Source organism: Cnephaeus nilssonii (genome assembly GCF_951640355.1).
Source record: "Cnephaeus nilssonii genome assembly, chromosome: 5".
In the NCBI taxonomy this organism is placed as follows: Eukaryota; Metazoa; Chordata; class Mammalia; order Chiroptera; family Vespertilionidae; genus Cnephaeus; species Cnephaeus nilssonii.
In genome coordinates, this window is record NC_137076.1 from 7,977,805 (window position 1) to 8,111,357 (window position 133,553).

The window sequence follows — 133,553 nt, forward strand, 5'->3', positions numbered from 1 at the left end:
CTGCAGACTGAGGCCAACCTACACCGGGACGTAAAGGCGAGACACAGCTCTGGCTATATTGGTTCCGCTCTTGGTTACAACCACGCCTGAAGCCAGAAGCCCTCCTTTATTATGAGCCAACAAACTTCCTGGGTATTTGAGCTACTTTTATTGGGTTTCCGTCCCTAGACTAATTTAGAAATGAGTACCTGGAAAGGGGAGAGTATTAAAGGAAATAAAATGTGAACTTGGCCGAGCAGAGGATGCGGCTACCACATCCTATATAATAATCCTATATAATAAAAGGGTAATATGCAAATCAACCAAACGGCTGAATGACCGGTTGCTATGATGCGCACTGACCACCAGGGGGCAGATGTTCAATGCAGGAGCTGCCCCCTGGTGGTCAGTGCACTCCCACAGGGGGAGCGCCCCTCAGCCAGAAGCTGGCTGATGGGGAGCAGGACTAAGCAGTCAGTCGGACATCCCCCACAAGGGCTCCCGGACTGCAAAAGGGCGCAGGCTTTGCTGAGAGACCCTCCTCTCCCCACTCCACCACCCAGTGCACGAATGTCGTGCACCGGGCCTCTAGTACATATATATTCACTGTAAAGGGAATAGGGCTTCCAAGATTTGTGCAGTGCACAACCTGCCCAGGTGTATATGGCATCCCTGTAGAGAATAGTCCTCCCCAGGAAACGAAATCTCTGTTATGTGAAAGAAAAATAGCTGATTAAATTGTTGCTGTTTTGTCTTGGGACTCTAACCACGTGTTTTCTGAGACTGTGGCTTATGGGCTTTGGAGGAAAATATCAGGATGCTGTAATATAAACAGAGATTAGCATCTACACAATCTTGTGAGAATGCCAGAGCAGAATTCTCTGCCCCAAATGAAAAGAGGACGTTAGTAATGAGGTAGGAGGTAAAATTGGGATTATCAGAGAACGGGGGGTGGGGAGGTTCTCAAACACTGAGCTCTCCCTGTCCGATCAGGAAGCAGTCACCCTCCCAGGGAAGAATCTATTGGCTGTCTTTCCACCTTCCAGACTGCAACCTGGGGTAAGACAGGTCTTAGGGGGATGGGCAGGCTCAGGTCTGTTGCTAGAGACAGAATCCGGCAAGGTTGGGCTCCACACGCAAAGATCCTCAGGTGGACTAGGGAACCGGATCACTCGGGTGGGTTAGCGAGCTGGGCCCTCCAATCTCAGCTGTGAAGTTTGCGCTGTGCATGTGACTCCAATAGGCCAATCAGAGTGTTCCTTAAATTCCAATGTGAGTTGGGAGGGGGAGATGACCCTGTTTCCTTTGGGGCTTTCATTCTAAGGATCTGTGGTATATATATAATTTTTTTGCCACCAGCTGGGGGACTCAGGATTGTTAGATTGTGAGGAAGAGTCCGATGTGGATCTAGCATGTCTGATGTTAGACCTAATTCCAGACTTTAATTCTAGGTTAATAAAATCCCCTTTCCGCTTGAGCTAGAGCTGGGTTTTTGTCACTTGCAACAAAAACGACTTAAGACATTAACAAAATGTAGGCACCATTCATGGAGCTGCAGCCGAGGGCTGGGCCCTGTTCTAAGCACGGGTCGTGCACATTTTATTTAACCCGTGTAACCACTCCATGAAGGAAGAGCTATTGCCCCCCCACCCCATTCGACCAATGCGGAGAGCGAGGGTCAGCACGAAGTCACTTGTTGAAGGACAGAAAGGCAGTTAAGTGGCAGTCTGAACTCCGCTGCTCGGTGATGCTTACCATGGGCAAAGCTGTTTTCCTTTGTATTCCGTCCTCTTCACCTTATTTCACAAACCTTTTTGGGTTTTGTCCTTCTCAGGACACGCCTTTTTTAGAAGGTGAGTAGGATATAGGAGGGATCGACACAAAGCACATCCAGAATCATCAAGATGTTGTGTCTTTCTGCACTGATTGCATGTTTCCGGAAAGGTTTCTTTTCTTTCTTGGCAACCCATCCTGGGACTGGTCAGTGTCGTTATTAAAAATTGCTTCAAGGTTTGCTGAAATCTGTCTCCTTGTAAGTCCTACCCCTTGCTTCTCACCTGGTATCTGGGTTGCTTTAAGGCACTGCTAGAACCAGGCCGCAGCACACAGAAACTCTGCACCTGGAGCTACCCGGAACTGAACACCAAAGCAAGCTCCCAGGGCTCGCTGGCAGGCAAGGCCAGGAGGGAGAGCCGTTTTGATGGGGCGGTCTGGTCAGGAAGCAGACCAGCTTCAGCAGGAGGACCTGGTTTTGTCCTGGGAATCGTTGCCTGATGAATTTACTGCAATAGTCCTCAACCAGGGCAACTCTCCCCCAGGGGGCATGTGGCAATATCTGGAGACCTTTCTGGCTGTCACAACTGGTGCGGGGAGAGGGAGTGTGCTCAGGTCATGGGATTGTTGGAGGTCAGGGAGGAGGCTACACTTCCTACAAAGCACAACCTGTCCTCCGACAACAAAGAGTGACCGTCTCCATTTGTCAGTCGTGCCGAGAAAGCAGCTCTGGTTTTTCATGAGGGAATTCAGAGAGTGCCGTGCACACCCCCAGTGGGAGCGGGCGGCAGACGGGTTCTGCGGCCAGCAGCCCCTCGTGGTCAACGTGGACACCAGGCGTGCCGCCAGAGGGCCCTCTGGTCTCTGAAAGCTGGTCTCCTCTCCTTTCTGTGGAAATGGCCACACAGCCTCACGGAATAGCTGCCTGTAGGGAAAAGGCTCCTGGCCGGGCTTGGGCTTGGCTTTTAGTGCCCATGCGCTTGGGGGCCTTGGTCTTTTTTTTAATTTTTTATCCTCACCCGACGATATGTTTGGTTTTAGAGAGAGGGAGAGTAACATTGAACTGTTGCCTCCCATATGTGCCCCAACCGGAGATCAAACCCAAAACCTAGGTACATGTACTGACCAGGTATTGAACCCTCAACCTTTTGATGTACAGGCTGACACTCCGACCAACTGAGCCACCCAGCCAGGGCAGGGGGGCCTGGGTCTTTTGGAGATCTGACTACAGAGTCAGGGAGTCATATTCATTATATCTATGATAATAAAAGGGTAATATGCTAATTAGACCGGTCGTCCTCTGGACATCATTCCAGACGTCCTTCCTGACGAAGCCGGGGCCGGAGGGAAGCCAGCCTGGGTCCCGGGTGCCTGCGGGCGGCCGGAGGAGGGAAGCCTGGGTCCCAGGTGCTGGTGGGAAGCCGGTGCCAGCAGCCAGGGGAAGGAAGGCCTACTCTTGCAAGAATTTTCATGCATCGGGCCTCTAGTATATATATAATTGATTTCAGAGAGGAAGGAAGAGGGAGAGAGATAAAAAACATCAATGATGAAAGACGACCATTGATTGGCTGCCTCCTGCACGCCCCCCACAAGCAGGGCATGTGCCCTTTACCGGAATCAAACCCGGGACCTTTCAGTCCTCAGGCCAATGCTCTAGCCCAGTGGTTCTCAACCTTTTTAATGTCGCAACCCTTTAATACAGTTCCTCATGTTGTGGTGACCCCCAATCATAAAATTATTTTCGTTGCTACTTCATAACAGATATTTACATTATGATTCATTAACAGTAGCAAAATTACAGGTATGAAGTAGCAACAAAAATAATTTTATGGTTGGGGGTCACCACAACATGAGGAACTGTATTAAAGGGTCGCGGCATTAGGAAGGTAGAGAACCACTGCTCTAGCCACTGAGCCAAACCAGCTAGGGCCATATTCATTCTTTGATTGTCAACAATCTACAGAGGCAAGTCCCAGGTATGGCCACCAAGACCCATCTTATCCCAGATTGAACCACCCAGCTTCTTAGTGTCCTGCCAGACCCCAGACCTTCCAGGTAGGTGCTGTCCAAGGTTCTGGTCCTTTCCATACTTGCTAAACAGGTTACCCATAGGCTTCAGGGGCCCCAACCCATCCTCCTCTTTCCCACCCGTTTCATCTTGCTGCTGGCTGGACACCTACACCTTGAACCTCATCATGTCCTGATGGATTTTGTGAGTTCTGACTCGTCACCCAACCAGTCAGTGCACCAGTAATCTTCCAGCCTCTGCCCACAATGGAGGAAACTGCAGGACCAGTATCATGTCGACCCCTTCATACCCGCTCTGAGCCCTACCCAGTCTTTGATCAACTGAAATCTCCTCACACCTTCTTCTCACCTGCTCACCTTTATCTTCAGAAGATAAGCTCTCTCCCTCCTTTACCCCAGCCACACATTTCTCATTTATAACATTCACTGAGAGAGTTATTTACCTCCATTTTACAGATGAACAAACTGAGGCTAGAGGGGTTAAATTACTTGCCCAATGCTACAATCCAGGGCAGGGAGAAGTCAGGATTTGGACTTTGTCCATCAGCCACAGAAGCCTGCATTCTCAATGTCTTGCCACGCTGCCTCTGTTCAACACTAACTCCATCCTCTCCATGTCATTCATAAATGGTCATGGCACCTGAACATTTCATACCGAGTCTGTCCACAAATTGGGGCAAGGCCTCCCTGCCCAGAGTGGGGCAACCTCCAGAGTCTTCTGAGGGAGTCATTCTTTCCTGAACCGCCCCATTCATCCAAGCATCCTCTTCCATGTCTGATTGATGGAGAGGGATTGGGTGTTGCCAGGGTGGAGTTTATTGCTGGCTAGGGCATGGGTAGGTAGGGACCTGGGGGGCCTGAGGGTCACCCTTCCCACCCCAGCAGGCCCCCAGGTCAGAGGAGCCCAGTGGCAGGTGGCTTTCCTGGAAGTTGCGCGATGTCAGCATGGCTGGGCCCTGGTACTTGAAGGCATACTGGTCCTTGTGTTGGGTTAAGAAGAAGCGCTGTCTACCCAGCGGGGGCTCCACGTGGCTGTACTTGCACTGTGGAATCAGGGTGGCAGCCTGGCAGGGCAGCCTGGAGGGTGGCGGGCCCCCCTGGGCCACCCTGTGGCTCACCACCCTGGGAGGATCAAAACTTGGTCATGGGCTCCGGGGAGGTGGGCAAAAGGGACCCCAGTTTGGGCTGACCCAGGAGCTGAATGAGAAACTGGGGGAGTAGCTGGAACAACCTCAAGGGCTGGTGTGACTCCAGGCAACCCTGAGATAACCCTCAGCTCATGGTCTCACTGGGGGCTGGACACACAGAGAGGTTTCTGAGCTGACCCCGGCATGACCCTGGGGATGAGCTTGGAATGACCTTGAGGCTGGGGTGACATAAAGATCACCCTGAGTTTGGGGTGACCCTGAGTGGACCTGAGACTAATTCTGAGTCTGAGGTACATTATAAGCATCCTGAGATAACTCTACACTGATTTGGGGGGCTCCCTGGTAAGGGAGGTACCCCTCCCCCCCTCACCCGCTGTAGCATCTCCTGGGTCACGGAGGCCGGAGCTGTTCTGTGTGGTTTCAGCATCTTCTGGTTCGTGGTTAATAAATCTGGTTCTGGAGATTTGAGTGTGGGTGGCTCAGCTGAGGGGCTGAGGGAGGAGAGTCAGACGGCAGAGGGCAGGGACATAGGAGATCAGGAATGGGTAGGGGTTCAGGGTGCAGCTGGGCCAGTGCTGACGTTGCATTAGGAGGCGGGAAGGAGGGGGGCTGAGAAGGCCAGGGCAGCGGACGTGTAGATGTATGTTGGGGGTGAGGCCAGGCAGGGTTGGCTAGTGGGTCGGGAACCCAGCCAGAGCCTGACTGGGGAGAGGGTGGTGCAATGGTGGAGGTGGAGGTGGAGGTGGAGGTGGGGGATGGGTGGTCATGACTACGAGGGGGCGGGTTGTCTAGGGCCAGAGTTGGGATCTTGGTCGATGGGGTGGGATGTAGCCTTCCTGGAAGTAGAACCAGAATGGGGCCAGAGCTGTGGCAGGGGGTGGGCCTTCAGGGTGGGTTTTCACTCACTGCCCAAGCCCTCCGGCAGGTTGCTCGGCAGCAAGTGCAGGTTGGGTGCTTTCTCGGGCCGTTTTGTGCCGGCGGGGTAATAGTCCGTGCCCATGGTGGTCTGGAAGAACTGTCCCAGCAACTTGGACTCCCCTAGGATCACGTGATCCTGCAGCTTCTCATGAGGTATGTGGCGGCCGTTTGGCTTGGTCACCGGTGGCGGCTGTAGGACCCCATGACACTAGGAAGCTCCCATGTCCGGGATGTCCCCAGGCCCGGTCGGAGGGAAGAGTTGAATGACCTTGGGCAGCTCACACCCTCTCTGGACGCCCGCTTGATGGCATTCAGAGCTGGTCTTCTCTCATTTTACAGACAGGGTCCCTGAGGCTGGGGGTGGTTAAGGGGCTCACCCTAGATCACGCAAATAGATTCAGGAAAGCACTGCACATGTGTCAAGCTTACTCCTACCTCAGGGCCTTTGCACATGCCATTTGCTCTACCTGGGAAGCTCTTTTCCCCCATGAGCCCTGCCTCCTCCCCCACTTCCCACTGACCTGGCCATAGAAGAAGTTCATGGAGGTGGTGAGGCTGCCTGGACCAGGGCGCCAGTTCCCTTCCAGGATGTGTGACTCCGGAGTCTGGTCACTGTGATGAACAAAAGGCTCTGCCAGGGGCAGGGTGGGGCTCAGCAGCTCTAGGAGGCTGCCCTGGAGCCAGGGGCAGGCCAGCCCTCAGCGCTCACCTGGCTCCCGGGCATAGAAGTGCTCAGCACTGGTGGTCCTGTCATGGAAGAGGCCGTCTCCAGGACCAGAGCTCGCAGAGTGGATGCAGGCTGAGGCCTGGGCCTTGTCATACCTGCATATAAAGTGGAGGGGGTTGGCGGGTGGGGGGAGGCATCCATCTGACCTGGGCCCTGGAAACTCCCAGGAAAAGGGATGGGGACAGGGATGGGGGCAGGGCTCCTAGTGGGCAAGCATGTGGTGCTAATGGTGGGAGATCTGGCACCAGTGGGCCCGGTCTGCATGCAGTAGACCTCAGAGGCACAGTGTTGGCCCCACCGCCTTTGGTGGCCCAGTGGGTCATGGCCCCTCTGTACCTGTCTGGGGGCAGATCCTTGGGCCTGTAGGCTTGTTTCTGCTCGGAAGACATGTGCCCATAGCCAATCTTGACGTCTCCCAGTGCCACACTGGAGGAGTCCTGTGAGTGGACGGGGGTGGAAGGCAAGGCCCCCGGCCCGCCCACTGCCCTCCCCAGCCGCACAGCAGACTTAATTTACCCTCTTACACATCAAGGCAGGTGGGCCCCTCGGGGCCTGGAACTGACTCTGGTAGGAGGTCCTGTGGTCACATCTCCTGTGGTCCCCTCTCCCGTGATCCCACCTGAGGGGGGAGGGGCCCCCTGAGGGTGGCAAGATGACAGGGAGAGAATGGGGTTAGGTCCCTGCAGCCTCAGGCCCACTGTGGCAGTAGGCAGTCCACTAACTAGCTTAGCCTGAGGGCTGCTTGGCAAACACCCAAAATAACAATAACAATAACAATAACAATAACAACTACCAAGTACCGAGCCAGATATCTAGGTTAAGTGCTTTGCACCTCATTTGGGTGTGTGTGGGGGGGGGGGGGGGGGAGGGGTGTGCGTGGCGCTGGCATTAGCCCCTCCTTCACTTTACAGCCTCTCTGAGGCTAATCACAGGATTTCAGCCCTGGCCCCTGTGTCTCCGTGGGCTGGGCATCGCACCAAACGGCTGCAGGTTCATTCCGGGCCAGGGCACTGTGCACGTGCTGGGCCTCAGGCTCCATCCCTGGTGGTGGTGGTGGTGGTGTGGGGTGGGCGGGGGAGGCGGGGGGGTGGTGCAGGAAGCTGCCGAATGATGTTTGGCTCTCACATCAATGTTTCTCTTTCTCCCTCTCCCTTTCTCTTTCTAAAAAAATCAATAAAAATCTTAAACAAAAAAGAAGAAGAAAAAGGAAAAAAAAAATCACAGAAATTCAGAACCAGAACTGAGTCAGATCCAGGTCTGACAATCCCTGGACCCAGCTTGAAGGGACTCTGACTAGCCATCTCCACCAGCCGTTCCCCTAGAGACTAAGAATTGGAAAACCGCGAATGACAGCTGCTCTTTGGGGAGCGCTCACTCTATGCCAGCCCCCCCCCCCCCCCCACTCTGGGCTCTGTTTGCTTCACCAGCTGCCGCGAAGGGGGCTCTGCCGATGCACCCCTTGTTAAGGCTGTGAGAGGTCAAAGGCTCAGTTGCTCAAGAACTGAGTTAGCAGCGCTGGGGTGGGCGAGGGTCGCTTAGCAGAGGTGTCTGACCCCCAGCCCAGCATTCAGTGCTTCTGCCCCAGCACGGCCTCGGATAGGATCCAGGAGACATGCCCATTCCATGGGTGCAAAAATTGAGGGTCCAGCGGTTTTCAACCTCGCACTATTGGCCTCTGAGGCTGGATAATTAGTGTGGGTGGCTGTCCTGTGCATGGTAGGGTGTTTAGCAGCACCCCGGCCTCTCTTCACTCCAGGAGCATCCCCTCCCCAGTTGTGACAACCAAACTGATCTCCAGACATTGCCAAACGTCCCCTGGGGGCGGGTGCAGCGTCCCGCCCGCTTGGAGAGCCTCTGGGTTGCGCAAATAGCGCAGGGCGTCGGGGGTGCGCTCACCGAGGTGGCGGCAGGACGCGCGGGGCTGCGGGCACGCGTCGTGGGGCGGGAAGAGCGCCTGGTGAGTGGTCGGCGGAATGCCCAGCTTGGCTCTGTCGCCAGGCGGCACCGAGTCGCGGTGGAAGATGAGGCGCGCGCCGCGGGTGTCCAGCTGCAGCGCCCGATGGCGGGGCCGGACGTCCTCAAGGCCTCGCCCTTGGCTGCGGCGCGCGGGGAGCTGCGGCCAGCGGAAGTCGGCGCGCGTGGTGGAGAGGAGGGCGCTCCCGCGCGGGTCGGCGTGCAGGTGCAGGTGGCTGGCCTGCATGGCGAGCGTGCGCGCCTGCTCCAGCTCCCGGGACTGCGTGGGCTGCGGCACGAACGCCGCGTGCGCCTCGGACACGCGCTCCTCGCTGGCCCAGCGCGCGTCCTGCTGGAAGAGGGTGGCCCTGGGCGGCGGCCGGCTGGGCGGCTCGGGGGCCGCCTCGGCGTAGGGCGGGAAGTCCCGGTGCGCCGTGGAGAGCGTGCAGCTCGCCTGCAGCCGCGCGTCTGACCCCAGAGTGAAGTGCGAGGCCTTGAAGAGGTCCGGCCCCGCCATCGGGCGCTGCAGCTGGGCCCCCGCGGCCATCGCCGGGCGCCGCTGCACCTGTGAGGAGGTGGGGACGCGGACTGAGCAGGGTGCCCGCAGGACATGCTGTCGTTCACTGTGTGTGCCGGGCACTGGGCCCAGGGAAAACAAAATTCGACAAATCAGTTATTTGACAGTTACTTCTGCCAGGACCGGACGTAGGCTCTTGGAAAGGGGTGCATCAGTTAACAAAACAGACCAAGCCCTGGCTGGTGTGGCTCAGTGGATAGAGCATCGGCCTGCAGACTGAAGGGCCCCAGGTTCCATTCCTGTCAAGGGCACATGCCTGGGTTGTGGGCTCCATCCCCAGTAGGGGGCGTGCAGGAGGCAGCCGATCAATGAATCGCTTTCCTCATTGATGTTTCTCTCTCTCTCTCCCTCTCCCTTCCTCTCTGAAATAAAAAATATATATAAATATAAACAGGCCAAGAGCTCTGCTCCTGTGGAGTTGATAATGGGGCAGGGAGGTGACAGACCATAACATCACATAACAATATTGTAATATAATAATGCATTGTGAGCTTATTACACATCACAATTATAATACATAGTAGTAATTGTAAATAAATTATTATTATGTAATAATATAATAACATGCATTGCAATGTAAATGGAAGGTGACCAGTGCTGTGGGAACTCAAGTCACACAGGGTGGAAGGATGGGGGTTCAGGGGGAAGGATGGGGTTCAGGGTGGGAGGATGGGGGTTTAGGGTGGAAGGATGTGGGTTCAGGGTAGGAAGGATGGGGTTCAGGGTGGGAGGATGGGGTTCAGGGTGGGAGGATGGGGGTTTAGGGTGGAAGGATGTGGGTTCAGGGTAGGAAGGATGGGGTTCAGGGTGGGAGGATGGGGGTTTAGGGTGGAAGGATGTGGGTTCATGGTAGGAAGGATGGGGTTCAGGGGGGAGGATAGGGTTCAGGGTGGGAGGATGGGGTTCAGGGTGGGAGGATGGGGTTCAGGGTGGAAGGATGGGGGTTCAGGAAGGATGGGGGTTCAGGGTGGAAGGATGGGATTCAGGTGGGAAGGATGGGGTTCACGGGGGAAGGATGGGGTTCAGGGTGGGAGGATGGGGGTTCAGGAAGGATGGGGGTTCAGGGTGGAAGGATGGGATTCAGGTGGGAAGGATGGGGTTCACGGGGGAAGGATGGGGTTCAGGGTGGGAGGATGGGGTTCAGGGGGGAGAATGGGGTTCAGGGGGGAGGATGGGGTTCAGGGTGGGAGGATGGGATTCAGGTGGGAAGGATGGGATTCAGGTGGGAAGGATGTGGTTCAGGGTGGGAGGATGGGGTTCAGGGTGGGAGGATGGGGTTCACGGGGGAAGGATGGGGTTCAGGGTGGGAGGATGGGGTTCAGGGTGGGAGGATGGGGTTCAGGGTGGAAGGATGGGATTCAGGTGGGAAGGATGGGGTTCAGGGGGGAGGATGGGGTTCAGGGTGGGAGGATGGGGTTCAGGGTGGGAGGATGGGGTTCAGGGTGGAAAGATGGGGGTTCAGGAAGGATGGGGGTTCAGGGTGGAAGGATGGGATTCAGGTGGGAAGGATGGGGTTCACGGGGGAAGGATGGGGTTCAGGGTGGGAGGATGGGGGTTCAGGAAGGATGGGGGTTCAGGGTGGAAGGATGGGATTCAGGTGGGAAGGATGGGGTTCAGGGGGGAGGATGGGGTTCAGGGTGGGAGGATGGGGTTCAGGGTGGGAGGATGGGGTTCAGGGTGGAAAGATGGGGGTTTAGGAAGGATGGGGGTTCAGGGTGGAAGGATGGGATTCAGGTGGGAAGGATGGGGTTCACGGGGGAAGGATGGGGTTCAGGGTGGGAGGATGGGGGTTCAGGAAGGATGGGGGTTCAGGGTGGAAGGATGGGATTCAGGTGGGAAGGATGGGGTTCACGGGGGAAGGATGGGGTTCAGGGGGGAGAATGGGGTTCAGGGTGGGAGGATGGGGTTCAGGGGGGAGGATGGGGTTCAGGGTGGGAGGATGGGGTTCGGGGTGGGAGGATGGGATTCAGGTGGGAAGGATGGGGTTCAGGGGGGAAGGATGTGGGTTCAGCGGGGGAGGCTGCGGACTTAAAAAGGAAAGCATCCCTGAGGTGACAGGTGAGCAAAGGCCTGAAGGAGGTGGGAGGGCCCCCTGGGCGCCTGGCGGGCAGCTTTGCTGGCAGGTGAACAGCAGGTGGGCAGGCCCAGGGAGCAGTCCTACCGTGTGCCTGAGAGGGCGCCCTCTCCCTCGCCTCAGTCCGTGTCAGGCCTGGTTCGCCCCTCCACGTCTGGGAGCCCCTCTGTCTCGGCCATACCCTCCCTGGGGCCCTGCCTCTGCAGTTGTCCTGGGTCCTGACTATGCCCTGGGCCCCTTCCTGGCCGCGGACGGTCAGGGTTCGCCTGCCTCGCACCCAGTTCTCTGACCTTCAGCTCCAGGCTCCCGGGACCCTGTTTCGTCGACTAGGACTTTCTTGCCTTCCTCGGAGCAGACGTGTCTCTCCCGCCGCCCTCCCTCCCTGCTCCGCGGAGACCAGGCCCCGGGTGCCAGCAGCGCTCCGCTCCGCTCACCGCCGGCGGGAAGCCCTCCCAGACCACGTCAGCCCGGGCTTCCCATGTTGGCCTCTCGGGAAAACATGCCTCAGGGCCCTCACCCAACCACGGGTTTTAGTGTCTACGCTGCGAGGTTTTGTTTTTGTTTTGATCAGTTTGCCACCTAAATAGGTGAGCGTTAAGAAGGTGTCAGATGGTTTATGGAAGAATCTGACAATTAAAATTATTAGCGGAGTCACCTTGCAATGAGTAGCTGGGCTCCTGTGAGGGATGAGGGATGAGGGATGAAGAAGGTGGGGTACCTACCTCGAGGGGTGGCATGGGAGCTGACGAGCCTTAGAAAATGCACGTGGCACGGCTGACCCTCGACTCCCTCTGTCCCCAGCCTCCCAGAGGACCCTCACATGCTCCTTCCAACGCTGCATTCAGGGGCGTCCCAGCCCCTCCCATTGTGACTCAGAGGGCCTGCCCGCTGTCACAATGGTCCCCCAGCAACGGGGGCGGCGAGGAGGAACGTTGGGAGCCAGACCCGGGGACCCTGACTCCTGGGCCGCAGGGAGCCAGACCCGGGGACCCTGCCTCCTGGGCCGCAGGGAGCCAGACCCGGGGACCCTGCCTCCTGGGCCTCAGGGAGCCAGACCCGGGGACCCTGCCTCCTGGGCCGCAGGGAGCCAGACCCGGGGACCCTGCCTCCTGGGCCTCAGGGAGCCAGACCCGGGGACCCTGCCTCCTGGGCCTCAGGGAGCCAGACCCGGGGACCCTGCCTCCTGGGCCTCAGGGAGCCAGACCCGGGGACCCTGCCTCCTGGGCCGCAGGGAGCCAGACCCGGGGACCCTGCCTCCTGGGCCTCAGGGAGCCTGCCGAGCCGGGAGACTTGATCCGGGAAGTCTGTTTTGTCCCTGGAAGATGGAGCTGGGGATGGTAACCACTCGGGAAAGCGGCAGTGAGGATTCACACAGAGGCTGCGGGGTCTCCTTACCATTGTCTGAGTTTTCCTCTTCATCTGCCTCCTAAGTGTCCGGCACAAGCTGGGAAATCTCTGCGCCGTTCCCCGCTTACTGTCCCTCCAGGGCTCGCGGGCTCCCAGGCACCCTTAAGGCGCCAGGGCCACCCCGCCCGCCCACGACCATGAGGAGCACAGCTGTGGTTGGACAAATCCGGGCTTATTTCTCATGGCAGCTGGGAAGAGCACACGCCGAGGGGAGCTGCGCCTCTCAGGAGGGGGGAAAGGGACTTACCAGACTTGGACTTGTCTCAGGGGCTTCTGGGAGGTTTAAGAAGCGGGGCTTTAGCCTGGCCGGGTTGGCTCAGTGGATAGAGCGTTGGCCTGCAGACTAAAGAGTCCTGGGTTTGATTCTGGCCAAGGGCACGCACCTAGATGGCACGTTTGGTCTCCAGTCCCAGTCAGGACACAAGTGGGAGGCAGCCAATCGATGTGTCTCACATCGATGTTTCTCTCTCTCTGTCTCTTCCCCCTCCCTTTCACTCTCTCTAAAAATCAGTGGAGCCTGCCTGCGTGGCTCAGTGGTTGAGAGTTGACCTATGAACCAAGAGGTCACAGTTTGAAGGTTGCCGGCTCGATCCCCTGTCGGGGACGTGCAGGAGGCAGACGATCAATGATTCTCACCACTGATGTTTCTGTCTCCCTCTCCCTTCCTCTCTGAAATCAATAAAAATAAAAATGGGGGAAAGAAAGAAAGAACCTAGAAGGTTTAGAAAATTAAGAGCTTTGATAAAAAATATCTTTTATTTTAATTTTATTTTTTAAATAATTCTTTATTGTTGAAAGTATTACATCTGTCCCCTTTTTTTCCCCATTGACTCCCTCCAGCCAGCCCCGCCTCCCTCACCCCAGACCCTCAGCGCCCCATGGTCTGTGTCCATGGGCCACCCACATATGCATACACAGTCCTTGGTTGATTATCTCTCACCCACCCACCCTTCCCTGCCTTCCGTCCAAGAGATAAAAAATATTTTTTAAAAAAATCAGTGAAAACTCCTCGGGTGAGGATTAACAAGAAGAAAACAGAAAAGCCAAAGGAGAAGTGGGCTCTGCACCGCAGGCTTTCACTGGTTGGAGGTCTGACGTTCTGTTTTTAGAGGATCTGACCAATAAAAAGAACGTACACGACAGGGAAGAGGGGATGTGCGATTAGTGGGGTTTTTATTTATTTTTAAAATTGGTTTCAGAGAGGAAGGGAGAGGGAGAGAGAGATAGAAACATCAATGTTGAGAGAGAATAATGGATTGGCTGCCTCCTGCACGCCCCAGCACGCAACCCGGGCATGTGCCCTGACCGGGAATCGAACCGTAACCTCCTGGTTCATAGGTTTGACCCTCAACCCCTGAGCCACACGGGCCGGGTGGGAGTTAGTGTGTAAGGGGGACAGAGCTTTAATTTGGGATGACAGCAAAGCTCTGGCGGTGAATGGTGGAGATGATCGCACGACAGTGTGAATGCTCTTAATGCCACTGAACTGGACGCTTACAGATGATTAAAATGGCAATTGCACATTGTATGCATATTTTACCACAATAACGAATCTGTGAAAGGAAAAAAGACAGACATGAAATAAAGATATAAATGTAGTAAACCCATCTGAGTTCATGATACCCCTGATCACCTGCTGAATGGGTTCTTTTTTTGAGATATAATTGACATGCAACATTATGAGAGTTTAAGGTTTACAACCTATTGATCCGAATCACTTACATTGCATTATGATTGCCATTGTAGCTAACTATGTCACATAGCTATGATTTCTTCTAGTTTGGGAACAAGGTCTGGTCTCTGAACAAGTCTCATGTTCAGGATACAGTTTTGCTGTCGTAACTCTGCGGGAAGGTAGGGCCCCCGGTGCTGCAGGAAGCGAGGGAGAAGGAACTATTATTGAGGACCTTGATTTTTACCCAGCAGTCCGAGGAGTGAAGCAGGCCTCAAGCTGGGATCGGTCAAGGAGCGGCAGCGGCGCAGGCTGGCCCGGAGCAGCGTCTGGCCGCTGTTGCTCTTGGGCAATGCTCACGTTTCGCTGTCAGACGCGACTGTGAAGGGCCTTACTTCGTGTCCTTCCACCCCGGTCGCTGCGTGGCCCTGTCTGATGATGGCACGGTGAAAGCACTGGCGTCTGGCAGGAGCCGGAGAACGCCAGGGCCTTGCTGTGACTGCCAGGCCAGCTCTCAGCAACGCCAAGGTCAGCGGGGAACAGCAGGCCAGCTCCTCTCTCTCTCTCTCTCTCTCTTTTTTTAATATATTTTATTGATTTTTTTTTACAGAGAGGAAGGGAGAGGGATAGAGAGCTAGAAACATCGATGAGAGAGAAACATCAATCAGCTGCCTCCTGCACACCCCGGCTGGGGATGTGCCCGCAACCAAGGTACATGCCCTTGACTGGAATCGAACCTGGGACCTTTCAGTCCGCAGGCCGACGCTCTATCCACTGAGCCAAACCGGTTTCGTCTCAGCTCCTATCTCTTTCTCAAAGGTCAAGCTCAGCCCTAGCCAGATGGTGGGGGACGCTGGGAGGGCTGGGCAGGGTCTGTGAAGTTCACGGCTGTGCCCTTGCCTGAGGGGGCTGTTACAAGGTGGCAGCGGACAGCATAGGTTCAAGAGAAGGGACCCGTTGCTCAGGCAGGCTCTGCAGCCCGAGGCCCTCTTCCTCTGCAGGCCCAGAGCTTGGCTTAGATTTCCTTCTGGGAAGGAACAGTGTCTCCAGTTGGGGGCTGGGGGGCACACCAATCCCTGCACCCTAGTCTTAAGCAAGGAGGGCTGTGATTGGGTGTGGGGATTAAAGAATCTCTCGGGGTGTTGTGGGAAGGCAGGCCCGGGGGCAGCAGGGGCTTGGGGTCCAGGTGAGAGATGGGGGTTCCTTATGGAGGGGGCTGTGGGTTGGGAAGAATCGGGTGGGTTCAAGGGATATTTTGGTGACTGTTGGGACATGGATGGGGCGTGTGTGGAGGGAAAGAGGACGCGTGGCGTCCAGGTCCCCTGTGGCTGGGTGGCTGTGGGGCATCCCTGGGGTGGGGACGTGGGAGAACGAGATGTGGGGATGACGCTGTGGTCAGGGTGGGACTTGCTGGGTGTGAGGGGCTTGTAGGGTGCACAGGGACACGTCCAGGTGGGAGATGGAGACTGGTCAAAATTGGGGGAGGGGAGAGGCAGGGAAGAGGGGGCTAGGCAAGTCGTGGGAGTGGACAGGCCTCCCAGGACAGTGTGGGTACAAGAGCAAAGGGAGTTTGGACAGGCAGCTGAGCCCTGGAGGCAGACACTTCCTGAGAGCTGGTTTTGTGCCAGGCTGTGGGGATACAGCTGCGACCAAGACAGATAAAAACCCCTGCCCTGGTGTAGTTTGCATTCCGCTGAGGCGAGATAAGTAAGTAGACAACTAGCTAATGCAACAAAATATACAGTTGCACTTGATAGTGTTACAAGCTAAGGAGAAAAATCTGATGCAGGAGACGTGGGTGGGAAGGGCGGCCGTGTGACCGGGAGGTCCCAGGAGAAGATGATGTCTGAGTAAACCTGAGGAGGAGGCGAGGGAGGGGGCCAAGCGGGTGTCTGGAGGGCGAGCATTCCACGCAGAGGGAACGGCCAATGTAAAGGTCCTGAGGCAGGATGAGCTGCAGCTTCAAGGAATAGGAACGAGGCAGTGGTTGGAAAGGAGTGGGCGAGGCAGAACGAGTAATAGGAGTTGAAATCAAGAGGAAATATTTTGCAAAAGGCAGTCAGTCAATATCATTCGTCATTAGGAAAAGACAAAACAAAATTACAGTGAAATACCACTTCACATCCAGTAGAATGACCATAATAATAACTCTGAAAAAGCAAAACAAAAGTGTTGGCAAGAATGTGGAGAATTTTGTGCATCCTTGGTGGGAATGTAAAATGGTACAGCTACTGTGGAAAACAGTGTTTTACCTTCTCCTCAAAACGTCAACCACAGCCCTAGCTCCGTGGTCGGCAAACTGCGGCTCTTTGGCCCCTTGAGGGTGGCTCTTCCACAAAATACCACGGCCTGGGCGAGTCTATTTTGAAGAAGTGGCGTTAGAAGAAGTTTAAGTTTAAAAAATTTGGCTCTCGAATGGCTCTGACGATAGGAAAAAAGATGGCGGCGGAGGTGAACGGCTGATCTGTTGCCTCGCATGGCAGTTCCGAAAAAAAAACTAAAAGATGGACTGGCAAGCGCGGCGACTCCTGCTCGCGTCTCCCCAGACCGGGCGGAGGCTACTCTCAGCCAGCACCGCAGCCGGGGCCATGGGCTCGTGGGCGCCGCGGCAACTGCTGTGGCGGCGACCGCGGACTCGGCGCAGCGGCTCTCGGTGAAGGAAGAGACCATCTTTCTGCGAGACGGGCCCACCCGCGTCACCGACCCGACCGAGCTCCCCACTGAGATCCTCGGGGCCCCGGAGACCGCCAACACCGACTTGGAGGATTCTTAGGACTTCCTGTCTTACACTCGGGTCCTCTGGCCATTTTGGGAGAGGAGAACCGGGAGGGCAGCAGAGTCGAGCAAGGGAATTTCGCGCACAACAATTACAAGGTTAAACAAAGGAACTTTGCGCGCACAGAGCGTCTGCCACCCAGAACCACAGGAGAGCAGGCTGAATGGTGGATTTACAGCTAAGAGAGAAGAGGAAAGAGCAAACTCTGGAGGAGCTGAGGTGCGGAGGCGCGTGGGTCGGGGGAAGGGACTTGTGGCTTTTGTTCCAACCCTAGGGGAGATTAGCGCCCCAGACGCCTGCGGGGAGAGGCGCGACTCTCGGCCTTCGGATCGGAGAGTGGGAGTGACTTCCTTGCGGAGGCGCGCCCAGCAATCAGTGTTTGCTGCATTGGAGTGCGGAGCGAGGGGGCTTGGAAGCGTGGAGGGCAGAAGGAGCGGACTTGCAGCCAGAGCGGTTCGCCTCGCCATGGTCTGGTGGCGCCCTGAGGCCCCGCCCCGCCCTGAGACTCGCCCCGCCCTGGGACCCGCCCAGCTCATTTTGCAGCTCCGCCCCGCACGTCTTACAGGCACACCTGGGCTCCAAGCAACGGCTTTTGCATATGGGTGGCCTGCCCTGTGGCAGCTTGACCAGATAAACTGCGGTTCTAGTCGGACTGCTCTAGGGACGCTCAGACAGGAGGAGGAAACTGCAGTTTTTGCCATAAGTCCTGCTGAGTGGTCTCAGGTAGTAGCTGACCTACACACCATTGGAGACCCAGAAACGAGGGCATCTAGTGGTCGGTATGAGATGACACCAGATTTCAACCACTCATATAAAGGACACATTCTAGAGGCAGACTCAGTGAGCGCCAAAGCCTTGCTGCACCAAGCCCCGGCCCATAAATCTGTCTCCTACACAGCAACTCTTCCTTTATAGTCACAGAGGATCCGCACAGCCAATCGGCCTGGAGGACAATTCCTCCCAGCGACACCAACAACAATCAAGACTTAACTATACAAAGGAAGACCAAGATGGAGGCATAGGGCGGAAGCCTGATTGCTGCCTACCACAACAATTTTGAGTCTACGACGGGAGAGCGGAGCAGACACCATCCAGAACCACCGGAGGGCTGACTGAGCAGACGCTCTACAACTAGAATAAAAGAGAGGGGTACTCGGGATGATGCTGATGCCGGCGACCCAAAGATCACACTTTAAGAACTACGGCTCAGACGACACAGTGGCGGCCTGGAACGTGCTCGGCGCAGTTCCCCCAGCGGTCTCCGGCTGAGGGGAAGGCCCCACTCGCTGCCGAGCACGGACAGACAAGCCCCTGGGAGTCATGGGGTGGGAGACTCCGCGCTTGCTGACCTCCGAGTCCTTCAAGAATCTCAACGCCACGGAAGCGGCCAGGTGCGCACGCTCGGTGACTGGCCACCGCTGCAGACCCAAGGGCTGACGCAGCAACACCGGACCAGCCCGCTGCCGCGCACCGGGCACACCGGAGCTACGCCGAGCCCGCCGCCCAACGAGTTCTGCGGCGGCTGCCCTGGAGCTCTGAGAAAATGGCCGAAGGAATTACTGAGATGGAATTGACCAACAGGAAATGGGATCAAGAAGACGAAACCCCGCTGGGTCCTGGATCCGGGTGAAGCCGCGTGTCCCTGGGTCTGGGTGAGGCTGGGAACTGGGTCAGGGTGAGGCTGGGCCCCAGGTCCGGGTGAGGCCACGTGCCCCTGGGTCCGGGCGAGGCCATGCGCCCCTGGGTCCGGGTGAGGCTAAATCCTGGGTCTGGGCGAGACCGTGCGCCCCTGGGTCCGGGTGAGGCTGAATCCTGGGTCTGGGCGAGGCCGTGCGCCCCTGGGTCCGGGTGAGGCTGAATCCTGGGTCTGGGCGAGGCCGTGCGCCCCTGGAGCCGGGTGAGCCCTGGGCCCCGGGTCCGGGCGAGGCCGCGCGCCCCTGGAGCCGGGTGAGCCCTGGGCCCCGGGTCCGGGCGAGGCCGCGGGCCCCTGGAGCCGGGTGAGCCCTGGGCCCCGGGTCCGGGCGAGGCCGCGGGCCCCTGGAGCCGGGTGAGCCCTGGGCCCCGGGTCCGGGCGAGGCCGCGGGCCCCTGGAGCCGGGTGAGCCCTGGGCCCCGGGTCCGGGCGAGGACGCGGGCCCCTGGAGCCGGGTGAGCCCTGGGCCCCGGGTCCGGGCGAGGCCGCGGGCCCCTGGAGCCGGGTGAGCCCTGGGCCCCGGGTCCGGGCGAGGCCGCGGGCCCCTGGAGCCGGGTGAGCCCTGGGCCCCGGGTCCGGGCGAGGCCGCGGGCCCCTGGAGCCGGGTGAGCCCTGGGCCCCGGGTCCGGGCGAGGCCGCGGGCCCCTGGATCCGGGTGAGCCCTGGGCCCCGGGACCGGGCGAGGCCGCGGGCCCCTGGGTCCGGGCGAGGCCATGCGCCCCTGGGTCCGGGTGAGGCTGAATCCTGGGTCTGGGCGAGACCGTGCGCCCCTGGGTCCGGGTGAGGCTGAATCCTGGGTCCGGGCGAGGCCGTGCGCCCCTGGAGCCAGGTGAGCCCTGGGCCCCGGGTCCGGGCGAGGCCGCGGGCCCCTGGAGCCGGGTGAGCCCTGGGCCCCGGGTCCGGGCGAGGCCGCGGGCCCCTGGAGCCGGGTGAGCCCTGGGCCCCGGGTCCGGGCGAGGCCGCGGGCCCCTGGAGCCGGGTGAGCCCTGGGCCCCGGGTCCGGGCGAGGCCGCGGGCCCCTGGAGCCGGGTGAGCCCTGGGCCCCGGGTCCGGGCGAGGCCGCGGGCCCCTGGAGCCGGGTGAGCCCTGGGCCCCGGGTCCGGGCGAGGCCGCGGGCCCCTGGAGCCGGGTGAGCCCTGGGCCCCGGGTCCGGGCGTGGCCGCGGGCCCCTGGAGCCGGGTGAGCCCTGGGCCCCGGGTCCGGGCGAGGCCGCGGGCCCCTGGAGCCGGGTGAGCCCTGGGCCCCGGGTCCGGGCGTGGCCGCGGGCCCCTGGAGCCGGGTGAGCCCTGGGCCCCGGGTCCGGGCGAGGCCGCGGGCCCCTGGAGCCGGGTGAGCCCTGGGCCCCGGGTCCGGGCGAGGCCGCGGGCCCCTGGAGCCGGGTGAGCCCTGGGCCCCGGGTCCGGGCGAGGCCGCGGGCCCCTGGAGCCGGGTGAGCCCTGGGCCCCGGGTCCGGGCGAGGCCGCGGGCCCCTGGAGCCGGGTGAGCCCTGGGCCCCGGGACCGGGCGAGGCCGCGGGCCCCTGGATCCGGGTGAGCCTGGCCCCGGGTCCAGGTGAGGCCGTGGGCCCCTGGATCCGGGTGAAGCAGTGCCCCTGGGTCCAGCCGAGACCAAACCAGAGGGAGTCGGACCTGCATTACCACCATTTGTCCACCATCCAGAGCTGAGGGGTCAGTGCCGACATGTACTCATAGGGAACCGGTGGACATTGATATTGGGTCTCAAAAGAACTGTTGGTCCAGAAAGAAACTCACTACAGACTGATTCATTTGCCTGTCAGCATAACTATTATTGCTCGTCGCACATTCAATTCTTATAAGTATATCTATAGTGACACATGATTTCGCCCATCTAGGGGAAATGATGAACAACATAGACTGATGAACAAGAACAGAACCAGAAACAAGGAGGCATCGATCGGACTATCGGGCCTCAGAGGGAGGATAGGGGAGGGTGGGGGGAGGGGGGAGAGATCAACCAAAGGTCTTGTGTGCATGCATATGAGCCTAACCAATGCTTAAGTTCAACAGAGGGTTGGGGCATCCAAGGGGAGGGGTGTGGGATGGGAATGGGGGGATGAGGACAAATATGTGACACCTTAATCAATAAAGAAATTAAAAAAAAAAAAAAAAAAAAAAAAAAAATAAAAAATTTGGCTCTCAAAAGAAATTTCAATCGTTGTACCGTTGATATTTGGCTCTGTTGACTAATGAGTTTGCCGACCACTGCCCTATCTGGTTTGGCTCAATGGATGGAGCAAGCCTGTGGACTGAAGGGTCCCGGGTTTGATTCCGGTCAACCGCCCATGCCCAGATTGTGGGCTCAATCCCCAGTGGGGGGTGTGCAGGAGGCAGCCAATCAATGATTCCCTCTTATCATTGATGTTTCTCTCCCCTCTCCCTTTCTTTCTGAGATCAATAAAAATATATTAAAGAAAAAGTCAACCGTAGAGTTTCCATATGATCTAGCAATTCCACTCTTAGGTCTCTACCCAACGATACCGAAAGCAGGGACTTGAACAAGTACATGCACACACGTCCACATCATTCTTCACAACAGCCAAAAGGGGAAACAGCCTCCATGTCCATCAGCCAATCAACAGATAACAAAATGTGGCCCATCCGTATGATGGAATATTATTGGAAAGGAATGAAGTACGGCTATAAACCCCAGTGTGGATGAACCTCAAAAATACTATGCTGAAGGAAAGAAGGCAGACACAAATGGTCACATACTGTGATTCCATTTATATGAAATGCCCCGGACGGGGACTCCAGAGACAGAAAACAGATGCTGGTCGCCAGGTGGGGGAGGGGGAGTGAGGGACTGCTTGAGTGACACCATGTCCTTTCAGGGTGATGAAAATGTTTCCATATTAGAAAGGAGTGCTGTTTATGCAGCCCGTGAATGTGCTAAATGCCTTTGAATTGTACTTTTAAAAAAAAATATATATATATATTTTTTTTTTTTACAGAGAGGAAGGGAGAGGGACAGAGAGCCAGAAACATCGATGAGAGAGAAACATCAACCAGCTGCCTCCTGCAACCAAGGTACGTGCCCTTGACCAGAATCGAACCTGGGACCCCTCAGTCCGCAGACCCTGGGACCCCTCAGTCCGCAGACCGACGCTCTATCCACAGAGCCAAACCGGTTTCGGCTGAATTATACTTTTTAAAAGGGAGACTTTCATTACAATAAAAAAAAGTAAACAGGCGTGTTAACTTTTTGAAAACAAAAAGAAAGGTGTTTGACTTGCTGATGAGACAGTGCATGCATATTGCACAAAATCCAAAAGCTACGAAGTGGCACAAAGTGAAGTTGACCATCATCTCCTCTTCCCAGCCGCCAGTCTCCTCGGAGCGACTCGGGTTACCGATTCTGGTCTGCTCTCTGGACCGAACCTGCGCTCTCTAACTTCGGCAGAAAATGCAGAAAGGGTGACACAGAGAAGGAAAGCGCCTTGAATCCGAGCTAGCCGGTTTGGTGATTTTGCTGGAAATAGTTGCTCCCTGTGGCAGTGGCGGTGGTTACAGGGCGCGGGGGCAGGGAAAGAGGAGCCGCGTGGGGCGTCACGTGCGCGGCGCGGGCAGAGGGCGCAGGGCGCACGGCCCCGCAGCAAACTCGGTTAGTGTTTGCAGCAAAGGGCCGGGTCAGGGCGCTGGTCGGTGTGGTTCAGTGGTTAGAGCGGTGGCCCCCGGACCAAAGGATCGCGGGTTTGATTCCTGGTCAAGGGCACTCCCTGGGTTGCAGGTTCACCCCCGCCCCTGGAGGCAGCCAATCCCTGTCTGCTCTCTCTGTTTCTCTGTCTGTCTGTCTGTCTCCCTCCCTCCCTCCCACTCTCTCTAAACAGGAGGTGAAAGGTGAGGACTGAAGGGAGAGAAAGGGCCCGTTCCGGGACAAAGGGCTGCGGCCGCGCCTGCGCAGAAGGTCCCGGGCCGGGGCGGGGCCCCGCGAGGTGACGGCGGGGTTGCCATGGCGGCGCTGAGCGGCCTGGCGTCGGCGCTGGAGTCGTACCGCGGCCGCGACCGCCTGGTGAGGCCGGGACGGAGCGCCGCCGAGGCCCCGGGACTGGGCCAACCTCGGACCCGGGGCGCGGGGGCCGGGGCCGGGCCGCCTGGGATCCCCGGTGCCCGCGGGGCTCAGCCCGGCCGAGCGGCGACCTTTGGGCGGCTCGGGCCCCGGCAGCCCTTTGGGGCGGCGCCCGCCGAACCCTGGCGCTCGGGCTGGGGCTGCCCCCGCCCCCCCCGCCCCCTCCCCCAGGCCGCCGACGAGGCAGCGGCTCGGCCGGGCCCCGAGGACCTCGGGCCGCGCGGTGAGGCTGTGCCGGTCCCCGTGTGCACGCCCCGCCCCGCTCGGCCCGCAGTGGCCGGGGGTCTGGGGAATCCCGGGGCGTTAGGTTTGGATGTGGGCGCTGACCACATCCCCTCTGGTTGGCAGTGAGGTGATGCCCTCCAAGCCCCAGTCCCTCTCCGCGACCCCACCGCCTCCAGGCCCGTAGGCTCCGCCCGGGGCTGGGCGTGCAGGGCTAGCTCCACCCCTGCTGTTCTGCACGGGGCGGGGGGGGGGGGGGGGGGGAAGAGTGGGGGGAGGGAGGGATGACCAGGGCTTACAGGGTGCAAGCCAACAGAGAAGGGTGGCGAAGCTGACCCAGGCCACGGTGCCCAAACCCTTCCTACTGAAATAATGTATGTCCGCGGGGCTGGGGCTGCGTCCCGGCCCGGTTCCCAGCCCAGCCGCGGGTGCATTTCTGTGCATTTCTGCCTAGTCCTTCGCCGGCGGGGAAAGGGAGGCCCCGGAGGTGGGAAACGGGGTTCCCTTTCTTGTCCCCATCCCATCTGTCTCCAGGGCCAGCACTTGGTTAGAGCCGCCGCAGAGCCTTCTGGACCACGATGTCCTGGTTTCCCTCTGTCCTGCACGTTCCTTCTCACACGTTCAGCTTTTACCAAAACCTTGTGGTTGGCCTCTCCTGCCGGCTCACCCGCAGGCCCAGGGCCCGTGCCCCGCTCAGCCCAGGAGCAGAGCGTGCTGACCGCTCTGCTTCCCCGCAGATCCGGACCCTGGGGTACTGCTGCCAGCTGGTGGGCGGGGTCCTGGTGGAGCGAGGTCCGGCCCTGGCGGACGTGGGGGCGCGCCTGCTGGCGGTGTCCTCCCAGCTCAGCGGCTGTAGGACCACCCTGCGCCTCTTCGATGACGTGGCCATGTTTCTGTACACCAAGCAGTATGGCCTGGGGGCAGAGGTAAGGGTGCAGCCCGCAGCGGCTTGTCTAAAGGCAACTGTGTGGCAGTTTATTTTTTTCAATTTTACTTTCTTTTTTTTAGATAAGATGTTCTCATTTGAACTAAATTTAAAAAGTAGCTAATACAGTCACACACTCCTCAAAACTATGTAATTTAGAAGTCTCTCTTCCCTGACGCCCCCAGTCCCGTTTTCCTCCTCAGAGGGAGCCACTGTTGTCAGCTTCTTGTCTTTCCTTCCTGAGATCTGTACCCTGACAGGCAAATACACAGGTTTTTTGTTTTGTTTATTTGTTAATCCTCATCCGAGGATATTTTTTTCCATTGAGTTTTAGAGAGAGTGGGAGGGAGGGAGAGAGACAGAAAGAGAGAAACACCGATATGAGAGAGACACATCGATTGGTTGCCTCCCGCACACGCCCAGCCAGGGCTGGGGATCGAACCTGCAACCGAAGTACATGCCCTTGGACTGGAAGCGAACCCGGGACCCTTCAGTCTGAGGGCCGATGCTCTGTCCACTGAGCCAGACCAGCTAGGGTGGCAATACACAATTTGACATGAATAGTTGGGTGCCGCTGACACTCGGCCACTTGCTTTTTCACTTCGCAGTTCAACGTGGAGGGCATTCCCTGTCGGGCCCAAAGCGTCCCTCCCTTTTTATGGCCGCGCATGCGTAACCAGCCCCTTGCTGATGGGCATGCAGCTTCTTTATATTCAGCTGGGTTAGCAGTACTGCGTTATCCACACGAGTGCCAGCTCTGCGCTCACCAGGGAGTGAACCTGTCCCCCCCCAGGGCCCCAGGAATGCCCCCCTAGGGTACCTGCAGCCTCAACTGGCCTGCCTGGCTGGGTGCAGGGGGTGAGGTTTAGAGCTCAGGGTTGGAGGGCAGGGGTACAGTGCAGCACAGTGGCCTGAGGCCCGTCCCTCTATGAGCTGCGGCAGGTGGCAGCTCACCCCGACCACCTGTTTGCCTGTTTGCCAGGATGGTGACTACCCTCTGGTCTGGGAGAGGGACCCGTCCTGCAGCCTGGTGTTACCACCCCACCCAGCTCTGCCCCACCAGCTTCTCTGTAGGCCTGCCTGCCTGCTTCCCTCAGGGTCCTGTGCAGGGGTTGGGCCTGGAGACCCCTGGCCAGGACCTGGGGCCTGTGGCAGGGCAGGAAGGCTCCGAGGCGGGGAGGGAGGGGGGTCCCAAGTCATGGCCTTTTTATGGCATGGCCTGGGCTCCCCAATATGGGCAGTGGGTAGGTCGACCCCAGGCCCAGCTCCCTCTCCTGGTCCTGCAGGAGGAGGACATCTTGGTCCGCTGTGTGTCTGTCCTGGGCAACCTGGCCGACCAGCTGTACTACCCCTGTGAGCACATCGCCTGGGCTGCTGATGCGAGGATCCTGCACGTGGACTCGGCCCGGTGGTGGGCGCTGAGCACGGCCTTCTGGGGCCTCTCGCTGCTCCTGGGCATTGCCAGGTAGGCACTGCGCTGCCCCCGCAGGCTGGAGGGAGGGAGCGCTCACTTCGCTGGTGCCGCTGGCAGACAGGCCGGGCGGTGTGGTCTTTGCCGCCCTGCTATTCCTGTTGCTGCCACCTCACTGTGGGCACCCAGCACAGCACAGACGAGGCTCTGAACGCACACGCTGATTGTCTTAGAGTCCTGGAGGTCAGAAGCCCCACGTGGCCTCCCTGGGCTCACCTCGGGGGTGGGCAGGGCTGGGGCCCTCTGCAGGCTCCCGGGGAGGATGCTCCCCACCTTTTCCAGCTTCTAGAATTCCTTCCTGCGTTCCCGAGCTCCGGCCCTTCCTGTCTTTGAAGCGCATCACTCCAGCCTCTGCTTCTGTTGTCTCCTCCCTGACTCCGACCCTCCTGCCTCCCTCTGCTGAGGCCCCTGGTGATGGCATCGGGCCACCTGGACTCTCCCCCAACTCAAGACCCTCACTCCGTCCCATGGCAGCGTTCTTTCTGCCGCACAAGGGAACACACTCATGGGTCCTGGGGATGAGGGCGTGGGCATCCTTGGGGGCCATGATGGTGCCCAGTGGACCCAGGGAGAATAACGTGTGGCCTGGAGAGAAGCAGCCAGCGTGGCTGCCTTTACCTGGGTCCCCGAGTCCTGCTCGCATTGTCATCAGCAAACGGCCCCGGATAAAATAGCTTCCCAAAACCGTAAGGTTTCTAGAACTTTAAAGTAACGGTTTCTTCCCAAACTTTTTCTTCTCTGCACATTTGCTGGGTGGGTTTGTTCAGTCCCTTGCCCCAGAAAACACAGGGGGTGAAGGGCCTCCCGTGGCAGAATTTCATACAACAGTCTCTTGGATCCCCGAAGGGAAGCAGCCGACCCCTGACCTTGAGGGTTTGGGGGAGGTGGGCAGTGTCCCTCGCCCTGGGCAAGGCCCTGACATTCAGTAGCCCTTGTTCTCCCCGTTACAGATGCTCTAGTTACACGTTCATCTCAGACAGTCTGGAAAGCGAACGAACCCAAAGTGGAAGATTCCAATCACCCACAGACCAGAGGGGACCCAGAGATCCCGCTGCTTATACTCTGATGCCTCTTCTGTCCTTTGACCTTACACTCTGCGGACACATTTTCCTTCCTCTGATCTTGTTACACGGATGGGGCTTTGTCTTGATATGAGCTCTCCTCACGTTCACGGTCACTGTGTCTGTGACCTTCCCGTGGGCTTGGGGACCCCGACAGGGGCCTGGGCTGGGCTCTGGATACTCCCGAAGCTACAGCTCCCCGGGGGCCTGTGACCTCTGGCGCTGGGATCTATCATTCCTGTTTTAGGGGCAGCCTCGATTCCATTCATTTTTAAAAATAGACTATAGTTTAGGGCGGTTTTAGGTTCACAGCAAAATTGAGCTGAAAATGGAGTTCCCATTTCCCGCCTGCCCCCACACGGCCTCCCAGCCAACATGGCGTGCGAGAGGGCCCTTTGTTACAGTCGATGAACCTGCACGGACATGGCATTCCCCCCCCCCCCCCCCCCCCCCAGTCCGGGGTCTACATTAGGTGTCGCTCTGCTGCACATTCCAGGGGTTTGGTGAGATGTAACCTGACACCCATCACAGTATCACACACAGAGGTTTCCCATCCTGACAGTCCCGTGCTCTGCCTGATGCCACTCATGTTTGGAGCAGGTTGTTTCCCAGGATTTTTCTGTGTTTGGTGTTAGCAAGGGTGTGGAGTGGGGGAGTGTGTGTGCTCGTCACAACCAGTGTCCTTAAGACCCCAGAATGCTGGAGAGGCACCTGGAAGGTTGGGGTGAGATGCCTGGGGCCAGGGGCCCAGAGGTTCTGATTGCACTGGTCCAGGGACCCGGCGCCGAGGCCTTGGTTTTGCCTTAGTTCCCCAGGTGGCTTTGATGCAGACCCACTTACCTCACCGCAGGTGTGGCCCCGTGTCCCACACTCTGGATGGGCAGACGCTCCAGTTACATGGGTGCTGGGCGTCTGGGCCCTTCCACAGTGGCTGGGAGGTGTGACCAGGGCCTGGACCTCCCAATCGTGACGTCTGGCTGGGCCAGCCCTCCAACGGGCAGGACTCAGCCGGCCACCCCCAGCCCAGGGTGCAGGGCCAGGCGGGCAGTCCGGTGGGCGCTCTGTGGGGCCTGAGAGTCCTGGGGGAGCACCGGGGCTGCCCGCCTGCTGGCCGCCTCCTCAGCCTGCAGAGGCCGGCCCTCAGCCCAGAAAGTTGTCAGGTCACCTCCGCAGGCTGGGCGGAGCCCCTGACCGCAGAGCTCGGCCCCGTTACGGTGACCCTCCCCCAGGCCAGCACTGGGGATGGAACCCCTGCACCCACCCTGCTTCTCCGGCCCTCTGGCAGGGTCCCTCATCCTCTCTGGTGTTGCAGGTCCCTGTGGGTGGTCCTGAAGCTGAGGCAGCAGCTGAGGAGCCCTTCGGCCACCGTCACCAGGTATTTCCTGGGCAGAAAGGCCAGCCTCCCTCCCACAGGGCCCGGGGGTGCTCTGAGTTGCCAGCATTATCAGCCCTGTCCCTGCACAAGGCCCGTGGGGGGTGGGGGGGGCGGTGCCTGGGTCACCGGGCATCACCACAGCCTCCAGGTGATGGCAGCACTCTTACTTGTGGGGACAGTGAGGCTTGCTTGAGGCCCCATAGGCAGGACACAGCAGAGCCAGGGCTCCGGGCCGAGTCCTCACGCTGTGCACCGCAGAGCGCAGGACAGGAGAGGGTCGGCCTCCTGAGGACCAGGGGCAGCGTCACTTTCTCCTGGAAAGCGCTGTGCCTGGCGTGGGCCTGGAACCTGCCCCGCCTCCCTGACTGATTCCAGGGGTCAGCAGGGCAGATTGGATTTGGGACTTTCCACACAGATCTGTGCCCTGGTCACGTGGGCTCCCTCTGGGGGTGACAGGGACTCCTCCTTGCTCACAAACAGGGTCTGTGGTCACGCCCCTCCCTGCCCGTCCGGGCCAGCATGGGCACCCCTGGGCCGCCCTGAACGACTCCTCTTTGACCCACAGCCAGCGGTCCCGGAGCACGCGGGGGGCCGTGGAGGCCCGGATCCAGTCGGAGCTCCTGACTCTCCTGAGCAACCTGGCCGACCTGGCCAACGCCGTGCACTGGCTGCCCCCCGGCTTCCTGTGGGCAGGCCGCTTCCCGCCGTGGCTGGTGGGCCTCCTGGGCACCATCTCCTCCCTCCTCAGTGTGTTCCAGGCAGCCCGGGCCAGTGGCGGGGCTGGCAAGGCGGCCTCCTGACGGCCCGGAGGCGCACGGACACGCCGGAACCCTGCTGAAGGGCCTCCTGGCAGGCGCTGGTCTCTGAGCAAATCAAGGCCCGGTGCGGGGAGTTGCAACCAAGAGAACACAGGGAGTGACCTGGGCACGAGCTCGGCGAGGCAGGGTGTGGGTGGCTGAGGTCCCCCGGGTGCTGGGGGTCTGGGCCCTTCCCGCTGGGAGGAGGGGTCTCCCAGGGCCAGAGCAGAGGACCCGGGACTCCCATGCAGACGAAAAGCCCGCAGCGGCCTAAGCAGAGCCTCACTCCGTCCTGGCATCCGGTGTCCAGACAGGCAGGCGGCCAGGACGGTACGCGCCCAACGGCCTTAGGAAAGCTGGAATGAGAATCAATTAAAACTGTGGTGCTGGTGCGAGGCCCAGGGTGTCCTGTTTCCTAAACTCACCAGCTCCGTGCCCCTCCCGTCCGCAGGCCCGCTCACTGCACGCCCCCTCCCTGCGCCTTATTTTAGGGAGGGCATGCGGGTGCCACCCCCGGATGTGGTGGCCCATATGCCTGGTGGCTCCTCAGGGGGCAGAGCTGCAGTGGGAAGCCACACTCCCATGTCCCTTCTGGAACGTCTTTGGCCGGGGCCCTGTCTGGTGAAGGCTGCTGGGGCCGCCGGCTGTGCTGTCTCCTGCCAGGCCGTGCCCACATCGCTTCCTTTGCCCCGGTCACTGTGAGGTGCTTGTGGTCGAAGCAGCTGACACTCAGCCACAGCTCGGACCAGGGCCATCATCCCTCAGGCCGGCCCGCGCACCTCGTAGGTTCCTCGCGGGGCCGGCTCCGTCTCCCACCTCACGGAGACGTGGCAGGACCGGTGCGTTTGTTTTCGGTCTGACATTTGAGGCCGGAAGTGCATGTGTGCGCGTGGCATTGGCAGATGATGCCCAGCACGTGCCTGCCGGGCCATCTCGATGTGTCCTTGGACCCTCCACCTTAGTCCCAGCGGGAAAAAGGGAATCCGGCTCTGCCTTACGTCCCCAAAGGACTCAGTAAGACCTGTGCTTGCTGTCTCTGAAGCCGCAAATGATTTCAGCCAGATTGCTCTTTTACAGGGAAGATAGTGCTGGGAACAGCTGGGATGGAGGGCTGCTTGGGTAACATGGGGCGCAGAAGAAACCCCACCCTACACCTGGCTCAGTCTCCCCCTCCCCATTGCAAAGCCGAGCAGCTGGCACGTTCCAGCACCAAGGAAGCAGCGAGACTAGGTGGGGTGAGAGCAGCACCGCCTGCCCGTCTGGAGCCTCGGGGAATGCCTGTAAGTGCTGCACGAGTGGGCGAGCCACGAGGACACCGGGCTGTGTGCCACGTCAGGTTCCGGGGCTCTGGCTGCTGGTCAGCCTGGGGGCCACCGCTGGCCCGGCTCAGGCACACTGCTGGGCAGCTGAGATAACCCTGCCTGCAGAGTGGCCACACCCCGCCCACGGCTAGTTCCTTGGTGGGGGGTAAGGCCTCACTGGTCCTAGGAGCATGTCTGTGGCAAATGGCTCAGGGAGCAGGGGGCCACCACCCCAGGGCCACAGGGCCAGGCTAGCCAGGGCGGGAGGGCGTGGTGGCATTCCCCAAAAGCTGACCTTGATTGGGGGGTTCACTCTGGGCCTTGTGCCTCTACCTTTGTCCAAACAGGATCGTGTGGGGACTTCTCAGAGGAACAGAGTCTCCTGACAGCTCCGCTCACCACAGGCGTGGGGTGCAGGCAGCTGGTCAAGTTGGTCCTGAGGCCGCCTCCCTGCATTCTGCGCCCCAGCTACAGGGCAGGAGTGGGGACAGCAGCTGAGGGGGCTCCTTGGGTTCTCAGGCTCCTGCAAGGCCCTGGGTCTGGTGTCCAGGCCTCCCTAAAAGTCCTCCTGCAGCACCTGGCGTGCGGGCCCCGCTGGTGAGGTGAGCCTGGGGGAGCCCCACCAACAGACGACCCTGCAGCACAGGGAAGGACGGCCACTCCGCCAGCTCGTCTTCAGACACCTTTATTGCTAGAACCAGGCTTGAGCTCTAAGGCAGTTCTGAAACATCCGCACGAGGACATGCCGCGATCGTAGCATCACTGGGTGGACCGAGATCAAGTCAAAGTTACTGAAGATGTACACAGACCCCACAGGAGTAACTGCTCAGCCGCCAACTTTACAAATGACACCGGGCCCTACCCAGGAGCGACCGCAGGCTACTGGCCAGAGAGTGTGCCGAAGACCTGCCCCGCTGCACGCATGACCGGAGACCCCTCAGCCGAAGCGGCCATTCCCACCCCATGCCGAGGAGAATCCTTTGGACTTGACTTCCGAGGACCTGTGTGCCTGAGGCCCAGGAATGCACTCGTCACAAAAGGACAGGAAGTAAAGGAGAATTTCCTAAAGTGCTCTGATTCGTCTCAGTACAAAAACATAAAACACTGATTACAGATCCAGCACAGATGAGCGCTCGTGTCCAGGGGATGGCGGAGGACACTTCTCTTTGGTCCCTGCTGATGCTGCTGGTCCCGAAGGCAGAGTTGAGGGTCAGGGCCAGCAGGGCCGGGGCCGGAGGGGTTCTGAACGGCTGCTGTCAGCTCGTCACTCACTGGCTGTGTCACCTTGACCCTGGGGTGCCCCAACTCCTGGGCAGCCCAGGACCCATCCTGCCAACGCTTCGGGAGGTGCTGGGCTCTGGGCCCATGGAGGGAGCCTGGGATGCAGAGGAGTAATGTCCCCTTCCTGCACCAGCACCCGAGCTTGTGTTTGGCCAGAGGTGGGACGTGGCTCTGGCTCAGTCACGGCCCTGGGCATGTGACACCGCCCCGACGCCGACAGCCGTGCGAGTGGACCAGTGGCCCTTGCCCGCTTCCAGGGGTAAGGGGACAGCCAGCCACAGCAGCTCACTGGACGTGTGGCCTGCCTGTCCACTGGGGGTCTCCAGCCACGTGTGCTCCTAGCCTTTCCCCTTCACTGACAGGGTCACCGCTCTGCTCTGTGTTGTGCCTGCATCAGCCCGTCAGCACCGGAGACCAGCCCTGGGCTTCCTCTTGGAGGCGTGGGAAAACCAGCTCATCTCAGGGGACTGAGGGCCCTCCGCCTGGGGCCGGGACTTTGGGGCGTGCCGGCCTGGCCAAACCTCTGGATTTGGCTTCCCCAGGCCGAGCACCTGAGAGCCACGCGGACTCGTGAGGTGCCGTGGGAAAGCACCGAGATCGACGACAGCAGGTTTTAAAACACCCACCTAGTCAGACCCTTTCGAGATGAGTTTGCCCTAAAGAACTCGCCTTGAGTACAACTGGCCATCCCTGGCAGCCACTCTGCCCTGCGGGCCCTCGGTCCCTGGGGGCTGGGTGCGCTCTCGTCTGCCCGTGCCCTCGCCTTGGGGCTCACCATGAACCCATGTAGACCTCGGCTTTGATTCTGCAAGGGAGACAGCTGACACTACCCTGGCCCTTCTGCTGCCCTAATGACCAGTCCAGCTCCAGTGTCTCCTACGGCTGTGGGCGGCCCCCCTCCTCAGACCGAGGTCTGGCCCGTCGTCAGGCGCCAGGTGGGATCCCAGTCTGTGACTACCTTGGAAAACTGCTTGGAGTGGGTCTCTCCCTACCATAAAAATAGCTCCTCGGTTCGCTTAGGTTCAACCTTCAATTAAAAATGTTCCTTTTTGTATAAAAAAGGCACCACTGTTGATCAATCCCTACAGCCAGAGCCTGGAGATGACAGGTGGGCCGGGCCCGACCCCACGCCTGGCCAGGAGTCAGTCATCCAGGTGGTGTGCTGGGCAGGGGCGGGCTCTGCACCCCAAGCCGTGGCCCTAGAAGAAGATGACGTCTTCTTTGCTCACTTCTTCCTTGTTGAGTGGGGTAAGGGGCCGCGGCACGGGCAGGAACGGGGGGCACTCGGGGGACGTGTCCTCCACGGCTGGGCTGGGCGCCTGGAAGAAGAGGTCTGGAAGACAGGGTGGGGTGTCGGCAGCCACCAGGCACTGCGGAGGCCCTGTGCCTGGGCGGCTGGGCTCACCTGGGGGGGATGCGGAGCTGTGGCTGCTGCGCCGGATGGGACTCAGGGAGCTGTGGCTCCGGGGGGCGTGCTCCTCCCTGCCCGTGAGTCTGCTGAAAAGCTGCTGCTGCTGCTTCAGGTCGAACGAGGCTGACAGGGAAGAGGGTGTGGCCTGCGTGCTCAGCCCGGCTCCGCACATGGCAGCCCCACCCCGCTCCTGAGCACCTCCCAGGACCCTGTTTCAGGGGGACCCCCCTCAGACAGTAAGCCCCAAATGCAGTGACTTTACAAAATGGGGAGAAGACCCCCCAGCCAACCCCAAAATGCCCCTAGAATAAGCCAACCTCTGGACCCAGTCCTGGGACACAGGCCCTGCTCTGTAGGTCCCAGGAGGGCTCCCTGCCCGCACCTGAACACTCAGCACCCGAGGAGCCCCGGAGCTGTACCAAGACCCCTGGCATCGTCCCTGAGTGACTAGGGTGCTCTGACTGCTGGCCTCTGGTGCCACCCACAAGGCCTCCCGGGCCCTTCTTTCTGAATTGCCAAGACACGCCCTTCCTGGTCCAGTTTGAGGACCGAGGTGGGACGGACCTGGGGTCTGTCACGCCCATGTTGCTTCGGGAGGATAAACCTCCCCACGGGCTGGGGAGGGGCCTCAGCGCACGGCCAGCTGCATCTCCGCAGGATGGCCCTGGTTTCTGTGGTTCGCCCACAGGAGGTGCTCTGGTGTCACTAATTGCTCACGACTGGATCTCCTAGTCCAGGAGGGCTGGGCAGGCATCTCCCAGAGATCACCTGTCCCGGAAGACTGAGCTGGGCCCCACCCCGCCACACCTGCCTCAGGCACAGGACTCACCCGAACTCTCACTGCGCTGGGAGCCCCTGCTCTTGCCGCCCTTGTCCTTGCCGCCCTTGGTGAAGGCAGCCAGCTTGGTGGGGATCTGCTGCTGCACGGCCGCCTGCCTCTGGATCTGGTTGGTGGTGCTGAGCAGCTGGATAGGCACGTCGCTCCTGGCTGGCCGGCTCTCGGCTGGGGTGCTGTCCCGGCGAGTCACCTCGGGGCGCTCAGGGCCTTCCAGCCCCTCCCCGTTGAAGCTGGGGGGGTGGCTTGGGGGCTGGGCCTGAAGGAGTGACAGAAGACACGTCCCAGAGATCGCTCCTCGGGGAAGCCCTTCCTGGGACGGACAGGGAGGTGCTCGCCCAGCACCGCCCCCTCCACAGGGCTTTGGGGAGAACCTTGTCCACCCCCCTGGATCCTGGGCCAGCGGCTTGCAGCCTCTCAGCTGGGCCCGATGGAGCTGCCATTCACTGCCTGTCCCCATAAACACACACACACAGCTCGCAGCCCCAACACGGGCACTTGCATGGTGACACTCACACGTGCCCTTGTCCCCTGGTGAGTTCACGCATGCGCTGCGCAATGCACCCACACCTGCGGTTGCACTCTGCCTCGCTCACCTCTGTGGGCGGCTCAGGTGGCAGCACCCCGGGCGCCGTGTTCTGCTTCTTGAGCCTCTGCAGCAGCTCCAGCCGCTCGCGCTCGCGCTCCACGGTGCGCTGGGCCTCCCGAAGCCGTTCCAGGTCGTGCTGGTAGGCCTGGCGCTGCTGCTCCAGCTCGGCGCGCTCCTGGGCCAGCTGCTCCTGCTGCCGCGCGGTCTCGCTCTGGCGCTGCTGCAGGCGGGCCGAGGCCAGGTCCAGCTCCTGCTGCTGCTGCTCCCGCTGGCGCTCCCAGCGCTGCTGCTCCAGCCGCAGCTGGTTCTGCAGCTTCTGCACGCCCGCCAGCTCCTCGCGCTGCTTCTCGAAGTTGCGCTGCCGCTCCTGCTCCAGCAGCAGGTTCCCGCGTGTGGACTGCAGCCGGAACTGCTTCTCGCGCTCCTGGATGGAGGCCCTCTGCATCTCCACGTAGCTGTCCTGCTGGGTGACGACCGCCTGGGGAAGTGGACTCATGAGGCGCCGGCCGGGCCGTGCCCTCTCCCAGATCCCAACCTCAAACAGGAAGGTGCAGTGCAGCCTGTCACTGCCCACCGGCCCTGTACCTGGAGGCTCAGGAGCAGCTGGGACAGCGTCTGGATTCGCCGGACAAGCTGTGGAGAGACCGAGCGCTGGCTTTCTGCCCGAAGCCCTCCTGGCGTGCACGCCAGTCCCCGGGAGACGGACAAGCCTGAGCCTACCTCCAACTCCAGGACCACGGGCAGACGGGGGCCAGACTCGGTGCCCGGTGCCTCCACCTGCGGACACACAATGCCAGAGCCCACAGCTGCTGAGGAAGCAAGCCAGCCTCCAGTGCTGACGAGACTGCCTTAGCACGGCAGGCCCTGCCCCACTGCCTGGACAGTGAGGGCGCGGGGTGGCTCCAGGAGGCGGAGGCAGCTGCCATGGGCCTGGCCATGGCACACCGCCCGGCCCTGCTCTCACCCTGAAGCTTGGCAAGGGTGGGTGTTCTGAGTTGAAGCGGGGGGAGCAGCCAGCATGACTGGCATCCGTGGCTGTGAGGACATTGGAAGCTCATGGCCCCGCATGGTGCTCCTCACCCGTGCGGGAGGCTGTGGCTGCTGCCCCAGCCTGCCCCTCCCGCCTCCCCCATGCCGGGCCCGCAGGAAGAGACTTGCGGCTCCCCTGCCTGCTCGCTGACCTGAGCTGAGACATGGCTATTCACCATGAAGCCAACATCACATGCCACTGCTGGCTGAGGTGGAGGGGCTGAACAGATGTTCACACTTGCTGGCAATGACACGAACTGGGCCAAGGAAGCAACGTACCGCCCACGGTGCTTCCTCGGAGGCGCCTGGGGGGTCGCCGAGCTTCACATCCGGACTGCTCACAGGGTCTTGCCAGTCTCCTGGGCTGAGATCACTGCCACATACCTTCTTCCGGAAACTGTCATCTAAAAACCCCAGGCCAGGCACATGAGGATGCTTGGGGTTCCCCAGGGTCTAGAGCCCCCCTCTCCCCCTGCCCGAGCTCAGGTAGGAAATGGCTGGGCTGCTGCCTTAGGCCTGTGCCGAAACGTGGCATCTGTGGCGCAGAGATCGGCAGGAGCAGGCCTGGCTGCTGTCAAACATGACCAACAACACTCGGACGGTCCCAAACCCTGACCATAGAGTGTACGGACGCCGACAGGAAGTGGCAGCAGAGATGCCAAACAGCAAATGCCGGCTCTGCCAAGGACGTGAGCAAAGGGGACATCGGAGGGACCGGAACCTGCTGCCGCCACTGGCCTTCCTTCCCAAGGGTCCCGGGCCCCGCCCTCGGGGGAGGAGGCACCACTCACTCTTGCCAGGGTCACAGGTGCCGTCGGAGCCTCCCAAGGCCTCTGCCCTCTGGTGCAGGCCCGCAGAGCCACCCCCATCTTCTGCCTGGCCGCGGGTGCCGCCCCGCCGCCTGCAGAGGAGGCTCTGGATGTCCTCGACTGTGGAAGGAGACAGGAGGGATGCAGCCACTCTGTGCATCACCTGCGCGTCAGGTGTGGCGCAGGGCCAGGGCAGAGGACGGTGGGGGCCTCCAGCCCCACTGACCCTGTGCACTCCCCGCACAGGCGCCTGCCCCGGTCAGGCCTCTCCGTGTCTAAAGGGGACCAGCCCCGCGGGGCAGCACGTGGACAGGGCATCCTGGCCCCTGGGCTGAGGGTAAGCTGGGTCCAGAAGGAACTGTGTGGCCACTGCTGGTGTGATGACAGTCCCCAGAATGTCAGGGGTCACGGGAGGGAGGACCTGGGGACAGGGCTGGTCACACAAAGTGCTCCAGGACAAACAGGCTTTGGTCAGGTGAGGTTGGCCGAGGCCCAGGACATGAGAGGCCTCAGGGGGCCGAGAACAGCAGCCACTGGAGGAATGGGAGGAACAGTGCTATGGCTGCAGAAGCCAGACTGAATGGGGGAGTCCACGTGGGAGCCCCTCTGCTCTGTTACCTTCACTGTGAAGGGGAGGGGATGTGTCTGCCTTGTTTGCTGCTGAAAGAGGGGTGCAGGCTGTCCTTTGGAGTGAATGAGCACCGGCTGCCTGGCCTGACGTGGGGGCTCTGGCATAGACCCTGACTGCTCTGTGACGCACTGCAGGACGCACACAGGGGCAGGCCACCTACCGGCTAGCGTCCTCCCATGGCTGCTGCTGCATCTTTCCACCAGACCCTGGGCCAGCTCCTAGGACGGCTGCTGGGTCCAGGAGCCCTCGGAACGACCCACCAAATGTGTATGTGTGCATGTTTCTGGCTATATCACCGTGACCCACTACTCAGAAAGAAGAGTCACCTCTTCAATGTGGGAACTCGTCTCGGTCGACTTCAGATCCCTGGGGCCCGGAACAGTGCCTTGCACGTGGCAGGCACCGGGGAGTGTCAAATGTGCGAGAAAGTGGTCTAAGTCCGTGACCAGGGGCTCGCACTGGGTCGTGTCTGATGACCCTCGGGCTCTAACAGGTGCTGGGGGGGGGGGGGTGCACAGCCGCCTAGCCAGATAGGGTACCCCGAAGAGGGTGGCGAGGTGGCCACACTGGGCCATGCCCCCAGCCTGGGGTCCCCCAAGGAACTACCCGGGCAGAATGGTGCTGGAGAGGGAGGCGCTGTCCCATGAGGACCTTGGGGCAAGGCTACTTACTCTCGGTCATGGCTGACTTGAGGATCAACTCGCCCTGCAGGTTCTCTGAGAGGTCCCCTCCTCGGAAGAGGAGGCGTGGCTGAGCCGAGTCGTCCAGTCCGCTCATCTCGGCCATCTCCAGGAAGATCTGCTGCTTCTCTCGCAGGCTCTGTGCGATCTGCTGGTCTTTCAGTCTCAGGCGTTCTGCAAAGCCACGGGGGTGACGGTCAGGCTCTCTAGGACTGTTCCCCAGGAGTCAGCACTGGGGGGCCTCACAGAGTGGGGCTGGCCTCCGGGGACCCCTGCTGATCCACCTCACCCCAAGGTCCACTCCTCCCTCCATCCAACCTTCGTGAGGCAGTGAGGGACTGGCCCTGCCTCGGATCGCTTCCCACAATCATAAATAGCAAACAGTGGGGTATGGTGAGACCATAACAGGCTAATTTTGGGACAAACTGAGAGCCTCATAAGATTTAGTTTTCTAATCGTGAACGTCCTCCTTCAGGCATTTAGGTCAAACGCCTTCTCACAAGCCTTCCTGTTTTATGCTTGTACGGCTGCTATCACTGCAACTTACTGGCTTAGACTTCCTCACTGCAATTGTTAGCACATCTACATGACCTTCAGGTAAATCACTCACTCTCTAATCCGTTCCAATCATTTCTCAGTTGATTCTATTGTATTTTGTAGGCAAATAATCATGTCACATGCAAAAACATAATTCTGCATATTTTAATACCATTTTTACACATGCTTTGGTGAATCACTTCCATCTGATTCTGTTTTTCTTTTTTTTATCATTCATACAAGGAATTTGCTCACTTCTATAAATTAAATACATTCAACCCCTGTTTTCTTAAAAAACAAACAAAAAACCCAAAAAGACAACAACATAATTCTGTTGCCACCCTTCCAATCATATCTTACTTCTGTCTCTCTCAACATTCCCTGGCTGGGACTGCCAAGATGAAGATGATAAGATAATAGAGAGTGGATGGCTCCAGGTTTTTAAATCCTCACCAGGAGGATATGTTTTCAATTGATTTTAGAGAGAGAGCAAGGGAGAGAGAGAAATATTAATCGGCCTTACATACGCGCCCTGACCAAAGATCAAACCCACAACCTAGGTACGTGCCCTAACTGGGAATCGAACCTGTAACCTTTTGGTGTAGGGGACAATGCTCCAATTAACTGGGCTACCTGGCCAGGGCTGGCTTCTGGTTTTGATGAAAGTGTCTCAAAGTTAAGGGTGAGTTTAGCTTTTGATCCAAGATGGGAAAGAATATCTTGATAAAAAAAATATATTTGTAGTCCTAATTCACTAAGAATCTTGGAAATGAGTAATGAAGAGATATTACTGTGTGACTCTACAGTGTCCATGCAGGACATATATTTCATTACTATCAGAGAAAATTGTGAGTTAGAATGAGATGAAATGAATACTTTGCTAGGATTATACCTCCAGGGTCCAATGGGATTTCCTCTCCTTTCTTTTGGACATTTTTATTAATTAACTAGAGGCCCGGTGCACGAAATTCGTGCACTGGGGAGGGGGTGTCCCTCAGCCCAGGCTGCACCCTCTTCAATCTGGGACACCCCTCTCACAATCCAGGACTGCTGGCTCCCCACTGCTTGCCTGCCTGCCTTCCTGATTGCCCCTAACTGCTTCTGCCTGCCAGCCTGATCACCCCCTAACCACTCCCCTGCCAGCCTGATTGATGCCTAACTGCTCCCCTGCCAGCCTGTTTGCCCCCAACTTCCCTCCTCTGCCGGCCTGGTCACCCCTAATTGCCCTCCCCTGCAGGCTTGATCACCCCCAACTGCCTTCCCTTGCAGGCCTGGTCCCTCCCAACTGCCCTCCCCTGCTGGCCATCTTGTGGTGGCCATCTTGTGTTCACATGGGGGTAGCCATCTTTGACCACATGGGGGCAGCCATCTTGTGTTGGAGTGATGGTCAATTTGCATAGTACGCTTTTATTAGATAGGATAGAGGCCTGGTACATGGGTGGGGGCCAGCTGGTTTGCCCTGAAGGGTGTCCTGGATCAGGGTGGGGGTTCCCTTGGGGTGTGGGGCGGCCTAGGGGAGGGGCCTGTGGTGGTTTTCAGGGCAGCCACACCTCCCAGCAATCCAAGTGGAGGCCCTGGGATCTGGGATTTATTTATCTTCTATAATTGAAACTTTGTAGCCTTGAGCAGAGACCTGGGCCGGCCAGGGTGTGCAAGAAGCTTGGCTTCCTCCATTGCCGGGGAAACCCAAGCCTCCTGCTCACTCTGTGGTTGCAGCCATCTTGGTTGGGTTAATTTGCATACTCGCTCCTGATTGGCTGTGGGTGTGGCTTGTGGGTATAGCAGAGGTAGGGTCAATTTGCATATTACTCTTTTACTAGATAGAATATATTTAAATGTGCACTTCCTCACAAAGAGAAATAAAATATATACTACCTAATTTTATGTACTTATTGCATAAATGTTAATCCTACCTAATAATAGACAAATATGCAAATTGACTGTGCCTTCGCTATGCCCATGATTGGCCAGGAGGCGCGGGGGGGCGGGACTTGGGGTGGCCGGGGTAGCTGATTGGGCCGGCGGGACGCTGAGCTGCGTCGCCAGCAGCGGCACGGGCTCAGCGTCTGCGCCATGGCTGTGCTGCGGCACAGAAGGGGCCTCTGGGGCAGCGAGCTGACGTCCCGCCGCGCGGACCATCAAAAGCGGGAGAGCTGAGTGCCTGTCCGCTCAGGCAGCAGGCCTTTCAGAAGCCTCCATGGCGTCGGAGGCTTCTGAAAGGCCTGGTGCACCAGCAATCGAAAGGAAAGTGTGGGAGCTGGGTGCCTGTCCACTCAGGCAGCAGGCCTTTCAGAAGCCTCCACGGCGCCGGAGGCTTCTGAAAGGCCTGGTGCACCAGCGGACAGGGACCCAGCTCCCCGCGATCAAAAGCAAAAGTGTGGGAGGCTTCTGAAAGGCCTGGTGCACCAGCGATTGAAAGCGAAAGTGTGGGAGCTGGGTGCCTGTCCACTCAGGCAGCAGGCCTTTCAGATGCCTCCGCGGCGCCGGAGGCTTCTGAAAGGCCTGGTGCACCAGCGATCGAAAGGAAAGCGTGGGAGCTGGGTGCCTGTCTGCTCAGGCCTGGTGCACCAGCGATCGAAAGGAAAGCGTGGGAGCTGGGTGCCTGTCCGCTCAGGCAGCAGGCCTTTCAGAAGCCTCCGCCATGCTGGAGGCTTCTGAAAGGCCTGGTGCACCAGCGATCGAAAGGGAAAGCGTGGGAGCTGGGTGCCTTTCCGCTCAGGCACCAGGTCTTTCAGAAGCCTCCGGCGCCTGGTGCACCAGTGGACAGGCACCCAGCTCCCCGTGATCGAAAGCGAAAGCGTGTAGGGGACCCTACACGTGCATGATTCAATCATGCACTGGGCCTCTAGTTTAAAATAATGCACTTAGTGAGCGGGAAGAGGGAAGAGGGAAGAGGGAAGAGGGAAGAGGGAAGCTGACTGAGACCAGAGTACTAGGCACTGTTCTTGGCAATGACCTTGCTGAAATCTCACAGGAATCTGTTGAAACTGGGAGAAGAGTGAACAAGCACAATGCGTTACATTCACATAATGGAATAGTCCTCGGTCATCAAAAGCAAGGAAATCCTGACACCTGCTGCAAAGTGATGGACCTTGAAAATATGCTAAGTGAAATAAGCCAGATGCAAAAGGAGAAATGTCTATAACTCCATGTAGACAGGGTCCCTGGAATAGCCACATTCATAGAGACCATCGGCTAGAAGTTATCGAGCTGGGGGAGGAAGAACAGGGAGTGACTGCTACCAGGGACAGGGTTTCTTTTGGGGTGATAAAAATGGTCTGAAATTAATTGTGGTGATGGTTGTGATATTGTGCTAAAAGCCATTGCATGGGACATTTTAAATGGGTGAATTGTACGGTGTGAGAATTACATCTCAATAAAGTAGTTAACAAAAATTAAAATAGGGAGGAGAAAGCCAAGGTCCCCGGCCCAGGCTGGTCTGGGCCTGCCTGGCTGTGGAAGGAGGCGGTGGGGTCCTGTGCTAGTACAGGGCCCGTGTGCTTCTTCGTATGTAGCTTGGGACACTCATCGTGAACTCTCCCCTGAATGAGGACTGTGGGCGGGGACACTGTGTGGCAAAGCTATCGTGTCTGGAAGGGCTCAGGGACACTGAGTGCCCCTTCTCCCTTCCCCGCACCCCCTGGAAGACCACTATGCACCTCCTGACAAACAGCTGCTGCAACACCCCACAGAGCTGGACCCCGAGGCAGCCACAGCAGACCCCCAGTCACTTGCGCAGTGATTCTCGCCACAGCCAATCCCAATGGGGCAGAACAGAAACGCCACTGGTGGGCCCAGGCCTGCTGCCTAAGCAGTGCTCTGCAGGGCTATGTCACCACCACTTAGGGGGCACATCTGTGGGCACGGGCGCCCAGACTCCCTCCCTCTTACCTTGGAAGTCCCTCAGCCTCAGGGCGCGGGCCTCCACCATCTTCCTCTCCTCTTCGGTCTCGATGAAGGGCCCCTCCTCCTCGTCTGGACAGCTGCGGGGAAGGGGACAGACGGCTGAGAATGCTCACAAGCTGACTGGCCTCGGAAATGGGACCCGAGAAGTTTATCTGCAGAACCAGCTGCTAAAGAGGATCTCATTTTGTGGTAGGATTAGCTTGTCAATGTTGCCACAGAAGAAGGACAGGGAAGAGAAAGACAGCCATTAGCACGAACCTAATCTCAGTGCTGGGATATAACCAGCCACAGGTTTTATTATTTATTTGTTTACTTAAAATGCCTTGAAAGCCATGTCACCACTTTTTACATTTTTAAAATCTGATTGATTTTGAGAGAGAAAGACACACATCAATTTGTTGGTCCACTTGCTTACGCATTCATTGGTTAATTTTTGTATGTGTCTTGACCGGGGTTCAAACCCGAAACCTTGGTGCATCAGGACGATGCTCTAACCAACTGAACTACTGGGCCAGGACCAGCCACACGTTTTAACTGCCTGCCACAGCTGGAGGAAGAGACGGGGACAGCTCGTTCCCTAGGGACCGCCCAGCACGGAGGCTGCAAGGCTAGCAGAGCTGAGGCACAGACAGGAAGCGGCAGGCTGCCTCGGTGCGGGGGCTGGGCCACCTTTCCCCATCTGCTGGGTGGACCAGCAGCCAGGCATCCCACAGACCCACAGGGCTGGGGTCCTGAGGGGTTCCCTGGCCCGAGGAGGAAGGACAGAATGCCATGATCTGCTCCAACAGGTCTGGCCCCAGACGGGGGTGGGGTGCAGGGAGGTGGGTGTTGGCAGGATGGGAACAGCCTGTGTGTCAGGTGAGTGCCCCCCAGAACGGAAGTCAGAGCTGCCTGGCTCCATGTCCCCTGGTGAGAAACTCTGAAGCCTTTTTAGAGAATCGGCATGGTGGCATCTTTTAAATAAAGGGATGGAAAAAGCACAAGGTGGAAAGTGGGAGAGCGAAAGCAAAGGTCTCCCGTCTGCCTGTGATTTCTGGTGCTCTCTTGGGCAGGTCAAGGTCACAGGCAAGGGCAAAATGGCCAGCGTGGAACACACAGGCCCTGCTCACCTCTCAACGGCCCTTCGGATGTGGGCCATCCAGGCGTTTCTCTCCTCTTTGGAACTGGTGTAAATCTCATACATCTCAGGCCCTTGCAGGGAGGCGCTGATCAGGAACATGGCCTTTTCCTCGTTGGCTACTTCTCTCACAATGAGCTTTTGTAATGAGATGACGGGGCGCTTCGAGTCCTACATGGGTGGAACAAGGTGGGAGGGTCACCTTTTTCTGCAGGGCATCCCACTTGTTTTCAAACAATTTAAAGTAGAAATATTTTACCATCTGGGGGAAAAGACATTATTGCAATGACATCCTTGTACCCTTTAATGCATCTGTTTAATGGGCTCAAACAAATGTGTTTTATAATCAACTAGAGGCCCAGTCCATGAATTCGTGCACGGGTGGGGTCACTGGGGCTGCTGGCGGTTTGTGGACCAGCCCTGCCCTTGATTGGGGTGGGGCCGGCCAGGGGAGGGGCTGTGGGCTGTTGGCTGGCCCCGTCTGTGTGCTGGGAAACCTGGGAGGCTTTTAAATCTGGGAAAGGTACATGATTTCATAGCTGAGTCAGCGCTGCCCTCCTCGTCAGGCGAACCTGGAGGCCCGGTGGAGGGACCAACACCTCCCCTGCAGGGAGGTCTGTGCTGTTAAACCCTGAGGACGCGGGGCCCTCTAGGTGAGCAGAGGAGGAAGCCAAATCCCGGGGGCTGTGGGCCGGGAGGGTGACTGGCATTCCAGCCCGACCCCCAGCCCACTGGCTGTGCGGAGCCCAAGGCAGGCGTGGCTCCCACAGCAAGGGTCTCCTGGGGCAGCCTGCTGTGGGATCAGCATGGTCACAACACAGGGTGGTGGCTGCCTGACGAGCCAGAAAGTCCCTGGGAAGGGCGGAGGGGCTTTCCTGGCAAGGATGCCGGCCTGTGAGGATCTGAGCGCTTGTGACAGAAAGACACAGAAATGCAGACAGAGGGTGTCTGCACGAGCCCTTGCAGCCTCGTCAGACCAACTAGACAGGACCCCTGGCAGGACCGGGGACAACACGTGACTTATGGATGGGCTTGTCTAGCCACCTCACTCTGAGCTGTTCTCGCCTCGTTGTGGGTGCAGCCCGGCCACCCTCCACCCAGCGCCTTCTGCGCAGTCGGCTTTAAAGCAGCTCTTGGTGCGAAGCGAGGACACATACCACAGAAGCGAAGACGTACTTCTGGTCCTTTTCTTGCAGCAGCAACAGCACATCGGTCAACAGGACGGCAAGGACATCTACGGGGAGAGGACAGGAGGCAATGCACGGGGCATGGCCGTGTGCGTCCCGCTGGGCAGCCGGGAGACACGGAACCTGAGGCGGCCTTCGGCACCATGGCAGGAGCCTGGGCCACTCAGCCCAGAGCCATGATGCTTCTGCAGGAGCCCGAGGGTTTCCTTTCGACCTCACGCCTCCCCACCACCTGCCTGGGTTCCCACATTTCTGCCGCTGCACTGCCGGGCCTGTGCCCTGACGCCCCCTGTTGTAATGGTGCCTGCGGGTCTGGCATTCGAGGTTCTCTCACTATGATTTCTCAAATGTGACCTCTGCACCCCTCCCCCTCTTCTACCTGCCCCAGGCCACCCGGTAGACAGGACCCCTGGCAGGAACGGGGACAACAGTCACGTGTTGTCCCCGGTCCTGCCAGGGGTCCTGTCTAGTTGGTCTGTCCAGGCGAGGTGCTAGACCCTTGCCTCCTGCCTCCTACCGCAGCGATGCACTCCCGACCCCTCGCGGCCCTGAGCCTCCTGCCCGGGCAGCAGGTGGGTGTCTGGTCCCTGTAGGAACACCTCACAGCACCCGCGCACTTGGTGTAGGTCCTGAGTGTGTTTCTGACACGAGCACTCATGCCCTGAACACGGCCTTCTCAGGGAGAACCAGACACCCTCAACCCAGCCTCCGGCTGCCTCCAAAGCACTCACTACGCTTTGCCCATGTCTCTGTGGACTGGCTTCTCTCTCTGCCCGCTGACTGGAGCCCCATAAGGGCAGGGCCTTCTACCACCCACCGCAGGGCCTGGCACACAGGAGGCACTACGCTGTCTCTACTGGACGCATGTCATGCAAAATACGGACACATTCCGTCGTTTGGCCGCCTGGAGATTTTGCCGCTCCCTTTGGGATCTTTACAGATGCCGATGCCCGCGGACAGGCCAGGCTGCTTCTAGAGGCTCATGAAATGGACGGGAACCTCGAGCGTGAGATCAGACCATGAATTCTGGAAGCTGGGCTCAGAGCACACCCTTAGGGACTGGGACACCTGGGGACACTAGGTCTGTGCGGTGTTTTCTACCCAAACCAGGCTCTTTGGTGGCTGGGCCCACTGCAGGCGCACCGTTTGGAAGTAACCTGGGCCTCACGAAGCTTTGGATTTCTGTTTAAGTCTGAGTCCCCTGGCCTCCTGGTGTGCATCACACCATCTCACACCCTGCAGGAAGGGGTGCTGGTGTGAGTGTCTCATTCTCACTCCACGCCTGGCTGCCTGTGCTCAGCCCGACTCTGCACGCAACCTCCCTTCAGCCACGAAGCAGCCAGACTGCAGTGGCTCTGGCCAGCCGGCACCCACCCACCCCAAATGGTGCTCACTGACCCAGAGGGCACCCCCTACTCCAAGGTCGTGACACCACTCCAAGATGGCAGCACCAATTCAAGAAGGTGGCACCACACCAAGAAGGTGCCACCGGTCGAAGATGGGAGCCACTACTCGGAGATGGCACCACTAATGCAGAGCTGCCACTCGCACGCGCCGGCAGGGCTTCACCTTTCAGGCGCCCCGCCGTGGTCTTCCAGGCCAGCGTGCCCTCCAGGTGCAGCTGCCGCTGCAGCATGTCCTCCTTGCGGAAGGGCAGCCCGTTCTTGAGCTTGCTGGAGGACTTGAGGTCCATCTTCCCTGCGATCTCTCTGAGGCGCTGGCCTTTCTCGCACTCGCTGACCTGGGCGTCCACTTGGGAGATGACGTCTTTGATGAGGTTCAGGGCCTGGGTCAGGTCTTCGTAGTCCTTGGAGCCAGCTGCCACACAGAGCAGAGTTAGTGCTTTCCTTCGTCTGCGCTCACGAACATGACAGAGGTGGACACACTACGGGGTCTGTGAGCGGCATTCCCTGAGGCCACTGCTTGGAGGACCCTCAAGAATCACCTCCCAACTTGAATTTCCCAAGACATAAATGCTTCTCCAAAATGAACGCAGCAGCCCAGCGCCTGGTGTTACCAAGACAGAGTTGCTGTTGAAGTAAGGCGCCCGCAGGGATAACAGCAGCCCTGCCAGCTCCGTGGGCCCTGCTTGGTGAACAGCCTCCCTGCACCCCGCCATCACCACGAGCTAGGGGTCCGGCTCTTGTGGTGCGGAACGTGCTCATTTTCCCACGCTCAAATCCCCTGGAGATGAGGGAGCGTGGCCAGCACGGCCCTGGCCATGGAGAGCTGGGCTGTGTGCCTTCTCTGCCCTCCATGCTGTAGGCCAGTCCCTCTCGCGGCCCTGCCATGGACTCTGTGCCCGTCTGGATCACTCAGGAGTGACCTTAACAAGGGCACTTTCTCCGTCATTCATCCACTCCCCAGATGCCTGTGCCAGGGGCCAGGGGTAACAGCAGGCAAATGAGACTTGGTGCCCATCTTTCTTTGTTGGAAACCCCAGCACCCAACACAGTGGATTCACATGGTGGCAGTCAGCTCACGATCACCACACTCAGCTGAATTCAGAGAACCAGGGACAAATCTGAGGGGCACTTATCTAATCCGCTGCCAAGAGGGGGCAGGGAGACAGACCCCCCAGCACCAATGGGCAAGGCAGGAGGCGGCTGCCGCACCTTCCGTGTTCTGGATGATGCGCTCCACCAGCACGGGGTACTTGGTTATGCGCTGAGTGACCAGAAGAATGCACTCCTGCATGCCAAGGCGCCTCACGATGGAGGAGCTGCCGATTTTCTAGGGAATGGAAAGAAACCATGACACACTGACCCTTTATTCCCGCCAAGCCAGTGCACTGAACCTGATCAGATCCCAAGGCTGGAGCTCCTTCCTCTTTTGGCTGATGGGGGCCTTTTCTCGGCACTTCGCCAGGTATTTAAAAGCAGGGATCCCGGCCGTATGCGCAAAGGCAACAAAGGCCAAGACAGCCATGCCTGTTGTAATGGGAGCCCCCGAGAGACCAGCTGAGAAGAAACCAGACCCAGCTGGGGGCGGCTATGGGAACCACCTGGAGAGCTGCATGATGCACACACACACCCCTGTGTGGGAAGACCCCAACCCTCATTGACGGCTGTTGGAACCTTCCAGAACGACTGGGCCGGGGCCTCCTGAACCGCTCCCTGCTGGCGTCTGATGCACACCTCTGTAAGAGCCCAAGAAGTGGCCTTCAGAAGCCGTTCCTGGGTGGGGACTGAGAGCAGCTCTCCAGAGCGTACCAACCCACCGTTCGCCTGCTTCAAAAATGCCAGCCCTGCAGAGAGGCCCGGGGAGTCCCGGTGGGATGTGAGATTCATCAGAACCTTCCCACTTTCCAGGTGTTTCTAGCTCATGACGTCGGTGGCCTGTCCCACTGCTCAGCACAGATGAATTCAGGCCCCAAAGTGCCCTCTCCCTTTCATGTCTATCCACTGTGATGATAATGGAGTGAAATGACCATCAGTTAGAGAATGTCACCTCAGGGTGCAGGTGGCAGGTGGTGGAACCCTTCTGGATCAGGGGCAGGGGCTGCTGCAGAGCCACGCTGATGGAGCCCAGCGGTCTCAACCAGGTGTACTTTCTAGAACATGGGAGGTGGGCCTTGCCCGACCCGGCTGACCCAGGCTGGGGACGTATTCTTAGTTCTGAGTTTGAGCGTCCACACACTGATAGGCAAAAGATGGGTGTGGGTCATTCCACAGGCTATCAGGGAACAGATGGGGACCAGAGAGGGGAGGATGTAAAGAGCAAGGCACCCCGTGCACCAGCTGGAGCGTTTGAAGCCCTAACAGGTGACTCTGGAGGGGGTGGTTTCCAGGGAAGGGTGCCCCTTGAAACCACACTTGTGTCACCTCAACATTTTGAGAAAGATGGTCAGTGGGCTCTATGCTGGGGCATTTCAGGGGCCACCCTGGCGTGTCGAGGAACAAAGCTCTAACTCTACTTTGCACCTGGAGATTCTCCAGAAGATTCCACTGACTTGTTCTGAGAAAGTGTGTCATTAAGAATGAAATAACAACTTGAAAATCATCGATTTATAACAGGTACCTTCATCAAAGGATCTCCAAACAGCTCTGTGGGAAAAAAACCTACAGCAAAGAGGATACGTTTTTAATTAAAATAATAATAAATTTTTACCTTGATCAAGTTTTGAAATTTCTTATTTTGCTGCAGCAGCAACTTGTAATGACTGACCGCTTCGTTGTGTCCACTACAAAAGACACCATATTTCTTTTTCATTCTCTCTCCATTTTCACCTGAAAACTGAAGAAAGACAGTGGAGATGTTAACCACCAGGCAAAGTTTTCTTCCAGCTCATCTGTCTTCTCCTAAAACAAATACTAAGTTCACTTGCAATTTCACTTCCTTCTCTAACACACACTCAAACACAGCACTGCTTCATTACAGGTGCCTCACGGCAAGGCACCAGGAACACAAAGTGCTCATGGCTTCATGCCATCATAGGTGCTGTAACAACTTCCTGAAACCTGAGACGAAAAAATAAATTTAAGCCAAAGAATGTTAGAAAAATTTAAAAGCAAAAGGGGTATCTTCTAATTAATTCTAATGAGCTGACTCAGATCCTGGCGCACTCTGAGGTCAGATGAGGGGTAACGAGATCCTCTGTCAATCTCAGACTCAGAGGTTGACTCTGAAGTCAATTCAGAGTCAACACCCCCCACTCCCCCATGAATGGCTTTGGGTCATTGATACGCTTCTAACAATCAAAACACAGCCACCAAGACAAAAAAAAAAGACCAGCCAACCAACCAAAGAAAAGTCGAGAATTCACAGCTGGACAGTGATTGCACAAGTGTGTTGCTATTTAGGTGTCTGTGGTGTTAGACCAGTGGTCGGCAAACAGCGGCTCGTGAGCCACATGCGGCTCTTTGGCCCCTTGAGTGTGGCTCGGCGTTAGAACCACTTCTTCAAAATAGACTCGCCCAGGCCGAAAACCGACTTCTGCGCATGGGCCACAAAGTTTCAATTGCACTGTACATGCGCGCTCGCACGTGGTATTTTGTGGAAGAGCCACACTCAAGGGGCCAAAGAGCCGCATGTGGCTCGCGGTTTGCCGACCACTGTGTTAGACCATTAGCTGCACACACAGCAGGAAGGACCCTGGATCACTGTCTTCTAGAGCGGCAGGCTCTCAGCCAATCAGGGGAAAGGGTTCCTGGGCCCAATTCCAATGTGGGGGTGGTCCCCTCCATAGTAATGATTCTCAGACAACAGGGTCTGACACTGTCTACCTGGAGACAGCATGAGATTCCAGTTAAGGGTTCAGCCCCTCAAAAGCATCTCTCCCCAAGACACCAGCTGTCACCTGAGCTCCTGACCGACTGGCTATATATAATCAGAGGTTCCCACCATCCCCTTCTTGGGTTAGATGAATTTGCTAGAGCAGCTCACAGAATGGAGAGAGACATGGTACTTGCTAGATCACTGGTTTGTTATAAAGGATGTAACTCAGGAACAGCCAGATGGAAGAGATGCGTGGGGCCAGGATGGGGAAAGGGCACAGAGCTTCCATGCCCTGCCCAGGCACCACTCCCCAAACCGTATTGGGTTTTTATGGAGGCTTCACTACACAGTTACTATTGATTAACTCACTGACCACTATCAACTGATTCAACCTCTAGCCCCTCTTCCCTCCCAATGTCCGGGGTGGGACAAAATTCCAACCCTCGAATCAATGGTCGGGTCCCTTGGCAATCAGCTCCCATCCTTAGGCTCTTTCATTCACATACCAGACACCTTTATGCTCTCAGCACTTAGGCAATCCCAGGGTTGGGAGCTGTGAGCCAGGAAGCTGGAGGAAGACCAGGTGTGTTTCTTATGAAGTACAATACTGCAGGGAGCCATGTTTTTGTTATTGGGAGGAGCAGAGGGGGCGGGGCTTGCTCGGGCCTTGCCCACCTGCTGGACCAGGAGGTCCCCGATTTTCTGGATGATGTAATTCCGGTCGCTGCCCTCTTCCAGGGACTCCTGGCGGCGTTCCTTTAGCCGAGAGAGGAAGTGGCCATGCACCTCGAGCAGGTCGTCTGCACCCGGGAAGAGGCGGCCGATGGCCTTGCTGCCGAACTGCAGCTCCTCCTGCAGGGCCCTGGAGTAGACCTTCAGCATGATCTTGAGCGTCCGCACGTGGTGCACCTCCGTCTGTATCAGCTCTGCGGGGACACGGACGACGGAACTTACCCAGAGTGGGGAGCACTCCCTGGCTTGACTCCTCGTGTCCCACGGGGGCACTGTGTGTACTGCCTGCCCACCACGCACCAGGCTCACTTCTCAGCTCTCCACCCAAATCCTCGTCCTCGTGGCCTCACTGCCCAGGGGCCAGGCCTTCCCGCCCCAGTGCTGCAGGGGTCCCAGCTTAAGGGAGCAGCGAGGGATGGAGTGACCGCAGGACAGAGAGGACCCAGGATGTGTACTGGGTCCTCAGACTCACAGGAGGGTGTTTTTGTTGTTGTTAATCCCACCCTGAGGATAGTTTTCAATTGATTCTTAGGGAGAGTGGAAGGGAGGGAGAGAGACAGAGAAAGAGAAACATTGATGTGTGAGAGACACATATATTGGCTGCCTCCCTACCGGGGCTGGGGATCGAGCCTGCAACCGAGGTACATGCCCTTGACAGGAATCGAACCCAGGACCCTTCAGTCCTCGGGCTAATGCTCTATCCACTGAGCCAACTCAGCTGGGGCCACGGGAGGGTTTGTGCCTAGAGTCGGACAAAGACATTTCAAGGCTGTTTAAGCCAGAAGATTGTTTGGATAAACACCACTCGTTGGGGTGTGACACTCACACATTTGTGCATGTCAATGGCCAGACTCAGACTAAGCCACCTGGCCAGGGCAAGTGAGATTTGGATTCATTGTAAAAGGCAAAGAAAGATCAGGTTTTGTGTTAAGAGTTTTTCTATGTTCAAGACAAGGCCTAAAGCTGTTGGAGACAAAACCAAGGTCAACAGGGCTGGCCCCAGGTGTCCAGCGGGGCGGAGGAGGGCTGGAAGCAGGCTGTGTTTGCCCCGCAGTAGAGATCCTGTGGCAGCTGGCTGCCCAGATGGAAGGGGGATCTAGGCTGGTCCCCTGTCCCTCTCTGCAGGATCTGTGGCCTGGCTCCGGACCCCAAGGGAAAGCATCCACCAAGGTTTTCCTCCACAGCCACACCCCACCTTACTCGGCCCAGCAGGGAGCTCAGCGTGGGAAACGTAGAAGGACGCGAGTGCCAGTGGCAACCAGCAAGGGGCACACGGGGCTCTCGGAGCTAGACCTGCCGTGTGGGACCCAGAGAGGACGCTTCTGGAAGTGCCAGAATTTCCTCCCAGAATGCCACCGAGGAACAGGGAAGTGCCCCCTCAGGTGACACAACACTCATTGTTGGGGGATGGGTCCCATGAAGAGGACCGTGAGAAGAACCAGTAACAGCCCTGGCTGGGCTGGCTCAGTTGGCTGGAGCATCATCCTGTACACCGAAAGGTCATGGGTTCGATTCCCGTCAGGACACCTACCTAGGTGTGGGCTCGGTCCTCGGTTGGGGGGCGTACGAGAGGCAACCAATCGATGTCTCTCTCTCCCGCTGCTGTTTCTCTCCCTTCCAGCGGGTTGCCTTGGGCCTTTGTCACCCTGTTGAGAGGGGCCTGGAGGGCTGGGGCCCCTAGCGCGGCTCCTGGCCTGGGAATGGCTCTGTGCCTTAGGAGCTGGGATTTTCATTGCAACCTACAACCTCCCGTCTCAGGACAGCGGCTGCCCATGGCCCGGCTCCCTGACAGCCGATGGGAAGGAGCGCCTACCATGAAGCTGGTGCTACAGTCACATGGGGAGAAAGGGACATGCCTCCCCAACACCCCCGCACAGCCACACTCAGCCTTTCTTCTCTCTCAGGGTCACCAACAAGTTAGGTGAGTCAGGCCAGGGCATTCGGCCAGCCTGACTCTTGGGATGTTCCTGGCCACCTCTTCCCTGGCCCCAAAGGCAGGGCTGTCCTGGGGAGAGCAGTGAGCGGTGACAGAGTCTCGGGGGGCGTCAGCAGTGGAGCCCAGATTCCAGGTGGAAAAATTAAAAAAAAAGAAAAAGGAAAGAAAAGAAAGAAGTGCCAGTGTGGGGCGTAGCATTTCTTACCATAAATCACATCCTGTCTCTTCGCCACCTCCTTCTTTTGTTCCTTTGCGTACGCCGGGTCCACAGACAGGCTCCAGGACTCGGCCTCGAACTCGTGGGCGTCCGATTCGATCTCACTCCGCAGTGAGGCCGTGTAGGAGTCTGGGGAAGGGCGAGAGGCCACTGCTCAGCGCCGCAGCCTGACTGGCCTTCATCCCATGAACATATTGACGTGGTCCCAGCATCCCCGGGGTGGGTGGAGACCACAGGTCACCAGTGAAGGAAGTGGGATGACTGTACCTTCTACAAAAATGGACTCGGCGTTCGAGGATGTAAGTGAAAGGGAGTCGTCAGCTGTCTGCTTAAATTTCAAAAATAGAGAGTCGGCTTCATCCATCTCTCCTATGACTGGTCTAAAGAAAAATCATAAAAACAATTATTTCAAAATATTGAATTAAATATGCACACCCTGTCCTATGAAGGCAAATCAGACTGTTAATCAATCTGCTTAAATACGAGTTGAGAACTTTGTGGATTTTAATATAAGCCTTCACTTTGTCACAAACCACTTTTGAAAATTAGAAGCCTGTCAACACAACATCAGGACTTCTTCCAGCATAACGAACTTCAATGTTCAGACACGGTCAGAGCCAGAGCGTGGGGTAAGTGTATGCTTCCTTTACTGGCCAGGGGAGCCCCCAAATGCCTTCAAGCGAGAGTTCAGAGTTCGCGGGCAAAGCCTCACTCAGTGGGGGGTGGAGGGAGACCCCCCCTTCAGAGAAAGACAACCCGCTCCTTTCCCCACCACTCGAACAAGGGTCACACGATGACACTGTTAGCATTAGGCATTCTCCCGAACATTGCTGAAAGCTATAAAGCGAACCGCCTCGGAGTGCTGAAAACACTGGGTGGGGGCATAAATAACAGGGTGCAAGCTCCATGGCAACCTCAGTGGGACTTTTAGCCTCGTTGCCTAGAGTAAAGAAAGGGACCCTGGACGAGGGTCCTCTGAGAGCACGAAGCAAAAACACACTGTTTTTAAAAAGGACAAGCAGTGGCTCTGAAACAAGCGTTCCCGGGAACTCACCTCTTGGCTGGGGGCCCACGAGCAGACTCACACCGAGGTCTCCCTCCAGAGAGGCTGCTGGCAGGGTCCCCGTGGACTGCCACACCCGGGCCCCCTCCCTCCATCCGCACCCGACTGCAGGGAGGACCCAGCTTACCCGAGTCTCGCCCCTGTTCCCGCTTGGCTGGGTGCTGGCTGTGGACTCCCCTTCTGCAAGACTGTCATGCCGGCATTCCTGGAGAGGGCCAGGCTGCCGTCCGACAGGAGGGTGGGCCTCGGGGGTTCCTTCACGGACGCTGTGACGGAGGCAAAGACGGAGTTGGTGCTGAGAAAGTGGGCAGGGTAGTGGAGGTGGCCCGTCGGGAGGCCCTGCTCTGACTGTGGCCGCAGCATGGACAGGACCTTGGAGGTTAGCAGCTCGTTATTTAGAAAGACATTCTCGCTCCATCTCCTAGGGAAGGAGCCATAGAAGGACAGCTCGGGGCGGTGCAGCCCACGGTCCCTGCCGCTGCCTTTGGAATGCGCGTTCCCCATGCTCGCGGTTGGGGCTCCCGGACTCTAGCAGTTTTATGCCTCCGTGAGATCCTTCTAGAAATGTGAAGTGGCGCCTGCTCTTACTATATTGGCCGCAGCAGCCGCTCTGGAAGCAGGAAATTGGTCCCTACTGTGACCATTTAGGGTGCCAATCGCACCGCATTTTTTCCTTTGGTAGAATAACAGCAACAAAGCATCCTCCGTCTCAGCGGGGAGTCAAGAGCAGAGAGCAGGTCTGTTCACTGTAGAGAAGCCAAGATCATGAAACAGGGAGCTCCGTGCTCCTGTGGCTGTGCTGACATCACACACACACACACACACACACACACACACACACACACACGACTCCGTGCTCCTGTGGCTGTGCTGACATCACACACACACACACACACACACACGCACACACGACTCCGTGCTCCTGTGGCTGTGCTGACATCACACACACACACACACACACACACACGACTCCGTGCTCCTGTGGCTGTGCTGACATCACACACACACACACACACACACACACACACACACACACTCTGAGGCTGAGACCACGGTTAGTGGCATGCACCCCGGTTCATAAGAATTCTAGTAGAATCTAACCACCAAAGTAGACGGCAGGCTCTGACCCTATTCATAGGGTGACTGTACACCAACCTAACATGCAACAGGGCACCAAAGGGCTGCCCACTGGCATCTGCTCATTAATTGGGAGCTGAGCTACTAGGAAGCACCTACCCTGGTGATTACCTTCCCACTGATGGAAGCAACTCTCTGAGAACCAAGCGATCATTAACTAGGCTGGTTTCCCCTTCCTAGTTAACAGGTCAACCATTTAACTCAAGCCTAGTTGAGTAGGCTGCTTGGTTAATTTATTCTCAGGGTGAAAGCCACATTTGAAAGCTTTGCTCCAAGACCAACAGCAGCATAAAAAGCAATCTGCCCGGTGGCCTTCCCGACCTGGCTCTGGGTCCCCAACACACCCAGCCATCAAGGTTTCTGGAAGAAAGTGGCTGGAGCTCTGGTCTCAGAAGCAGGGAGGCTGTCACGTGGGGGTGGACACAGGGCTGGCCCTAGAGGAAACTGTACTTCTTTCAGGAGCTTTACGGGTGGGTGGGGGGTGGGCAGAGGGGCTCAGCTTGCTGGGTGAGTTTTAATTTTGGTGGAAATTTAAGGAGCTTGCCAGTGTGCAGGTGGGCATGTGTCCAGGGGAAATTTCTGGTAGAGGAGGAATGAAAAAGCTTGCAAACTGAAACTTCACATGCACAGAAAGCATACTATCCCACTACTCATTATTTAAAAAAATAAAAAAAAAATAATAAAAAAAAAAATATATATATATATATATATATATATATATATATATATTTTATTGATTTCAGAGAGGAAGGGAGAGATAGGAACATCAATGATGAGAGAGAATCATTGATCGGCTGCCTCCTGCATACCCCACATGGGGGATCGAGGCTGCAACCCAGGCATGTGCCCTGACCGGGAATCGAACCGTGACCTCCAGGTTCTTAGGTTGATGCTCAACCACTGAGCAACACCGGCCAGGCCCCACTACTCATTCTTTAATGAGCTCAGCATGGTGAAGATGCCACCTGGGCAGTGACCCCCAAACATAGTGACATCACCATCATCAGCGGCTAGCAATCAGCATGAAATCGAGGCCTTCGGGGTCCAGGGCAGGCATTGCCTGCTATTTCTGCACCACATTAAATTCCACCCAGGCGATTAGGACCTTTTTGTACATATATGAGACAGATCCTGAAATGCACCCTTTGCCTAGCATCCTGGTAGGACTGACACATTGTTCCTGTGACCCCCAGGTGTTGCCTGAAGTGGGATGGATTCTACCTTAATCAAATAGTCCATAGAAGAAAAACTCTAAGAATCACTGGTTCAAGAGGTTGTTCAAGGGTCAACTGTACTTACTTATTTTGATCAGAGCCTGCTTTCCCAATTGAATGGAGGACAGTGCCTCCTACAAAACAGGTAAAGGAATCATTTTTTCATGAAATGCTATTCAGTCATAAAAAGGAAGGACATTCTAACACACCCTACATCGATGAACCTTGAGGCCATTATGCTCAGTGAAATAAGCCAGCCATAAAAGGACAGGTATTGCAGGATTCTACTCATCCGAGGTTCCTAGAGCAACAATTTTCAACTGGTGTGACGTAAGAATTTTAAAAACATGCAATACCTGACTATTTAGTCAGGAGCACTGACTAAATAAAAAAGTGACAATAGCCGAAACCGGTTTGGCTCAGTGGATAGAGTGTCGGCCTGTGGACTGAAAGGTACCAGGTTCGATTCCAGTCAAGGGCATGTACCTTGGTTGCGGGCACATCCCCGGTGGGAGGTGTGCAGGAGGCAGCTGATTGATGTTTCTCTCTCATCGATGTTTCTAACTCTCTCTCCCTCTCTCTTCCTCTCTGTAAAAAATCAATAAAATATATATATATTTTTAAAAGTGACAATAGCCAATACAATAGTACCTATCTGGTGTGAACGAATCAAAACTATATCTACTTTTTTTTGTCAGATTGGCAAAATGTGTATGTTTTTGGTGTACCACAGGATTACAGTAATTAGTTCATATGTGCCACAAGATGAAAAAGGCTGAAAATTGCTATCCTAGTGGAGTCAGACCATAGAGACAGAAAGTGGATGATGGGAGCCATGGGCTGGGGAAGGGGGGACAAGTTGGTGTTTAATGGAGACAGAGTTTCAGTTTGGGAAGATGAGAAAGTTCTGGAGATGAACAGTGGGATGGTTGTATGACAACATACTAATACTAACGAACTGTACTTATGTATAGTTTATCACTATTAAAAAAAAGAAATGATTGTTTCTTTGGGGTGGTAGAATGCTTCTTTATTTTGACTGTGATGTTGGTTACTTAAATCTATACATGGGAGAAAATTTCATAGAACTATATACTCACCTTTCCCCCACAAGAGTACATGTAACAACTGGCAAAATAAATAGGGTCTATCCTCAAGTTAATATTGTACCAATATCAGTGTCCTGGTTTTGACAATGGATTATAGTTACACTAGCGTTCCCGTTGCAGGAAAAATCCTGCAATAGGGTTTCCTGCTGCACTCTACCCCACCCTGCCTGATCTCCTCCCTTGTCCCCCGCCCCGAGATCTCCGCCAGTCCAGTCCCCCTGCTTTTCTAACTTCTCCGCCAGCCCGCTCTCCTCCCTTCTCCCCTGGCCCCGCCTCCGCTCCTCCCTTCTCCCCCGCCCCGCCTTCTCCGCCAGCCCGCTCTCCTTCCTTCTCCCATGGCCCCGCCTCCGCTCCTCCCTTCTCCCCCGGCCCCGCCTCCGCTCCTTCCTTCTCCCCTGGCCCGCCTTCTCTGCCAGCCCGCTCTCCTTCCTTCTCCCATGGCCCCGCCTCCTCCTCCCTTCTCCCCCGGCCCCGCCTCCGCTCCTTCCTTCTCCCCTGGCCCGCCTTCTCTGCCAGCCCGCTCTCCTTCCTTCTCCCCCGGCCCCGCCTCCGCTCCTCCCTTCTCCTCCGGCCCCGCCTCCGCTCCTTCCTTCTCCCCTGGCCCCGCCTCCGCTCCTCCCTTCTCCCCTGGCCCCGCCTCCGCTCCTTCCTTCTCCCCTGGCCCCGCCTCCGCTCCTTCCTTCTCCCCCGGCCCCGCCTCCGCTCCTTCCTTCTCCCCCGGCCCCGCCTCCGCTCCTTCCTTCTCCCCTGGCCCCGCCTCCGCTCCTTCCTTCTCCCCCCGCCTCCGCTCCTTCCTTCTCCCCCGGCCCCGCCTCCGCTCCTTCCTTCTCCCCCGGCCCCGCCTCCGCTCCTTCCTTCTCCCCCGGCCCCGCCTCCGCTCCTTCCTTCTCCCCCGGCCCCGCCTCCGCTCCTTCCTTCTCCCCCGGCCCCGCCTCCGCTCCTTCCTTCTCCCCCGGCCCCGCCTCCGCTCCTTCCTTCTCCCCCGGCCCCGCCTCCGCTCCTTCCTTCTCCCCCGGCCCCGCCTCCGCTCCTTCCTTCTCCCCCGGCCCCGCCTCCGCTCCTTCCTTCTCCCCCGGCCCCGCCTCCGCTCCTTCCTTCTCCCCCGGCCCCGCCTCCGCTCCTTCCTTCTCCCCCGGCCCCGCCTCCGCTCCTTCCTTCTCCCCCGGCCCCGCCTCCGCTCCTTCCTTCTCCCCCGGCCCCGCCTCCGCTCCTTCCTTCTCCCCTGGCCCCGCCTCCGCTCCTTCCTTCTCTCCCGGCCCCGCCTCCGCTCCTTCCTTTTCCCTCGGCCCCGCCTCCGCTCCTTCCTTCTCCCCTGGCCCCGCCTCCGCTCCTTCCTTCTCTCCCGGCCCCGCCTCCGCTCCTTCCTTTTCCCTCGGCCCCGCCTCCGCTCCTTCCTTCTCCCCTGGCCCCGCCTCCGCTCCTTCCTTCTCCCCTGGCCCCGCCTCCGCTCCTTCCTTCTCCCTCGGCCCCGCCTCCGCTCCTTCCTTCTCCCCCGGCCCCGCCTCCGCTCCTTCCTTCTCCCCCGGCCCCGCCTCCGCTCCTTCCTTCTCCCCCGGTTCCGCCTCCGCTCCTTCCTTCTCCCCCGGCCCCGCCTCCGCTCCTTCCTTCTCCCCCGGCCCCGCCTCCGCTCCTTCCTTCTCCCCCGGCCCCGCCTCCGCTCCTTCCTTCTCCCCTGGCCCCGCCTCCGCTCCTCCCTTCTCTCCCGGCCCCGCCCCTTCTCCCCCGGCCCCGCCTCCGCTCCTCCCTTCTCCTCCCCCTGGCTTGCTTGCTTCTCTGCAGCTTTGCTCCCTTCTGCAGCTCTTGGCTTCTTTCTACGCTGTCGCGATATGCAAATTAGCCGCCATCTTTGTTGGGATAATTTGCATATTCGTCCTGATTGGTTGGTGGGTGTGGCTTGGCTGGTGGGCGTGGCTTGGGCGTAGCGAAGGTGCGGTCAATTTGCATATTTGTCTATTATTAGATTAGATTAGATTATCACTGGGAGACACTTGGTGGTGGGTACACAAGGATTCTACTATTTTGCAACTTCTTTGACTTAAACTATCCTATCTGATAAAGAGGGAATATGCTAATTGACCCTCATGCCGTTGCAAAGATGGCTGCACCCACAGCCAATAAGGAGGGAATATGCTAATTGCTGCCACGCCCTCAAAGATGGTGGTGCCCACACCACAAGATGGCGGCGCCTAGTCCCCTCAGCCCCTCAGGGGCAGCAGGCGCCTGCTTCCGGAGTCCCCCAGTCTCCTCAGCCCCCCAGCTGCCCAGGGCCGGCCTGAGGCGCAGGCAAGCCTTGGATGGCGGCTGCCCAGCCACCCAGGGCTGCCCAAGGCTCAGGTAACCAGGGCCGGCCGAGGCTTGCGCTGCCGGCAGTGGCAGCAGCAGAGGTGTGATGGGGCGTCGCCTTCCCCTGATCGCTGGGTCGCCTCCCGCCCCTGAGGGCTCCCAGACTGTGAGAGGGGGCAGGGGACCGCCCCCTCCAGTGCATGAATTTTCATGCACCAGGCCTCTAGTTTCAAAATAAAAAGTTACATTTGAGTCCAGCAGTGTGGCTCAGTTGGCTGAGCATCGTCCCAAGCACCAAGAGGTCACCGGTTCAATTCCCGGTCAGGGCACATGCCCGGGTTGTGGGCACAATCCCCAGTAGGAGGTGTGCAGGAGGCAGTTGATGGAAGTTTCTCTCATCGATGTTTCCATCTCAATCTCCCTCTTCCTTCCTATCTCTCTCTAAAATCAATAAAAACATATTTTTAAAAAGTTACAGTTGATTCTCATTATTCACAGTAGTGATGTTCTAAAAAGTCACAGTGTACGCTGAATTAGAGAATACTGAACCTAGTACTGCTCATAGGAGAAATACTGGGTTAGGGTTCTGTCAGTTTCTAGCTACACTTTTTCATCAACCACTCAATACATCACCTTGTATTATATGTGTTTCTGTTAAATGACACCTTATTTTTTAAATATGTTTTTATTGATTTTAGAGAGAGAGGAAGGGAGAAGAACAGAGAAAAACATCGATGAGAGACAAACATCGATCGGCTGCCTCCTGCACACCCCTTATTGGGGGTCAAGCCCACAACCTGGGCATGTGCCCTGACTGGGAATTGAACTGGTGACTCTTGGTTCATGGATTGACGCTCAACCACTGAGTCACACTGGCCGGGCTAAATGACACCTTATTCAAACACACTGTCAATCTATTAGCACTGAACTTACGCCCAACAACACTGTATCTCATGTCTAAAGGGGGTGCGCCTGTCACATGAATTTCTATGTAAGGCACCCTGCAGCCTTCTTGTGCTCAGGAACACTAGACAGTACTGCTCGCGGGACATTTTAAACCAGTGATGGGCAACCTTTTGAGCTTGGTGTATCAAACTTCGCCAAAAATCTGAGCATAACTCGAGTAGTGTGTCACTTTAGGAAAAAACATTATTTCGCAAATGTTTCATCCTCAGGAGCAGCAAATGTTTCATCCTCGGCATGTGGCCGCCTCAGAATTGAACCTGGGACCTTTCAGTGCTGACACGCGTGTCATAGGTTCGCCATCACTGTTTTAAACAGTGAGATCACTTTAAAAGTGAGGGAAATAATTGCATTAAATACACTGCACAAAAGGCACTTGTTACAGCATGAACTGCCACATGGAAGCAAAGTGTTGCCATGTTGCATCTTTGCTGGGAATATGCACACTGGGCAACTCATTTTAAAAAAATGTTTTTATTGATTTCAGAGAGAGGAAGGGAGAGGGAGAGAGACAGAAACAGCAATGATGAAAGAGAACCATCAATCAGCTGCCTCCCACATGCCCCTCATTGGGAATTGAGCCCACAACCCGGGCATGTGCCCAGACTGGGAATCAAACCCTGATCTCCTGGTTCACTGGTCGATGCTCAACCAATGAACCACACCAGCCAGGCTGGGTGACTCAATTTTTGGCTACTCTGCAAGTCTGCAAAAGACTCTAAACCGCCCCCCCCCCGCCCCCAGGTATCAATTTGGGGGTTACAAATACATTTCAGCAAATAAGTGAATTCATAAATACAGAATCTGCGAATAATAAGGATTGACTATATTAAGTGTTAAATGAGAAGTTATTATATTTTAGAACACCTGTATTTGTTGAAACACATACCATAGTGCACTGATTTCTTTATAATTCATTATACATACACTTCCAAAAAGTATATGAGATGGCCTTTTATTTGGGGGTAACTTCTTACAGAAAAGTTTAATGATGCCTATTTGGTGGCAACGTGACTTACTGAAATAAATTATTCTTTTTCCTCTGCAGCAGTCTAACCATCACACCACTCAAGCTACTTAAGCCTTTTAAAATGAGATACACAGCCACCAATCGAGTCTTTCTGTAACATATGCAGCCTTGGAAATAACGGCTTGATCAAGACATGAACCAGTACCTATGCCAAAGATCAGCTGTATGAATCATGTCTTTTTATTCTATACTAGAGGCCCAGTGCACGAAATTTGTGCACTCGGGTGGGGTGGGTGGGTGGGGGGGTCCCTCAGCCTGGCCTGTGCCCTCTTGCAGTCTGGGATCCTCTGGGAGATGTCCACCTGCCGGCTTAGGCCCACTCCCCGGGGGATCAAGCCTAAGCTGGCAGTCAGACATCCCTCTGGCAACCCAGGAGTCTTTGGGGAATGACTGACTAATAGCTTAGGCCCACTCCCCGCCGCTGGGCTTGCCAGCCGTGAGCCCGGCTTCTGGCTGAGTGGTGCTCCCCATGTGGGAGCACACTGACCACCAGGGGGCAGCTCCTGTGTTGAGTGTCTGCCCCCTGGTGGTCAGTGTGTGTCATAGCAACCCATTGTTCTGCCGTTCGGTCAATTTGCATAGTAGCCTTTTATTATATAGGATTTTGGATGGTCTGACATCTGGGGCCCCGCTCACCTGGAAGGACTGCCCCCACTCCAGGGGCAGCCAGTTCCTAGAGATGTAAGGACTCACCTACAGGAGTTAAATTCATAAATAAGCAAAGCAACCAACCCAGAGCCTACCTCCCAACCACCTCCTTTATGGAGCTCTCACACTCAGGGCCACTACCAACCTGCCTTAAGCATGATCACCCCAGGCCCTGTGCCCCAGAGCCCGCCGAGACTATTCACAGGAGCCAATCCTAATGCCGTCAGCCCTGCCTCACCCTCTCCTCCCCAGGGAGACCACAGGCAAGGCCCTGGCTCAGGTTTCCCCTCTCCCTTTCTTCCTCACAGACCCCGGTGCTTCGCTGTGTGGCCCAGATACTTGCCACAACGAGGGTGGACCTTGAAAATACGCCGAGGGAAGGGTCAGCCACAGACCACATTTTACAGGTTCCCTCTGCAGGAAATGTGCAGAGCGGGCGAACCCACAGAGGCAGAAGTAGAGTAAGAGGTGCCTACGTCCGGGGGGAGACTGGAGGGTGGGTGTGGGTTTCTTTTTTGGGTCCTAAAATTAATTGCACTGACTCTGACTATACTAAAAGGCCCTGAATTGAACACTTAAATGAATTGGATGGAATGAGAATTAAACGGATAAACTCTGGTGAGGACCAGCCGGCCTTCTGCAGGAGAACAAGGCGTTTGGTTTGTAGTTCAACACACAGTATGTTAGTCATCATGCTCGTGGCTGTGAGACAGAAACATGCGTGTGTCCTACTATCGTGCTTTCCCAACCCAGACAGCCACGCTGGGACAGATGGGCGCGGTGGCGCTGGGTCCAGCCCCACGGACTTCGCAGAGCGCTGCCCCCACCGTCTGCACGGCCACGGACGCCTCCAGAGCCCAATTAGCACCGTCTGCCCCCCGCTGAGAGGCCCATCGACTGGCACACAGAGCTGTTTCTAACGGGACCCAGGGAGCAGCAGGGAAAGGTAAGAAGTGAACAGTGAAAATGGAGAAAGTTCTTGGCCTGGAGGAAAACACACTCCCCGTTCTCAGCGACAAACACAGATGGCAGCCTGTTCCCATGATCTTTTAAAGCCCGTTTTGTCTTCGTTTCTTGAACCAAAGAGGAGTCTCTGAGCAAATCAGACCCAAACCGTGTGACAGACACCAGCGTCCTGCCTGACAACAGACTCCACAACACGTTCAGGTTCAGGGGCTACTTTCCAGGCAGTTATGCTCCACCTGTGACCTTGCGTCCACCCAAGTCCTTTAGGTCATACACTTTCCTCTCTAATACACAAACACGACCCCATTAGCCTTTGTAGGAATTCTAAGGACCCTCATTAGAAAGAGCAATGAGATTTAATAGCTACGAATACTTTGAAAGTCATTTTTTGAGAAAGCTTAATATGGCATATCAAGTGATCATCTTAATTGGTTTTAAATGGTCCTTTATCATCTCAAAACACACTGGCTTCTAGGAAAATTGACTTTCAACGAGAATTTTATATTCTTTCTCTATTTTTTTTTATTGCTGATGGAAGAGCTTTACTTCATTTAATATGATGTTTCTTTTTTTCATTTTTTAAATTAAGGCATTATATGTGTACATAGAGAATTTTATATTCTAATTGGCAGAGTCCTCCTGCTGTTTGATGGAAAGCAGCTGGCACCATCTTTGGAGGGCAGCTGGACCCTGGCACAGAGGTTCCTGCGGTTTTCTGCAAAAAGCCACACAAACGGGCCAGACAAGCAGCGTTTTTAGGCAGGAACAGCCATGCCCAGCCACACAGCCGTTCCCAAGGCGGGGCTTCGAAATAACTGCTCTTTTCTCACACGTAGTGAGGTCCTGTGTACCCCGCCCTGCCCCCATTCTTTATCTCAGCAAACTTTTTCAGGCTGACGGCGTTGCCGGTCTCTGGAGAGTTCTAGCAAGCTCGAGCTATGGGCAGGTGTCAGAGAGACAATTAAGAAGCTCTGATACAAGATGAAGTTTTCAGTTCACAGTTCCCGTCTTTTCTGACACCTGAGAATAGCCTAAATCGATGCCAAGATGACTCATTGATTTCTCTGACCTGCTTCATTTTGATGGCACACAAGCAAGATGGTATAACAAAGAATAAAACTATAGGAGAAAAACACCATAACCCCATGTTTTAGGGCACAAAGGAAAAAGGGGTATCTGGTGGCTTAGAAGATAACGTGAGCCAGAAAGAATACTCCTTCTAAACCTGATCTTACCCAATAAAAAGTACACGAGCCCCCTATTCCCAATTATGGCAAACCCAGTGAATAACATTTAAAAAACTGTGGTATCTGCTTGTCTATGTGTGCAGAAAACTTAAAAACCACAGAAAGGTATAAAAGTAGAAATAATCCATAATGCCACTATCCACAGTTAATTGCTGCTGGTATAAATAGTTTTATAAGTTGAGAAATAATGTTTAGTAATGATGATTGGGAATTTATGTTGAAAAATCTCTCACAAATAGCAAAAGGATAATATTAATAGTAAACACATATTCTTTGCATAATCATCATACAGGACATGTGGGTATGCCATTCACTGAGCGATGTGGGGGTTAGGGGCACTGACCCCGGCAGTAAAAAATCTTCATAGAACTTTCGACTCCTCCAAAACCTAACGACTAATAGCCTACTGTTGATAGTAGCTTCACTAATAACATGAGCGGTTGTGTAACACATATTTTGTGTGTTCTATATACTATATACTGTATTATCACAATAAAGCAAGCTAGAGAAAAGAAGTCATTAAGAAAATCATAAGAGAAAATACATTTACAGCATTGTACTGTATTTATCGATACTATAAGTTTATGTTGTCTGCTTGTAAGATAAATTATCTGTCAGCACCTACATCAATATTGTCCTATGTGATACAGAAACACTGTAGATATTCTATGTATTACTAAGACTAGACCTCGAACATGAAAAGATATTGGGAAAAAGGCATTCATATTTATTTACATGTGTAACAATTCAGGCATTGATAACGAAGCAGCAGCAATATGATTGCTTTATGTGGTCTAGTGCAGCGGTCGCCAACCTTTCGGACCTCACGGACCACCAGTGGTCCGCAGACCACCGGTTGGTGACCGCTGGTCTAGTGTAATTGACACAATTGCTTCATGGTAGTAAGAAAATCTCAAAAATATATTTAAGTGTACCCATGCAGTCCAAACCCATATTGTCCAAGGGTCAACTGTACAATACCACCAAACCATCTTCTGTATTACTCTATGGATAATCCTGGAAGTTAAAACAGCAAGAACAACAACACCCATGTCTGTAAGCATAAAAATAAGCCTCAACCTAAACTTCATGCTTTTCACAAAAATGAACTCAGAATGGAGCACAGATTTATATGGAAAATGTAACACTATAAAACTTTCCATAGATAACAGGAGAAGATCTTCAGGAACTACAGCTTGGATAGTGAAGGGTTTTTTGATACAACACCAAGAGCCCAATCCACATTTAAAAAATCTATAAATTGACTTCATCATAATTAAAAACTTTTGCTGTGGAAAACCTGTGAAGAGGATAAAATGACAAGCTAGGGGGAGGGAGGGAATATTTGCAAACCACCCATCTGACAAAGAACTCTCAAAACTCAAGAATAAAAATACAAACCCACTTAGAAAATGAGCAAAAGAGATGAAGATACATTTCCCTGAAGTAAATAGATGATCAAAAAGTATAAGAGGTGTTCCACATCATTGGCCATTAGAGAAATGCAAATTAAAAGCACCCTGAGTTATCACTAACAGAACGATGAAAATAAAAAACAGTGACGGCTCTAAATGCTGGCGAGGATGTGGAGAAATTGGAATATTCGCACGTTGCTGGTGGGAATATGAAACGGTGCAGCCGCTCGGAAAACATTTGGGCAGTTTGTAAAGAAAATGAAATAATTGCACCCCTCAGTATTAATCTCAGAAATGCAAAACTTGTGTCTAGACAAAAACCTGTCCACGACTGTTGGTAGCAGCTTTATTCTTAACTAGAGGCCCGGTGCACAAAATTCATGCACGTGAGTGTGTGTGTGTGTGTGTGTGTGTGTCCATCAGCGCAGCCTGTACCCTCTCCAATCAATAATAATAATGAAAAAAAAAAAAAGCCACGAGAAAGCATGGTAAGATAAACTGCGCAATCCAGTAGGATGTGTGACTGCTTTTTCTTTTATTTTTTTCATTGTGGTAAATACGCACATTTATCATCTTGACTATTCCTAAGTGTACAATCCGCTTGCATTAAATACATTCATTATATTGTTAAACCACCACCACTATCTTTCTCTAACCAAGACTTTTGCATCATCTCCAACAAAACCTGTCTCCATTAAACACTAACTCTCCATCCTCCTCTCTGCACCAGGATGTGGCAACCACACCACCATCCACTTTCGGTCTTTATGAATTTGCCTCTTTCAAGTCCCTCCTCTAAGTGGAATCACACTCATTAACCAATCCCAGGTAGAAAGGGCTCCAATGGAATGCCACAGGGCTCTGTCCTCAGTGTTGCCTGAGAGGAGAACACAAAAGGCTCTTATTAGATGCACAGATGACACGAAGCAGAGGAGCCGCCTTAAATGATGTTTGGAAATGAAGATAGGGAGACGAGTTAACACAAAATGGTCCTGACAGGTAACAATGAAGAAAATCTCAAGAGAGTCAGCAAAGATGGGTGGGGTGGGGGCTCCCACCTTCAGCAGCAGCACAGGTGAAAACAACAAGGGGGTTATTGGGTACCTGCCAGCAGACTCAATAAATCAACAGTATGGTGCACACAGGACCGGGTCACCTTAGATCATCAGTATCAGGGCAATTACAAGACGCAGGGCAGCCAAGCTGCAGGAGGTCATACCTGCCAGGGAGTTCACCCCGGGCCCGGCACAAGTTCAATGAGAAGATGGTTCACTGGCCAGGAGTGGCGCCCAGAAAGCTGTGTGGTGACAAGTGCCATGGAGGGTCGGATACAGGTGGATCAAGGCCCCCTCAGGGCCAAACTGGGGCTGAGGGGAGCATGCCCAGGGGGCTGACAGAATGACTGAGAACCCCCGGCCAGGGCTTGAGAGGCAGGGTAGAGAATGTAGATGTCGCTCGGAGGATTTCTAGTTTTAAGTAATTATTAAATAGCAACCACTGGTATTTCACAATCAGAAAGAACCACCACTCCTATTTTAGCACATTCCTTTCCATTCTTTTTTTTTTTCTTTTTTTTTAAAATAAATTTTTATTGATTTTTTACAGAGAGGAAGAGAGAGGGATAGAGAGTCAGAAACATCGATGAGAGAGAAACATCGATCAGCTGCCTCCTGCACACCCCCCACTGGGGATGTGCCCTCAACCAAGGTACATGCCCTTGACCGGAATCGAACCCGGGACCCTACAGTCCGCAGGCCGACGCTCTATCCACTGAGCCAAACCGGCTTTGGCCGTTCTTTTTTTTTTTTAATAAAAGTTTTATTGGAGAAAAATAGAACCACCACACACACAGGGTAAAGAACACAAAAATTCAACCGATACAGAACAACTGAAAAGTCACAATTACCCAATGTTTGCGATGACTTAAACAGCTCTCCTCAATTTTTTTAAAATATATTTTATTTATTTTTTACAGAGAGGAAGGGAGAGGGATAGAAAGCTAGAAACATCAACGAGAGGGAAACATTGATCAGCTGCCTCCTGCACACCACCCACTGGGGATGTGCCCACAACCAAGGTACATGCCCTTGACCGGAATCGAACCTGGGACCCTTCAGTCTACAGGCTAACGCTCTATCCACTGAGCCAAACCGGTTAGGGCTCAATTTGTTTTTAATAGCCTTGCCAATTTTTCAGATGACCAGCATCAAGTTTTCAAAAAATGAAGAGTCTCAAAGAAGGGACCAGCTTTCAAGATGATGAAGGTGACAGCAAAAGTCTCTTCCTAACAGGACCAATTCTACATAATTTCGTCAGAGTAACTACCGAGTCTTGTGGAACTGTCTACAAATCTCAGAGACCATCAGGGATGAGTTAGAACACTGATGTAGATGGCCCAATATGGGGAAAGGGCAAACAAAATAGTTGTATTTCCTTGTCAGATGACTTCATATAAGGAAACACCAGAAAAGCTGAGAATATAAAGGTAATGACTGTTCAAAAGAAAGTTAGAAAGGCATTCGAAATACCACATATTGTTTCATAACATGTGCATGTTGATGCAATTAGAGAGACACAGGCAACTTGGTTAAAATAACTGTTCACAGGTCTTTGAGAACTCAACAATACCAGACACAAAAACCACCTCTCTGGCTAGAACCTAGCTAGGTATTCTTCCTAATGACTCCAAATAGTAAAGGAAATATACTGCTGCAAAAGCAGTGCTAATCTTTAGAAACCAGAACAAAATTTTCTGCTTTTCCTTTGTGATCAATTAATTTCAAAGCTTCAAGGAAAAACAAATACAAAAGAAAAAAAATAAAACAAAAAAACACCACTGGCAGTAAAGATAAGCCTTTTACTCACATGATCAATTTGAAGAACAATACTTTTGTTATATTCTATGTCTGAATAATCCTAGGACATTCCCCTGAAAAGTAGGTGTCTGGTCATTATGAGAACTCTTCAATTTTGAAAGGAACAAGATCAGCATGAAATAGAATTTGAAATTCCTAACTAGGGGATGTGTGAAGAAAATGAGGGGACCTTTACATCTAGGGCTTTAGGAAGTTAGAATAAAAGTGACAGTAAAGGCTTATTTACCAACAAAGAGTTAGGGTGCTTCCCCTCAAAAACTTTGGTAATAAAAAATAGAAATGCTAAATCCTAAACAGCCTGTAACAATCTACAATTAGTCCAAGTTAAATACAAAACTATTCAAGCAACATTAAAGTCTAAGGGAAGTTGAAAACTAGCTGATGAATTTTTAGTTGTGTAAAAATTTACAAAATATGTGGGTTTGGTCTCTTTTGCAATGTTCATATTGTACTTATTTTTAATATGAAGAAAGTTGGATTTTTCTCTCCTATTTTGTTCTAATGCAAATGATCAGCAATTTCCTATTTCAGTTATTTTTTTAAGTCCCTGTTAATTAGCACAGTAAATTCAAGGCTAAGCCATACATCCTTTCCCTTTTTATTGCTCTTAATTTCAATTACGTTGGCCGTCACTAATAATAATTTCGACCTACAAAAATGGTCATTTCACAAGGTTTGATATGCGGGTGAGCTCCCACTGAATATACAATTTTGCAGCCTGCCTTTCTGCTTAAGATAGTGTCATAAACATTTTGCCATACTGTAAGATATTTCTTTCTCTTTTTTGCTTTTTATTTTTGAAAGAGAAAAAATCCAGGATTTAAATCATGACTATTGTGCTAAGTTCTGCAAAAAGAAAAGGCCAGAAGGGAATACACAAAAATAGTTTTTTAGGGGTGGCCTTATGATGGGCTCCCCCACCCTGCCCCCCATTCTCCTCTCCTAGGTCTGAAATAAAATATTTCTTTTTTTAAGAATATATTTTTATTGATTTCAGAGAGGAAGGGAGAGGGAGAGAGAGATAGAAACATCAATGATGAGAGAGAATCATTGATCGGTTGCCTCCTGCACACCCCACACTGGGGATCGAGTTCGCAACCCAGGCACGTGCCCCTGACCGGAATCGAACCCAGGACCCTTCAGTCCACAGGCCGACGCTCTATCCACTGAGCCAAACCGGCTAGGGCAAAATATTTCTTTCTTTCTTTCTTTCTTTTTTTTAAAAATATATTTTATTGATTTTTTACAGAGAGGAAGGGAGAGGGATAGAGAGTTAGAAACATCGATGAGAGAGAAACATCGATCAGCCGCCTCCTGCACACCCCCCACTGGGGATGTGCCCGCAACCAAGGTACATGCCCTTGACCGGATTCGAACCCGGGACCTCTCAGTCCACAGGCCGACACTCTATCCACTGAGCCAAACCGGCTAGGGCAAAATATTTCCTTCTTATAGAAATCTCTTGCAATGGCTGTAGAGCCATTTACTAAATAGCAACATTCCTCCTTGACTGGGTGGCTCAGCTGGTTGGAGCATCGTCCCGTGCACCAAGAGGTTGCGGGTTTGATTCCCGGTCAGGAAGCATACCTAGGTTGCGGGTTTGATCTCCAGTTGGGGAGTATATGGGAGGAAGCTGATCAATATTTTCCTCTCATATCAATGTTTCTCTTTCTCTCTCTAAAAATCAATAAACATATCCTTGGGTGAGGATTAAAAAATTCTTTTTAAACAGCAATATTCATCCAATGTCACGCTCCCAACATTGCATGTAGTCATAAATAAAACTGTGATGGGTATCTGCATGAAATCCTTCATAGGCATTGAACAATTTCTTGGGATAAGTTCTTATTAGTGGCTCGGTCTCCCTGCCCTGTGTCTCCACAGCCCAACATCCCAGCTTCACAGCACAGACTGTCGCATTTCCCATTGGCCAGAAGCTTCGTAGAACAGGCCAGGTCTGCCTTGTACTCCAGCTGCTGGTGAGCGTCTGGGTCCTCAGACCCTGTAGCATCTATTCAACGCATCTCTACCGAGCACCACGGTGCACTGGGAACACACGGCCCTCGACTTGTGTTTGACACCCGGACACGACACTCACTTCCCAGGAGAGGTGCCCCTACTCCGCATCACTCCATTGCCTCTCCCATCTTCATGGTGGCCCTGCCCCGTTCTCTCGTGGAGCCACTGCCCATCTGCGTAGGGCCCTTCCCTCATGCCAGCAGCACAAGCCCTGGTCCTTTAGCCAAGGCTGTGGCCTGCTTGGGTGGCCACTCCCACCCCTCCCCTGATTAGTCTGCCTGGCGTTGGTGTGAAGTCCTGACTCCCTGGCCTGGTTGTGCCTCTCTTTGGGATATAGGCCCTCCCGGCCTGATCTTGCCAGTATTTGCACCCTGAACCCCAAACACACTGACAGGCAGCACGGACCTCAGAGTCCCTGGGTGCCTCCGCCCAGTCGCCCCTTGGCCTGGCTGGCTTTGGGGTGAGGCCAGAATCCCTCAGGGCCACTCTCCTCTACTCCCCGCCCCCACAGCCTAGGCCGGCCTGCGTGCTTCCTTTACCCTGTCACCTGCTGACTTTAATTGCACTGCCTCACTGAACCTTGACCTTCTCGAGGGCAAGGGTCTGGTGCCACTCATCTGTGGGTGTTAGCATTGCCTTTGATCTATGTGCTCTGTCAGCCCGCTCATGGGTACACAGCTCTGGTCCCTGCCAGGGAGGGCATCCAAAGGTGAGGGTTACGCCCATTCTTGGCTATTTCACTTTAAAGACAATCTGCTATTTAAGGACTATCTCGTTGGTTAAAGAAAATAAATCTCTACGTAAGAGATTGTGTGGTTGCTGGACTCTGATGGAAGGTGGGGGTAGGAGATGGTCAGGAAGTGGCTGTTAACCTTCACGGCTCATATCTTAATGAACTGTACGCTGTGTGCTGACCCAGCTCCACCCCTGTCCTGGGTACCTGACCTCTCTCAGCCCCCTCTCCTCCTTGGGTCTCGGGGGGGATGCCTGCTGCCCTGGCTGATCTCACAAGGATAACCCTCCTCCGTACGTGCCCACAGACATCCCCACCCTCGGGAACTGGGCACACATCCCTGCCCTCAGCCCCAACGTGTGGGCCTTCCTGACAGGGTTTGTTTGTTTGTTTTAATACTTTTAAATTTATAAGCGTATGTTTTATTGTCCACAATGTTGTCTATTTTAATGAATAGTTCACGTGCATTGGAAAAAATGTGAATTCTGCTGTTGTTGGGTGGACTGTTCTACAAATATAAAGGAGGGGACACTGGTGGTGTCATCTGTGATCCCCAAGATCTCCCTCAGGCTCTACAGACCCAGAATTCTCTTTAAATATATTTTATTGATTTTTACAGAGAGGAAGGGAGAGGGATAGAAGAGTCAGAAACATCGATGAGAGAGAAACATCGATCAGCTGCCTCCTGCACACTCCCTACTGGGGATGTGCCCGCAACCAAGGTACATGCCCTTGACCGGAATCAAACCTGGGACCCTTCAGTCCGCAGGCCGATGCTCTATTCACTGAGCCAAACCGGTTAGGGCCCCAGAATTCTCTTGCGTTATCTTTCTTTGAGACTCAGAAGGTTCTTCAAAACTTTTCAATACTTCTAGGTGACTTATGATTAAAAAAAAGGTTTTGCCTTAGCTGGCTTGGCTCAATGGATAGAGTGTCAGCCGGTGGACTGAAGGGTACTGAGTTCGATTACAGTCAAGGGCATACGTACCTCAGTTGCAGGCTCAGTCCTCACTCTGGTCAGGGCACATGCAGGAGGCAACCAATCAATGTGTCTCTCACATCGATGTTTCTCTATGTCTCTTCCCCTCCCACTCTCTCTAAAAATCAATGGAAAAATATCCTTGGGTGAAGATTAACAACAAAAAAACACACACAAAAAAAGTTTTGCCCTGGCTGATGTGGTTCAGTTAGTTGGAGTGTCGTCCTGTACATTGAAAGGTTGTGGGTTCAAGTCCCAGTTGGGGCATATACCTGGGTTGCAGGTTCAATCTCTGGTTGGGACACATACGGGAAGGTAACCAACCGATCAATGTTTCTCACATCAAGGTTTCTCTCTCTCTCTCTCCCCCTTCCACTCCCCCTCTCTCTAAAATCAATATGCATGCCTTCAGGTGAGGATTTAAAAAAATGTTTTGCCAGCACACTAAGAAAAAATTTGAGGTCCATGGTGAGAAACCGCAAGTCTCCATGAAAACCACCTGAAGTTGCTTTTCCTTCTGGAATATCTAGAAGTCAGAGACAATTCCTGGTAATATACATATGTGTTGCTAACTAGAATATTAATGTAAGACCTTTATCCTGGCAGAAATGATCCATTCTGTACCCATGTTCCCTCAAGCAGTCTACCATCATTTCTGTGACATGATGTGCAGAAAAATATTACTCTGATTCTGTGTAAGGGGAAAACTGAGGTGGAAATGGGAGAGTCAGGCAGAGAGCTGGATTTTAGTGCCTGACCCTCTAGATATTGGTTAAGTATCTGGTATAATGCCGAGTGGATTCTCATTTTAAAAAATATATATATTTTTATTGATTTCATAGAGGCAAGGAGAGGGAGAGATAGAAACATCAATGATGAGAGAGAATCATTGATTGGCCACCTCCTGAATGCCCCCTTCTGGGAATCAAGCCTGCAACCCAGGACCCTTCAGTCTGCAGGCCAATGCTCTAGCCACTGAGTCAAACTGGCCAGGGCTGGAGGATTCTCATTTATTTTTCCTTTTTAAAAAAAATACATTTTTATTGATTTCAGAGAGGAAGGGAGAGGGAGAGATAGAAACATCAATGATGAGAATTATTGATTGGCCGCCTACTGCACTGGGGATTGAGCCCGCAACTCAGGCATGTGCCCTTGACCGGAATCGAACCCAGGATGAAATCAAACCCAGGATGAAATCGAACCCAGGATCGAATCTAGCCACTGAGCCAAACCAGCAAGGGCTGGATTCTCATTTTTAATAAACCTTAACTTCAAAGTTTTCTGGGGGAGAGGGAGACTTAATTATTTTATTGGTAAATAAGGTATGTCTCTACATTAATGTCTAATACTAAGATGGCATTTCTCTAAGTTATTCTTGTTTAATAAAGGTAAGAAGTAAGGTGCCCTGGCCAGTGTGGCTCAGTTGGCTGGGCGCTGTCCTGCGCCTCAAAGTGTTGGTGGTCCAGTTCCTGGTCAGGGCACATATCCAGGTTGCGGGCTTGATCCCTGGTAGGCAGTATACAGGAGACAACTGATCAATGTTCTCTCTCACATAGATTTTTTTTTCGATCTCTTTTTCTCCCCTCCTCTCTCTAAAAATCAATAAAAAATCTTTAAAAACTAAGGCAAACTGCTATAGGTGAGTCATCTTAGGGGAAAAAAAGAACAAGGTGGAAGGAACATTCTTAGGCACAGATCCAGCCAGCTGCATGCTGTGGTACTGAAGTACACCTGCAGGCCCAAATGCTCACCTGCAGAGATTCCTGGCTGATGAGAAACGGTCCTCATGAAACACTGACAAGGGCACATGAAAACATGTCGCCTATGTCACTATTACCTGAATCTGATGCCTCTTGGTTAATAACAGTACAAGAGCGAACTTCAAATGTAAAAAAGGGAAACATTAAAACAAAATGAAAATTAACTGTATTCTCACCACCACTTACAAATGTCTCTGTGCCCCACCTTTATTTGCATGGGTGTGTATGTTTATAACCACAGTGACTACACAAATGCTTCCCATGTTTCATGGTGCTATGGTCCTTGTAAGTACTGTTTAATCATTTGCCTTCCAATTACATACACGAGTCTCAGAGAGACAGAATTATGGGGGCAAAGGTTAGGTCTGCATCACCAGACTGCTTTGCCAAAGACTGCACAAACTAGTACAACATCTTCCAGGGCGTGTGGAAGGACTGGCCTCAGGCAGGCACTGTGCAAGTGAGGGGTTGCAAGCTGAAGTGGCTCCATGGGGTGGAATGATGAATCTCAAGGGAAAGGGGTTTGGAGGGGGTGGATCGAAGAGGAAGGCTAGGGAGATGCCAAAGGCAGGCTCCAGTTACAGGCAGTCCACAAAGGGCATGCTCCTGAGACAGGCTGGGGACAAGGAGTCCTCTTCAAGCAGACAGGGCTCCCCAGCTGGGGTGAAGGGATTGCAGGGGTGCCTGGGGTGCAGGGGACAAATGTGGGTTGAACAGAAGACATACCTCCAATGCAGGAGTGAAGGGGAAGGTGTGCCAGAAGGTGCAATCTCTCCATTCACTACTGCAGCAAAACCCCCCAAAACAAGTACAGATGCTGCTCGACTTACAATGGGGTTATGCCTGATAAACCCATTGTAAGTTACATCTCAGCTTAGCCCGTCCTCTGGGCAAAGCCTCATTGCTGCTGCCCAGCACCACAGAAGTGTATCGGACCATGCATGTATCACCAGATCCTAATTCAAAACTCGAAGTATGCATATTGCTTGCGCACCACTGTAAAGTTGAAAAATCATAAATCAAATCATGGTAAGTCAGGGACCATCTGTATTTGTAGAAACTCAAAGAACTACCCCTCTCCACACTGTCTCTACTTCCTCTTTTCCCTCTTTCTTCCTCGAATCCACAAGGATCAGATGGCCCCTCCCTCTTCTCCACATTTCTAAATCCATCTCAGTCCTTACTTTACTGGCAAAGAGTTCAAGGCAGTTCAGGGCAGCATTAGGAATACAGGAGCTGGAGCTAGGCCCCTCAGGTTCAAATCCCATCCTATGAGATCCCGAACCAATGACCTAATTGCTCCCTGCCTCCATTTTCCCATCTGTAGAATGGGCATAACAGAAGCACCCTCTTCAGAAGGTGGCTGTAATGGATGGAGAACATTCTGGAATAGGTCTGTCATGATGTAAGCATTAGCGTTGCCTATTTGTACTACTGCTCACTCCCAAGCAGCTGCCAGAATGATGCCGGTAACACCAAGCCAGCAGACTCCTCCCCTGACCAAGGGTCCGCCAGGGCTCCATCTCCTCAGGAGCCCTGTTTTCCTGGGCCTCCAGGAGGGAATGACAAAATGGGCCCCAGGGCCAAAGCCAGCATCTTTGTGAGCCAAGCATAGGTTTTACATTTTTAAAAGGCTGTAAAGAAAAGAAGAAAAATAATATGTGACAGAGATGGAAGTGGCCCACAAAGCCCAACTTATTTGCTATGAGGCCTTACAGACAGTCAGCTGGCCTCTGGCCCCAAGGTCCTGTCATCTCCCTGCCCTCATCTCACCCCTCCTGGCTCCAGCCACCTCGGCCTCATCCATGTCCCTCAAACACATACACCCGCTGCTGGGGCTCCTGCAGTCACCGTTCCTTCAGCCTGTCCCCCACTTCCTCAGAGGCCCCAGAAGCACGAGCCCAACACATACATTCCCCCCCCCCCCCCCCCCCCGCTCTGGTTTTATTTTCCTCCTAGCACCCATCCCCACCGTGTATACTACGAATAGTTAATGCTCATTATCTCAGTAGTTACGTCTATAAAGTTGCTGGGAACACTGAACTGGCGAATACCGAGCCACTGCTCCTCGAGGGAATCCAGGGTCATGTTTTGGTCAACCCATCAACACATCACTGTGCTGCGCGTGTTTTGGTTAAAAGATGCCTCATTTAATATATACTGTCGATTCATTAACACTGAACTGATGGCCAACAGCAGGATAACTGAGACATGAACGAAGCTTGTCTAACACAAGTGTTTTCTCTGCAAGGCACCCTGAGCCTTCCTGTGCTCCGGAATGCTAGACAGAGCTTGGGCACCGTGCTGGGCCATTCACACTGAATCACCAACAAAAAGCACAAAACCGTGAAGAGCGCGGCCCCAAGTACTCCGCAGGAAGGACCCTTGTTTACAGTTGGATCTGAAGCCAGGAGGCAGACACAGATGTCGCAGCGCCCCTGCCCCCGCTCTCGCTCCACTGGACATGGGCTTGTCGAGTGACTCAAACTTGGAGTTTATAGTTTACCACTGAAACGAAGCTACAGAGAGGTTTATGCGCAGGTATTCGATCAGATTTGCCTCTGGAAACAGTGGCTGCAGCGTCGGGGGCCGACTGGGAGGGGCTGCAGGTAGATGTAGGGAGACAGAGGACCGCACGGGTGACCTGGGAAGGGCAGATCAGACTGGGAGATGGAGCGGTGGCGAGTCCCATTTCAGATCTAAGTCACCTAAGCTGCCCAAGAGGACTCAAGGCGATGGCAGGTGGCAGCTGAACGTGGGAGTGTGGCGTTCAGGAAAGACTGAGACGAGGGATGGATATTTGGGCATAGGAGGTATCTGAGCCAAGGAGAAGATGAGATTCCAGGGGTAGAGAGACTGTTGCAGAGCTGCCTGGGGACTGACTGAATGGGATGAGGCATGGAATCAACTGTTCTTAGGGTCCCTGCTTGTTCCAAGTGGTCTTGGTACCAGACAGCCTAACTGCATTCTTTTTCATTTTTATGTTTTGTGGGGGTGAGGGGAGGAGTTGGGGAGGACTGCGGTCTCACAACCACTGGCTCAAACTATTATTATTGGTATTATTATTATTATCAACTGAAATCTCTAAGTTGCTTTCTCATAGGCTGTCACTTGGTCCTATTTCATCATCTTACACGTACATAGCGGCTTTTTTAGACCTGTGGCTCTCAACTGGGGTGATTCTGTTCCCCAAGGGGCATTTGGCAAAGTGTGGAAACATTTTTGAGAGTTGCTTTTGGGGGAATGCTGCTGGAATCGAGTAGGTCACCACCGAGTATGCTACTCCGCCACCGGAGGGCCCTCCAGGGAGCTGCCAGGCTGGGGCGTGCTGACTCAGACCCAGGCAGGGAATGGAAACACCTCGCTGGCTGCAGCCAATCCGCTCAGTCCTGAGGTTTCTGGGTCCTCACTCTGTGACACCGAGAAGAAGGCCACCTCCAGGTGCCAGCAGCTTTGATAAGTACAGTCCCTGCATCTCCATCTTTCTAAGTTACACGGTAAACAGCCAGTGACCCTGGGTCGTCTACCTCTAACCTGACGCTAGACCCCTAGTTAACGCCCTTTGGGAACTTGTATCCAACTCAGTTGTGAGCCTGGCTGAAGAATGATTAGCTCAGAATTACCTCAATATTCCTGTGGGCTTCTCTTCCTGCCCCGAGAACATTGTGGGGGACAACTAGGTGCTTCCCATTCCACATGTTCCACTTGCTTCCCTGATCTACTGGACTAGATGTTTACCGCCTGCCAGAAGGGAAATGAGGGTGATGTGACATGCTTTCTTCCTGGTGATTCATGCTGGTTTTAAAGCTCATGAACGCAGCTGCCTCTTTAACAACTCCGTTCTTCAGGGTGACAGGAGGATGACAACAACTGGGCCGTCTCTAGTTCTGCTTCCTCCTTGGGCCTGGGACCACACTCACCAGATGCCAGCTTTCCGGTGGTATGCCTCGAGATGTCAAAGGTTGTAGGTATCTGAGACTTGTTTTTAAGTTCTTTCAAGACCCTATCATGTCCGATGCAACTAGTATAGAGAACTCTTTAAAAATATATATATATACACACACACATACTTTCATATATATATAACTGATTTCAGAGAGGAAGGGAGAGGGAGAAACATCAATGATGAGAGGGAATCATTGATCAGCTGCCTCCTGCACATGCCCCCTGCCCCCCCCCCTCCCTCCACCCGGGGACTGAGCCCAAAACCTGGGCATGTGTCCTGACTGGAAATCAAACTGTGACCTCCTGGTTCATAGGTCAACGCTCAACCACTGAGCCACACAGCTGGGCTGAGTACTCTTACATTTGAATTCAATGATTAAAAACAACAATCTAATTCGAAAGTGAGTAAAGGGCTTGAACAGCCATTTCTCCAAAGACATACAAATGGCCAAAAGCATGTAAAAAGATGCTAAACACTACAAATCATTAGGGAAATGCAATCAAAACCACAATGAGATGCCACTTCACACCCACTAGCACGACACAATTTTTTTCTTTTAATTTTTATGTATTGACTTTAGAGAGGGAGAAGAAGGGAATGAAGGAGGGAGAGAGGGAGGGAGGGAGGGAGGGAGGGAAGGAGAGAAAGATACATTTGTTGTTCCACTTATTTATGCATTCACGGTTTGATTTTTATATGTGCCCTGACCAGGGATCAAATCCACTACTTTGGTGTATCCAGATGATATAATTTAAAAAAATGGAAAATAAGTGTTGATGAGGATATAGAGAAACTGGAATCCTCATATATTGCTGGTAGGAATGTAAAATGGTGCAGCTGTTGTGGAAAAGTTTGGTGATTCCGCAAAAAGTCAAACATGGGCCCTGGCTGGGTTTCTCAATGGTCAGAGCATCAGCCCATGGTCCAAAGGGTCACGAGTTCAATTCCTGGTCAAGGGCATGTACCTCAGTTGTGGGTTTGATCCCCGGTCCTGGTCGGGGTGCATGCAGGAAGCAACCAATTGATGTGTCTCTCACAGAGATGTTTCTCTCTCCCCCTGCCTTCCCCCTTCCACTCTGTCTGAAAATCAATGGAAAAAATATCCTCGGGTAAGGATTTAAATAAATAAATACATACATACATACATGTCAAACACGGAATTACCATATGACCCAGGAATTCCACTGTTGAGTGTAGACCCAAAAGAACTGGAAGCAGGGATTCAAACAGATACTGGTATATCCATGTTCACAGAAGCATTATTCACAAAAGTGGAAACAATCCAAGTGTCTCTTGATGAATGAGTGGACAAACAATGTGGTGTACAGGATTCAGCCTTAAAAAGAACACTCTGACACCTGCTACAACATGGATGAACCTTGAAAATATTATGCTCAGTGAAATAAGCCGGTCACAAAGGAACAGATGTGCGATTCCACTCATATGAGGTCCCTAGAGGAGTCAAATTCACAGAGACAGAAAGTGGATGGGTGCCAGGGGCTGGGGATTGGGGGAGTCAGTATTTACGGGGGACAGAGTTTCAGGTGGGGAAGATGAGAAAGTTCCAGAGATGGATGGTGGGGATGGATGCGCAGCAATGTGAATGTACTTAATGCCACTGAACTAGACACTTAAAAATGGTAAAAAAAATAAATAAAAATAAAGAGAGAGAGAGAGAGAGAGAGAGAGAGAGAGAGGCACAAGCAATGCTGCAGGAGACTTGAACTTCAGAATGGCTACTCCACAACCATGGTGGATTGAGACTTTTCCCACAAACAGGACATTCCCCATGACAGACGGGGCAAAACGGCCTTAAGAACTTCTTTCCAGCCCTAACCGGTTTGGCTCAGTGGATAGGGCGTTGGCCTGCGGACTCAAGGATCCCAGGTTTGATTCTGGTCAAGGGCATGTACCTTGGTTGTGGGCACATCCCCAGAAGGGAGTGTGCAGGAGGCAGCTGATCGATGCTTCTCTCTCATCGATTTTTCTAACTCTCTATCCCTCTCCCTTCCTCTCTGTAAAAATTCAATAAAATATATTTAAAAACAAACAAAAAAAACTTCTTTCCACTTTCTCTAATGACAACTGTCCTTAGTGACAGAATTGAGGAGGTTCAACAAGAGACTAATTCTAACACACAGGGCTGGAAGGTCCCTGTCTATGCCTCTTAGCATCCACTCCCCAAAACTGCCTTAGCAATTCAGAAGGACGGTTAATGCAAAACATGGGAACGGAATCGGCTCCATTGGATGTTTTGAGTCACTCTGATGAACAAGTTTAACAACCACACAAGGGGCTGGCGGAGGCCGACCTAGCAAGAATCACTTCCACAGGGTGACATCAACCACCAGTGGAAACAGCATTTTGATGACAAGTTGAAGTGGGACAAATCCGGACAGGAGGACAGAGGTGTGGCCTCAAGAGCGGAAGGCGAGTGATAAACAAGAGGAGCTCAGGGTTCTGTTTCCTTATTAACATACCTGAAAAAGAACGTGCAAAAGAGCAGACGCCCTGCACAGCTCAGGCTTGTCCCTGAGGTCACCTGCGGGCCCCTTGCTCGATTTCACACTATTTTCTGGTGTCAGAAAGGAGGCATCTTCAACATCATACACAGGCAGGTCCGACCCAGAAAAAGCACTTGCCTTGTGAGTGTTTCTCGTGACTCTGGGTACCAGGCCAGATGCTGGGACCCCAGCAAGACATTCCTCGCTCCACCCCCTACAGCCTTGCTAGGAAGGGCAGCTGACCTTCCTCTCAGGCATTTAAAAGATAATGTTAATTCAATTGACTATACAGAAATCAGAATGACGTGGCTGAAATGATTTTGAACAGACTAATTCAGCTACCATACATCTGAAGTCTTCCCCAACTGGCCTTATTCCTTTTTTAAAAAAAACTTCTGATGGGAGAAATAAAGAGCAAATGTTAGCAGAGGTGGCTGTAAGAAGGGCAGAGGAAATCAAACACTTGACAGGGGCCTGTGGGTTTGTCTTTCAGCAGATAAAAAGCATTCAGTTAAAGGCGGAAGGCAGGAAAGAAAAACATACACAACAATGCCAGAAAAAACCTGTTTGCTTTCAATGGCCTGGGAAATTATTCAAGGGCAATGCATTTCTGTAAAAAGACAACCGAAATTGTATCAGTGTCCTTGGGGCTTAGAAAAGATCCTCCACAGGGAGTTCTAAGTGCTAACCCACACCTGTCCCCTTCACCTGTGTTTCTCACCAACTTCACAAGGTCAGAGTCACGGCCCTAGAAACAGAATGGTAACAACCATGGGTTGTTATAGGGGCAAGCCACCTGCTTTGTAAATAAAGTTTTATGGGAACATAGCCACACCCACTGGTTTTCGTGTGGTCTGGGGCTGCTCTTTCCAGTAGAGTAGCTGTGTCAAGGACTGTGGTCTGCAAAGTCTCACGTATTTACTACTGGCTTTTTACAGAAAAAGTCTGCGGATCCCTCATAACTGTGTCTAATTGGTTTGTTCTGGAAGGAGAAACATTCCCAACAATCAAAATGCAGCCTGCTGGGCCCATGGAAAGCGCCTCCGTCTAATCCCTGGCATGCAGGAGAGAGTGGAGTAAAGTGGTGACTGACCCTGTGAAGTCATTACTGGATTCCAGAGGCCCAAATACCGCATGCTGGTAGCAAACAGGTACGAGGTGGTTTCTGAGTATCTCTACAATCCTAAGGATGCTGGCTATAACTATTAAGGGAGATCAGCAACCAGCTCCTACATTAGGAAAATCCCAGAACCTTGCAAAGACCTTCATTAGTATTCTTTTTAGAACTGCAAAGGTGTGACCTTGAATTTATTTTACAACTCACGTCTCAAGGTCAGGAAGAAAACAGTCCTGTGCAGGGCTAGACAGACAGAACATTCCCCCCTTCCCCCTTAAAGTCTATAAAACTTTTGTATTTGGTGAAAGTGGTATTTTAATGCACCAAGGAATATATTCCATAATATAGAGTATAGGCAAACATTTGACAGGCATCTTTTTATACAGTCACATGCCATATAATGGTTAATGACAGACCAAATACATGACCATGGTCTCGTATATAATGGAGTTGAAAAATTCCTATCACCTAGTGGCACTGTAGCCATCATAACGTCATAGTGCAATGCATTACTCACAAGTTTGTGGTGATGCTGGTGTAAACAAACCTACTGAGCTGCTTGTTGTATAGAAGTATAGCACATGCAATTATGTACAGGACATAATACTTGTCTCTTGATGGTATCATTTTCTCTTGTGCTTGATTTAATCTCAGGTTGTTTTATAAATGTAGGGTAGTCTGCCCTAGCCGGTTTGGCTCAGTGGATAAAGCGTTGGCCTGCAAACCGAAGGGTCCGGTCAAGGCGCCTACCTTCGTTGCAGGCTCCTCCACAGCCCAAGCCCTGGTTGGGGTGCATGCAAGAGGCAACCAATTGACGTGTTTCTCTCACATTGATATTTCTCTGTCTTTCCCTCTCTCTAAAAATCAATGGAAAAATATCCTCGGGTGAGGATTAACCAAAGATTAATACCAATGTCGTGTAGCCTAAGTGTACAGTTTTTATAGTCCACAGTAGTGTGCACTAGGGTCCTAGGCCTTCACACTCACTCGCCCTCACTCACCGATTCACTCAGAATAACTTCCAGGCCTGTGAGCTCCACGTGTGGTAAGTGCCCTTTACAGGTGCACCATTTTTTTTTATCTTTTATTGATTGATTGATTGATTTCAGAGAAGGGAGAGGGTGAGATACAAACATCCATGATGAGAGAAATATTGACTGGCTGCCTCCTGCACGCCTCACACTGGGGATCAAGCCTGAAATCCAGGCATATTTCCTGACTGGGAATCAAACCGATCTCCTGGTTCATAGATCAATGCTCAACCACTGAGCCACACCGGCCCATTTTTGATCTTTTATACTGTATTTTTATTTTACTTTTCCTAAATACTTACTGTCATGTTGCAACTGCCTACAGTATTCAGTATAGTAACATACAGTACAGGCGTAGTAGTCTAGGCCTGTGGTGGGTTGCACCACCTAGGTTTGTTTAAGTGTCCTCTGTGATGTTTGCCTAGCGACACATCAGATTTAGAAGCTTTTCAAACAAGAAGCTAGTTCTTCTTAAGATCTTCTCCCCTTTCCTCTCTTGACTTACTGGGTTCCCAAGAGTAAGCCCAAGTTGAACACTTATTTTAACTTTAAAATATGTGAAAAGAACTACGTGTTGAAAAGAACCTAAGAGCCCTAGCCGGTTTGGCTCAGTGGATAGAGCGTTGGCCTGTGCACTGAAAGGTCCCAGGTTCAATTCCGGTCAAGGGCACATGCCCGGGTTGTGGGCTCGATCCCCAGTGGGGGGCTTGCAGGAGGCAGCCGATCAATGTTTCTCTCTCATCATTGATGTTTCTATCTTTCTCTCCCTCTTCCTTCCTCTCTGAAATCAATAAAAATATATTTTTTAAAAAAGATGGAGTTTAAAAAAAAAAAAAAAAGGAAAAAGAAAAAGAACCTAAGGAATGAGTACCAGTTACTTGTAAACTTGTTCTATTTATAACAAGATATAGAAGATTCCTGGTGGGTTGAATAGGGTGCCCCCCAAATTTCTGTCCACTCAGGACCTCAGAATGTGGCCTTATTTGGAATTAGGGTCTCTGCAGAAGTAATTGAGGGTTTTGAGATGAAATCATCCTGGATTTAGGGTGGGCCCTAGATCCAATGACTGGTGTGTCTGTAAGAGAAGAGTTTTGGACACAGAAAGACACAAACACTCAGAAGAGGAAGCCAAATGAATACGGAGGCAGAGACGGGAGATGAAGCCACAAGCCAAAGGAACAACGCCGAGGGCCACCTTCTAGAAGCTGGAAGAGGTAAGGAAGGGTCTTCCCAGAGCCTCCGAGTGAAGGTGGCCCTGCAGACACCTTGATGCCAGACTTCCGGGAGAACAAGTTTCTGGGACTGAGAGCTCCCCAGGGGGTAGTAACTTATTACAGCAGCCCTGGGGAACTCAGGCAGGCACTCGGTAGTCCAAGCTATTAACTGTAGTGCCAGCGCTTACTTCTTTCTAAACATTTCCTACTGTATGGTGTGCTGGGATTCCGAGGCTGCATTCTGACATTGTAAACTGTGATCCATTAGTGAGATGGAAAAAACAGTTTCTCACAAAATAAATATAACAGAAAATACCAGTGTCTAGCATGAGTAATGAAACTGAGTATTCTTTGGTAAAACTTTGGGTGCCCTCAGGTGTGCAGGGTCGCTGGGTAAAGAATTAGTTTTCATTCTGATCACAGTCATAACGAAATGTACCCATCTAAGGGACTGTGCTATAGAGTCCCAGAAGCCCCCACCTTTGGGCCCATCTGTAAGGTGAACATTCTGACTATTGGAAAACAACCTTAGTTCTTACAATCTCCAGGGACCAAGATCCTCGGTGTTTGGTTGGTTTTCCCATTTAGAAGGCCTTTGTGTTTCATCTTCGCTGTGTTTCTGCTTCCCTTGACTGTTGGTCAGTTGTCCAGTTCCCTAAGTGTCTGTGGGACAGCATAGGTAGGACCCAGAGGCAGAGGCAGTGGCCAGGATGCCCCTCAACCAAGGAGTCAGGATAGGAAACTAATTAACACCCATCAGAGGACACTGGGTCGGGTCAACTGATGAAACAGGACACTGCCCCTGGGGCAGACTGTGCCCACCGCTGGCATGTCCCATGTCACTATTCTTTAATGGTCATGTTGTTATGGATTTTAAGAGAACTGTTAGGTTGCTCCACTGGTGTGGCTCAGTGGTTGAGCATCAACCCATGAACCAGGAGGTCATGGTTTAATTCCCAGGCAGGGCACATGCCCGGGATGCAGGTTCGGTACCCAGTAGGGGGCCTGCAGGAGGCAGCCGATCAATGATTCTCTCATCATTGATGTTTCTATCTCTCGTTTCCTCTCCCTTCCTCCCTGAAATCAATAAAAAAATATTTTTAAAAAATAGCTAGATTCAGGCTACCATGTGAATGAACCTTGAAAACATTAGTAAAAGAGACCACATGCAAAAAGCTACATACTGTAGAATTCCATTTATAGGAATTTGTCGAGATTAGGCAAATCTATAGAGATAGGAAGTAGATTCATGGTTGCCAGAGGCTTGGGGACAGGGAAGTGTCTACTAATGTGTACAGGACTTCCTTTTGGGGTGATAAGAATGAAAACACACACACACTGAATTATACACTTTAAAAGGTTGAATATTGCGGTATGTGAATTACAATATCCCAATTTTAAAAAGCAGAATGGCTGACCCTATGGACAGCAGGGTTCTCCTCATCAAGAGGGGAAGCTGGAGGGCTTTCCCCTGAGGAGCTTTTGGAACAGTCTAGAAGAGGGAGAAACACTAAAAGAAACGTTTTAGCTTCCTGATAATAGGCCAGGTGGGGCTAATGACAAACTTAAGAGCAGTAATTTACAAGATGTAACATATGCTTGTTCCTCAAATTTCAGGTTGCACTTCATTTAAAAAAAAGTATTTTTATGGATTTCAGAGAGGAAGGGAGAGGGGAAGAGAGAGATAGAAACATCAATGATGAGAGAGAATCATTAATCGGCTGCCCCCTGCATGCCCACACTGGGGATCAAGCCCACAACCCGGGCATGTACCCTTGGCTGGGATCAAACCCGGGACCCTTCAGTCGGCAGGCCGATGCTCTATAGGCCCTTGAAGGCCTGCCTATGAAGGGCTACTCTTCACTGTGCTTGAACCCAGAAAGACCTTGGGAAGAGGTGGGGGTAGTGGAAAAGAGACCCCAGATCTGAGGGCAGGGAACAGTTTCCCCTTCTCGACTGCAAGATAAATGCGAGAGAAGTGTGAACTGGTCATCTACTCATGGGGGCCCGAGCAGTGCAAGAAATTCAGCTAGCTGATGACGCAGGGCCATCACCTACCCGGTCACCTCTGTTAAACTCTTTCTCACATTGTCAACTAAGCCCCAACAAATCCATCTCCACACAGACTGGCAGTCTGACCTCTTTCCACACTGCTTAGATCCAAGTCATCTCCCAATACTGCTCCCTGTCTCCAGCCTCCGCCCTTTCCAAGCGCACTGATGGAAATAGCCAGAAAGTCACCCAGAGTCACACACCAGTCTATAAAATGCCCGTCAGCTCTACCCAATCAACAGCATGTTGTCCCCTGACAGCCTTCACGCATGCTGTTCCACGGTGCCAAGAGCTGCTGAGCATGCCTAACCATCACTCCACAGGACGGAGGGCTTTCCTGCCCATGCCTGAAATTCCCGTCCATGATGAAATTCTGACCCCACATCCCTGTCTCAAGCCCTGTTACAATGGATGGCACAGAGGACTTTGTAACCATCTGCTACATGGCAGGGAGCTGATACTTGACTTTAGGAAAATAAGAATCTATTCATATCAATAATCCAGCTGCAAATCATGATGTTGGCAAGCTGTCCCCTTTTCTTCAGAGCTGTCTGATCTTGGCCTCTCGGCCTCCAGTGTCCCCGTCTCAAACCATTTCTTACGATTCTGCCCGCGCCCATAGCCACTTCCACTGAGCTCTAGCTCTCCTGCCCCCTCTTATCTGACAGTGAGATGAACCCACTTACCACGTAATCCACCTTTTTAAAGTGCACAGTCGATGGCTTTTAGCACATTCAGAATTGTACATCCATACAATCCATTTTAGAACATTTCTTTAACATCCCCAAAAGACACCCTGTACCTCTTAGTTGTCACTCCCCACCCACCTCTCCCTCCAGTCCCAAGCAACCACTAATCTACTTTTTGTCTCTATGGATTTGCCTGTTCTAGATATTTCTCATAATTGGAATCAGACAATATGTGGCCTTTGTGCCTGGCTTCTTTCACTCAGCATAATGTTTTCAAGGCTCATCCACGTCATAGCGTATATGGGAACTTCATTCCTTTTTGTGGGTGGACAATATTCCACTGCATGGACAGACCACATCTTACTTTCCATTCATTAGCTGATGGGCATTTGGGTTGTCTATTGTGAACGATGCTCCTCCGAACATGTGTGTGTGTGTTTGTGTGGAGGGCTCACATTTCCATTTCTCTTAGGCATGTACCTAGGAGTGGAATTGATGGATCTTACGGTAATTCTGTGCTGAGCCTTCTGAGGAGCAGTAGGATTGTTTTCCAAAGTGGCTGCATCACTCTACAGTCCCCCCAATAGTGTTGAGGGCCTCGATGTTTCCATCTTCCCATCTCTTCATATTCTTGGATTAGGAGCCCCCAAATGGACACTGCAAAGGGTCACAAGAACCTGCCATTGATCACCACATCCTGGCATCCTGAATGCCACAGAGCTGACTCCTTACTGCTTGGGACGCCCAACAATGCCGAGCATTTTGCTCTACATGTGCCTGGTCAGTCACTATCCGCTTCGCTTAGTAGAGAGCACGCTGACCCGCACCGTGGATTTATTATACTTTCTAAATTCATTTCACTTTGCAAAATCATCTCAGCAAATGAGAGTTATCCACACACAGCACAGAACTGTCCTTGTGTGCAGGATCCTGCCTGATTCAGCCAAGTAAGTGGCTGTGGTCCATCCCTCCATCCAACCCACGCTGCAATGGAGAGGCGCCTGCCCAGACCACATCTCTGTTTTACCCTTCTCTCCTCCTCATCCCCACACCCCTAAGAAGGACCAGCTGATAAAACGTTCAGGGATTAGTGTTGACAGATGTAGAACTCTGTTCCTGTACTAAAAACCACTGAATGGCACGCTTTAAAAGGATGAATTACATGGTATGTGAATTATATCAGTAAAATTGTTATGCTGAAAAAGAGTGACACGATTTTAAAACAGAACCTCCCCACAATGTGTTAAATGTATACACTTAAACCTTTAGAATATTTTTTTCAAAAGATGATGTAAGTCAGTGGAGGTATTTGCTACTTTGAACATAACCAACTGCAACTTTATTCTTAGTCAAAACTATGAACCTATCAAAGAACAAAAGCAGAGAAGCGAGCAGGTTGCGGTTGCGTTTAGTTTACACCCAACGCAATTTCAACAACAAGAATGAGCAGAGCTGCAGGGTCCTTCCACTGAGCTCCCGGGAGGGAGGACAGTGTTTTAATCAGTTTGTGCCCTCCCCCATCACCACATTCCTCCTCCAAAAAGGTCCCACAGGCAGCACTGGAGCTGTGACTGCAATTATTTTGCACCTGGAGAGGGTTTTGAAAACAGCAGCTCTTCACTCCTTCCAGGGGGAAAGTACAGTTTAACTAACAAATAACATAGAAACCACAATTGCTTGAACTTACTAAGCTCTCAGGGCTTTAAGTTATTTTTTTTTAAAAAAAAGCTGTGATGAAAATGTTTCAAAAGTCAGCTGGAACTTGAAGAAATGGAAACTGGCCCCAGGAGGAGTGAGGAAGAATGAAGGAGACTCTGACTTAAGGGTCAGAAATATGCTGAACATGTGGAAGGTAAACACCCAGGGAGGCACGGCTGGTGACCACAGCCCTAGTCCCCGGGGCTGGGGACAAGGAAAATGGTAATTGCTACTGTGTGACAAGAATAAAAATTATATCCTGGCGATGCCAGAAACAATGTAGGTACACTGCAGCTTTCACAGTGGGGCATTCTCAAATCAACTTAAGAGAAAGGAATCACAGAATCGCGTTTCCTTTGACATATGGCATTTAAAAGTGAAAAGCTATTTGAAAGTAAAACAAAGTACCTATACAAGAACTAAGTGACTATGCCTTCTGGCTGTATGCTCTTATTTGCTTTAAAACAACTTTTTTTTTTTCTCAAGAGGACCTGACCTGTAGAAATTGTAAATTCTGACCCAGTCCAAAAAACAACCGAAATGCTCAAATTTTCTAGACTTTGCGTTACCTGGAAGGGCAACCTAAAAATACAATCTAAAGATACGGGGCATGAGCATATGCACAAAATATACAACATTTATTGAGCATCCACCATTTGCCAGGCATTCTGCTACGCACCTTACACATATTATCACATCAAATCCTCAACCAATCCTTATTCCCGGTTTAAAGATGGGAAGACCGAGGTTCAGCGAGGTTACCTGGCTAATGGGCGGTAGAAACTGGGACCAGAACCAAGTTCTGATTTGCCTGTGCTCTTGACACTTCTCCATATAGCTCCAGGATTAATCATTCACCCGGATACGTGCAAAATCATCCCCAAATAAAGCGCCCTTGGCCATGGGACTGTCACACGGTCCTGAACTCTCCCTAGTCAACCAGAAGGGACGGTCCCTTCACCTGCCGGCTGCAGTTCCGCCCTCCCCCAGAGGCCCGGGGGCGGGGGGGGGGGGGGGCGGAAGCCGTTTTCTTCACTCGGTGGGGAAAACTTCAGGAAAACGTTCTACCTTCTGGGCCCGTCATCCTTTTTAGCGCTTCGGTCTCAGCAGAGCAACAGGTGAAAAGAGCAAGCCGGCGACAACAAACCGTGCCAACGCCAGGGGCCCCTCATTTCTGCGCGCAATGAACACTGCACCGCACCATCTAAATTCTCCCGCCAGACACAGGAGTGAGGGGTGCGGAGTGCGGAGTGCGTGTGCCCAGAGCACACAGACACTTTGGGGTCTTGTTACCCCAACGCTCGCCGGCACCGCGGACCTCCGCTCCGGGGAGTGAGTTCTCCACGGAGGACTCGAGCACCACGGTGCCGGTTACTGTTACGGTGATTATCACTTCCCTGGTCCTGCCCCAGGTGCCCCTGAACCTGGCGCCGATGACCTTCCCCTCCCGATCGAGAGGACGGTGCACCGTCCCAGGGCTGGGGCTCGCAGGGGAACGGCGGGCATCGCCTGCACCTCTGCATCCGCCAGAGACCCGCCGCCAGCTCGGAGGAGGCCGCCCCGGTGCCCGACGGCGCCCGCGGGGCCGAGGCCTCCCCCCGGAGCGCCCGTCCAGCCGCCCTCACCTCGGCGCGGCCCCTCGCACGCCGCTCGCGGGCCGCTGCACAGCCAGCTTCCCGGCGCCGCCGCCGCCCACCCTCGGTGAAGCCACAGCCGCTCGCTAAGCGGAGCCGGAAGCGGAAAGCCGCGCGGATGAGTTGCGCAGGCGCAGCCCCGCCCCAGGGCCGGCCAGGGGGTGTGGCCTGAGGGGGCGGGGCCTCGCGGCCGGTCCGCGGCCGAGTTTTGCCCCGGGCTGAGCCTGGAATGCAGGGCTTGGCCACCCGCCTGTTTGGGGGTGCGCGGGGTCTGCTGCGGGGGGCGCTGGCGGGGCGGGCGAGGGCGCTCCTCGAGGGGCGGGTCAGTGGGGCGGGGTCCACGGCGGCCCCGGCCATTAGCGGGGCGGGGTTCTGGGTGGGGAGGACAATGGGGCTGGGAGGCAATCGGGTGCTGGGAGGTCAGCGGGCGCCTGGGGATGTTGGCGGGGTTGAGGGCGAGTCTGAGGGCAAGGAGTTGGAGAAGGGAGGCTACAAGAAATGGAGAGAACAGATTTGTCACGTAGGAAGAAGGGTCGGTGTAGACTACAGACAGAATTGACTAAAAGTCAGGTGGTCCAGACACCTTGACATAGGTACCCCAGCTATCCCAAACACATGCCAGACACCCAGACAGGGGCCATCAGATACTTTCAGGCCAGACAACTGTTCAGACACCCCACCTAGGTCTGTTAGATCCCCAATACTAGCATTCAGGATCTGAAAAACATGCCAAATATCCCCAAAGTACCACACACCTTCATCCAGGAGCCATGAGGTACCCCCAAACAGGCTTTCAGGCACCCAGAAACCTATGAGACCCCACACAGCAACTTTTAGATCCTCTCCTAAAACACAAACTAGATACCCTCAATACAGATGTGATCACATACTCTGAAACACATGCCAGACACCCTCACACAGGTGTTCTTAGATATGCCTTCCCCAGTGCGGGCACCTCCTCAGGTACCACCAGACATCCTTGCCCTGAGGCTGCTGGTCCAATCCAGGTCCTTCACAGGTGGGGCCTCTGGGCAGTAACCAGGGGAGGAACCAAGTACCTCTCACCCAAGGTTCAAGCTGCTCCACCAGGCCAAGAGCTCCCCAAATCAAATTCAGTTCAGCATACACACACACACACACACACACACACACACACACACACACACACACTCTGTGGTCAAGAGCCCTCACTTCAGAAACTGGGGGTGAGGGTGGGGGATCTTCAAATGGCCTGCCTTCAGTTTAAGTCTGGTCTTTGTGGTCAAGAGAAGCAGCATGTCGAGGGAACTGGAGACTCACTCTAGAAGTGCAAGGACATGCTTCATCGGACACCCAACTCTGGTCTAGGTCAGAAGCCCCACTTTGGGTCTTTTGAGGTCTTCAGGGTCGGTAAATGTCCACTCTCTGAATTGCTATGACTTTTGGACTTTACCCGAAGGCCCTGGGGAGCCATTGGAGATTCTAAGCAGGAAGAGTGGTATAACCCTTATTTCTGTTGCCATCTTGGTTATAGAAACCTTCAGGTGACATAGCTCTCCCCTAAGTGTAGAAACTGGCTTTTTCAAAGAGCCTGGCAAGGAGAGATATCTCTCATCTTGTACCCATCCAACCATTCTGTACCTATGGAGTCTTTATCATGGGCCATAGACTTTACTAAGAGCTAAGGAGACACAGAGAGCTTAAGTCTACAGCAGTATTTCTTAGTCTTCGCATTATCGACAATTGGGCTGGATAATTCTCTGTTGTGGGGGCTGTCCTGTACATTGGAGGATGTTAAACAGCATTCTTGGCCTCTACCCGTTAGATGTAAGTAGCACTCCCAGTCCTGACAATCAAAAATGTCTGCAGGCATTGTCAAATGTCCCCGGGGGGCGGGGGGGGGGGGGACAGAATGACCCTCAGCTCACAGCAACTGGCCTAAGAGACACACAGACACGTACCGTCACCGAATGCAGGCTTCACGGTGGGAGTGGATCTGCACTGCGTTTTAAAAGGTGAGTAAGAGTTAGGCGGCCCGGGGAGTTCCAGGAACAGCACGGAATGAGCAAGCACTCTGCACAGTGGGCAGCCACAAGACTTCAGGGTGGCTGAGCTTTGGAGCCAAGGCGGCTGAAGAGTGGGAGAAAAGGGTGGAGGGGTAGGCGGGGTCAGACCATGAAGAGCCTCCAAGGCCAAGGCCGGGAACAGGACTGTCTGGAACCGTATTTCCTTAGAGGGCTGGTCTCTGGGAAAGCATGTCAGCTTCACCTTGGAGACCCACCTCCTGTCATTACCTGGAGAGTGAGTCATTCCCTGTTCTGTTTCACTCACTGTGGGGCTGTTTCCTCTAGGGGACAGGGAGTGATGTGTGTACATAAGCTTGTGGTGAGTTATACCTGGAGGTGCCTGCCCTCAGCCTGTAGGGAGTGAGACACAGCTGTTCCGGCTTCCTGTGCCTCTTTACACAGGTGTGGGGGCTGTGGTAAAAGCCCAGGCTTTAGATGCTAGCTTTGTCCTAACAACAACAAATAGTGGTGATGATGATGATGACGACGATGACGACGATGATGATGATAGATGCTACTATTGCCCTTCCATACCAGGCACCATGCTAAGTGCTACCGACATAATTTCTTTCACACAAACTCAAATCTTCCCTGAGCTCAAAGGGTTATTTTGAAAATCAAATGTCTCCAAGAGCTGGAGCTTAATTTCTTCCAACCTGAGAGTAGACCCAACTGAGTGACTGGCTTCTAAACAATAGAGTAGGAAGAGGGAAAAATAGTAACCTGGCAGACGTTACTTTAACTAGGGCAGTGGTCGGCAAACTCATTAGTCAACAGAGCCAAATATCAACAGTACAACAATTGAAATTTCTTTTGAGAGCCAAATTTTTTAAACTTAAACTTCTTCTAACGCCACTTCTTCAAAATAGACTCGCCCAGGCCATGATATTTTGTGGAAGAGCCACACTCAAGGGGCCAAAGAGCCGCATGTGGCTCGGGAGCCGCAGTTTGCCTACCACTAAACTAGGGGATGAAGGTTAACATCCCCAGGAATGTCATGATCATAGCACTTGCCCTCTGATATGATGAGGCAAGAGGTTCCTCAAACCATAACCCCCTGTGTCTAGTTATGAGGAAACATCAGACAAACCTAGACTGGAGGACACTGTACAAGACACAAGGCTAATACTTCTCAAGAATGTCAAGGTCATGAACAATAAGAAGAGGCTGAGAAACCATCACAGACCAGAGAGATGGGAGGCAGGATGATTAAAGATAACGTGTCCTGAGCTGGATCCGAAAATAGGAAGAGCACCCTAACGGAAACAAAAAACAACAACAGCAACAACCGGTGGAATCTGAAGCTGGAGTTTGGTAAGTAGAGTTGTTCCAATGTTGGTTGCTAAATTGTGACCAGTGTACTGTGGTCATCTATAATAATAAAAGGGTAATATGCTAATTAGACTGAACGTCATTCTGGACATCCTTCCTGACAAAGCCAGGGCCGAGGGAAGCCAGCCTGGGAAGGAAGGCCTACTCTTGCACGAATTTTCGTGCATCGGGCCTCTAGTACTAGTATAAGAGGTTAACATGAGGGGAAGCTAAGTGAAAGATATAAGAGGACCCTCTTTATTCTTTTTGCACCTTTTGTTACATCTAAAATTAAAAGTTTAGGGGAAAGAAGGGGGTCCCTTCTGTGACTGTAACGTGGCGTTCAGGAAATTAGTCCCTGTCGGAACCCTCCTCCTTCAAGGTCATATTGCTAAGGGGTTTATTGATCTGCTAGCTGGGGCAAGTCTTCTTGGGTCTTCCTTGCTGCAGACTAAGTTAGTTCCCGGGCCAGCAAACGTTTTCTGTCAAGAGCCCCACAGCAAACTTTTTCACCTTTGGGATCGATCGTGCTGCAGAATACTCCACCTCGCCTCTGTGCGTGAAAGCAGCCGCTCCCTATGTCCGTCTGTGGACGGTTCTAGATCTCACCCTTTTTTCTGCCAACTTCTCACCAGCTCCCTGAGTCCGATGCCTGAGCCAGGGCCCTCCAGGAAGGCCCCCTGTCATCACTCAAACTCAACCCCCAAAGAGCAGAAACAGGAAATCACCTGCTGCTGAGAAGCACTTCAAGACACAGAAGTTGTCAGCGCATTCTGCACTTGCAAAGCCCATGCCAGCCTCAGCCAAGGACAGGTTGTGTGTCAGAAAGCGGGTTGGAGCGCCTTCGATGGACAAACAGTTCAAAACCGCACGCTCCTGACCACAGCACCAGCAGCGGACACCCCGGCTCTGCACCAGGCCAAACCACAGCGGTGCTCGGTGCTCGGTGAGAGGCAGGAATGAGGAAGAAGGAGCCAACGCCCCGTGTGGAGCCAGGAAAGGCACGAAATTAAACATCAACCGTAACCGGCTCCGAGGGTGGAGGTGTAATTTCTAGGCCCTGCTCTCCATCTCTCTAGCCCCCTGGTTTTCACCCAGGGCAGTCCTGTCCTCCAGGGAGCGTGTGGCCATGTCTGGGGCCATTTTGGGTTGCCCTGACTCCATGGGAGGGGTGCTGGCATCTAGTGGGTGGGGGCCAGGTATGCGGTTCCACATCCTATGGTGCATCAGAGCGCCCCCCACAATAGGGGCGTGACTGGGAGAACGGACTTGTGGAACACGCGGAAAACACCCCTCCCTGCCATTGTCATCTCCCTGATACTCAAGAAGCCCATTTGAGCCTCCAAACCAGCCCTCGGAAGATAAAATCGCAGAAGAAATAGAAGCTGACGGGACCCTGTGTTCCCGCAGCTGTTCTGGCCTGCATCTGGCCTGCACTGGGGGTGGGCGGGGGGGGGGGCGAGGGTTGTCCCTCTTGCCCCCTCTCTCCTGTCCTGGTCCATTTCCTGTCTTAGCCTTGCACTGCTGGCGGCCAGGTGCACAGAATCCGACAGTGGGGCCTGAGCATACGGCCACAGGAGATGCCTTTGCAGCAGCTCCTGGGCTCCCGGTGATCGCTGGCTCCTGATCCCCGGGGCCTGGGGGGAGGGGAGCTGAAGAGTGGCTCCCCAGCTTCTTTTAGCGCCTGGAGGGAACCGAAACCCCGGGCTCCTGGCCGGGGACTTAGGAAAGGCTCACAGCCCAAATGTGAAGAGCCAGCAGCGCACACTCCCTATTCTTTGGAATTCACTCCTGGGGTGTGAAACCCCAAGCGCCCCCACCTGCTTAGGCCCAGGAGGGACAGTCAGACTCCGTGCCCCTAGCCTGGGACTTAGGGCGGCCCACAGCCCCCTGTGAGTTCCCCAGCCAAGGCACCCCTCGGACCTCCTGGCTGGACACCAGGGGTTGGGGGAGGGGGCAACAGAGAATTCCTGGACAGAGAAAAGTCACCCCGAAAAGCTGCCCCGGAGTGTAGCCCGCCCTCTGCTCTGTTGCTGCGAGGCCGCGAGCTGCAGTCTGCTCTGGCAGCCTTGTTAGGGTGGGAGGCCCTGCCCTCGCCCGCAGCTTGCCTGGGAGTAATTCACACCAAGGTCACTGGTTGTCATTCATGCTCTTCCACAGGGATAGCTAATAGAGAAAAGCCTCAAATGCACGGGTGCTCAGAGACATAAACGGGTTTTGTTACCTGATCTTGGAAACTTGCTGGAAATAGAATTTGAACCCAGAAACGCTGGCTGGGCTCATTTCTTTCTGAAGGGACGCTGTCTCCTGCTACCAGGCCTCTTAAGGGACTGAGGCTGTTAGAAAACGGTGACAGCGACAGGTTACTGGCCCAACTATTAGAAGCCAGTTAAAAGGCCAGACTTTGTCTATCCACGGCAGACACGGGGATGGAAGCCTCCCGGGAGGCCAGAGGCCTCCAGAATCCGCCACGGGTTCAAGGCCCCACACCTGGACGGCTGTATTACCGTTTTGGGAAGAGCCTCTATCTCGAAGCCTCCAGACAAATGACCCAACACATGCTCTTCCTCGGGAGCAGCCCCCGCCACACCCTTTCCCCTCTTCCCCCTCTTCTTCCCCCACAGACAGGCATCTCCCAAACGCTAAGGGACTTGCAACCTGGGGAGCAAAGGGCAGCAGCAGCTCGTCCCGGCTAATCCCCGAGCCTGTCCCCAAGGCCCCCTTTTCTCTGACTCCCTGAGAGCGAGGGCAGCCCAGCCGGGGCTCTCCTGCTGCTTCTTCTACGCGAAGCCCTTTGTTTCACTGCCCCCGGCTTTAATAAACGGTCCCTCGTAGCCCCCCGGACTCCTGTTGTGAAGTTCTTCCTGCACAAAGTCAAGAACCCACACGGGCCCAGCTGGCCCTAGGCAGACCCACTCCGGGCCGGTCCCCTTTCCGGCAACACCCGCCATTCATAGGTTGCAGTCCTCGTCCCCCCAGTATCTCAGAAGGTGGCCTCATTTGGAAATAGGGTCATTGCTGACGTCGTAGGTTCAGATGAGGTCACGCTGGAGGAGGACGGGCCCCTAAAGCAATGTGGCTGACTAGTGTCCTTGTAAGAAAGGGGACATTGGGAGACAGACACGCACGCAGGGAAGACACGGTGTGAGGCCTGCCGTTCGGCAGCCACCGGCCAGGGAGCGGCCAGACAGGCGGCGAGAGACCGGGCTGTCCGTCCCCGGGGCCCGCGGAAGGAGCTGCGAGAAAACAGGCCACACGGAGGACTTCGTGGTGCAGCCCTCGCCAGCCAATTCCCTGCCCGAGTCCACATTTCGCAAGAGGATTTTTACAACGACAAAAGTGAAACTTGAGAGGGAATTTTGGGGGGCCCCTCGCTAACCAAATGGTCCCTGCCCGTGGGGACCGATGCTGGTGCTGTCCAGGGAGCCACGGTCAGCCCACCCTTGGCAAGGGCGAAATGGGACAAGAGTGCAAAGAGCGAGGGCGGCCACAAGAGCGATTTAGAAAAGTAGAGAAAGTGGCTGCCATCCGGGGGGCCGGCGGGGCCCCCTGACTTACTGGGGCTGAGCGCTGGTGTGCTGCACAGGGGGCAGCCGGCGTGGCCGGAGAAGGCTCCTCGTGACAGCGGGTGGCCATCGACACGTTCCCTTCTCTCTCGAGCATCCTGATCCTTGTCCTTTAGCGGGATCGGGCTTTTCCCCTGTGGGGGACAGAGGTGAGACTTAGAACCACAGGGCTGCAGGGCCAGGGGCACGCTGACATGCCGAGGCAGGCAGAGGGGGCCCCGTGCCCTACCCCCTGACCTTGTCCTTGTGCCTGGTGACTCGACTGCGGAGGGAGCTGAGTCTGCACTTCACCCTGGTCGTGCCCCTGTCACTCCTCTCGATGTTGCTGGCTCCGTCTTCGCTCCTGAGGGGTGGGAAGATGGATGGGGGGTGTTGAGGGGGCGGGCAGCAGGGTCAGAGGGCCATTCCGAGCCAGTCCTGCACGTCGCTCCTGGAACCGCCCTGCATCCACCTCGCTGTGGCCTCCTCCTCCTGATTCACCTCTTCTGTGGTCCCCACCTCTCTCCCTCCTTCTCTCACTCATTTGTTCACTCATCAGACGTTTGAGGCTGTTTGCAAAGTTCCAGGAGCCACAGGGATTGGGTTTGCAGGGGGGCAAGCGGCATGGTCTCAAGCTTGAGGTCCCTTGATGGGCCTGGGCTGGAAATCGTGGCTCTGCCATCCCTGCCTCCTCCCTCTGATTCCCCCCTCCCCCACCTCCAGATCTAATGAGCCTATAAATCCTGCCCGTTCTTCCTGCGGGATTTCTCTCAAACCCAGCTCTCCTTCCCTCCCCGTATCACTGCCCTGGCTCACCTGATCACAGGCACATCTTTATTTAATAAATACTTGTTAGGTCAACAACAAACAAGCCCAGCTGGGCAGAATCTATCCCTGGCGGGGGTTCTGCACCTCCAGGCTGCACCCTGCCTGCCCAGCCATCTGCGCTCACCATCCTCAGTCACTAGGCAGCTGTGGCCTCAGCTTTGCAGAGGTGATCCGGCCCCTGCTGACTTCCTCCACTGTCCCTCCTCCCAGCCCCACCGTGACACTGGTCCCCAGTCCAGAAGGCACTGTTTTCTCTCCCCATCCTCAGCTCCGCGGACTGACGAACTCTACCCTTCCCTCAGAACCCAGTCCCAGCGGGCACCTCCTCCAGGAAGTCTTCCTCCCCCACCGCAGGTGCATGAGGGAGCCCCACCCTCACCCCTGCTGTTGCCCTTGGTGGTTCCAGCGAGAGGATGGGGACCCCAGCTCCTGCCCCGAGCCCAGGCCAGGCACCGAGGGCTGCCAGGACACGCTTGTGCAGACCCAGTGCTCGGCTCCCACCTGCCCCCCCGCCCCCCCTCCCCGCCAACAGCTCTGCCTACTTACTCAGACAGGAACTCAAACCAGGTGAGGTTTGAGGGGGCTTCTCGGGGGCTGACCGACAGCTGAGCCCTCTGCTGAGCCCTGCAGGACCAGAGGGAACAGACACCGGGTCAGCAGCCCCTCCCCCACCCAGTGGCCCTCTTCCCCCGGGTTTCTGTGGTTAGGTGTGCGCCCGCTGCCCGCTGCCCGCTGCCATGGCCCGAGAGCCCACCCTTCCTCCCATGTGGGCTTGCATGTATGGTCACTGGGGCATGTGTTCCCACAGAAGGCAGGGCCACGCCGGGTGGAACAGAATCAGCGAGCCGGGGAGCTTTTCTAACATCTGTTCCATCTGCAGAGGCTTCGTGGCCAGTGCGGCTCTCTCCTCCCTACATGGCCTTGCTCCCTTCCCCACCGGCCCCCCCTCCAACCAGCCCCCCTCCCACGGCCTCCCCTCCCACCGGCCCCCCTCCCACGGCCTCCCCTCCCACTGGCCCCCCCTCCCACCGGCCCCCCTCCCACAGCCTCCCCTCCCACTGGCCCCCCTCCCACGGCCTCCCCTCCCACCAGCCCCCCTCCCACGGCCTCCCCTCCCACCGGCCCCCCCTCCCCACGGCCTCCCCTCCCACCTGTCCTGTCCCCATTTCTCCCTGTCTTCTCTATAGCCTGTTTCCCACACCTGTTGACTCTCACACCTGTCCTCTTATACCTGTCGCTCCACATCTGTCCTCCACACCTGTGTTCCCACACTTCTCCACAACCACCTACTACATCTGTCCTTTCCCACACTTGTCCCCCATACCCGTCTAGTCCCCTGTCTGCCCCACTCCTGTCCTCCCACCCCCGTTCCCTCGCCTGTCTCCCCTCCACTTACCCGTGGAACTGTCGAAGTTCTTGCAGTACCTGCTGCACCATCAGCCTGGGCGGGAATAAGAGAGCCCACAGTCGTCCCAGATTACAGACCAGTTCCCCGAGGTGAGGGGCATGGCCTCACCTGCCTTGGGTCCTGAAGCAGACCCTACCCAGGAGCCCCGGCCCCCTCCTGAGGCCTGTCGGAACCTCTCTGAGGGGCCTGTCCCTCCCGGGGAGAAGGGTGGGGTGGGAGAGAAGATGAGGTCATGGGGACTGAGAGGGACCGTGGCTGCCGGGTCACTTGCTGCCCGCAGTGCTGACACCTGCACGCCTCCTCCCACAGCCGCCCCCCGGCTGTCCGCTGGGGCTCCTCCCCGCAGGGGGCAGACACTCACACGTGATCTGGTTCCACGTGGTCCTTTTCCAGACACTCCAGCACGGGTGGCTCCAGGCCTGGAAGTGACCCAACATCAGGAAGCACAGGTCTGAGGAGCTTCCCCCCACCCCGCCCTCCTGCGGAGTGACTGAGGAGCCCCGCCCTGCAGGGGGCGCCCTCTGACCCACCCCTGCAGACCTGGAGATGGCCCGAGGGGCCTTGCCACTCTCTGGAGGAGAGGCGGGAAGAGGCAAGAGAGCAGGGATGGAGGTGTCCCCAGCTTTTCACAAGAGCTTAGGATGTGCTAAGTGCTTTGCACGTGTGTGTGTGTGTGTGTGTGTGTGTGTGTGTGTGTGTGCCCCCAGTGGCCCTAAGGCGGTACACTGTCTCAGTTCATAGAGAGGCTGCAGGGCTGAGACGTCAGAAAGTGGCGGGTCTGGGTTTGGCCTGCAGGTCTGCCTGACACCAGAGACACAGCTCTCAGGACCCAGAGTCCGACAGGCAGGGGGGGCGACGAAAGAGACAGAGTCAGGAGGAGAAGGGAGGCGAGGCCATGGCGGTGGTGGGGCCACCTTGGCTCCAGGCCCCTGGGGGAGGGGCGGGGCAGATGCTGGAGGCTCCCCCCCTCTCTGGAACCCCTCCCCCAGGACCTCCACATCCTCGGGGCCCAGCTGGGACCCATCCAGCGCACCTTCTAGCCAAGCCCCACCGCCCTGCTCGGTGTGAGTGCGGGAACCCCCGGGCCTGGCTACCTTGGGCAGCTTGAGCGGGCACCTCCGAAGCCCGAGAGCTTTCCAGGGCGCTGATCTCGTCCAAGGTCACGGGAACCGACTGTGACCTCACTCTCTCCTCCAGGCTGGCACCTTCCTGCGGGGAACAAGCACCTCGCTAAGCCGGCGGTGCCGGCGGCTGCAGGAAGGCTCCCGATCAAGGTCTCCGCCCAGCCTCCAGCCCAGGCGTCCTCAAACTACGGCCCGCGGGCCACATGCGGGTGTTTTTGCCGTTTTGTTTTTTTACTTCAAAATAAGATATGTGCAGTGTGCATAGGAATTTGTTCATAGTTTTTTTTTTAACTATAGTCCGGCCCTCCAACGGTCTGAGGGACAGTGAACTGGCCCCCTGTTTAAAAAGTTTGAGGACCCCTGCAGGGCGCCCCCAGGCACAGGGCAGTGGGTCCCCCAGCAGCCAGATGCTGGAGCCGTACCCTCCCCAGAGATGCTGGGCAGGTCCCCTGCCCCGGGCTGGGCTGTGGGCCGGCCCTGACAGTGAGCTGCAGGTTCCAGGACCAGTCCGTCTGCAGGTCCGTCCGGAGCAAAGGGCCCAGGCTCTCGCCCAGCTGTGGGCTGGAGACCCGGGCTTAAGAAGAGGCCTCTGGGTTGCAGACTCCAAGCACAGACAGGGCTCCCTTCCCGCTGCAAGGCCGCCTGCCGAGGAGTCCCCTGCCCCCAGCTAATGGGCTGCACTTCCGGCCAAGGGTCCCCTGCTGTGGGCCCGCCTCAGGGAAGAATCCTCAGGCCTGGGCTGCAATCTCAGGCTCAGAGACTCCCCAGCCGTGGGCTCCAGCGCAGACCGCCCAGCCATGGCAGGTGGTCCTATGGGTGGGGCTCTCCTTCCCGCCCGCAGCGCGGCTCCTGGGCCCAGAGGTGTGACTGTCCCTGGCTGCAGGCTGCACCCACCTTGCCTGGGTGCTCCGCTGGGGCCCCGCCCCCGGAGAGACACTCTTTAGTCCAGGCCTGCGGACCCTCTCCAGGAAGGTTCAGAGAGAGGGTAGCCAGCGTCCGCGGGAGACAGGGCCCCTCATTCACAGCCGAGGAGTCCAGGCTGAACCTGGGGGGAGAAGGGAGGGATTCAGGGCGTCAGCAGGGCTTCTCCACCGGCTGCCGCTCAGCTCCAGCATCTGGGGGGTGGGGAGGACCTGCAGATGACACTTCTGGGCCATGGAGAGGGGTCCAGATCGCCCTGTATCAGAGGAGGAGCGGGGGTGGGGGGGTGGGGGGAGGAGCTGGGTTGGTGGATTTGCTGAAGCTACATGTGCATCACAGACCCCCCATTTTTACATGGACTGGCTTTCCATTTGGGGTGAGAGGGTTGGAGGGGTTGCGTGGGGGTGGCTAAAGCACCCGCCTCCACTCTTTAGGGCTGCCACTGTGGTGTGTGTGGAATCGAGCATTCATATGTGTCTTTTTAAAAAATATATATTTTTTATTGATTTCAGAGAGGAAGGGAGAGGGAGAGAGAGAGAGAGAAACATCAGTGATGAGAGAGAGTCATTGATCGGCTGCCTCCTGCACGCCCTCCACCTGGGATTGAGCCTGCAACCCGGGCATGTGCCCTTGACTGGAATCGAACCTGGGACTGTTCAGTCTGCAGGCCGATGCTCTATCCACTGAGCCAAACCAGCCAGGGCAATATGTGTCTTGATTCCAAGCGCATCTGTGGCTTTGTGCATGCATGTGCCACTGCCCTGCAAGTCGGACATGTAGGCCGATAGGTACGGGTCAGAGCCAGTGAATGCGCAAGCCTGTGCGGTGAACGTGGGCAGCGGTACACCGAGTGTGCGTGGGCAAGCGTGCACACCTGGGATCGCACCTGTCTGCAGTGTGTGTGTACAGTGTCGTTTGGGGCTTGCACACCCTCATGTTTTCCCGTGCACGTGGATTTGTGTCCTGGAAGGGGGCTGCCTCTGCCGGTGCGGACACCCCGGATCCTGGGAGGGGTCACGGAAGGCTCCGTGGCGGGGACCAACCTCTGCCAGCTGTCTGAGCAGCTGCGGGGCCTCGCCCAGCTGCATCGCCGAGGCCGGCCCTGGGGTCCTGCTGAGCTGGAGGAGGATGCACCGCTTCCTGCTGCTCCGCTAGGGGGGTCACTGTCCCCGGCCGCTCCAGTCTGGCTGTGGGCAGGGGCCTCAAGGCCCAGGTCCTGGAGATATTGGCTGCCCTGAAGGGCCCCCAAGTCCAGGCTGAGGTCCTCTGTGCTGTCCCCGAGCGGCCCAGGAATCGCATCCTCCTGCAGGTGGGGGGGGGGGGGGAGGGGAGAAGAGCACGTTGGCGGAAGGCAGCAGAGGCACCAAGACCCAGCCTGCCCATATCCCTGCTGTCCCACTTGAGCTCCGCGCCTTCTCCGGGTGGGTGGGCTGGGATGGAGGGCATCCCACAGGCCTCTGTCTCACCTGGGCCTTCAAGGCCTTATTCCCCCCAAAAGGGCTTCTGCCTCCCTCTGAGTTCCCGATGGACCCATTGTCTTCAGGGTCCATTGTCTTCAGTAGCCCGGCCCTGCCTGCTCACCCTGCTCACTTTAGGGCTCAGGGAAGATCAAGGCTGCAAATGCAAGCTGGCAAGCACCACCAGAGGAGTGCTGTCCTTACTGCAGGGCTGCTTGGGGCTCACGCTTCTCCTGGGCCCTAAGTCTCCCTACCCAGCTGGGACTAGGGTGAGGCAGGTGAGGCATCTGCCTGAGGCACAGAACTGAAGGGGGGACCCAGAACTCAGGAATCAAGATAATGTTTTAATGTATTTTTTAAAGCAACTCAAAAGCAATGCAAGGAGATTCAGGATGAACAAATTCTCAGCATTTACGGAATTACAGTCCTAGACCCTGCACCCTTCTCGCTCAGCTCCCCCATTTCTGCCCCCTCCTACCAGAGAGGACTCGGGAACATCTGAGCAGTCAGGCCTTCCACTGCCTTTTCCTCCCAACAGGTAGACGCCACAGCTCCTCCGCACAGTACGAAAGGCTCCAGGGTCAGCTGCCCCCTGCTTCTGGCCCCTCGTAGCCTCAGGTTCCCTCCCACCCAGGAGGCAGCAGCATGCCAGGCAGGGTTAGAGACCAGATTCGCAGATGTGTCTCTCACAGCAGCTCCACCAGGGGGCAGTATTTTCCGGATCAGGAGACAAAGCGGCAGGGAGGAGAAAGGACTAACCCAGAGCCGCGCAGTCCGTAAATAGCAGAGCTAGGCTCAAACTCAGGTCTGTCTGCACCCAAGCTCTATGTTCTTTCTTTACTCGATGCTTTCTGCTCCTTTCCCCTACTTCCTTTGCCCTTCTCTCTCTTCCTCCCAGTCATTCTGTTTGTCAATTTTTCCAGCCAGGACGCCTGCCTTTTCTTCTTCTTGGAGGCCCTTTTCTCCCAGCCCACTTAGAGTCAGCCTGGTGAACTCCTATTCATCCTTCAAAACCCAATTTTGGCATGCCCTCCAGGCTATTACCCCGACCCCTTGAGGTTAGGTAAGGTGTCCCTCTGTCCCTTTCCAGGCCTTTGTTAGGACTGTCTCCAGATAAGTTTTTGGTAGGTAACTGGGTGGGTGGGCCGCTCCTGCCTCAGGCATTATGTGATCTCAGGAAGCCCTTAATGGACTGTCCCAGTTGGTGGCCTGAAGGTGTCCCCCTGCATGAATTCTGCAAGAGGGCCCTAGGAGAGGGTTACTAGATAAAATACAGGACACCTGGTTAAATTTGAATTTTAGATAAACAACAAGTAAGTTTTTTAGTATAGGTCTATCCCAAATGTGGCAATGTTTGACATTTAAATCCAGCTGGATGTCCTGTCATTTTATTTGTGCAACTTTGGAACCCTACCCCAGGGCCATGTGGCACGGCCAGTCTTTTTACCAGGTGAGGGAGAAGGGAGGGATTCCGGCTAAGTCTTGGTGTGGGGACGTTTCCAGTTTGAAGTGGAAAAGTACCCGCTAACCGAAAGCCAGGCTCTTGGTCAGCTGAGGATCTTGGCTGGCAGGAGGCACGGCGGAGGCCACACGTGCCTTGGAATAAGGAGGGGAGAGTCATGCAGCCTGGCCTTTCCTCCTGACCTCACCCACTTGGAGCTCTCTACGTTCTGACCTCTCCCTTGTCATTCTTGGTATTATGGCAAAATATACATAAGAAAGTGTACCAGTTTCTACCATTTGTACGTGTACAGTTCAGGGGCATTAAGTGCATTCACATCATGTCACCACCATCCAGCTCCAGAGCTTGTCATCCTCCCAGATAGACACTCTGTCTCTGTCCCACTCTAACTCCCCTTCCCTCTCGCCCCCTCCCGACCCCTGGGGACCTGGACTCCACCGTCTCTGTGGAGGGGACTCCTCTAGGGACCTCCTAAAAGGGAAACCACATGATATTATCCTTTTGTGTCTGATTTATGTCCTTTGACCTGATGTTTTCAAGGTGTATCTGTATTCTAGCATGTGCCGGGATTCCATTCCTTTTTAAGGCCGAGTAACAGTCCGCCGTATGGGTGGACCACACAGTGTGGATGTAAACAGAGCACACTGTGCACATCCGTCATCTGCTGGGGGTACTTGGGCTGCCTCCACGCGTTGGCTGTTGTGGATAATGCGGCTTTGAACATGGGTGTGCCGCTAGGTGTGCGTCCCTGCTTTCAATATTTTGGGGTAGCTATTCAGAAGTGGAAGTGCATGGTAATTGCATTTTTGATTTTTCAAGGACCTGCCACACAGTTTTCCAGGCCTCCGTCCTCCCGGAATCTCTCCTTTGTGCCCAGGTCTGCTTCCCGCCCACCTCTCCGGCTGCTCCTTCTCTGCCTCCCCTGCTGCCCTCTGTCCTTGGCACACCCGGGCCCCTTCCTTAGTCTCTGTCAAAACGCCGGGCCCTCCTGGGACCCTGGCAGCGGCCTCCTTTCAGATCTCCAGTCCCATCCCTGGTGCCTGCACAGCCTCCAGCAACCTCCTTTCTCCTCGGCCACCGCCCCAAACGTCTCCTTGTGGTTCTGGTTTCCATCCTCCTATAAATATAAACACGTCAGGACAGCCTCTTGGCCTGGGCCGGGACCCTCTCCCTCTCTCGCATCTGGTGTCCCTCACAGGAGGCAGCAGTGGGCACCCGGCCAGAGCTGGGGGCGGCAGGCTGGGGGCACAGGATGCCCCGGTCCGTGCAGCAGGTACACTGCTAGAGGAACAGGCAGGGGCTTCACTAGGACCTACACCTTTCCTCCCACATCTCCTGGGTGAGGAAACGTGTGAGCTGGCCCGAGGGGGCCTGTCCAGGCCTCTGACTCATCATTGTAACTGGCTCAGGCTCTGCACTCTGGACCATGGAGAACCTTGGGGAACGGGCTCCCCGTTCAGACCCAGAGGCGAGATAGCCCCGGGACCCCCCCTCTGCAGACGGGCTTACTGCGAGCAGATTTAAATAGCACATCGATAAACATGTCTTTAACAAGGTAAGGAGTTGTTTACCTGCTTTTCTATTAGGGAACAGCAGCACACCAAAGCGACGTCATGCATATTGTTTCCCTTGTGCTATCTCACCGTGGCAAAAGGGACTTGGTTTTAAATAAAAAAGCAAATAAATACCAGGACGGATGGTTCTTGAATGGCAGCCTGGTTGAAAGGCCTTACTCAAGGTCTGCAGTCCTGTTATGGCTTTATTAGCCAGCTCAGTGTCCCCACGGCCAAGTTCCTATGGGCCTCAGTTTTCTCATCTCTAAAATGAAGGTAATGTTGCCTTCTAGTCCGATGGCTCTGCAGGTAACACTAGATGAGGTTTGCACATTGAACTGGCTAGTTCAATGCCAAGTTCCTATGGGCCTCAGTTTTCTCATCTCTAAAATGGACTGATGGCTCTGCAGGTAACATGAGGACTGATGGCTCTGCAGGTAACACGAGATGAGGTTTGCACATTGCAAGTGCTCGATTGATGGAAGCAGATATTCGGGTGGTTACTGTTTTTATATTCCAAGTTTCCTATTTCAGGAGTCAGGACCCTTTCTCTGGGCAAGTCACACAGTCCCTGGCTGCCTGGAGCGAACTGGGGGACATTGGGGATTAAATCCAGCAATTATAATATGTGATGTTCCAGGACGTGGGCTGGGGAAGATCTGAAGGGGGCCTCCTGACCCAGTCTGGAGGAACAGGAATTCTAGATTGGAATTTTACTTAGAAAAATCTCTTTTTAAAAAGTACAAAACCCAGGGTAATCATTGGTGTGAAGACCTACTAACTGCAACTTAGTTAAAAAAAAGTTAGATAACCTTTAGACAGCTTCCCTAGCCAAAACCAAACCAAAAAACCCCTAGTTCCAACCACATAAAATAGTCTCCACATGACATAAAAATTATTTCTTTAACTGACCATATTGGTCAAGTTTCATACATTTTATTTACTTACTTTTAAAAAAAAATTGACTTTTAGAGAGAGAGGAAGGGAGAGAGAGAGAGAGAGAGAAACATCAATGTGTGAGAGAGAAACATCAATTGGTTGCCTCCTGTGAGCCAGCAACCTGGGCATGTACCCTGACCAGGAATCCAACAGGCAACCCTTTGATGCAGGGCACAATGCCAACCAACTGAGCCACACCGGCCAGGACCAAGTTTCATATATCTTAAAATGATCTACATCTTATCAGTTCATAGAGTTTCAATAAAAAGTCCTACTAAATGTAAAATTGAATCAATCAATCAATCAATCAATCAATCAATCAATCGAGGCCAGCTTCCTAGAGGAAGTGACAGCCGGGAAGCCCTGAGGAATGAATAGGAGTTGGGTGGGCAGAGGCTACGGGTGAGGGCATTTCAGGCCACAAAACCCAGCACATCCGGAAGCCCACAGCCTGAGAGTTCACAGCACCTTCCGACAACTGGAAGGAGAGCTCCTGACGGCTGGAGGTGTGGAGGGAGGGGGATGGGGCTGGACCAGGAGGCCTGGTGGGCCGACGAAGGATTTAATCTTCAGGCTCCACACAGTGGTGGGAGGGAGGTGAGGGGTTGTGATTTGCCTTTGAAAAGATTATGCAAGATGCAGAGCCAAGATGGGCTTGGGAGGGGGGAGGGGTGTGTGTGTGGGGGAGGGTAGGGGGGGGCAAGACAGGAGCTGGTGGAGCAGTGAGGACACCTGTGCAGATCACCTGGGGGAGTGGTTATGGTGGCCTCTGCCAGGGGCCTGCAGAAGGAGGGAGAGATGTGGACAGAACTGAGGGCTGTGCAGGGCAGCACTCACAGGGCTGGGGCGGGGATGGGAAGGAGGGGCAGGGACAATGGCTTCCCTTGCCTCCAGCTATGGCGATTGAGTGCCAGCGGCTGAGACACAGGGGGAGGGGTTTATTTGGAGGTGTTGGGTGCAGAGCCTCCCTGCAATGCTGAGTGCTCACTGCTCCCCCAGGCACAGTTTCTCCCTCGCCATCTTGTTGGCCTGACTGTCTGCAGCCCACGGCTCCTACTCAAGAGGTCCAGAATCCTGGAAGGAGCCGTAACTCAATTTGCATCTCTGTCCTACTTTTGTTTATCCTGGATCATCCCTGACACTTGAGCCAATTAGTTCCCTGCTTGGCTCCAGTGTTCTCTTATATAAAACTAGAGGCCCGGTGCATGAATTCGTGCATGGGTGGGGTCCAGCCGGCCAGCCTGGATGGGGGCTGACTGGGGCCTGGCTGGTGGAGGGGAGGGAACACGGGAGGTTGGCCCGCTGGCCCTGCCCCCAATCAGGGTGGGGGAGGCTGATCAGGGGCCAGGCTGGCCAGGGGGAGGGGCTACAGGAGGTTTGGGGGGTCAATAGGGGCCGGTTGGCTGCCACAGTGTGCATCATAATGACTGGTCATTCCGGTCGTTCTGGTGTTCTGGTCGCTTGGCTTTTATATATATAGACTAGAGGCCCCATGCATGAAATTTGTGCATGGGTAGGGTCCCTAGTGGCTGCTGGCTGCCAGCTGGGGCCTCCCTTTCCCCGGCTGCCTGCTGCCACCGCCGGCTGGGGTGGGGCTGGCCAGGGGGAGGGGCCGCAGGTGGTTGGCCGGCCGGCCCCACCCCCTGGTGGAACTCCTGGTCGAGGGGACAATTTGCACATTAGGCTTTTATTATACAGGATGACAGAGGTGGCTACATAGAATGCCCTTCCTTAGAGTAGTGGGCAGTGTAAAATGCCACCCAGACCCCCTCCAGTGAGGACCTGCTGCCCCAGATGTTGCGGGGACTGTCAGCAGATGATTTCGGGTTGTCAGCCCCCTCTGGGAAATCACACCCTTTCCTGAGAAGCCCACAGGCTACAACTGACTGATGTGTGATTGTAAGAACTTGGCCATCTCAGCCTGGCTTCAGACCACTCCGCAGGTGGCTCTAGCTCAGAGCTCCCATGTGAGCTTTTTCTTCCCTTTACATCCATCCGTCTGTATACCCACTCACCCATCTAATCACCCTTCCATCCATCCATCCATCCATCCATCCATCCATCCATCCATCCATCAATAGTCTATCTGCCCTTCCTTCCTTCCTTCCTTCCTTCCTTCCTTCCTTCCTTCCTTCCCTCCCCCACTTCCTCCCATTCCCTCCCCCTCCATTCCTTCCTTCTTTCCTTCCTTCCTTTCATCCATCCATACATTGTCTATCCATCCATCCCTCTGCTTTTCCTTCCTTCCTTCCTTCTTTCCTTCCTTCCTTCCTTCCTTCCTTCCTTCCTTCCTTCCTTCCTTCCATCCATACATTGTCCATCCATCCATCCATCCATCCATCCATCCATCCATCCCTTTGTCCTTCCTTCCTTCCTTCCCCCACTTCATTCCCTCCCCTCCCCTCCATCCCTTCCTTCTTTCATTCCTTCCGTCCATCCATTTTCCTTCCTTCCTTCCTTCCTTCCTTCCTTCCTTCCTTCCTTCCTTCCTTCCTTCCTTCCATACATTGTTTATCTGTCTGTCCTTCATTCTTTCCTTCCTTCCCCCTTTCTTCTTTTCTTCCTTCCCTGCCCTCCCCCTCCCTCCCTTCCTTTTTTCCTTCCTTCCATCCATACATTGTCCATCCATCCATCCATCCATCCATCCATCCCTTTGTCCTTCCTTCCTTCCTTCCCCCACTTCATTCCCTCCCCTCCCCTCCATCCCTTCCTTCTTTCATTCCTTCCGTCCATCCATTTTCCTTCCTTCCTTCCTTCCTTCCTTCCTTCCTTCCTTCCTTCCTTCCTTCCTTCCTTCCTTCCTTCCTTCCTTCCATACATTGTTTATCTGTCTGTCCTTCATTCTTTCCTTCCTTCCCCCTTTCTTCTTTTCTTCCTTCCCTGCCCTCCCCCTCCCTCCCTTCCTTTTTTCCTTCCTTCCATCCATACATTGTCCATCTGTCCATCCACCCATTCATCTCTCTGCCCACCCTTCCTCCCTCCCACCCTTCCCTCTCCCTTCTTGTTCCAGAAATGATTCCAGTTTTCCCGTCTGTAGTATCCTACATAATAAAATGGTAATATGTAAATTACCATCACTCCGCTACGCCCACGATTGGGCCAGCAGGAGGCGCAGGGGGCGGGACTCAGGGTGGCCGGGGTAGCTGATTGGGCCAGAAGGACGCTGAGCTCGCGGCGCCTCTGGCGCCCCGAGCTCAGCGTCTGTACCATGGCTGCCGGAGGCTTTCGGAAGGCCTGGGGTGCCTGCGGACAGCCAGCCGGACAGGTCCCCCGCGATCAAAGGCCAAAGCGGGGGACCTGGCCGCCTGTCTGCTCCGGCGCAAGGCCTTTCGAAAGCCTCCGCAGCGCCGGAGGCTTTCGGAAGGCCTGGGGCACCGGCGGACAGCCCGCTGGTGCACCAGGTGCATGATTAAATCATGCACTGGGCCTCTAGTGGGATAATAACTAATTTGCCAAGTTATAATGAGGTCCCCTGAGATAGTGCACACAAAGTGCCTGGTGACATGCAGGTGCTAAATAAAGTGTACTTGCTGGTCCTGGTGCCTTCGCTTCTGCCTGCCTCAGCGTCAGACACCTGCCTGCTCGTCCCCCATGGTGGAGAAGAAGTCCAGGTGCTCAGGCCTCCAGGATCCACGGCTGCTGTTGGTGGTCAAGGCTGCAGCCCCAGGGTCAAAAGGCTGGACACATGGCTTGGACTCAGAGCCTGTGGAGAAAGGCAGGACAAGGAGTCAGGGCTGAGCTGGGAGGTGTGAGGAGCCCTGAATTCTGCATCTGCCATGGCTCTCCACAGGCCTCAGTTTCCTTATCTCTGAAATGGGATGGTGGTTTTGGGAGAGGAGGAGAGAAAATGGCAGCCCCAATAGGCAGTCGTGTCGTGTACCTCATCCCGGGGCCAGACTAGGAAAACAACTAAACCGGAGAACATCCACCTGGAATGAACAGATTAGTCACAGCTGAGGAGACACTTTATAAGGAAGGGCAGAGGACAGCCGGAGAAATGGCAGGAACGGGGATCTGGGCTGGAGAGGGACAGCCGGCCAGCAGGCCGAGAGGGCGAGGAGGAAGCTGCGTTGCACCAAAACCACGTCCCTTGGCGAGAGGGGAAAGGAAAAGCCGCAGGGCTGCTGGTGGCTGGGGAGTCCGTACCTAAGACCACGTCGCAAAAGGCTGCCCCGCCAAAGGTGGTCCGAAAGGCACCGGAGCAGCGAGATGCTGGGGAGAGAGAAATCCAGTTTCGTGGTTGTTTTGGTTTTGCTTTTATTCACTAAACCCAGAACACAGGACTTTTCGATTGAAAACACTCCCCGAGGCTTCAGCACAGGGAGAGAGGCAAAAGGCACAGCCTTGAGGTGCTGAGGAGAGGCTGAGAGGAAGCAGGGCAGGGAGACGTGGCCAGGAGGCCTGCATTGGGACGTTCTCAAGCTTCCAAACCTAAGTGGCCATTCCTCCCCAGAAGAGCTAGCCCCTCCCAGTAGCCTCAAGGCAGGGGACACAGCCGGCCACACCCTGCCTGCATTCTGAGCTTTACAGAGGAAACAGGCGCTGAATAGCCCCGAAGAGCCCTCAGTGACTGGATAGAAGAGGGGCCGAATGCCCTGCTATTCCAGGAACCAGACTGATAAAAACTCCGGGTTGCCAGCCAACCCCATTGGTCTCCATACAAGGATCTCAGACCAACTAAGGCCAGAGTAATATTTTGGGCCACTCATGGAGGAATAGCTCTGAGTCAGGAAAAAAACACGCACCTTACTCCCTGAAAGTGAAACAGCACCACCTTACCTGAAGCCCTGTCAGAAACAGACACTGAGTGACTGAGACTGGCAGCTGGCAGACCGGCAAAGAGGGCAGACTGGCCCCGCCTGCTTGCAGCAAGGCCTGGGGGACAGACATAAGCCTGGGACCAGTGGATCGGCTGGAGCTTCAACAGGGCACTGAAAGCCAAAAGACAGTGCCTGACAGCGGCCAGCACCTCAGTACCTCACAGGGAGCCCGGAATTAGCAGACAGAACAGAAGGGTGGGGTCCTAAGCAAGCTCCCATGGGGCATTACAACTCGGCTGAAGCAAATGACACTTCACTTTTTTATTTTTAAATTTTTATTGTTTAAAATTTTTTTTATTTTTCATTTTATCTGTTACTTTTTTTGCTCCTTTTTCTTCCTCATTTCTCTTTTCTTTCCTCCTGTTTTTCTCCTCCTATCCCCGTTTTAGTTTTTCTCTTTCCTTTCTTTTTCCCCCTTTTTAAAAATGGAAATTCTTTACCTGCTTTATTGATGTACTAGAAGCCCGGTGCACGAAATTCGTGCATGGCGGCGGGTTGTCCCTCAGCCCAGCCTGTACCCTCTCCAATCTGGGACTTCTGGAGGGCAGTCGGACATCCCTCTCACAATCCAGGACTGCTGGCTCCCAACTGCTTGCCTGCCTGCCTTCCTGATTGCCCCTAAAAGCTTCTGCCTGCCAGCCTGATCACCCCCTAACCACTCTGCTGCCAGCCTGGTTGATGCTTAACTGCTCCCCTGCCAGCCTGTTTGCCCCCAACTTCCCTCCTCTGCCAGCCTGGTCACCTCTAACTGCCCTCTCCTGCAGGGTTGATCACCTCCAACTGCCCTCCCTTGCAGGCTTGGTCCCTCTCAACTGCCCTCCCTTGCAGGCCGGGTGCCTCCCAACTGCCCTCTCCTGCTGGCCATCTTGTAGTGGCCATCTTGTGTCCACATGGGGGCAGGATCTTTGACCACATGGGGGCAGCTATATTGTGTGTTGCAGTGATGATCAATCTGTATAATACTCTTTTGTTAGATAGGATAGAGGCCTGGTGCACGGGTGGGGGCCAGCTGGTTTGCCCTGAAGGGCGTCCCGGATCAGGTGGGGGTTCCCTTGGGGTGTGGGGCGGCCTGAGCGAGGGGCCTGTGGTGGTTTGCAGGCCGGCCACGCCCCTGGCAACCCAAGAGGAGACCCTGGTATGTGGAATTTATTTTCCTTCTACAATTGAAACTTTGTAGCCTGGGGCAGCAGCCATTTCTGTGGCAGTTAATTCACCTTCTACAATTGAAACTTTGTAGCCTTAAGCTGGTGAGCCCGGCCAGGGTGTGCGGAAAGCTTTGCTTCCCCTGTTGCCGCCGGCAACCCTGGCCTGTTCTCTCAAGCTCCATTCTGCTGCCATTTGTTTGAATTTGTTTACCTTCTATAATTGAAACTTTGTAGCTTGAGTGGAGGCTTAGGCCTGCAACGGCTATGGAAAGCTTGGCTTGCTCTGTTACCTGGGAAACCTTGCTCTCTGTGGCTGTAGCCATCTTGAATTGGGGTTAATTTGCATACTTGCCCTGATTGGTTGGTGGGCGTGGCTTGGCTGGTGGGCGTGGCTTATGTAGCGGAGTGATGGTTAATTTGCATATTACCATTTTATTAGAGAGGATTAGTATTCTAGTCTCTGTTGGTTTACTCATATATCTAATTTCCTCTTCCCTGCTCCTGCTCAATTTCCCCTTCTCTTTCCTTTCTCTTCACAACTCAATTTTTTCCTTTATTCTCTCTTCTCTTGCTCTTTTCTTCTCCTAATTTTTAAAATTTGTTTCACTTCTTAAATATAGGCTTATCTACTCTCTCCTCTATTCTCCTTTTCAAAGAGAGAGAGAAAAAAAATAAAAAAATTATTTTTTTCTTCTTGTCTTCTCATTTCTTTTCTCCCTCCTCTATTCTAAACCATAGCCCTTGCCCTATTCATCCAATTCCTCAACCTTATTTTTTCTATTTAAGCTCTGCATCTACAGATTCTGACCCTTTTTTTCTGGGTGTTTTTTGTTTGTGCTTTTTGGTTTGTTTGTTTTGCTGTGTTCTCAACCCATAGTCTTTTTTTTTTTTCCTTGCTATCATTCTTGCTCTCTTTTCTATTTCCCAACTCTTTTCTCTGGTGGTCACTTTATTGGGGTTATAGGTGTCTTGTGTACATTTGTGTTCTGTTCCTTCTGTGTCGTGTCTTGTCGTATTGTATTTTGTGTTGTTTGGTCAGCGCCTCCACAACGGTTGGCATGATGTGGTAGGGAGCGAGCCACATAATCAGATACCCTGAGAGGAGACTCCATCCATGAATGGGAAAATAAGATTCAAGACCCAACTACATCAGGAGAACTCAAATATCTCAAGTAGGGGGCTGCCCTAGAACTCCCAGCCCAGGAGACCATTGGGTCACACAAAACTTCTACTACAAGCATGCCAAACTCATGGCCCGCAGGCTGCATGCGGCCCACAATGAATATTTTTGCAGCCCAGCCAATATAAGGGGATGTAAGAAACGTTTTAATAAAAATTTTGTTACTTAATTTTTACAATATCCTGTTATACATAATTATTAATAACGAGCTACAATGTTCACTAATGACTAATTACTATAATCATGTTGCATTCATTTCCCTTATGCACCTTATGCCCAGGCACACCATTTCTCTCCACTAATATTTAGCAGCGAATATTTTAGCAGCCAATTGCCACGTCATTAGTCTTGTACTGACTTGTTTGGTGTGCGCAACAGGAAATATTTTGCTTTCGGAGAACAAGAAAAATACGTTTATTTGCATTACGCTTATTAATTTGTGCAGTTATTCAGTATTTGGTAAGTTAATGTTCAAGAAAAATATGAGTTTTTATTAAAATGTTCTATTATTTTATGTTAACAATTAATCATTTATTTCAGCCCTTTTTATTCTGCATACCTCTATTGAAATAAACCTAAGTTTCTATGAAAATTTAAGTTTTTGTTTTTTTGTGGCCCACATAAACTTACACCTTGTTTATTTGGCCCGTGTTAGCCTTTGAGTTTGACATGCTTGGTCTCCAACATGAGACCAATTCAAAAAATCTGGGTGGCATAGCAGTGTGATCTAATACACAGAAAAAATTACAAAGGAACAGCAAAAATGGGGAGACAAAGAATCCCCACATGAAAGAAAAGAAGGAATCACCAGAAAAGGAAATAAATGAAATAGAGGCAAGCAATTTGTCAGAGAAAGAATTCAGAATAATGGTTATAAGGATGCTCAAACATCTGGGTAAGAGTCGCCATGTGTAAGAATTAAGAGGAAATGAAGAATGACATAGCTGCAATAAAGAACACAATGGAAGGTTTCAACAGTAGACTAGAAGAAGCTGAGGACTGAATCAACGAGTTAGAAGACAAGGTAAAAAAAACACCACTCAAGCAGAGCAGCAACTGGAAAAAAACACTAAAAAGCAGGAGGAAAATCTAAGAGAGCTCTGGGACAACATGAAACAAAACAACATCCCATAATAGGGGTTCCAGAAGGAGAGGAAGTAGAGCAAGGAATAGAAAACCTGTTTGAAGAAATAATGACAGAAAACCTCCCTGACTTTGGGAAGAAAAAAGTCACACAAGTCTGAGAAGCACACAGAGTCCCAAGCAAGATGAACCCAAAAAGACTGACACCAAGACACATTGTAATTAAATTGACAAATGTCAAATGATAAAGTAAGAATCTTAAATGCTGCCAGAGAGAGACAGAGATTTACCTACAAAGGATCTCTCATTAGACTATCAACTGATTTCTCAACAGAAACACATCAGGCCACAAGGGAATGGAATGAAGTACACAAAGTCATGCAAAGCAAGAGACTGAATCCAAGAATACTATACCCAGCAAGGATATCATTCAAAATTGAAGGTGAAATCAGGAGCTTCACAGATAAAAAAAAAAAAAGGCTATGGGAGTTTATTACCACCAAGCCAGCAATGCAAGAAATGCTAAAGGGACTGCTATAAAAAGAAGAAATAGAAAGGGAAGAAGGAACACAGGGGTAAAGAATAAAAACAGTGACAAACAAGTACCTATCAATAATAACCTTAAATGTAAATGGATTAAATGTTCCAATCAAAAAACATAGAGTTGCTGAATGGATAAGAAAACATGACCCATATATATACTGTCTACAAGAGACCCACTTCAGAACAAAGGATTCACACAGACTGAAAGTAAAGAGATGGAAAAATTTTTTTTTCCAGGCAAATGAAAAAAAAAAAAAAAAAAAAAGCTGGCGTAGCAATACTTATATCTGACAAAATTGACCTCAAAGTGAAGGCCATAACAAGAGATAAGGAGGGGCACTTCGTAATACTAAAGGGATAGATTCAACAAGAGAATATAACTCTGGTAAACATATATGCACCCAATACAGGAGCACCCAAATACATAAAAAAAAAATAAATAAAAATCTGGACGATATTAAGGGAGAGATTAACAGCAATACAATCCTCATAGTAGGGGACTTCAAAACCCCATTGACATCACTGGATAAATCTTCTAGTAAAAAAATCAGCAAAGAAACAGCAATCCTAAATGACTCACTAGATCAGATGGAACTAATTGACATCTTCAGAACTTTTCACCCCAAAGCTATGGAATATACATTCCTCTCAAGTGCACATGGGACATTTTCAAAGATAGACCACATATTGGGACATAGGCTAAGTCTGTACAAATTCAAGAAGATTAAAATCATATCAATCTTCTCAGATCACGATGACATACAATTAGAAATAAACTCCAATAAAAACAATAAAAAACACATGGAGGCTAAATAGCATGCTATTAAACAATGAATGGGTTACCAAAGAGATCAAAGCAGAAATAAAAAAACACCCTTGAAACAAATGACAATGAAAACACAACAATTCAAAATCTATGGGACACAGTGAAAGCAGTCCTGAGAAGGAACTACATAGCATTACAGGCCTACCTCAAAAAACAAGAAAAACTGGTAATAAGTTATCTAACCCTACAACTTAAAGAACTAGAAAGAGAGCAGCAAGAAAAGCCCAGAAAAGTACAAGGAAGGAAATAATAAAGACCAGACAGGAAATAAATGACATAGAGACCAAAAAAAAAAAAAAAAATTTATCCTTTGAAAGGATAAATAAGATTGTTGAACCTCTAGCCAGGCTCACCAGGAAACAAAGAGAGAGGACCCTGAAGGGAGTGGGCCTAAGCTGGCAGGCGGACATCCCCTGAGGGGTCCCAGTCTGTGAGAGGGCGCAGGCCGGGCTGAGGGATCCACCCCCCCATGCATGAATGTCATGCACCGGGCCTCTAGTATAAAATAAGATTCTAAGGCTAATGTCCCAGTCTATCTTTTTTGTGTGAGTACTCATTCATTTACTGTAGGGGCTTTTTATTTCTGTTTTTAAGATCTCTTCTTATATACACGATTTCATATTGTTAGTCTACTCAAAAAGAAAAAATATGGGAAATAATTATTTAAATTCCCCAAGTATTCATCCTAAAGGACTGGAGCTACAAAAGTGCCCTTGAATAGGCTGCAGAAATGGCAGCAGTGGGGTAGGTGGGGGGGGGGGGGGCATTTTCCTTGTAAAAAAAAAAATGGTACTTTTACTCTAAAGCTGTTAGAGGCCCAGGAGTTACTGCAGTCCTGGGAACAAACCCCAGGGCCTGCTATCTCCCCACATACACACCCACCCTTCTCCAGCCTCCTGAGAGTTGTCAAGGTCATATTATCTCTGTTATGCTTCTTAAAAATATAAGTATATTTTCCATTGGAAAAATAAGCCTATTTCTAAAAGTAAGGGGGAAAAAAGGTTTTTCCTGTATTTGCATAAGAAGCAAAGATTTTATATATATACTAGAGGCCCAGCGTGCGAAATCGTGCAAGGTGCCCCGCCTCCCGCCACACAACAAGAGGTGCCCTGCCCCACCGCGCGGCAAGAGCCACTGCTTGTGGGTGGCGGGGAGGGACCGAGAGGTGCTCCATGCACCTCCTGGTGACCGGTCGTTTGGTCGTTACAGCGTTATGGCCACTGGCCTTTTATAATATAGATTATTAAAATAATTATGTTATGTTAATAAAAAACTTAATTACTTTAAATAAATTACTTAATACTGTTTAATAATAATAATAATATATAATATATTTGACTACCTTCCCAGGATTTAAATTTTATAATTTAATTTCTCTCCTCATAAAGAAAATTTTATACTTAAGGTATATGGAAAACTCTGCCAAATAAGAAAATAATAATTATATTCTATTTATATATGCATATTAAATAAATTCTAATATACTTTCATTTATAACTAATTGTTATCAGTTATAATATTGTAGAATATTATATTTTGTAGAAAGGACAAGATTCCATGTCATTTACATGACTCTATAAAGTATCTAAATTTATAGAAATACTAACAGAAAAAATCAAAAGAAACAACAATTTTATTATAAAACTAAATAAAAAGAAAATGATTATATAGTTTTTGTAACTTTTACTGAAAGTATTATTAATTCTTAGACTTTTTGTTTGTCAGATATAAGAAAGCATTTTAAAGCAATTTGGTAAATTAAATGTTTCTCTCAGCAGGCAGTCTGGCCTGCGGGAATCTGACCAATGCTACTGTGCCTCCCATCCCTCCGTGTAAGCAAAATAAGCGGTGGGACCCCTCTGCTGAGGCATTCCATTGGGAAGTTTGTCGAGGAAATCATGCCCGTTTGACGGTCCTAGGGGACCAACAGGTTACAGATTGGAGCCCACATGGTCATCTGCAAGCCAAGCACACTGACATTCTGGTACACCGTGTGTCTAATGCTAGTTACATCGGTTATGCAGGCATGCCTGAGGTTTGGACTGAAGGAGGGACGCGTTCCCCACGGAGAACTAGGCTTGCCAGTTCAGGAAACTTTATGGAGATTAGGCCATGTTTTCAGCCCTTTGAAATTGTGGCACAGTGACTGTCAGAACCCCTCTGGCCACTATAGTATGACTTTTACTCATAATCTTACTGACAATAGCCTGATTTGCACCACTCACCCCTTTGTCTTTGTTATGGGCCCCAATCTACTAATAAGCCATAGTTCATCTTTTCTAGTTCAGGTTGGAGAAGGAGCTTATTTTGCACCTGTACTACTACCCAGAATATTACCTCATTCAACATCAGCACTATTATGGTACTTAGAAGACAAGCAGAAATCCTGATACCTGTTAATCTCACCAGGAAATGGCAAGGCTCGTCAGCTATCGAAGTCTTAGAAAGAGCATGGAGCCAATTATGGCCCAACAGATTTTTGGGAATGCTCATTGCAGCCATTATCTTGACTGTTGTTATTCTTACTACCACCAGCGTCACCGTGGTGGGCCTTTCTGAGTCTGTGCAGACTGCCACATTTGTGGACAATATGGCCTATAATATAACTAGGGAATTCACTATACAACAACTCATAGATCAAAAAATATTAGCTAGTCTACAGGCAATAGAGGCAGCCATTGAATATCTGGGGGAAAGACAGGACGCCATAGCAAACAGGCAAGTGCTTAATTAACAGATGGTGACTACTGTTCTCTCTTTAAAAGAGAACAGTAGTCACCATCAGTGGATTGATGTTAAAAAGCATCTATGGGGAGTCTTTCATGATAACCTTACTGAAGAAGTAAACATGATGCAAAGGCAAATTAAAGAGTCCTTACTTGCCATCAATAAACATGAAAAACAGACTACTGCTTGGAATACGGTAAAGGAGCATTTAGAGTGGATAGACCCCACCACACAGTTTCCTAAAACCAATTGGTACCTGATCAGACTAACCATTGCTGTCACTATAATTCTCTTTGTTTTTCTTATAATCTACAAAATCAGAACTTGAGCAGTGAACAAGCTTCATGGACCCCGACCTTCCAAAGCAGAAAGTTCGCCACCTCCCTCTGTCTTCTGCAGCCAGCAAAACAAAAAAGGGGGAGATGTGGGAAATATGGGACTTGGTTGGAAAATCTGCAAGGAGGATTCTCTGAAAGGTCAGGGGGCCTCTGAGGGGACCTTGCCGAAGGCAGCAGCCGCTACCTTTACTTTTCCAAACAAGTCCGATCCCCCCGGGTGTTTTGCTAGAATCTCTATGTTTAGTCTTTAAAGACCCAACCTTGTGCTTTTGAGAAAGCACCTAGAAGCTGTGGTAAGGATACTTACCCTGCTGATTGTATCTAGAGGTTAATTTTAGTTCAAGCTGTTGTTACAATAAAAAGCCAATGAGGCAGGCAATCAGGGCTATTTACTCCTAAAGTAAACTAGCCCCTTAGCCTCTCTTTCACAGAAACGTGTGTCGGAGTAATCTGTTCATTGGTTGCTCAGGGGATGCTGGTCAGCCCTGGCATCAAGTTATTAGTATACTACAAAGCCACTATTCTCAAAACTGCCTGATACTGGCTCAAGAACAGACATATAGACCAATGGAACAGAACAGAGAACCCAGAAATTTACCCAAGCCATTATGCTCAATTAATATTTGACAAAGGAGGCAGAAACATACAATGGACTCAAGACAGTCTCTTCAATAAATGGTGTTGGGAAATTGGACAGATTCATGCAAAAAAAATGAAACTAGACCACCAACTTATACCATACAGAAGAATAAACTCAAAATGGATAAAAGACTTAACTGTAAGATGGGAAACCATAAAAATCCTAGAAGAATTCATAGGCAGCAAAATATCAGACATATGTCACAGCAATATGTTTATTGATACATGGAAATTAAGGAAAAAATAAACAAATGGGACTACATAAAAATAAAAAGCTTCTGCACAGCAAAGAAACCATCAACAAAGCAACAAGAGAGCCCACTGCATGGGAGAACATATTTGCAAATGATACATCTGATAAAGGGTTTACCTTCAAAATTTATAAGGAACTCATACAACTTAACAAATGGAAGATAAACAATCCAATTACAAAATGGGCAAAGGACCTAAGTAGACACTTTTCGAAAGTGGACATACAGAAGGCCAAGAGGCATATGAAAAAAATGCTCAAAGTCACTAATCATTGGAGAGATACAAATCAAAATGACAATGAGGTACCATCTAACACCTGTCAGAATGGCTATCATCAACAAATCAACAAACAAGTGCTGGCGAGGATGCGGAGAAAAAGGAACCCTCATGCACTGCTGGTGGGAATGCAGACTGGTGCAGCCAGTGTGGAGAACAGTATGGAGTTTCCTCAAAAAATTAAAAATGAAGCTCCCATTTGACCCAGTAATCCCACTTCTAGGAATATATCCCAAAAAATCAGAAATACCAATCAGAAAGGACAGATGCACCCCTGTGTTCATAGCAGCACCGTTTACCATAGCTAAGATTTGTAAACAGCCTAAGTGCCCATCAGTAGATGAGTGGGGGTGAAGACCTCCCTCTCTATTCCAATGTGCGGTGATCAGAGAGAGGGGGACAGCACAGGGCTGTCAATATCCACTAATTCCCTCTCCTCCCAGTTGCATAATGCCCCAAGTTTGGGGGGGGGGCGCTAAAGTTTATACAATTTGGGGGGGCCTCCTTTAAGAAAAAGAATACAAAATTACGAATACAAAATTGCTGGGGCCTTTGGGAGGTAGCAAAAACGGCAAAAAACAGTCAAGGCAGAAATAAACACATTTGATGAATAAATGAATGAAAAGGGTATACATATACACATACATGTGTGCAACCTCCATCCCCCTAAAAAACTATACAGGAAACTAAGAAGATTGGAAAACATCTTGGCAGTTCCTCTAAAGGTTAAGCATAGTGTTAGCATATGACCCAGATATTCCACCCCTAGCTATCTACCCAAGAGAAATAAACTCATATATATGTCTACCCCAACACTTGTACACAACTGTTTATATCAGCATTATTTCCAATAGCCAAAAGGTGGAAATAGCCCCGAATATCCATCAATGGATAAACGAATGCACAAAGTGTGCTCCATCCATACAATGGAATGTTACTCAGCCATAAACACGAGTGACGCACTGACACACACTACAACATGGACGGGCCTGGAAAACATTCAAAAAAGCCAGTCACAAAAGACCACATGCTGTGTGATCCACTTGTGTGAAATGTCCACAACAGGTGCATCTATAGGGTCTAAGAAAGTAGATCAGTGGTTGCCTAAGGCTGGGGTGGGGAATGGGGGATTATGGGCTGATAGGTAAAGGATACAGTTTTTTTTTTTTGGGGGGGGGGGGGCGATGGAAATGTTCTAAAATTGTGACAGCTACACAATGCTGTGAATATACTAAAAGCCATTGAATTGTACACGTAAAGTGGGCGACTTACATGGTGTATGAATTATATCTCAATGAAGTTGTAACCAAAAAAATGTGTTGGGGCCCCTTTCAGAGTTATGATGGGGCGGGCCTACAGGCTTCAGCTCCACTTGCTTCAAGGTAGGTGAGCCTTGCTGCCCTTGGCCTGCCACAAGGTGTGGCCATGTCACAGTTCCATCATCACGGCTTCCCCCGCTGCCCTCCAGGCTGATTGAGGGGCTCTGTTCTGCCCTCATTAAGCCTGCATCGAGCCCCTCCCCCCACCTGAAGCCAGGGCAACCTCTGTGACTCAGGGGAGTATTGGAATAAAACAAGCAGGCTGAAGGATGAGAAAGAGCAGATGTGGAGGTGGGTGCTGGAGGCTGATGGGAGCTTGGGAGGGAGAGGCAGACCCATCTCTGGGCCGAGGCCTCCAGGGGCCTCCGGAGAGGCTGCAGGGCCTGCCTGCAGTACTCGCAGGGGTTCATGGAGGCCGAGGCCTTCCACAGCCTGTAGAGGCCAAAGACAGAAGCTCATGCCTGGCATTTGCCCCCTGCAGGTCTGCCATCCAAAGGCTAAAGGTGAAAGGTCAGGGATGAATTTAGGCTTTTGATAGAAATTTCTGATCCCGGAACAGGCTGAGCTGAATTCTGATGACAGACTCAACTCTGATCCTGGTGTTGCATGTTGAGCCCCAGTCTTTGTGTCATGGAGTCACAGGCTGTCATTCAGTCGTAGACTGAGCCTTGAGCTTCAGTCTGTGACACTAGGATGGATGTCATAGCCCTCTCAACTGCCCCAACACACACTCAGTGCTCTCCTGCGCGCCTCCGTGCTGTCCTCACCACTCTTTCCCACCCCTCCTGCCTGACAAGTGGGGACTCTCTGATCCTCTGCGGATAGTCTTTGCCAGAGGACGTTGAATTGCTCTGCATCCTTTCCCTCCGTCCTGCGGTAGTGCAATTGGTTTATTTGTGCCCTTCTACACCAGGGGTCCCAACATCCAAATATGGCTCCAAGCCTACAGCCAGGCCCACTTTATGACAGCTTTCATGCTGCAACAGCAACATTCAATAGCTGAATCAGAGATCACATGACCCTCAATGCCGAATATATGTAGCCTCTGGCCCTTTACAGAAAGTTTGCTGACTTCCGCTCCAGATCATTTGGTCCATAAGGGCAGGTTCTGTATCTGATTCACTTTCATATCTCCAAGCCCCAAGTAGAATCTTATGTTGTTGTTTTTTTAATCCTCACCTGAGGGTAGTTTTCCTTTGATTTTTAGAGAGAGTGGAAGGGAGGGAGAGAGATAAACATTGATGTGAGAGAGATACATCTATTGGTTTCTTCCCGCATGCACCCCTTGACCCTTGAACTCGGGACCCTTCAGTCCACAGACCAACACTCTATCCACTGAGCCAAACCAGCTAGGGTGTACAACTTTACGTGTATTAGTCAACTCCTATGTGCCTGGGCTAGTGCTGAGGCCATCACATAATTGCATTCTTCTATTTTCACAGCAACCCGCTGAGTCCCCACTATACAGAAGGGGAGACTGAGGCTCAGAGAGATGTACCGATTTTCTCAAGGTCACACCAGAGCTGGATGTAAACCTAGGTATTTCCAACTCAAAACAAAGAACTTATAAGCAGCAGGTCATTCTGTGGTGAGCTGATGAGTGGATAGATGGGTGAATAAGTGTTAGATGGATGAATGGGTGGGTGGTTGGATGGGTAAATGGATTGTTAGATGGATGGATGGTTAGATAAATGGATGGTTAGATGGATGGATGGATGGATGGATGGATGGATGGATGGATGGATGGATAGTTGGCTAGCTGGTTGGATGGTTAGATGAATAGATAGTTGGCTGGCCGGTTGGTTGGACAGATGAATGGGTGAATGAGTGGATGGATGGTTAGATGGATGGATGCTCAGGTGTATGTATGTATATATGTATGTTAGATGAATGGATGGTTAGGTAGATGATGTTTAGATGGGTAGACAGATGAATGGATGGATAGTTAGGTGGATGAATAAAGGACAGTTGGCTGGTTGAATGGAAGATAGTTGGTTAGATGGATGGATGGTGAGATGGGTGAATAGATGGACAATGGATGGATGGATAGTTGGGGGTGGGTAGGTGATGTGGCAGGGCCCAGAGGCAGTGATGAATTACAGCAGGAGATGGCATTCTTAGGGGATGAGCTGGTGAGAGATGTAGATGGAATGGGGTCAGAATCATGGCAGAGAGGCCAGGCAAGATAGAAGCCAAGTTGAGGCACAGGATGCACTAATTAGGTATGGACTTACTATATTTGGGAGAATGAATGAAAAAGTATGGCCAGAAGGGGTAACTGGAACAATGGAGAAGACAGGGTAGTGCAGCCCTGCCCAGGAACCTCCCTGGAGGTCCCCAACCCCCTCCCCCTGGCTTGTCTGTCTCCTTAAATCCAAACCACCATTTCCCCAGGAAGTTCCAGGCAGCTAGTTACAGAGCTTAAGAGGGACACAAACCGGACATTCTCCCTATGCCCTCCAGGGCTAAAGACGAAGGACACTCGTAGGGAGTCACTTTACTCCCCTCATCCCCTGACAAGATCCTCTTGAAGAAGCTGTCTGTCAGCCCGGATTCAGGTCCCAGGCAGCCTCTTCCACCAGCAGTATCTGCAGCAGCAGCCACAAAACGGTTTAAGAGTCACCACGGGTTCCCACAGCTCACTCTCTCATCTGCTGGCCTACAAATCACAGCCTCAACCTACCCGGGCAGGGAGACTGACTGGGCTGGGTGACCAGGAGCTGGGAGGCCTTTGCAAGGACCTGGGTCACAGACGGGTGCCTTGCTGATCTGCAGCTGATGCATTAAATTCTGCAGCATTGCCACCCACTGGTGGATTTAAAAACCCTCCCCAGGCCCTCTAGCTGCCCGCACTGGCAGCTTTGTTCATTGGGTAGAACATACCTCAAAGGTGGCCTTGGAACAGAACCGGTTTAAAATGCTGGTTCCTCTAGCTTGTCCTTGCTGTGTGACCTTGTGCAAGTCACTCAACCTCTCTGAGTCTAATTGCATGAGACTTAACAACTGGCAGCAATTCCCATCACTATGATTGCTCTTCAGTTGCCACCCTCTCTCTCCCCAGCCCCACACTCAGGTCCCTTGATATCACTGTCCCTCCAGCGGAGTGCCCAGCGCACAAGAGGCCCTCAGCGAGAGTCTGTAGATAAAAGAACTAATGAACCTTCTCATTACCCCCCTCTTGAATGGACATCCATTGCCACCTTGAGCAAGTCCTCAGCTCTCACAAGTAATGGGGGCCAGAATTTGTTGAGGCCGAGCAGGGGGGCTGGCCTGACTCGGAGATACTTGTGGAAAGGTAGTGGGAACGGTGTGGGGGGTTGCTATCACAGTGTGTCCCACACACCGTGGCCCTGCACACCATCTGCTTATCTTCAAGGGCTAAATTCCTCCTGAGATTTAAGAAGTGTCTTTTTGCAAAAGCAATTCACCCATGCGGGGGGCGTATAATACAAGGGCCCCTCTAGCCACCACAGAGGTAAACTGAGGCCCAGGACGGGTGTGGGTGTCACTGTCCAGTGTGTGTGTGTGTGTGTGTGTGTGTGTGTGTGTGTTCAAGGGAGGTACCTATCAGAACCCCTGGGGTCTCAGCCCTGCTCTCTCTTGCTGAGCCTCTGCCCTGCAGCCGCCAGAGCTAACAGTGTCAGGGGCCCCAGGAAGCTATGAGGCTGCCCCGAGGGAGCTACAAGGTGAATCCTCTCCTGCAAATGAACCTCCTGAGACAAGTTACTCGGAGCCTGGGAAGATGTCTCCTCCTGGACAAGAAGGACTCACAAGCCTGGATGTTCCATGGGGTTCCCGGGACGTGGAACTGGGGGCTGCCTCAGGCAATCTGTGTCCCAGGCCAAGGAGCGCTCGCGGTGGGACGGTGGGCAAGTTGTCCAGGGAACCCTGTCTGCTGGCCTGTGCCCGCTGCTCGCTGCTGCCCGCTTACCTCTCTTGAAGGCCCACCGCTTCAGCCACAGCTTAGGGAAGGATGGCCAGGAGTGGTTGAGCCCTGGGTCAGCCATGGGGCAGGCTTGCGCGAGTGAGTGTGCAGCTGCGATGGAGCAGGAGCTCAGCGGAATCCTTGCCAGCAAGAGGGGCGGGGACTGTTTGCTGCAAAGGGCTGCCAGATGCAGCAGCTGGTGGGATGGTGGGGCTGGGGTTCCGGCTACGGGCCCCCCCGGACTCCAGCCTGGGGGGAGGCCAAGCTCTAGCAGCATCCCCACCCCCAGCCCTATCGGCCTCTTACCTGTGCTGGACAAGACCTTCCGAGAGGAGCTGAAGAGCTGTGGGAGTGGTGACTCTGGGGTCCTCGGGGAAACAAGGCTAGACTCGTCCTGACGTGAGCCCGGTGTGCGTGAGTGTGCGTGTCTGTGTGCCACTGTCTCTGTTTAACGGTGCGTTTGTGTTGGTGCATGGTGCGTGTGCTTTCAGGTCTGCGTGTTTGAGTACAAGTCTCGAGTGTCCGTGTGTGTGTTGGCACTCAGCACCTAGTGGGTTTCCCCGCAGTGTCAGTGATGTAGTTGGCATACAGCACTGTGCACGTTTAAGGTGTGCAGCAATTACAGCTCAGGACTCAGTCATCTTTAACTGGGAGTCTGTACGTTTTGACCACCTTTACCCATCCCCACCCCCAGCAATCACAAATCTGATGTTTTTTACTATGAGTTTTAAAAAAATTTAGATTCCACATATAAATGGGCTCATATAGTATTTGTTTCTCTTTATTTATAGTATTTGTCTGGCTTACTTTATTTAGCATAATGCCCTCAAAGGTCAACCATGTTGTTGTAAATGACAAGATTTCATTCTTTTTGAGACTGAATGATATTATCTATGTGTTTTTTCAAACGCCTGGGATCGTGTGTGTGTGTGTGTGTGTGTGTGTATGTGTGTGTATGTGAGTGTGTGTGAGTGTGTGCATGAGTGTGTAAATGTGGTGTCTGTGTGTGTGAGTGTGTATATGTGAGAGTGTGTGTGTGAGTATGTGAGTGTGTGTGTGTAGTGAGTGTGTGTAAGTGTGTGAGTGTGGTGAGTGTCTGTGTGTATGTGAGTGTGAGTGTGTGTGTATGTGAGTGAGTATGTATGTGTGTATGTGAGTGTGTGTGGTGAGTGTCTGTGTGTATGTGAGTGTGTGTGAGTGTGTGTGTATGTGAGTGTGTATGTGTGTATGTGAGTGTGTGTGAGTATGTGTGTGTATGTGTGTATGTGAGTGTGTGAGTGTGAGTGTGTGAGTATGTGTGTGTGTATGTGTGTGTATGTGTGTGTATGTGAGTGTGTGTATGTGAGTGTGTGTGAGTGTGTATGTGAGTGTGTGTATGTGAGTGTGTGTGTAGTGAGTGTGTGTGTGTGAGTATGTGTGTGAGTATGTGAGTGTGTGTGTGTATGTGAGTGTGTGTATGTGAGTGTGTGTATGTGAGTGTGTGTGTGTAGTGAGTATGTGAGTGTGTGTGTGTGTATGTGAGTGTGTGTATATGAGTGTGTATGTGGGTAGTGAGTGTGTGAGTGTGTGAGTATGTGTGTATGTGTGTGTGTATGTGAGTGTGTGTATGTGAGTGTGTGTGTGTAGTGAGTGTGTGAGTGTGTGTGAGTGTGTATGTGAGTGTGTGTATGTGAGTGTGTGTGTGTAGTGAGTATGTGAGTGTGTGTGAGTGTGTATGTGAGTGTGTGTGTGTAGTGAGTGTGTGAGTGTGTGTGAGTGTGTATGTGAGTGTGTGTATATGAGTGTGTGTGTGTGTAGTGAGTGTGTGAGTGTGTGTAGTGAGTGTGTGTGAGTGTGCGAGTATGTGCATGAGTTTGTGTGTGTGTGTGCGTGTGTGTGAAGGCCCATTAGTACCTGAGGGGTGGGACCTACCTGTGTCCTCTGGCCGGAGGGAGAGCTGCTCTGGCATCTGTGAGGCTCTGCCGGCTGCCTGGGCCCTGTGTCTGCATGTCGGTGCCAGACCTGGGTGCCCCCAGCGCTGTGGCTGTGCGCGCCCGCCAGCGGCCAAGTGCTGCGTCCTGACTGGAGTTTTCACTCCTCCCTGAAAGATTCCTGGCTGTCTGGCGACTTCTTAGTCTCTTCCCTCCCTTCTCAGAGCGTTCTCACACTCCGTCTTTGCCATGCACACCGCTCAACTGCACAGCCCACTGCAGTCCCATTGCCACCCCCTCCAGCCTTCTAGCTCTCTCTGAGGCTAAATCCAATGGACACGTCCCCATCTCACCTCCACTGGGTACCTCTGACCACACCCTTCTAGAAATTCATTCCTCCTATGACGCCACAGGCTGAGTGGATGAATGATGAGAGAGAATCATAGACGGCTGCCTCCTGCACTCCCGCACCAGGGATCAAGCCTGCAACCTGGGCATGCACCCTGATGGGGAATTAAACCACGACTTCCTGGTTCAAGGGTTGACGCTCAGCCACTGAACCACACCAGCTGGCCTAATCTTCCCTTTTTTGCCTGATTTTTAAACTCTGTGTTCCCAGGGCTCTGTCCTGGTCACTTCCTGCTCTCCCACTGGCCCGGGGGATCCCCCCTGCACCTCCCTCATTGCGATCGTAAGTAGGTGGCCCCCAAATCTCCCAGTCACACAGACACACAAAAACACACACACTCCATATATTAACACCCGTGGACAATGGCAGACACACACACACACATAGACAGACACACACACGTATAATTATACACAGTCAGACGCAGACATAGAAACCAGAGAACAGCTCATGGAGATTTAAAAACCACCTCATCTGCTGTGCTCCACGTTTGAATTCTTTATCGCCCACCACACACCTTTCCCAACAGCCTACCAATGCCCCGTGGACCCCTTGGCCCCTGGGTGGAGAGCAGATGTGAGAACTTGGGGAACACCTAGGGCAGTGAGAAGCCAGGAAGAGCCCCCATCAAGCCCCTGGCACCACAGGCAGGAGCCCAGGAGGCCAGAACCAGGGGAACATGAGGTTAGAGCTCCGTAGGCAGTGGAGGCTTTAGAAAAATCTTACTTTACAAATACAACAAGGACACCCATTTCTAACAGTGGCACGCTAGCTTGTTGTAGAAAGGCATAAAGCACACGCTATACACGAACATCCAGCTCCTGTGGACAGCTTCAACAGAACAGCTTCAAAAGCCGGACAGAACTGGAGGGGAAAACCCCCACCCGCAATTGGGAGGCATTGGCAGCTGGGGTTTGAGAGGTCAGGGTCCCGGAAGGCAGGGAAACCTAGCGACGCGAGGCAGACACAATGCAGTCTTTTTTTCTCACAGGGAGTTTGTTGATATCATTGCGGTTCATAAGTGACCGGGAAAGAGGCCCACGGATATGGCTGTCATCTCTGTCCAGTCCTCTCTCAGGAGCCCACCCTGCGAACCCAGTAACGACTGGACCCACCACGAGGTTCTCTTTCTCGGTGTGGCCCAGAAGGTTGCTAAGGACGCACACAGGTTGCCTGGCAGGGACTGCTCCGGGAAGCAAGCTTGGAGGACAGGGACAGTGCGAGGGAGCAGGTACGCCTGACAATGTTTTCTGAGCTCCTACGGCGTGTGGGCCCTGTGCTATGATCTTACTTGTAAGGTCTATGACAGCGCTTTAATGGGGGAACCACGGGAGGGCCAGAGTGGGGAAGTCGCGTGCCCATGGCTGCCCAGAGGCAGGGGAGCGGGATTTGAACCATCCCGTCATCTGGGCAACGATCCTGAGTGCGGCAGGGGCCCAGCACTGTCAGGGCTGGGAGTCAGGGTGTGCGAAGACGGCTGCGACAAGACACACTGATGGGTCTGCCGTTGACATTCCCTGAGCGCCTCAAGGTCCAGTGACAGCCCGCCTCTGCCCAGAAGCCCTCCCAGAGGCCCAGGACCAGGCGAGGGAGCTCAGAGGCGGGCAGGGCAGTCCTCCCTCGATCTTGCTTGGTGGTCGAGCCTTCTTCTTAGACTGTGGGAGCCCGGGCCAGTGGGATCAGCCGCCTGAGTGGCCTTGGAGGCCTTCTCTGACGTGCCCCAGCCTCATTCACCGGCTCCATGGCCTCAGCCATCCACTCCAAATGCACCCATTCCTGGCTGCTGCCGGGTCACCTTCCCCGACCCCAGAGGGCCTGAAACCCGCCGGGTGGCCGTGTGGCCTTGGGGGCTGGGAGGAAGCAGAGGCTTGGGTGTGTCCTGAACAAAACCACAGCCTTCCTCCTACTGCACCCCACCCCAGGCAGCCTGGGCGTGCAGCTCCCCGAGGTGGGCCATGGTGGGAGCCAGGAGCACCTCCTTGCGGGGAGGGGACCTGGAGGGCTGCCCGGTGGAGGGTTCTCCTCCTTGGATGAGCTAGCCAGCTTGGGGAGAAGCCGTTCTCAGGCCTGGCTCTCAGGCATCAGCCTTAAGCAGAAGTGTTTGTTTTGAAAGTCAGACACCCCAGCCCCAACTTTCAGATTCTGTTTCAGGGAGGTCCATGGGGTGTGGGGGTGTGTGTTCCAAAATCTCTAGTTTAAAAAGCAAAGCGTGCCTGGAGACTCTGCCGCAGGAAACCTAAGACCCTCCCCCCATCATCCACTGTCTCTCTTCCCCAGACTTTGGCCACAAGGGGCTCCATCCTCCTGGCGTACCTTGTGGTCGGTCAGGGACCCCAGCCCCTGGAGAGACCTCTTAGGACCACAGACTTTGCAGGACAAATAAGCAGGTCAAACCACCTCGCCCGCTCACTTGAAAACAGGCTGACCAGAGGGTCGACAGAAATGGGATGGACTGTCTGGCCACTGGCCCTCAGGCTGCCCCAGACCTCGCTGCCAATCTGTCCCTGTTGGTCCATCTGTCCCTCCACTCCCAAGCCCCCGGGATGGTCACTCACCACGTGGAGGCTTGTCCTCACTGCTGCAGGCACACAGTCCGGCTCCTGCAGCCCCCACCGCCCAGGGCCAAGGCCTCCGCCTGTCCAGGGGGAACATCAGTGGGTCAGAGTCCAGAGTAACTGCAGGGTGACCTCAACTTCCTTTTCCTCAATTGCCCGGCTGCCTGCTTGGTGCCTCTGTCCCCAGCTGTGGGCTCAGATGGGTCTGGGCACTGCACAGGCTTGGGATTCTAGAAGCAGGGTACTCACCTCCACCACTCAGCCCTGTGGGTGCAAGTGTCCTGAAGAGATGAGTGGGGGATGGGAGAAGCCTCAGCACCCTCACCCCCACCCCAACAGCTTCCTGTAGAACCAACTGCTAAAGAGGAACAGGGCTCTGGGCCTCGCATGGGTACACAGGCAGAGACTCATGGGAACACTAAGTCACGTGTATCCAGAGACACAGTTGCTCAGACACACTTATGAGCACGCACTGGTGTGGGTACACGCTTGGTTACATCGGGCATGGAGGCACCTGGGTCCCCTGGTATGCTGATAAATTGTCAATAACCACCTCTCTGACCCAAAAAGAAAGAAAAAAAAAGAAATAAAGAATAAAATGAAACCCTGGTATTCAGCATCTGCTAATTCCCATGGTACAAATACTCCCATCATAGCTGGTTTCATCTGCCAGCCTGATGTCACGGAGTGTGGAGTTAGGAGGAAATGCTCAGCTTGGCTTTAACACAACCCTGGAGGGGGGACTCAGGCACATGTGTTCATGCACACGGGATGCCGGCACACAGGTGGTGTGCAGAGAGAGCAGTCTACCCATAGAGACAGCTGGGTGCATAGGCACACACAGCTTATGCATGGTGACATGGGGAACCACACACCGGCACATGGGAGCACACACCTGGACTCTGAGGACGGAGGGAGCCTGTGAGGAGACACAAAGACAAGCTCAGCCATCTCATCTCAGCCCACAGAGCCTGTTGTTAAATGTTCAGGGATTTTGCAAGCTGTTGTTAAATGCAGCTGTCATAAAAATTTAATTATACAAATTGGCAGTTAAATAAATTATGTTAAGAACAAAAGTAATAACCACTTAAATCCATCACCAGGTACTTAATGCAGCTAAAAACTAGACACTTAAAAATGGCTCAAGTAGGGTTCTAAGGTGGCTGTGGTGTAGGTGAAAGCTTCCTTCAGGCACCAAACCAGGTTAGTAGCTAAAACATGGAGCCATCAACCTGCGTAAACACCAGGACAGCTGAACGGGAGTATCCTATCCGAGGATGGAAAGAGGAAGCTACTGGTAAGAAGGAAGAGACTGGTAAGAAGGCGGAGAGGCAGAGAGGGCTGGTCCCTGCCCCCAGAGACAGTGACTGAGAAGCTGGAGAAAGATCACAAGGACAACAGTCCCTTCAAGGAAAGTGGGTCTCAGCCCTACGCCAGGACCCCCAACCCAGAGCACCAGGGCCGGGAAGAGGAGCCTGCACAGCGTCTGGCAGCAAAACTAAGTGGGGACGTTGTCTGCTGGAGAGAGTAAGGAGTCAGCTAGAATCCCAGGTGCTTTCCTGGGGGGCCAACACACAAGGGCTTCTCTGGGCTCTCACTGGGCTCTGGTAGAGGGAAGGAGACGTGGCACACGGAAGCCATAAAGAGAGGAGCTAGGCGGCATAGCTCTGGAGGATAGGCTACTGAGGTCCTGGTCCTGCGTCAACATCCCACCCGGCCCTCAGGCACCACCTCCCAGGTCGATCACCTCTGTTCTTAGGGCACCAGCTGGAGAACGCGCACTAACCCCGTCCTCCAAATACTGGCGACACCACCCTGCCAAACTTGAGTCCGGCATCAAAGACTGTTGGCTGCACTCAACAGGGACCCGAGGTGCACTCTTGTTCTGGAGAAACTACAGACAGACTCTCAGATGATCACTGAACTGAGCGGCTCTAGAACAAGGGCCTAACGTTCCCCCCTTCCACTGGTTAGGCAGGTGCCACACCAACCCACCGGAAGACGCCCTTGTTAAGGTCCCAGGCAGCAGGCAGCTGTGGAGCTAGGGGGAGGCGTGCACTTGCACCCTTCCTGTGGCCCTACACCACCCCCGACAAAGGATGACCTGGATATGCATCCCCCAAATCTGCTGCACCAGCCTGCCAAGTGCAGTTCCTCCGGGAGAAGGAAGCACAATGCAGAACGGGGACATTTGGCACAACCCACTTGGAGCCGCCTGTTAGGTTCACTAGCAGGACACCACCAGGCTAGGAGAAGGTAGCTCGCTCCCCTCCTGAGGGCCAAGGGCCCACATCACCCCAATCAAAGGGCGGATGGGATTTGCATTCCCAAGTCTTGCGGGATTTGCATTCCCAAGTCTTGCTGGCCCCATCTGCTAAACTCATATCTGCGGGGGACAGGGCTCACAACTCAGAGCTGGGACATTTGATGCAGCCCCCCTCAGAACCTTCTGTTAGGGTCTCTGGCAGTCACTGCAGAGATAGATGGAGGCGAGGAGCTCTATCCCCTCCCAAGGGCTGGCACCACCCCAAGGAAGGCCACCTTGACCTCCAAGCCCTGCAGGGGTTGGGGTGGGAGCAGGGAAAGCCCAGCTGGCCCCATCCTGCTAGTCTCATTTTGAGGAGGGAGGGAGGCTCTGCTCAGAGTAGGGACATTCAGAGTGCATCTACCTCAGAGGCTCCAGTCCAGGGCTCGAGCAGGTGTGGCTACAGAGCTAAGAGGAGGAGTGCAGTTGCCCCCCTCCAGTGGCACATTTTGTACCACCCCCCAAAAGAAGGCTTTCCCAAACTGTTTGCCCTCCTGCAGCGAGGGCAGCTGGCTACACCTAACCCTGTGGTGCACTCCTCCTGGGGGAGATAGAGTTGGAGACTCTGTCAGAGTCTAAATGGTATGGCTGTGGAGTAGGGACCACATTCTCTCCATTGAGTGCCAGACCATGCTGCCCCAAACTAGGGCAGCCACTAATCCTGTCTGCCCGACCTGGGAACCCCAACCTACCAAGCCTGAGCCCTGTGGAAGGGTCAGTGGGGCATGGCCAGCTTGTGCCCACTCTATAGCCTTCCTGCATAAGACACTGGAGGAAACCCAGGCAACCTCGAGGGGGAGCAGAGTAGCCGACAGGTGGATGCCAACCTCAGGGAGTCTAGGTCTTTTATTCATCTGACTCCAGCTCAGAGCCCAGGAAGCTGACCTGTCTATACAGATTGGTCCCTCCCATGCACACCCAGGTCCAATACATGGAGACATTAACAGTGAACAGTGTGGAAGCTTCAGACAGGTAGCCCCAAACTGGTTGCAAAAAACGTCTAACAGTGACCTATACCCAAACCCCATCCAAGTGGACCCAAACCAATAAAACTAGTGGTGGGCTTCAAACCACATCAGAACTTGACCTAACCAGCCACACAAGCAACACACCCAAAGGAAGACTCCGGTAGGCACCAGACCCTACTGGGAACAACTCCACCATATTGCATACCTGGTGATCAAGGTTTATCCTCATAGCCACCCAGCCAGAAGGGTTAACTCCACCCAGGAAAGGGCCAACAGCATTCACCAAGAGGCAACTAAAACAGGGGGTGCACATAACCCATAAGAAACATCCATGGAG

At 53.4% G+C, this 133,553-nt stretch overlaps 4 protein-coding genes across 10 annotated transcripts; 1 reads left to right on the forward strand and 3 right to left on the reverse strand.

Annotated features, from left to right (window-relative positions):
* Nucleotides 1-4,295: 4,295 nt before the first annotated feature.
* SAXO5 (stabilizer of axonemal microtubules 5) lies at nucleotides 4,296-9,073 on the reverse strand (the record flags this gene model as incomplete). Its single annotated transcript, XM_079772699.1, has 8 exons — nucleotides 4,296-4,823; nucleotides 5,299-5,384; nucleotides 5,835-6,036; nucleotides 6,368-6,477; nucleotides 6,556-6,668; nucleotides 6,910-7,010; nucleotides 7,090-7,211; nucleotides 8,470-9,073. 8 exons carry the CDS (start codon nucleotides 9,071-9,073, stop codon nucleotides 4,596-4,598), a joined length of 1,566 nt encoding a protein of 521 aa, XP_079628825.1. The 3' UTR covers nucleotides 4,296-4,595.
* A 12,637-nt stretch (nucleotides 9,074-21,710) lies between these two features.
* PEX11G (peroxisomal biogenesis factor 11 gamma) lies at nucleotides 21,711-30,116 on the forward strand (the record flags this gene model as incomplete). 4 transcript variants are annotated; one of them, XM_079773194.1, is made up of 6 exons in its annotated part: nucleotides 21,711-21,771; nucleotides 22,064-22,199; nucleotides 23,770-23,958; nucleotides 25,244-25,422; nucleotides 27,802-27,864; nucleotides 28,430-30,106. In XM_079773194.1, the coding sequence occupies exons 3-6, from the start codon at nucleotides 23,920-23,922 to the stop codon at nucleotides 28,662-28,664; spliced, it is 516 nt and encodes a 171-aa protein (XP_079629320.1). In that variant the 5' UTR covers nucleotides 21,711-21,771; nucleotides 22,064-22,199; nucleotides 23,770-23,919. The 4 variants fall into 4 exon arrangements, with proteins under 4 accessions (XP_079629320.1, XP_079629319.1, XP_079629318.1 ...); XM_079773191.1 differs by lacking the exons at nucleotides 21,711-21,771; nucleotides 22,064-22,199 and adding an exon at nucleotides 22,252-22,753 and having other exon boundaries at nucleotides 28,430-30,116; XM_079773193.1 differs by lacking the exons at nucleotides 21,711-21,771; nucleotides 22,064-22,199; nucleotides 27,802-27,864; nucleotides 28,430-30,106 and adding exons at nucleotides 22,234-22,753; nucleotides 26,379-27,772.
* A 2,318-nt stretch (nucleotides 30,117-32,434) lies between these two features.
* Nucleotides 32,435-91,474, reverse strand: ARHGEF18 (Rho/Rac guanine nucleotide exchange factor 18). Of its 4 annotated transcripts, none has more exons than XM_079773188.1 (19): nucleotides 91,344-91,474; nucleotides 53,267-53,405; nucleotides 52,344-52,456; nucleotides 52,065-52,205; nucleotides 49,867-50,117; nucleotides 48,085-48,210; nucleotides 46,590-46,707; nucleotides 45,544-45,792; nucleotides 43,945-44,021; nucleotides 42,780-42,958; nucleotides 41,656-41,747; nucleotides 37,219-37,401; nucleotides 35,899-36,036; nucleotides 35,387-35,511; nucleotides 34,799-34,855; nucleotides 34,664-34,711; nucleotides 34,086-34,556; nucleotides 33,484-33,748; nucleotides 32,435-32,777 (listed from the first exon to the last, which is right to left on the reverse strand). In XM_079773188.1, the coding sequence occupies exons 2-19, from the start codon at nucleotides 53,332-53,334 to the stop codon at nucleotides 32,443-32,445; spliced, it is 3,036 nt and encodes a 1,011-aa protein (XP_079629314.1). In that variant the 5' UTR covers nucleotides 53,335-53,405; nucleotides 91,344-91,474; the 3' UTR covers nucleotides 32,435-32,442. The 4 variants fall into 4 exon arrangements, with proteins under 4 accessions (XP_079629314.1, XP_079629313.1, XP_079629312.1 ...); XM_079773187.1 differs by lacking the exon at nucleotides 91,344-91,474 and adding an exon at nucleotides 89,395-89,495; XM_079773186.1 differs by lacking the exon at nucleotides 91,344-91,474 and having other exon boundaries at nucleotides 32,435-32,576; nucleotides 32,649-32,777; nucleotides 53,267-53,658.
* Nucleotides 91,475-96,133: 4,659 nt separating this feature from the next.
* LOC307100314 (rho guanine nucleotide exchange factor 18-like) lies at nucleotides 96,134-102,135 on the reverse strand (the record flags this gene model as incomplete). Its single annotated transcript, XM_079772700.1, has 10 exons — nucleotides 96,134-96,201; nucleotides 96,318-96,459; nucleotides 96,563-96,668; nucleotides 97,679-97,756; nucleotides 98,529-98,573; nucleotides 98,902-98,959; nucleotides 99,635-99,749; nucleotides 100,559-100,709; nucleotides 101,629-101,888; nucleotides 102,052-102,135. 10 exons carry the CDS (start codon nucleotides 102,133-102,135, stop codon nucleotides 96,134-96,136), a joined length of 1,107 nt encoding a protein of 368 aa, XP_079628826.1.
* Between the last annotated feature and the right edge of the window lie 31,418 nt (nucleotides 102,136-133,553).

What these genes read in the sequence shown, in the direction of transcription:
- ARHGEF18 (XM_079773185.1), bottom strand. Translation starts at nt 53,643, where the DNA reads ATGGGGAACGCGCATTCCAAAGGCAGCGGCAGGGACCGTGGGCTGCAC. An exon ending in GAGACAGGATGTGATTTATG is followed by an intron (nt 50,118 to 52,064) that starts GTAAGAAATGCT and finishes GTGTCCCCGCAG; the next exon opens with AGCTGATACAGACGGAGGTG. An exon ending in ATCCGAAGGGCCGTTGAGAG is followed by an intron (nt 41,748 to 42,779) that starts GTGAGCAGGGCC and finishes CCTTCCCCGCAG; the next exon opens with CTGTCCAGACGAGGAGGAGG.